Below are 103,995 nucleotides of genomic sequence, written 5' to 3'. Positions count from 1 at the left end.
GAAAAAAAACATAGATTCATGAAAATTTAGAAAAAATATATATAGTTACACGCTACCTATATATTTCCACATGGACATGCAAGCAAGCACAAATAAGAAAATCTTCAACCGCTCTCTATGCTCGAGCCGCGGAAATTCCTTCGAGCAATAGAGCAAGGAACATTATACGCGATTTTTTATCACTGTACGAAGTGGGCCTTCTCCATATTTCCATTTCGCATTGTCGCGCCGACCGCCGAACTCAGGCGCAGGCGCTAAGCCAGTCTCAGACTTTCCGCGCCAACGTATACATGCGCGCACGCATCCAAAAGTGAGATTATTCCGAAAATACGATCTTTTTTGAATGAAAAAATGTGATTCGAAGTTTGAATTCATTTTGCTATCATAACACGGTGATGGTGATAATGTTTTTTAAAAAATAATTAGTGCTGTGTTTTTTATTTTGTTTTGTGATATATTGGATTTTGTATAGTTCAACATGAATATTGTATTGTGAGTATTTTTTTATTTTATTTTTGTCGTTAAACATAGATTTTTTTTATTAAGAACACGTTTTGCTCACGTTATTATTTCTACTATTTTACGGATTCCAAAAAGGTCGACTTTTATTTATTTGACTGGTTTTTAGATAATCTTACTAATTTGATTTTATGGACTATAAAATTATAGTGTCCAATATTATCTGTACCTAATCTCGTCCACTTCTAATAAACAAGATATTTTTATTAATAAAATGTAGTTTTAGTATTCATAATACAGTGGATATAAATGTCTTCCTATAAGTAGGTACCATGGAGACAGATGGATAAAACATTAAGATAAATATGTGACTCAGAATGTTATAATAAAAATGTTTGTACATGACTATAAGTATGTACAATTTCATAACACAATCGTGTAGGACTTCCCGACGCCTTTTTAGGCAATTTAAATTGTCCGACTATCTCATAATGTTTACATTAAAACTTGTGTACAATCTGCATTTTAAAATAAACAAAAGAGTAGCGTTATCGTAATAATTCATAAATGCTATTTATAACCTCTAATATATTGGTTGCGAAGCCATTGACTAAAAACTTCCAGAATTGGAAATTGATCTGTATCCAACACCTGCTTCTGTGATCCTTTTTTAAATCGTTTCACCACTTCTTTGGTAGCAGTCCTATACTACTAGGACACTATCTATATCATGCTACAAGAAAGAGAAACAAAATAATTTTTTGCTTATTTACTCATCACTTGCTGGCCCCGGTGGTTTCACCTGCGTCCCGAGGGAACTTCTGTCCCGAGGCCCCATAAAACATAACCATTGTCACCCGGCAATAGTGAATTTTTCAAATTGGTTCAGTACTTGTAGAACTTTTAGACTACCAACGAAACACATTCCTCTTTAAGAAAAATATTCTGTATCAGCTCTAAAATAGGTTCCATGTGTCATCCATTTATTTGAATCAGCAGTTTTAATACAAAGACGAGGTTTATCTTTGTTCGAGTTTTTGTATTCCATACTTTGCTTCCATTAAGTTCAAGTTCAAAATACAATGTCAGTTTTTATTAGTCTGGCTGCATTTTGTATACAAAGTAAAACAAACAAAAGAATATCAATTCTTCAAAAGCACTCATCATTCAATCAGCTGTATATTAAAAGTGTTGATAAAACCATTTATGCAACTGAAGCGAATAAAAAAGCTTAATACTGGTTACAGTGCTCTAGGATAAAATTACGCTGAGGTTTTTAATATATCTACACTAATATAACAAAGAGCAAAGATTTGTTTTTTTGATTGTTTGACATGAATATGTTCCGAAACTACTCAACTGACTTGAAACTGTTTTTCACTGTTAGGTAGCTACACTATTTCCGAGTAACATATGCTTTATTTTATCTGGGTATAGGCAGTAGCTCACAGTCTTAACTAGGAGTATTGGGTTGCCCGGGTCTGCGCTGAGGAGGTCAGATAGGCAATCGCTCCTTGTAAAACACTGGCACTTAGCTGCATTCAGTTAGACTGGAAGCCGAACTCTACAAAGTTTATAAAAAGCTAGGCAGATGATGATGGGCAGTAGTTCCTATGAGACGCGGGTAAAACCGCGGGAAAACAGCTAGTCTAATAATATTGCTACATAACTCCTTTATCGCTTAAATTCTAAGTCAGAGATAAAACTTGGTAGAAAACCTGGCGTGTTGATGTTAAGATTAGAAATCCTGATTTTCTCAATGAATTATTCTTTACTATCACTGTTCGCGTCTAGTTCGCGATTTATTGACATAGATTTTAGCAACAGATTCTTTCGTATGAAAATGAACCTTATTGCCCTTCGTTTATCGATGGAGTCTCTGATAATGAAATGTACATCAATTGAAATATATTTATTTGACTCGACCGAATCGGTTTAAAGATTTCCATCCACATAGACGTTTAAAACGATAGGTACGTCTTACTTCCGTACAATTATTACCCTCACCTTCAAACCAACTTAGCATAAACGAAATTGTCCTCTCTCAATTCGTCGCAAGCTTTCATCAAATTAATTAGCGTTTTTGATACAAAGACACTTGTGATTAAGGCTCGTTTTTGCTATCATGTAACATTATATGCATCTTACTTCTATAGGTTGGTACTAGTTACGCAAGTATCTCATTGTGTTCTCTAAAAAAAATGATCGATGCAATTGTTTTTACATTACGAGTTGATTGGCCGACAAGACCAAGTGACCTACTTTTTAACCCACAAAAAATCATGACACATAGTCACTCGTGAGCGAGACGCCAGGAACAAAAAACCGAGTTTCAATCAACACGCAATGATATAATAATATGTAAAGAGAATATGCGAACGTTTTATTTAGCCATGATCATGACCAAATCGTAAATATAAATAAACACTATGAATCATTGCACTTCAGAAAAATCAAGCCGTTGAACGATCAATATACCTACTTTTATCTATTCCATTGATCTTCATCAATAAAATGCTTCTTATTTTATTGAGATACTGAAATAACTATGCAGTAAAAAGTTTTGAGTATTTTTGCGACCGCCCAGCCATATTGCTGTATGCCATATTGGCTGGCCATGTACTCATATTGAACTCATGACCACGGTCAGTGGAAAAATGTGACTGAACACTTTTCTTATCTAAAGAAACCTGTCATTGACCTCAACGTATTATATTTAATGTTATGTAACATTATCAAACATAAGAAGTTATGATTTAATTAAGCATATACCTAAAAGGAACTAGTGTCATCATCATCCCCCGAGCCTTTTCCCAACTATGTTGGGGTCGGCTTCAGTCTAACCGGATTCAGCTGAACTAGTGTAATTGTAGACCCATCCATGAAGTGACAGCAGCAGGACCTACATATCCTTTTGTGTTAGTTCTTGGCCCTATTATTTGTTGTATTTCAGTTCATAATATAATCTGTAAGTATTGCAGCGATGCAGCTAAAGTAACTTATGCAATGGTATTAATACCTGCCTACAAGTTGAGAGATAGTTGAGATCTAAAATTATTAGCAGTCACGAAAATGACCCTTCAGGCATTCTAAGTAGATGATCTAGATTTTTTTGACCCATGAAATCGTAGCTGACATTTCGATACAATTTATATTATGTAACCATACCAACTTATCCTTGACAATTCATTGATATCAGATGCCTATAAAAAGTGAAACAATTTCGCTAACTATTGAAGCGTCAATCATACGATATAAATGCATTACAAGATGAACAATTTGCATTCAATACTAATTATTATTCGCTAGGACAAAGCACAATTATAATATTTGCATAAAATTCGTATTTTGAATACATATTGCGTTATTTTTTTATTTGCATGTCATTTAAGGACTTGTCTCGTGCAGTTACGCGTACATTGGTAATTTTATATGAACTCCAGGACGATAAACTTTTCAAATAAATTAAATGGCAAAGCTGATTTTTATGGTAATTCAGAAATAAAAAACAATATGTATAGTAGTTATTATATAGTCTTTTATGAAAATGCATCGTAATTGCAAATCTTTTAGTAAAACGGCTGCCTCGATGACTATCAAGACTGTGAGTACAATAAATATTGCTACTGTAACTTTAAATAAAAAATGCGTTTTAGATAAATATGGTTACAATTTCAATATATAAAGAAATAAGGAATAATATTTAAAGATATAAGGTTAAAAAAAAGAAGTTGTTGAAAAAAAAACTATTTTTATCACACCAAATAATTAATCACGAAAGCAAATGAAGCATATAATAAAATAAATATCACAACACGCTGACGTCAGAATTCTTCTTTTAAACACTTTTACACATAATTTTCGCGATACTTGCCAAATTTTGTAAGACCGCCAACATTAATGTATGTAAAAGCTAAAACTGTTTGTGTTACATTAAAATCTCGTGAAGTTACGTGACAACGTGCAATAGAGGGCTTAAAGTTAGGCCGGACACACGGGCTTGGAGGTCGATGAACTTTGTGCAACTGTTTTATCTCGGGAAGATGATTTTGTATTTCTTAGTCATTGTTGTAATACAAATGTAGAAGGACTTGCTTTGCACTTATTTTTAAAGCAATATCTAATTAATTTTCGCCAACCAAATAGCGAACTAGCTGCTAAAAAAACGCCATTTATAAATGCACGTGAAAACAAAAAAAAAACAGTTCATATTTTCCGGCTCCATCATTAAATTAGTTTGACAGTACCATAATATTGCATTGGCATCAGAATACATACAGCTGGAAATTTTCATGAAATGAAATGTCCTTGAAAGATGGATTTTGTAACCTTAGATTCCATTACATATGTAGTTATAAACAGGTCAATCTAAAAAAAGGGAGCTAAAAATTTGCCAGTGACGAATTCCTTTAAATACAAAATAGGCAGTTTCAGGACTTTATATTACCTAGTCTAGTCGTTCACGCAATTTTAAAGGACGTAAACTAAAACCCGTTTAGGCTTTAAGTGTTTTCAAATCACCTTTCCTGACTTGAAAGACTCGTAAAATCCGAATCCAACTATTATGTATTTGGGTACTGAATAGCAGTCGTTTGTTCTGTATTCAATTGTTCCTTCTTGGGTATAGTTACGTCATACGTATTACCATAGGAACTATAAGGAAGCCAGATGTTAAAATCTTCTTAGAACAAAATTAATTGTTATCCATTTATTAACTGCTTATTTAGTCATCGAAGAACTATATTGTATTAGTCTTTTGGAAGCTAACAAGATTAAAATTAATAACTGCCTACGGTATACTAATTGGTATCATACGGAAAGCAAGGAAAAAAGGTTATCAATAATTTTATCAATAACTAGCTTTCCGCCCGCGGCTTCGCCCGCTTGGAATTCGGTTATATTGCGGTATAAATCACAACTATAAGAAAACTTCTCATTCCCACGGAAAAATCTAAGAAGCACGATGTAACGCTGGATACGATTAGTTGTTAAACCAAAACTGAATGGTACACTATATTATACGTTTTCCCTTGTGGAGCAAAAACATGCAGATTTTGGGCACTGGAAACCCGGGAACACGCTACATAGAGCTGACCATGCGAAAAACAATGTTTTTCTAAGTGTACTCCAGCAACCCTTAGAGTTTGGCCTTGCTCTTTATTAATGGTCATTGCAAATGAAACCCTTATAGGAAATTGTAGTCTTTTAAATTGAAATGGGAGGTCTGTTGGAATAATCGGAATCCGAGGAATGAGTACACTTTCAATAGTGGCTGTAATAATGTTCCGCCCAAGCTGAGTGACACGCAGCCTGGTACCATTACACAGTCTAGGGGCATCGAGATTACGCATGAGCATCACCGGAACACCTACTTTTAGTTTTAATTTATGAGAAGGCACCCCAGATAATTCCAAAGAATTTAAAAACTCCACAGGATATGAGGCACTATGTTCTGTTTCTATCACTGTGTCTACAGATAAATATTCAGTATTTTCTCCCATAACTTCATTCAAAATATTTTCATTTATTTTAGTGACCGTTTCATTTTTTGGTGCTAATATTGCGCGTTCGCAGAGCCATTGATCATCATTTAAATGAGCGTGTAAGTCAGTATAAACTTTTGCTACCAACTCCGATTCGCTGCCCACAACATTACAAAACTCTTCCGTTAAAGTTCTCATTCCCTCTGCATCTACTGTCATTTTCCCATCACCGATTTTTAACAATGTTTCCGCGTAATTACCCGATTGAATGTCATTGAATAATCGCACTCGCATGTTTGTGGTTGTTTTAAACGACACACAGCGCCATCTACAATCCATCCATTAAGCAAACAATATTTTTGTTTTCCCTCGGGAATATCTATTTTCTTCGGGATAAAAAGTACCCTATTATTTAATCCGGACTTCTAACATTACGTCTGCAAAATTTCAAAGCAATCGGTTCAGTAGTTACGGCGTGAAAGCGGAACAAACAAACAAACAAACAAACTCACTTTCCGATTTATAATATTAGTAAGGATAAGAACCCAGAGACTAAAGCAGAGACATAGAGGAAAACCTTCTAACAAATAGGTATAAAACTGCGGAAAACTGATAATAGGAAAATACTAGGAAAGTCGTTCTAATTATTAAACTGTGTCACGTATATTTCTTGTTTTTTTTTTTTACAATTATACATGATACAAATACATACATACCTAGATAATTATAAATTATGAAATCTGAGATTATTATTGGTTGGTACCCAAACCTAAACGACTTAGGCGATATATGATCAGGGTATCGGTTGGCGTATTAATATAAGTGCATAATTACGAGCCAATAGATACCTAACTAATTGGGTTTCATTGATTCAATAAATTGCATTATGAACATATCTATTACGACACAAGTTTCCGTCCGTGGAAATAACTTCGCGCATTTAAATAGACCCGTCCAAGTGCAAAACAGAATAATGCACGTGGAGTTTAGCACCATTGTCATAAAACGGTCAAAATTATGTCTGTTACATATGAACGCATATAGGTATAGTAACAGATTTATTTGTTTCTAGCGTCCACTCCCGGCTTCGCAAGCCTGGTGTGTTGATAAAAAGTATCCTATGATCATTTTAGTACCACCAAGAATATGTGTACAAAGTTTCATGATGATGGGTCAAGTAGTTTTTGCGTGGCAAACAAACAGATTTTCGAATTTGTGATATTAGTAGGATTTGTTATCTGAATTCTGAATTACACGAGAAGATAAGTAACACAACTTGAGGCTAATGAGATAAACAACATCGTATATGCACACAACCAACATTGTTACATAAAAAAAAAATCTGTTTATAAATTACTGCTATAATTGTTCGATATATTAACATCTCTTTAATTGCCGATCTCACGGCTTGTGGAGACAATTTAATACTTAACATTTGCGCTACAGAAATACTCGGCTGTTGATTTACTTTTAGTATCAACATATGGGAATCCCGCAGTTTATAGTCGGGCACATTCTTGCAAATTATTGTGTATCTGATGACATGTATCTTTACTAGCAAAGATCTAAGTAGCTAAAATTGTTTCAGCCCGGGGTTGTTATCTCAAAATAGGTGATGAGGTAGAATTCCACTATTTTAATCTACACCTAAAATGCACTTTTGAGTCCCGAATGCCAAAAACAGAGCACTAATAGAATATATACAGCAAAAAAAAAACACTATTATTCATCACATACCTATTACTCAAGTTCAAATGTTGACGTTATTTTTCAGCAGTGTGTCTCAAGTCTAGTTTTTCCCGTCCCAACGTAGATTTTCAATATCGCCCGTGTTGACACCTATGAATGTTACCTGTATGAAACGTGACTAAAACTCGGCGTCTGATGCCAATGTAAACCCTTGAGAAATTGGAACGACAATGTGAGATCTGATTCATTTTGACCCCGTTCAACTACGTTATAAATCTAAGCCTGACTTTTTTTTCTTTCTATAGATTTTCTTTTTGCTTTAAATGTAAATGACTTGTAAAATATACGTATATGAATCAAAGTTTTCGACAATGCTGTTGAATGTCAGCGCATAAAGTAAACGCCTTCTATTTTGATTTATCATACTCAGTTCAAAGTAACTACAAAATAAATTGAAACCAGTTGTATAAGTGCTACTAGAAATGTGGTCAACGTAAATCTGCACGTGTCAAGTATACGATAACAATAGTTTAAGTACTAAAATGTCCACTAGATTTACCTAACGCCCACTAAAACCTAACCTGTTTCGATGGCAGACTTTAAACGCACCTATAGTCATACGGAAGCTCAGAATATCCACCAATAGGGAGTCTTTATTTTCGCATCTTTGCAAAATGCAGAGCTGTTATTGGTTGATTTTCTGTATCCGAGGCCAGATGATTAAGCAGATCGTCTTTTATTATGTAAATCGATGGTAGGCACGCTCACAGCTGTCAATAAATTCAGATTGTGTGTAGTGTGAATTCAATAGAGTAATCTAACTTGCGTGCATTCTCGGAACTGTCATACACTACACTTGAGTGCAATGAATTCGAGTCAGCCGGCACAACTGTTATATCTGCTAAGTCATCATAATGGAGTGTAAGAATGGTTTCAAGTTAAGTATTTAATTTTGTTTTATTAATGCGAGTTTTATAGGTATAGTTCATTGGTTCTGAAAAGTTGAACGTTTTCAAAACCAGACAAATAGTCCAAAATTCTGCAACAATATGTTTTTTTTCTATTGTGGAACCAAACCTTCATTTGTTTATTATGATTTAACCATGTATTTTCCTCATTTGATAATAATTTTTAAATCCGCTTAGAAATAGTCTCAAAATACCTACTTTTGAAAGTGTGAATCATTCGCCAGTAAAAGCTGCGTGCGTTGTCAATTAGAGCCCTATAAACACATTGTGAACAACAGTTAGACAACAGTGTTGTTGTTTGTCATACAAAACCATTGATGTCTCAATTTTACTGCTAGCTGTTGTATTCTTTATCTTTACTTTGTGGCGTTTTTGAAGACAACCTTAGAAAGTTTCTCAGTTAATGATAGGATTAATTATAAACACAATAGTTACTTCTCAGATAGGTTTGACAAAAAAAAATACGTGTGGCACTCGGGGACTGCCGCGGTAAAGCTATTGCATAGCATCTGTATCAACTTATGCAATTATAATTATTTATTTTTATTTTTTATTTTATTCATACTGTATTTCTTTTTCTTTAATAATAACACAATTTAAACTAATTAGGCTATACAATACACAATGTATTGGTAATTTCAGCTGATTATGTATTCGTCCGATTTCGGAGCAGCTCGTCTCGATTCGGGCGAGTTCCGTAAAGTCGTACAATACGTCTAATCGCACGACACACAGGGCCGTGTCGAAGACTGCCGAAATTTTTTCGTTACGGAATTTCTGGATTTGGTCCCTGCGCTCAAGGCCTGCGATAGAAGCTATGCAATAGCTTAAAATGATTGGACTGAGAAATTAAGAGATCCTGCAAAGTTTTAGCCGGCCGATTGTTACTTTGGGCTCATAAATCAGTATGAAGGTGTGTGGTAGTGCACACATTACAAATGTTATAAAAATAGAAGTGTGTCAAATCCAGTGTATCGTACAAATGTTTAAAGTAAATCAGGACAATTATCATAACAAGAATTTGAGCAAGTTTGTCAACATCAATGTTATTTAAAACTCACTGAACATCTGTTCGATAAATTCAACCTTTACATAAATGTCGTGCATAATCATAAACATAATGAATTTATAAATAACTGCAATCTAATTTGTCTTCAAACAAAATGCAAATGAATAATCATACTAAATGCTAAAACGTATAAATACGTCATCGTCTGTAAGAAACAGGTTATTTCAGTACAAATACCTTTAAAACATGGTAATCACTAGAATAATATAATCGGTTCTTAATCTGCTGTATTGTAAATATTAACCTCTTTCTTTATCTGCACGCCTGGTATCTTTTTCGTCATAGTTAACTTGAAAATAGGAAAATTCATCATGAGTATGAAAAATTAGTAACTAACCCAGTTTTTTAATCTTATTAATATTTATTTACTGTTGGTTTAGACTATTTTCGAAGTAATGCTGCTTAGTCATAATTCTATACATACTTCTAGAGGTATACCTGTATATACAGATTGTTTAAATTGCTTGCCTTTTGTACGTGGAAGTCAGGTAAAGTGAAATGTTCAATGATGATGCATGATGAAATGGTGGATGGTCAAAAATAATCTGACTATCAAACTTTAGTCACCAGTTAAACAGCTAAGAAAATAATCAAAGAACATATTTTGTCAATTTCAAGCTCGATTACACATAGACAACATTAGAACCCAAAACTTCACTTAAAATAACTGTCAAATAAATATTTACTAAACACTGACAAAATATTGGTTAACCTCAATAATTCGAAAATGAATACTAACGGTACATTTTTATACCCCAAAAATACATACCCAGAAATGTATGTAAGTATTAGTATATTCATTTCTAGTGAACATGGATCGTTGCGTATACGCAATCGCGCCCTTGGGACCTATTATACTTGGCAAGGAACGTAGAAATTGATATATTATCTTCTTCCATACATATTTACATAATATTGTTATTGTTATCTAAAGGAAGGAAAATGTTGTTTTATTGTTTTTCTCTTGTTTGGATATCGATGTATTGTTTTTTTATCGATGAACTTGTGAGTTTATTTTACACATGCAATTTCATACAACCTCTAAGTCTATCTATTCTAGCTTTATGATGTTAAGTGATGAGATCAAACTTTTATTTATTTCGGTTGCGCTTAGGCAGGTAGGCAAGGTATTAGAGACCTCGCCCATAAATAGTTACATGATTCTAACATAAGCAGTCAACGGTTAGAGAGGTCAACGATACAAAACATGGTTTCTAAATATAAGCCTAAACATTCACGAAGATTTCCTCAATAGTTGTGTATTATAAACACACCTTAAGCCGGGAATAAAAGAAACACAATTTTATAAGGAATTAATAAAAATTTTGAGTACAGCTTATTATAAAGAGAAATGTCAGACAGAACTTTCCGAACGAGTTTAATTTTAAGTTGTACAAAAAAGTTTTAAAGTAAGTAGTCCATACTGTTTTATGTAAATGTAGGTAAAATAATTGGACTTTTACCATAAATAGTTAGCAGTGACCAGTTTTGAGGTACTTTCAATTTTAGCCTTTTTATTTGACTGCGTATATTATTTTTATTGAACTTACACAACTGCACAAAATATGTATGTAATCCAATAAAATTGAACACACAAACAGTCAGTAAAACAAAAAAAAATCGCATCACCGAAATGAATGTCCAATATTTAATCAATGGCAGACGTTCCAAGTAGCAATATCAACGTTATCAGTCACGATAATCTCAGTTCAATGACCCTGAATGACGATATTGTCCTAGATTCGCCACGAAAATATGCCCTATCTGATTAATCGTTGGTCATTGCTATAATGTGTAGTAAGTAAACATGGAGAAATGCGTCACGACTTTTCTGTCGAAGGCTTGACGACTGGTTACTTATGCGGTAGGCTGCACATCAGTGGTAACTGTCATGCACCTCAACTCAATAGTAATAAGTACGATTTTCCTTTAAAACTATTACCTGAGGTTGACTGTACCAGGGCTATGACCAAGACGTGATCATTTTCTGGTAACACCGGTGTCAGGAGATACCTTCTTTCATAATACCTCTGAAAGCAAATAAAAAATGTGTGGGCAAAGTTGTTAGTGTTTATTAACTCAATAGCCGCATCAATTAATATGAAAACTGTTAACGAGTAATTTTGAATAAAAGAACTAGAAGTATGTAAAAGTAAATATATCGGAAGATACAGATTAACAAAAACATTATTGTGAAATGGTGTCAGGTTAGTAGATACAAACTGATACGAATTCAATCACTATAGAGCAAGTATAAAACGAAAGTCTAGTATGTGTTTTTAAAACTACAATGTTGCAAAACAAAGTCGTTTTTAATGATAAAACAACACTTAATTTGAAAAATGAAAGCATTTACAAACTGTTTTAATTCTTCGTGCTTGTTTGTCTTTTGTTTGCCTAATTGGTCTACCTTGGGTCTACAATTAAGTCTTTACTTCTGTAAAATTACATAGTGTGGATTAATTGCACTAAGCATTTATAGTTTTATGAGACAACATCACGCAAATTTACAAAATAGCAAAGAAATACACTACTAGAGTCCAAATGCTATAAACAAATTTTAAATATCTTGAAGAACAGGCATAAATCTCGGAATCAGATTAAAACAAAAAATGCCATAAAAATAAACAGCTTTTTATCTAACATGGACATCAAACCTAGGAATTCGTGCGTAGAAGTCGCGCCTATGTCTGCTAAATATATCTTATATCTAACAATAATAATTCCATGTCTAACATTTGCAAAATAGCTTAGGTCATCTATGGAGACATCTGATTTCTGTATGAGATATGCGATTGTAGGATAGCAACACAGGAGTGGGCTTAATATCGAATACTGAATCTTATCGATTCAATTGAACGAAACATCAGATATAGTAGAGGAAGCTAGTATTATTCTAACGGATCGATCGATCAAATCAAAGTCAAAAAAGTCTGGCTACTAGTCTGCATACAGTTTGCCAATTGATATCGCATTTCATAATCTAGCGATCAAGATCCAAGATCAGATAAGGAACCGTATCAGTGGACATTTAAGAAGCATTCTTTGATTGTAATCGACCTTATTATGGAGAGAACTGGTAAAAAAATGAAGTAAAGATAACGTAAGGATGGTGCCTTCAAAATTGTCAATGCAACTAAATGGAGCTATGTATTTGAATCCATTGGTATATTGAAAGGTTCTTCTCCATAGAGCCCACATTTCAGAACCAAACACTTAATAAGGCCTTTCTCAAAAGCCTTAATTTGAGGGGTACAAAAATAAACTAACTTTTGACTTTTGCTTGCGGAATATGAAGTACATTATTCCGTAGGCGTAAGATTAACAGTATATACTATGTGATTCATGTCTTATCTCACTATCACAGAATATGAGGAAGTCTCTTAGTAAATGTATGTACAGGATTACAAAACATGTTTGTGTTAATAACATTGCGTTAATTGACTTGTTGGTTTCTCAAACTAATTTTGAAGTAAGATTTTGGAATGTGTTTATTATTGTTTTGACTGAGGGAAAGTTTAGTCAAAATCTTCCAAAGAAAATTGCCAATCAAAACATGCATTTTTGGGCAAGCAGAAACCACAATATTGTCTATGCAAATACAGTAATTGAAAGTTAAAAAAGAAAAAATTAAAAGTGAAATTCTGAACTAGTGAAGCTGAAAAAAAAACTGGCACAATGCCATGGAAGCAATATATCTACAGAACATAGTTTCGGGGAAATTGGTAATCGATCCACTAACTGGCACACACCGTGATAAACTAATAAAAATATCGGCCAAGCACGAGTTGTATTAGTGGGTTAGGGCTCTGTAACTGACTATAATTTCGGATAATGTACATGGTCAGCTTGTCTCATTATAGTATAGTCATTATACTTTATCCTTAAATTTCAGAATGACCTGCGTCATTGCACTCATAATGAAATAGCAATTTATTCATAATAATCCGTGTCCTAATACCTTGTTTACTGTAATATACTCTTGCCAATTACTTGTTGTATATTTCACAAGATGTAATTATAGCTAATCGTTTCATTTCGTTGACTTTTAAGTAAATTCAAAGGTATCGCTAATTCATATTAGACATCTAGCCTGTTCTAAAAATAAATGGTCTTGTTAAATGGGAAAGACTGGCCATATAATCCATTGTTTTGAAAGCACGGTACTCTAAAACTGAAAACTATAAAATTGTTGCCACTGTCGACTGCTGCAGCAAACATTTCCTACAAATTTATCTCTCGCTAAATATCAGCAGTGTAATATTTGCTAAGTTCATTCACGGGCTAGTCTATCAATCTTCAGCGTCGAGTGCTATACCAACATTTATTTTACATCTCGCTACTCCAATACCAATTTTATTCTCAGCCCCTTAAGAACCAATTTCGTGCAAATTTTCCTTTCCCGTGTACTTTTTCGAGGGGTCATTGTCATTGTTCGCTTTCCTAGATTTGGAGTTTGAACACCTTAGTAACTCTTCCTAACCGTTTGAACTGGAACCATTCTTAATATATCTTGGGGCGTCTTCGAAGTAGACAAATGAAAGTGTCGTTTGAATAATGGCTTTGATATGAGCATTTTGGCGAAGTTTTTATTGTTGGTTTTACGACGAGAGAAATGCATATGAGAAAACTAGAAAATTTTTTATCAGAGAACTCAGACCTAAATATAAACTGTTGGCAAGCATAGACGACTTGCAATAAAAAATAAATATCAATACAAAGTCTTAAACCAACAAAGAGAAATGAATATCATACCAAAGAAAATAGATTCCAATCAGGTTTACAACCTGTTACCATTTATACACGCGCATGAATCTTTTTAAATAAAATATAGCCACTACATCAAACAGTGTCAAGAAAACTTATACACTGATGCCGCTTGTAACTTCACTAGTTTAAATGAATGATAAAATAATGGAATCTTATAAATAATTGACTTTGTAGATGAACAAACTGGCAAAAGCATTACTTTCTTTGGGTCTGAGTAAGATATGGTGTACTTGTTTCTTGATACGAGTTAAACCACTTAAGAATGCCGATTAAATACCTACTACTGAATATACAGACAATTATTATATGAACCAACCTGTTGACAGTGACAGTGAAAATATAGGACGTGGAAAAGACCTCTTAGAAGATCAGACATTGGGTCTCATTAATGATGTCTATTAAAAGGGGCAGTGATGCACCAGTACTTCCAAAGAACATACGATTGATAACTGGCGTAAAAAAGATGGCAAGGGATTCAAAAAACGAAAAAATGCTACCAAATTATGCATAAAGTATTTAAAAATAATGGTACGGTCATTATCCCAATTTCAGGAAACTTATCTAAATGCCATCTAAATGAAATCGAAGTAGTCGGCAGTTTTAAAACGTTATCGAAAGCCTTCATTAAAAGGGTAGTGTAAAATGGGCTACGCACTTTGTGCCAATATTTTTTACATTTAATGTTACTGTGCCTGCTATTGACTAAAAGGTCAGACGAAAATAATATCTGTAGTAGTATCTACACCTATATTTCGCTTGCTATATTTTTAGTCCTATATGAAAGGTCTATTTTTATTGTCTGAACTCTACATTACTGATCGGAAAAGTCTACAATCACTGACTGAGCAAGAGAAACAAACTCAGGTTTGCAGGTAACAGCAAGATATTGTAAAATGTGTGTAGATCCTTACAAATTGACCAAAGGTTGTAAAAAAAAGAGTTCATTCAAGCAAAAGTTTGGTATGTAAAAACACATAAATAAACATATAAATACATCTGAATTTATTATCAATCCAGTGTTAATAAAATTAAGCAACAATCTAGCAAGTCAAGTGTTAATAATAGTTGCGTGCGCTCAGAAAAGCGTTCCCTTCACTATCATAGCTGCCGCGAGGTAGACTCGCTTGTATCGTGCAAATTAATTGTTAAAGCAAAAGTTAACCATGCAAATAGGTTACGGGAAGGTATATTCTACTCTTCAATTTTGAAGCAAGTAGAATTTAAGACAGTATCTTCATTAGAACGAATGACAAAAAAATTAAGCCGAAATGAGAACACATTTTGCTTGCCAGGACAATCAAGTCGTGCAGGTTTCTTGTACTTAAAATAAATATACCATCCTAAATTAGAAACAGAATTTAAACTTTCAATGGTATGTCAAATTATATTAATCGGTATTATAGGTACCTATTGGGACTAATATCAGAGAGTAAGCCAAGTAGGCTCATTGTTTAACTTACGATCCTCATTTGTTTTTAATAAAGACGAAGGCTAGTCAAAACAATTGTAAACAAAAGCGACACGTTTTGGTTTCTTATTATAACGTTTTTATTATTCTCGTCTTATCTTGCCTATCATGTTTATGTAGGAGCCGCTGAAGGAGTGGTTTCTATTTTACCTTGTATTAAAGTTACATTTTTATCTCACACACTTATGCACGTTCTTTAACTCTGAGTAGGGTTGGCATATCATTACCTTGAATCTTCGCATCGGTGTATTTTTTTTTTTTCTAAAAAGTTAAGACGCTTAACTTTCGTATTAGCAAGTCATAATGTCGGTTTGGACAGAACACAGAGGCTGATATCAAATATGACATTATTAAAATCGCTTTGCAGTACCTGGCAACAGCAAGGACCACCGGTAGCGTTATCAATTACAAAAATGTGTCCAAACCAGTTCGTACATTATCACAAGTAACATATCACATATCACAAGTCAAAAGCCTTGTTTATTAAACGGTTTTATTTAGCTCACCCCGTTTGTTTTATTATTTATTATTTATTCATTCTTGGGTCAAATTTAGAAATTGAAATTTCAGTGCCTTCCTGTTGTCAGATTGATCTGAAATTTGGTACACACCTTTATTTCCGATGACAATACAATATAGTAATATCAATAATATTGCAAATCCAAGATGGCCGCCGGTACAAAATGGCGGATAACGTAGGTTTTATCAATCCCGTCAATGTGGGTATCAAATGAAAGTGCTTAACCAGTAGAATACAATGTACTATATTAAATTCAAATCCAAGATGGCGGCCTCTACAAAATGGCGGATAACTTAGGTTTTATCAATCCCATCAACATGGGTATCAAATGAAAGGTCTCAACAAGTAGAATACAATTTACTATGCAAAATTGAAATCTAAGATGGCCGCCGCTACCAAATGGCTGATAACAATTTTTAAACGGTTTTATTCAGCTCATCCCGTTTGTTTTATTCTTGGGTCCAATTTAGTAATTCAAACACCCTCTTCCTGTCAACCGATTAATCTGAAATTTTGTATACACCTTTTATTCCGATGACAATACAATATAGTAATATCAATAACATTGTAAATCTAATATGGCCGCCGGCACAAAATGGCGGATTACATATTTTTCCACAACCCCCTCAATATGGGTATCAAATGAAAGGGCTACACAAGTAGAATGCTGTCAGCAACCCCGGCAGGGCCCAACAGGGTGCCAGGCGTGCCTGGGCTGCGGGATTGTTCGAAAGAGTTACCGTGGCCCTGGTACATAAAAGGCCTACGACGAAACATAACTATTTTTGTCAGTAAGAGTCTGGCACTCCTTACCACTGCTGACCCAGGAGGGGTCACTTGATGATTTTTGGTGTCGTTAAAAAAAACTTTTTTTTTAATTAGATTGTAATAAATTATCAGGTAAGAGACCGTGTAATAATGATGCACTAAATGAATTAGATAGAATGAGGAATATTCGGTAGGCATTTTCATTAAATACTAAAAACTAGAAAATAAAAATCGGTAAAAACTTTTAAGTCAAACGGTTTTATCTTATGTGCACTGAAAACTAGAAAATAAAAAATAGTTACCTGTCAACCTACGTAGGGTGTCTTGGTCATATTAGACTAAAATAAAAACGTGGGGCCCCTCTGAAATCCTACCTATGGCAAAGCATATCTTTATACTTTGGTAGATCATGAGCTCAGCGTTCGCTGGTGAAGCCGCTACGGCTGATTATTGATTGTCAAAATCTCCAGTTACGATTATAGTAAGTCGATGCAATCCACACCTATTATACCTCTAGAAGAAAGTACTACAGCAACAGTTAATGGGCCCCACGTTTTTATTTTAGTCTAATATGACCAAGACACCCTACGTAGGTTGACAGGTAAGTAACTATTTTTTTATTTTCTAGTTTTCAGTGCACATAAGATAAAACCGTTTGACTTAAAAGTTTTTTTATAATAATATAATATTCACTTAACAGCCTGAACAGCTTAACTTTGAATTCATGTTAAATGATCCAGTTTATACATAGCTTAAAATAAAACCATTATTACTTAATGAGCTCTCAATCACTTTAAGATACCGTAAATGTCATGAATCGGAATATCGCAGACTATGCAAAAAGCAGTCTATGAACTTACACTCGATTGTGAATGCATGTCAATGTTAGGTAATTCTTCTTAGCTATTACATCACCAGAAATTCTAATCCAGGATATAACGGGAGAAACAAGCCACGGAAAACATGTAAAGAAACTATTAACATAAAGTTAAATGATATTCCAAAGGCGACGGTCAAAGAATTTATATTGACAGAAATTAATTCAGTGAGTAAGGTTAATTGAATGGAACACGATGCTACAGAGATAACAGCAAAGTTACATAAATTTTATCATTCAATAACATGAGCAATTCTGTCGACCAGTCGAGTCGGAGCGAAAGATTTTTTAACATTGGAAAAGGCAACTGGTATTAAAGATGGATCATAAATCAATATTTGAGATTTATTTATAGCTGTTCAAAAGAATTGAGAGAATCTTTTGAAATGCTTACGGTTTTTGTTTAGTTTATTGTTGGTTAAGCTTCTTAGATTGTAAACGTAAATACTATAGCTGAAGATAAGACTACTAAATCTAAAATCAATCCTATCAAAGCTTTAGATTCTCATTCATCTGTTTTTCAAAATACTGTTTAAGATAAAACCATTTTTTGTACACGTATTTAGTCTGTTTCATTCTCTATTTTGCTTAAATGCTACACAGTCATATTCGTCCTTTATAGCATTTGATGGAGGTTCACCTTACTTGACTCTGTGCCAACTGTTTCTGCATTCACGGAGTCATCAATCAAACCGGGGTGCAGGTTTCTTGTTATAAATAACTCTACGCTTGTTAGTGTGGGCTTACTTGCAAATTATGCTGTCAAACTCATCAGTTTCTTTTTTGTTTCACAGCTTTTAAATTTCGAACAATAATTTGCACGTGTGTCTCGTTTTTGTTTCGACCTTTGAGTGAAAGTTGGGATTAATTATTATTAATGCTTACTTCATTTACATTGAATACGAAATGGTTATCATTGTTAAATGTCCTTGTATGTTCGCTTTGATATCAGATTTTAAATGTATGTATTTTTCCTTCTACATTTGCAGCCAACAGAACAATAAAACAATCGTCACCTATTTTACCTCAATCTATAAACTAATATATTCCAGTATTTCCCACCTTGTAAACTGGTACCGGCAACCGCCGCGTATAAACAGTACTCACAATAATCAGGTGCTCACAATTCTGACCATGCCTGCATCACCCTTTGGCGCCTTATTTCATTTAGCTGGAATTTTAGTCTCAATTGTGAATTCTCACTTTCGCGAATAAATTCAACATTTATATCTTACCCCTGAAGGCTATTTCCTAAATTGGATTCGGAACAAAGTAAGCCTTATAGAATGCTTGCAATGAATTCGCGGAGGTAAAATACAAGAGGTGGAGCAGCTTGCGTTGTGTACGGTAATGCGGGCCCACGGAGTAAGGAGTTGAACGGAGATGCAATATCATCATAATGCAGGTAGGTCAGGCGCCTTCTTCTAGGTCAAATTCGTATCGTTGGAATGGGAATGACCAAAATGATCAATAAGAAGTGAACTAGCAAGGCCTTCGCGGTCTTTGAGACATCTGTCAACGATATTTGGTATTAAAAAAAAAATGGTCGGGTGTAAATGCGTAGGTATTAGCTCGAAAACAGTAACGTTCTTCGTCCCCCACACACAAGTATTTTGGCGCGCTACTTTATTTGAGATTTTCTATCATGGTACCTCTGCTATAAAGTTATTTTGTTCTCCATGTGCGGCCCGTAACCGAACTAAATCCGATCACGATATCGTTCGAGATTAGGACGGGTGATCGGCCCTCGATATAAAACCTCCTGAGACTTTTCATGTAACACAGGTTGGTACGACAGGTTATGAAAGGGTTGTGAGTTTCGATACGACTCGCTTTGGTAGCGAGCCCGAAGGAATATGACGTATCCGATAAAAATCAGTGAAACTATTCGAAACATAGGTATAATAATGATGACATTATAGCTAATATATTCACTAAATATACATAATATAGTAATCTAATATTACATCATTCGCAAACTATTCGAAAAATGAAACAGATTTATAGGAATCGATAAGTATGTTATTTTCAAATAGTGTTCACATTCCCCAGAGAACTAGTTCTAGAGTTACAAACGTGCAGAATATGATTAGTAAGAAGATACTCGCACATTTATTACAATTTGATCCAGCTAGTTACGTCAAATGAACCGTTTTATAAATAAAATAAGTAGTTCAGTTTTTTTTATTTACCTATTTATTTATGAGAGTGTTGGCCCGAATCCAACGGTTCATTCGATATGTCACCGATTCTTTGCAATAATTTTTGTCTAGCGCCGATGTCTATAGGACTTCCTTGAAATGTGTTATTTTTAGGAAATTCATCAAGTTTATTTTTATAAACTAGAACGCCTTCAGAAAAAATGCCGCCAATTTTTTGTAGGTATTTTTATTTTATCGGTTTGAAATCGATACAAATGAGGTAAAGGTATCGAGTATCAAGTTTCTTTGAAGAATAATTCCATGGTTATAATTCTATTTGTAAGACGTTATAATATTATTAGTATGCTAGACGAAGTCGTCGTTACTGTGTTAATAACTTATTGGATTGGTTGTATTCCAGTCTTATCTAATAGGCAACATAAAATCATGTTTATTCAGATCTTGATATCGATATTCTGCGATTAATTTAATCGAACTGGAATCGGTATTGCGTACCTACAATATTACAGATTTGAGATATAGAAATGATATAGGTAACTGCAATAAAGTAAAGAGAGTATTACAGTTCAACCCGGTAATTAAGGTCACTAATATATGAGACTAGCCGTCTGCCCGCGGTTTCACCCGCATACCGCATACCAGAATAAAATATAGCCTATGTTACTTGGCAAGAGTGAGTGTATAACAGAGTTTTTTTTTATAAGTTCAGTAGTTTTTAAGCGTTTAGGGTACAAACAAACGAACAGACTCCAACAACGACAACCTCTTTCTTATGTGAATAAAGACTAAATGAAAGATATTTTGAGACGGTGTATGAGGGTTTTTTCCTCAGCTGCCAATAACCTAGCAACAATATAGCATACTTATCTACTCCATTCATAACACAAATTGGTGTAATTTCTTTTTATAAAAAAATATTAACAACCCACAAAAGTTGTGTCATTATTTGAATAATAAAATAGTTTAGTAGATCATAAATAGCTGAGCCCATAGAAATGTCAAGAATAAGACTGTTCGCAATATAATTGAATATAGAACTAAAAATATTATCAATGAGATACACTATTAATTTTCAACATAACAACTTTTTATTAACAGGTTGTTCGAAATAAATTTATTTTTTATTAATAGCCAAATATTTTCTAAATATTAAGACCGCAATCTTTCAAAGTAGTAATCCGATTTATGATTTATCAAATAAATTGATAACATATTCGTCTCTGTCACGCGGACGCGCGCGCCAAAACTAAAAGAAGTGCGCGGTTTTTTATTTAAATTTTGGTCGTTACCCGCTAATAAAATGGAAAATAATTGCGGAGCTTGTGCGTCGCCCATAATTGATGATTACATGGAATGTACCAATGAAAAATGCATGAAGAGGTACGATATAGCATGCCTTGAAATAAGCAAAGTAGCGTTTACGGCGTATACACAGAATTATATAAAAAAATGGTTATGTCCAGAATGTATCTGTGCCAAACCAAAAAGATGCAACAGTGAAACCCCTATTCGCATTAACATAGCTCACTCTAACCATAACATTGCCACTCCGGAGAACAATGTATGCAGTCAACGTGGAACTCGCAGTCAGTATTCACCCATGATTGATTCTGATACTTTACTACTCGAAGAATTGAGACAATTTAAAGCCGACATGATAGCTCGCATGGACAGCCAGGCCAATGCAATATCGTTGCTACTTAATCAGTTTGCGCAAACAAAAACTGAATTGGGCAACATAGTTAAAATGATGGAGGTGCTCGAAGAAAAAGTGGAAGCTAAGTTTACTAAGCTCACTCAGTACATCCAACCCCACGAAATAGCAGCTGATATTCCCCGAAACTCTCCTTCCCCATCTTCTTTTGCCGAGGTTGTCAGGCAACAGAATAATTCCACCGATTCCAAGAATACGCTTCATACCAACAACAAATCTCAAAAGGTACACAAATGTGGGGCCACGAAGTCTATAGAACAAGCTGTGTGTACTACTAGCGCTCCGACGACTTGCGAACAACCTGCCGATGAAGCGGAGGGAAATGACTCAGGATGGACTACTGTACGAAATAAAAAAAATTACAGGCAACCTAAAGAAGTGAGAGTGGGAACCAATACAGAGTTGAAGGCGATTCAAGTGAGTGATCGCAAAAAATATCTGCATGTTTGGCGTCTGCACCCGGATACAACTGTTGAAGCCATTCAAGACCACGTGAAAAATGTATGTGGACCAGATGTTCAAATCAAAGTTGATAAGATCAAACACAAAATTAAGAGAGACTACTCATCTTTTGTTGTTGGAGTACCAGAAAAGTGTTTCGAGATGTTGAACCACGTGGAAATCTGGCCAATGAATGCAGAGTTTAGCGAATGGACGTGGTTTCGGAACTTTAACAGACCAAAACCAAACATCCCATAGCCACAATGTCGATATATTCTATCAAAATGTACGAGGTCTACGAACTAAACTGGATGAGTTCCGAACTAATCTCGAGGCATTTAATTTTGATTTACTGGCAGTAACGGAATCTGGTTGCAATAATTCCATAGAAGACCCTGAAATTATTCCGCCGGGATATCAAATTCTACGGTGCGATCGAGCGGATGGTCGGAAGCAGGGCGGAGTGTTTTTAGTGGCCACACACCGATATGAGTTGCGACAAGTACAAATCGCGGACGCTTCGATTGACACCTGCGTTTTTGAAATGGTTAGTGCGACGGTTTTTTTCAAAAATAGATTTCTGTTTTTATGTTGTGTTGTTTACATACCACCAGGAAGTTCAGAGACTGATTACTTGACTTTATTTAGATTAATAGAAAATTTATGTGATAGGTATGGAGAAATAATTGTTATTGGTGATTTTAATTTGTATTCGTGTCCTGTAAATGTTAAAAATTATTATGAATATTTTGTGTCCTATTGCGAATTCACTCAGAGTAACAACATAGGAAATCATCTAGGTCGTCAGTTGGATTTGGTTCTGAGCGCAGGTTTTGGCGGGAAATTGACAGTGTTGGCGGCCGATGACGCGCTCGTGCCCGTCGACTCGCATCACCCGCCGCTCGCGGTGAGCGTGCGCTGTGCGCGCTCGCTCCCCGCGCCCGCCGCCACCGCCGCGCCCGCGACCGCCGCCGTCACCCCGCCCGCGCCCGCCGCCAACTCCCCGCCCGCGCCCGCTGAGTCCGAACCGCCCGCGCTGGCCGCCACCGCTATGCCCGCCGCGCGCAGTGTTCGGCCGCAGTGGAACTTCTATCGCGCGGACTACGAGCTATTATACTCTTTGTTGGCTTCCACTGATTGGAGTATGATTTATGAAATGCATGATGTGGAGGATATATTAGATATTTTTTATGGCAAGCTTAATGATATTTTAGATAGGTGTGTACCCCGGAAAAAGATTAGACGTGAAAACTCTCGATATGTTTATCCTGAATGGTATACATCAGACATTATAAGGGACATAAAGAAAAAAGCCAGTTTACATAAAATTTTCAAAAAAACGAAACAGCAAAGTGATTATACCGAATTTTCTAAGTACAGAGCTCGTATTAAAAAATCTATAGAAATTGCACACACAGAACATAAGTTTAAAATACAAAATCAATTTTCAAAAGATCCTAAATCTTTTGGCAGTATATTAGGTCTAAAGAAGCAGGTTAAACAAGCAGGTTATTGTAAGAAATGGTCAACATCTTTCGGATGAGGAGTGTGCGGGACATTTTGCGTCGTTCTTTGAATCGGTGTACAATAGAGAGCGGCCGCGGCTGGACGCGCGCGCGGCGGCGGCGGATGCGGCGGCGACCGGTGCGCGAGTACACGTCGACACTCTCACTCTGCACGATGTTAGGAAGCGCTCACGAAGCTCAAGCCAAAGCGCTCATGCGGCCCCGACGGTATTCCAGCATTTCTGTTCCGCGACTGTGGCCGGGTGCTAGCAGAGCCTTTGCATCATATATTTAATATATGTTTAAAACAGGCGACGTTTCCGACTAGATGGAAAACCACACGAGTTATTCCGGTTCCAAAAGGCAAGTCCGGGCCGGATGTCAGTGGCTATAGACCGGTGGCGGTGTTGTCGACGCCTGCCAAGGTGTTCGAGTCTGCCATACAACGCTGCGTGCAGGCTCAAGTGAGCGCTCAGCTATCGGACGCGCAGCACGGGTTCCGGCCGGCGCGCAGCACTGCGACGAACCTGCTTAATTTCATGGTGAGAGCGGGGCCGGCAGTCGATGCTGGTGTACAGGTAGACGCGGCATATTTTGATTTTAAAAAGGCATTTGATACCGTTGATAATGATGTACTGCTAATGAAGCTGGCAAAAATTGGCTGTACTCAACACCTTCTACAGTTCTTCGCCAGCTACTTGGAAGACCGGCAGCAGTACGTCGACTACAACGGTTTCGAATCCCAGCCATACTACACCAGGTCAGGCGTAAGCCAGGGCAGCAATTTGGGTCCTCTGGAATTCATTTTAATGATAAATGACTTACCAGAGGTAGTCAAGCACAGTTTATGTTTATTGTTTGCAGATGACCTCAAATTGCTGCTCGAGGTCAGGAGTGAGTCGGACTGTGAGAAATTGCAGGAAGACATAGATAGAGTGGTTGAATGGAGCAATCAAAATAAGCTCTATTTCAATACAGCGAAATGCTCAGTGATGACGTTTACGCGCGCGAAGTCTACCTTAGCCTACAACTACAATGTGGATAAAGAGCCGATGCAGCGAGTTTCGCAAGTACGAGACCTAGGTGTACTAATTACCCCTGATCTTACTTTCCGGGAGCACATAGTTAGGATTTGCAAGAAGGCCTATAGAAACCTGGGTTTCGTACTGAGACAGTCGCAGGGATTCACCAACATCACTACCCTCAGGGTGCTGTATGACGCTTTGGTAAGGAGTCACCTAGAGCACAGTGCGGTGATTTGGGCGCCTCATGAAGCGAAATACAGTGTCATGCTTGAACGAGTACAAAACAAGTTTACCAGACACTTGTATTTCAAACTTTATGGGGTGTACCCATTTTACCCGCTGATGTATCCTACACTTTTTGTACTGGGTATGGTAGGGTACAACCAACTAAGAGTGCGCAGGGAATTTACACTCGCGGTGTATGCGGTAAAGCTCCTGCGAGGTTTAGCGCACAACCCGGGTGTGCTGCGTCACCTGCAGCTGTGCGTGCCGGACAGGTACGTGTGGAGACGGCGGCGGCCGCCACTGCTGGCAGTGCCGGCAGCCAGAACCAATCTACTGGCGAAGGCACCCTTCACTCGCACAATACGGGTATTAAATGAAGTGCATGCGAGGATAGATTTGTTTTCGTGCAATCTGAGGGAATTTGCAATAGTATTGTTAAATATTATTAGTTATAGTTATTAGGAGGTTTTATTATATTATTTTGTTGTAAATTTTGTGTTAATTTTTGTATAGTTATTTTGATTTTCAGTTTTGTTGTGTTTTGATTTGTGTTAGATTTAAGTTAAAATTTTATTATTTATATGTATGTGTGTAGGTATTGTGGACACCACTATCGAATTAGTATTACACTGTAATGATAGTGTGTATGTTTTTAAATAAATAAATAAATAAATAAAATATTTTTAATACTCGTAATATTGTCTATAGAAAAGAGAACCTCGACGTTTAATTTTATTTATTACTCAGATCAAATAAAAAGCATTAAAAAGGACTCCGATTTAGAAATCTGTTTCCAATATATCAAACACTTGCTTAACTTTATATCTCGATTTGAACATTTATTTTATCTCGATAGATTTTTGCTTTCTTTGGAACTTTTTTGAGGTTACATTTGAAACGAACTTACCAATGTGGAAATCAAAATAAGTACTATAATATTTTACCCATTTTCAACAGCGAAAAAGTCACATAAATTTAGATTTCATCAGAACCCCTAAGCCAGCCCATTTAGGACAAAATTCATCACTAAACTAACATTGTTAGTAATATTTACACGTCAATCCATCACTGTCAAAATATTGCTAAAATAGCTGAAACTAAGGAAATGGCGCCTATTCTTAGGAAAAGACCACACAACGCGTCTAGACATTTCTCATCGTAAAATCACACATCTGAATATCATTTCTCTAAAAACACATTTGCTTTTGAGCCAAAACATCGTGTTACACTGTGAACTGAATGTACACTTGATTGCAATAAATCTGGGTTAGTCATAAAAAGTTTATGATTGACTCGAAACTATGAGTTTTGTAAATTGTGAAATGAAAATTATTTAAAATATTAAATTATGATAAAAACTGTAATCAAGCTAATAAATAATTACATACAATTACATTTAAACTACAGGTTCATTAATAACTGTGTTGTTAGGTATTATATTTTGGGTCAAATTGTTTGCTTTCAAGCGTATATCCGTTTGATTCCGTTCCAAAAGTCGTTGTCATCTGTTTCAACTAACAATTAATTTATTCAGTGATGTCAATGTGACCAATAAATTAATTGATACTCGGTTGGAATAGGGTGTTGTTAAAAATTATTATATCACATGTTTTTATGAGCTCTAAATTAAAACAAGAATTCGGTAGTTTCCTATTACTGTAGATGCTGACCACATAATGCTAAGTCTAGTTATGTACGTCCCAAAAACTAGAGATTTCCCAATTGTTTTTTTAAGAAACAAATTACTTTAGTGCGATTTTCATTAATCTATAAAAAGAGGTCAACGAACCGTAACCTAGAACAAAATTCTGTGCCAAACAAAATACTAAACTATGTAAAGAAATTGAACGGAAACCTACCACGGATGTCGATCGACAGTTACCAGATGTGGACAATCAAATACGTTTCAGACTAAATATTTAAATAGGTACTAGCGAACTTTATAGAATGTCGGTGACCTGTTTTTTTTGCAAGCAATAAACTTTTTGAAATAGACTTGCGATGGTGGTGGAAAAATAAATAAAATGGTTTATTACACTAGGTAGGCATATTTGGGAGCACCTGCGTTACCTAAATAGTATTTGGATATATAGTGTTACTAAGAATGCCATTCAAAAATGAGGCTATTTAAGCGGACTTTAAAATTTATTTAAAAAACGGATTTTTAAATGGACTGATTTATTAAAGTCCAGTAGTTATGATCTTGTCACCTCTATAAAATATATCCATATACCCCTTTCAGTAATCTACCGTGCCGAAATAAAAGTCAATATTTTCTTTACAATGTAAATCTTTGTTCATCAACATGATTGTACTGAGATATCTAACAATCTTACGCAATTTCAATCCTAGGATTGAGTTGTGAAAAATGGAGCCTAACAATGAAAAATTGCGATTTGTTTTACAATGTTTAATTTATTAGAACAAAGAAATCTGAAGATGTTAAGACTAATATTGATAGAACAAAGCTTCTTCTTTTAAATACACAGTAAGGGATTTTGGATAATATAGCAACAATTGTGAGAAGTTTTAGAGCTTATGATGGACATTGCAAACTTTTAGTCGGCCTATAGTTTGATCGAGATATAAATTAGTAAGGAGATCAATGGTAGTGAGCTTGCATCTTGACTGAAAAAAATAATATTTGCGATACGTATGTATGTACGACCCTCCATGGAATATATGACAAGACCATGAATGGATATTAATTCAGCTATTTAAATTTATATAAGCTTGTAGAAATAGTAAATTAGCAGAACCTTCAAAAACGCTTAAAATAAAACATGTTATGTACCCTTCATCCAAGGATTGGCTTCAAACAGTTCAAAGGAAATTCATGATCTCTCAGTTTGAGTGGCTGCTTATTTATTTATATAGCCATAGGCTGTAATATGATTTTCATAGAACTTTTTATAATAAATAATATAAATATTTGCTTCAAAATTTCTAAGTTCCCGGATGAAATTGTGAAGTTTCCGATCCGACCTATTTATATAAATAACTCAAAAATAAACTCGTTCTAACTCTAATAATAACATAAAAGCGAAAAGTTCTCCATAACATTTAATTATAAACATGTCAATAATAAAGTTCATCGCAATTTATGATGACCGGTCTCAAAGAGTGAACGTAGCCAAATTATATTAATCAATTTTAAACCTTATTATTCAGAAATAAGGACTACTGAATTTGATTCAAATCTTGTCGATGTAGTGCTAATATTTATAGTATGAAACCTGCCTACCTCAACAAAACCGAAGGTTGGGCTTAATGAATAAGCTAGAAACTTAATATATCCGTTCTGAATCTAAAACAATAAAAATAACGGGACACTAATTGGTTCTGTAGGGTTGACGTTTTTGTAGACGTTAAAATATTGGTCAAGGAGTTATAAGAAGCTTTTTAGGGTTCCGTAATATTAGACGAGATAACTAAGTCTTCGCTATCCGTTTGTCTGTCACCAGACAGTACCTTATAGACCGCGATAGTTGAACTGTTGTAATTTTCACACATAATGTACGGAACCGTTCGTGCGCGAGTCCGACTCGCACATGGCCAGTTTTTGTTAATCTTATCTATAAGAATTAAGTAGATAGGCATAGAAAACAAATACAAAGGAATTGCCTAACGGTATGTATCGTTTTATTGAAATGACAATTGATAGAATGCCTATCTCGACAAGATAGAAACTCATTAATGAAATCTATGGAGTAGTGAATATAACCGTTACTTGTTTCGTTGCTAAGCCATTCGAGATTGTCGCTTTGTTAGGAAATTCATTGAATTTATCTTAATGGTTAGTAGGTATCTATACTATCGTCTAGGTAGATAAAACAACATGTCTTTTGGTAACAATTTCCGTTTAGAAATTATAGTTACCTACAATTGTATGCATGATTGTTTAACTTCCTATAGAAGCCTATTGTAAAGGTCAAAGCATGAGTCAATCTTTGGATGGGTGACCGTCTATTACAAGTTCTTTCGTGTTTCTGAAGTCTTAACGAATTGTGGTTTCCAACCGCCATTTTTTACATCTAAGGCATGTCGTTAAGTTCTAAACTGAAAGAATTCAACATAATTTGGAAAAAACTAGGCTAGATTATATGGATACAAAATCTAGCTAAGATTAGTCGTACATATACAGCCTAACATACTAGTAACAATATAGCTTGCATGTCTAAATAGAGAAAGCATGTACTCTCACGATATCAAATACGTGTTACAAGCATACATTATGCAAATGACCAATAACAAATATTTGGTACCAACATTACTAATGAAAGTGGCCCTTTAAACTGAAGGCCAATATTGGGCCATGGCTGACCGGATCATGAGCTTAATGTCCCTTTAGACAAGTACACATAAATAAAGAAACGATTGATCAACCAAATTAATTAGAACCATGAAGCGTTGTCGTAGGAATAATAAATCACTTGATCAAAATAGATAAACTTTATAGGCTGTTACAAAGATGTACCTAATTTGTTTAAATTGAGGAATTTGATACCAAGTCATTAAAAAGATAAATGTTACGTATCACTTTTTCTCATTATTTTTTATCTTGCTCAAAGTGACCTTTGATCAAAAATAAATAACATACGAATTACAAGCTATTAATTGTGAAAAAATTTTGGAGTCATTCATATGTGCTGCAACAGAAGGCATCGGTCATAATCAGCCTAGCCTTTTCCTACTTCCAGTTTAATACGGTTGCAGAAGACCAGTGCGTTGCAAGGAGCGAATGCACCTCCACAACCTATATAGTTACCCGGGCAACACGATACCACATGGCAAGACTGGTTGTCAGAAAGTTAAGCATTTAGGAAGCTGACTATTAGTTCCGTGATTTAAATCATTTTAATAATATAAATCGATTGTTATGTGTTTGTTTTAAGTATGTGCTATAAAAAACCTAACGAGGTACAATAAATCACTCCATTCAAAAAGTTTTATTAAAAGCTTTGAACTTCACACTATTATCAAATCGTTATATTGTTATAAGATCGTGACCGAACCCAAAAAAGATTGAAATAAAGGTCATTTCCTGGAACAAAAGGTGCAGTTTTAGAACAGATAATTTATTTGTCTGGAACATAATTTATTGTTTTACGAAGTCTGATTCTCGTGGCTAATAAGGCTACCGACGACGACACGCATTCTGTTATATCAATTCAAAATCGATCTACATTTTGTGGGGCAAAAAATAGGAATCTTATATGGGCAAATTAAATGAAAAACTGCAAAATATTAACCGTGGAAATAAGTAGATTTATTTATTTGAATATACAAACTTCTGAAATCGAAGAAATATATGACTACTAGTGTCCACCAGATAAACGGGCTCTCTTACACTGAAAAATAATTCTATTGGACCTCGCCTTTGAGCAAACATAGAATCCCATTCTACAGTAGTATAAATAAGACTAAAATAATTATTATAAAATCAATTCAATTGTAGTATCACTTTTCCCTATTTTATGCCTCGTTCTGGAACTTGAAATGATCTTAAAAACAATAAGATATTTTGAAAACACTACTAAATATCATCCATTAGACATTATAATAAGATCCACCGGTACGCAACTACGACTTGTACGGCTAATCTCTATTGGGAGCCATTACGATTAGTCGCTCCGATAATCGTATAACTTGAGATAAATGTTTTATACTTAGATAGGTTTAATGTTATTGTGTTTATTGTAGCTTAGTTTATTTGTTCCTATGTGAGTTCGGCACTAATTATTTATATCTGGATAATATACTATGTAAAATAAATACGCTAAGTTTTACGACAATTTCGAAGGCTTATGATGTTTCATGTAAATATCTATTCTTGCATAAAATATCCTTCGACTTATTCGTTGAACACTAATCGAGGAAGACATGATTTTTAAGTTGCTTTGTGTATTAGATTAATCTAATATTCCTAACATACAATTCATCTTTAACTAACAATATATGGTGTTCAATAACTTAATTTCAATTTACAGACCTATATCAACATGTTCTACTATTGTCCTAGAAATACAGCTACACAAAAATAACGACCTAATTCCCTAGTAAACTTGACACGCTAGCCAACAAAACAGGAACGCATACGTGTTACATTATCACACACACACATACACACACACACACATACACAGACTTGTCACACTAACAAACAAATGAGCGCGACGCATGACGTTTAATTTATGTCGTCGGTACAAGTCGAGGTACGTTTCATGTTTATATGAGCTTGCATTTCTTGAGTTGTCGCAACACAGTCAACTAACCGAGGTTATGTTTGAAATAGGAATAGATAAACAAATGAATTTCTTTTGTTTCGAATAAGTACTTTTAGAGGGAGTTTTTTTAGAAGAGATCTGGCTAAGTGAAAGTCCTGTGGGTCGATTGATCATAAGGTTAAGGATAATTAAGCAAGGTGGATGGATTATCTTGACATGACGAGTTCTTCCATGTTTCAGATGGCACAATAAACGGTAGGTCTCTGCTGTCATTTAAACATCTTTGGCACTCGATACGGGTAGTCAGACACCAGAAAGCCTGACAGCCAGTCTTTATAAGGGGTATTGGTAGGCAGATGATGAAATGAAGCTTTATTTCCAGGTAAAAAAAAAATTCTAATAATCCTTATCGGTAGCTCACTTCTACGAATAGTCAAAATTCTAATAGTAACAGTTCCAAATAGGCTTTATTAACGAAGTTTATTATCTATGTTAGTTTGAAAAAAAATGAGCTGGCGCCAATTATGATAACCTGTGGGAAGGTCACAAGTTTGTTTTGCCTAAGAAAAATAGTTATAGCAAATATTCCATTTCAAAAGGCCTCGACAGCTATGTAGAGAGAAGCCATTTTTCTCCTATGACATAAAATATTTTATATTTTACCCATTTATGTATGAACCTATAGGTATTATATGTAGAAGTCTTTAGAAGTATCAAATTTAATTCATATTTAAAATGTCTGCAGGCTTTTTGCGTTTTGCAAACAAATCATATTCTTTTAGGAAATTAAAATGTATACCTATGTTTACCTATGTAACAATAATTTCCCATTTACAGTAACAAGTTCAAACTACGTCTTATCAATTTCAATAATTAAATATTAGCAAAATACGTTCTAAAATATGATAACCTATTAAATCATAGTGTCAAAAAAACAAAGGTACCCAGTTAAAATACCTAAACATAAATGTGGGCTAATTGTCAACGCTAAAGCTATGTTAAGTTTTCATGGCATAGGTACCGTATGCATATGCTCGAGAGGTTTAGGATAAAAATCCTCATTAAAAAAAAAAACAAATGAAAATCTCGTCAAAACACCGAGCTATTTAAGGCCGGTCAAATCACTTGGCAACTATGTATTTATCACGTACAAGTATTGTCTGTCACGTTTTAATTTGTAAATATTATCAATACAAGTTCAGCTGGTCGTAAGATAAAATATATCACCGTGGGAATCCCAGTCTACTATATATGTATTTAAATCAGAACAATGACATAGTTATCGATATAATTGTGAGGAAATATAGGATAAAATACTGTACCTAACCGAACTGGTAGCGATGAGCTATTCTGTACTAATATTAAAAAAAAAAACTGAAGGGTTTGTTTGTACTATACGCTTAAACGTTAAAGGATTCCTTAGGAACTACTGAACCGATTTTAAAAGAAATATAGTTCAGTATAATCATCGGCACGAATCTTGAGCGCTGACCTTCACTTGCACAGAAGTAATTTATTAGGGTGGTGATTGTCCCGCAGCGCATCGCGTCATAGCTGTCACTCGGGATTGGTTCTTTGCTAATAAATCACTTCTGCGCAGGTGAAGGTCAGCGCTCAAGATTCGTGCCGATGATTCTACTATATAGTTACTTACCTTCTGCCTGGTTGCGTAGTGTAGTTTCGTCGGGACGTTGGTAAAACTACTGGTGAAAGTTAGTTCATAATTATGATAAGGTCGTGTCGTCAATCTTATTCTGTTCGGACTATCGACGATAATTGAATCCAGGTAAAACCAGGGTAATTAGTTAGTCCTAAAACATATTCTAATACAAACTTCTATGCAAAAATATATTAATGTCCTATCAACAAATAGTTTATCGCGACGTTTGTTTTATTATAACAATAGATGTCATAAGGGCGCCACAGTTCCGCCGGTATTATCATTTTTCCAATAAATATAATAATTATTATCATCATTAATAATAAAGTCGGTAGTTACTATTTTAATTAACTGATAAAGTATACTTTTTGCTATTCCTATCAACTTCTAAGTGTTAATGTGGCCCAACAGATGAAGTACCTAATTGATTTTTTTATTACTCCAACTCATAGATAAATTGAGATAGTAGGGTAATAAAATATGCATAATATTTACGCAAATTAGATTGTTAGAGAATACTTTTATGAAGAAGTAGCCGTTTCCCACAGTTTAAAATTTATAACAAACAAGCCGTTTTCTCGCGGTTCCATCCGCATCCTGTGGGAACTACGTTACTAAAACCAACGATACATTTTTAACAAAATTATTTTCATATTGAGGACACTAGTAATTGATAGTTCTTTTAATAAATAATACACGAAATGAATTGCATTTCTGTGTAATGCAGCGTTACAACTATGATTTCCAAAATAAATGATCCTTGAGTTCTGTCTCCGGTGTTTTCTTGCCAAGAAAACTTCAACAAAAATTATTGTCTAGAAAATGCAAGTGTCTACAATTAATTTTATGACAGCGATTAATTGTTCTATCTTAAACGTGTCTAACCTCCTTCAAGGTAAGCACGGATTTGTAATAACTAACGAAGGTTTGTAGTAACTATATCCTACCTACATAGATAAATTAAGGTTTTATGTGTGTCTCGTTAAGAATAATAAAATAAGAAAAACAATAATAGGTATTATGAATAGGTCGTCTGGTGGCACAGGTGGACGGCTGGAGATGGTTTTAAGCTTATTTTTGAATCCAGAAGATAGGAACTGGTTTTCAGATTTTTGTTAAATAACGGTTTAGTAATTTAGAATAATTTCTAGTTAATTTGAGGCGTTGTTTTAAAAAATATATATTTTTATTGAAATTCAACTTTCATTTGTCTATCTGTTATTACAGCTTTCAAATGATACTATTTTGCCGTTTGAGTTTTTTGCCGTTTGGCAGTACGCTGCCGCAGCGATTTGACCGCAAACCGCGGTTTTCTTTCATACTGTTTATTTTCTTACCGCGGTTTGTAGGGGAATCGGATGTGAAGTTATTTTTATTGAACGTTTTGGTTGCTGCGGACTATGTAAATAATACATATAATACATACAGGAAAAAAATTATAAGACAATAGTTTAGTTACATAAGTGTATTATGAGTTGGTATTTACATGATGAAAATCAGATAGTTATCTGCTCTATCATTAGAGGATTAAGGATGTTAAAATTAACATTTAACAGGCTGTAGTCGACCCCAGTCTAGATGTGAATAAGCAAAGCTGGTTAAGTGATTATATTCAGGTATGGTAAATCCTTAATTAGAGCCACGGAGGATTTGACAACGTAGGCGGAGGACCAGCTCCTACGCTCCTATATAGTCAATAGTTAAACTGTTTCATTCTTTTGGTAAATGAAAACTAAGTTTTGAAAACAGATAAAGGAACATGATATTATTCATTTATTAGCAGATAGGTAGTACTTCGGTATTTAGTACTTTAGTGCCTTTTGCAAATTATATAGCAATCACTCCTAATTGATGCTTAAAGTTTTAGAAGGAACCAAGGTGACTAATTCAGACGTTTCATATTCAGGAGCTCCTGGGGTTTAATTATGAATCGTCAGAAATATTTGCCTTAGCGTAATATGCATGTAGGTACAAATTAACATCACTGTATGTTAATCAGAAATTGTAAACAACGCCTAATCATTGAAAACCTACTGTATTGAATTACCGTAACAAATCCTTATTCCTACTTGGTTACAACAATGATGTCTTAAGCAATTAAGTAATTATTTTATTAATGTTAGAACTTTATTGATTAAGTCATACAACAGTAATAAACTCTACGAGTATGCATTTTATTACACGTCTAATCATGTCCCAGTTTGAAAATTATTACTTGTATTATTAATAATAATTGTAAGATATTTTAAGTCAACGTTTTTTAAAACGCTTTTTATGAAACCAATAACTTGGAACAACTTCAAATAAGATTTAATATGGAAGTTATAATATACTGCAAGTGACACAACACAAAATCATTAAATAGATATCAAAATAAATAAATAGGTACTTAAAATGAAATGATATTCTGTGGTAATAAGTTAGTTTTATCCATTGTTCATAAAATGTAGTCTATCAATTAGAATGCTCCAATGTAAAGTAGCTAACAGACTAACCACAAAAAATACGAGCGACAAATAAAACGCACGATTAAAAATCGCCCGCCCCATCCACCTTGTTAGCACTCTAGGTGAAGTCAAATGCGATAATTACGCGATAGGCCCGTAGTTATGCAAATGCCTGCGTACAGCGACCATGATTGTGCATTCGTGTGAAACTGCCTTTGAAATATTAATGTAATTATTTCTTACTATAACATCTGCTTATGTGTACGTGGTGTTGTGTGTGTGTGAGAGAGAGTTGGAAGCAGAAGGTATTGTCGGCGTGAACTGATGAATTTGAACAGGTTGATATGTAAGGAAATGGATATTACGATGGTAATGACAAAACGTTACTTTTTGCTCAAATAGTTAGTAAGAGATTGAAGCCGGTATATCTGGTAGCTAAGCTTCTCATATAGACAACAGTTACATTGCTTTAGCCCGACTTGGAATTGAACTATACACTCATACATGAGAGGCTTTAACCACTAAGCCAATAGGTTTGGCGCACAAAAGGTTCAGATCACATGAAACTTACCGCAAGGGAATGAAGATGCGGATAATCACATAAAACTTATCGTCACCCCAATACCGATTACACAGTTCAAAACCCAGAGAATCAAAGCTGCATATCAACTCTAAAATACAGTAGCAATTCACTGGTAAAGTTGGATAGCCAGGAGGATAATTATCCTAGTGAGCGGATAGTAGGTACTTAGAAGCATACGGCAAACTTTTAGTCGGCCGATAGTTTGTGTGGCTAACATTGAATATCTTGGGCAGTCGTTACTACGGGTAATCAGAAACCAGTACTTAAGTCTGACACCAGTCTAAGCAACGCAATACGCGTTGCCCGGGTAACTGGGTTGAGGAGGTCAGAAAGGCAGTAGCTCCTTGTAAAATACTGGTAATCAGCTGCATTTAGTTGGACTGGAAGCCGACCCCAATATAGTTGGAAAAGGCTGGGGGGATGATGAATTAGTTTGGGCTCATAAATCAGTATAGATATGAATGGTAGCACACACATTACAAATCAGGTATTTACCCGGTATCAGACTGATTGAAGAAGATGATTTGAATCAAGATTTCCTTTAAAAAAAATTGCCGCGTCAATTGTCGGCCGATTGTTTAATCTGCAGTACATAAGTACTCTTGGTATTTGTATGTGCAATCGGTTGTCTATTGATAGTTGCCTCATAGATGCTGAGAGTGACAAAATGCCTTTCCCTGATGCAACTTGATGTTATCTTTACCGATATCATAACTAGGAAAATAACTCTGCCTGTTTGTCGCTCTTTTAAGCCAAAACTACTGAAATTATTTAAATGAAATTTTGTATTTAGGATAGTCTAGCTATAGCTTGAAGGAAGTATATAAACTACTTAAGTCAATCAGATGGTACTAAATCGTTTAAAGAATTTCAGATTATTTCATGAAAACCTACTCGTCCATTTTTCTTAGTTCCATACACGCCACTGTTTCATATTATCGCAAAAAGTGCTATGAAAATATTTTGTATCTTAATTGGCTTTGGTCTATGCGACAATAATTTAGCTTTACATAGAACATCATTCAAATTCAACCGTTCCTACTTTACTCACTCAGTAATCCCACTCACGTGCGATTTCAGACTAACTTACACACTAATCCTAAGCTGAATGCACTGCTAATTTGAACTAATGTCCTAAACGTCCCGTTTGAAACCGGCACTACTTTTATCTCGTAACTCACTTAGTAATTGCATACTGCATGTAATGATTTTCTAACTGGTAACACCTAATGATCATGCTTTTGCCACTAACAACCGTGGTACAAATCGTTCTTGAATTTAGTTTGTGATTATAATTCGTTTAGTCTATACTGGTATATACCTCAGCCTCGTTGGTCTAGCTGTCGCAAGTGCGGCTGCTGAGCACGAGGTCTCGGGTTCGATTCCCGAGTCGGGCCGAAATCGCTTTGTGGGTTTTAGAAGACTTTCACAAAGCAGCCCGGAGCCTGGAAGCTGGTGATTGATACACCCGTGCATCGGAGAGCACGTAAATGTCGGTCCTGCGCCTGATCTCTCTCCGGTCGTGTCGGATTTCCGTCCCATCGGGCTATGAGAGTTAAGGAATAGTGAGTGCACCTGTGTCTGCGCAAATGCTCGTGCACTATAATATGTCCTGCGCAGTTGGCTAATCTCCTTACATGAGAACAGCCGCCGTAGCCGATAATCGGCTAGGAGGACATCATCACTGGTATATAAAGAGGAAAGATTTAATTGTTTATGTATTGCAAAATGTATACTGTTACAGATATGCATCCATATCATTGATTGCCTGTTTGTACCCTAAAGGCTCCGAAACCACTGAACCGATTTCAATCATTCTTTCACTGTAAGAAAGCTACACCATCTGCGCTAAATATGAGCTATATTTTATCCAGGTACGGGAAAAAATTCTCTGAGACGCGGGTGAAACCACGGGAAAGCAGCTAGCACGAAATAAACTAGGTTTACGTACATATTAACGAGTGGATATCGAAATTTAAGTGTCAATGTGTAGAAACCTACATAAGTGGGGTTTAAATTCCTTATGACAGGTACTCGTTCTAAATTCGAGTGAAGGGTCGCGTGGGCAGTTGTGGTTTCACCTACGCCAATTGATTTAGGATCTGGGAAAGTTCCACAAAGATTAGTTAAAAGGAGGTTAGTATAGTTCTCTTGCTATAGATCCTTAGAAGAGAACTAAGTAGTTTGACGTTTCAAAAGAGATTCATCAGATCAGAGGCCTATTTAAAATTAAAAAAAAAAACTTTGTCTTTGACACTTACTGCTATGTTAAACCAATTTGAGCGATATTTTAGTCACCGTAAAATGGTTATTCTCTTACCTAGCTTTATATCGCAAAGAAATAATAATCGAGTATATTGAAAAATATTTATTTGAATTGATGATTGCCTAAAGATAAATAGTATTTATCTTCTCAAGCCTAGTCTTAAATGGTTCTTAAATAAAATAATTGAGTTTAAATACACACAAAGGCAAAGGTATCAAAAGGTAACCACGATAAATCTATATTATACCATCTAATTATATTATTTCAATAAAAGGCAGAAATCTTTCCATAACCTTTATACAAGTACCAATCCTTTGAAACTCTATAAACCCTGAATTGAAAGGAATTTTCATTTGAATAAATCAAAATGATTTATACCCAAGTTAATTTGCGAAAGGATGTGAATAGACGCGTCCATATTTTATCTTTTTAATTACATTTACACATTTGCATTAGAAGATAAGGAACAAACGGTGAGGAATCGAAATACATTATGTATGTAATAATCTTACGTCCGGTTGTTACATAGTCTTTTCTCGTTTTGAAAAGAACATCAAGCATAAGGCAATATTTTATAAAGTAGTAAGTTTTATGTTGTCTTCAAAGAAAATAATATGTATTTAAACAACAGTTTGATGAAGAACTGCAACATTATAAAATATTTTTTTAAACATTCCTAAATTAATGAAACTTAATGAAAATGAAAATTTCAGGTTTTTGCTATCACCAACTTCTGATAAATATGCTGTAACTTAATATACTTGCCACTGTCTCAAAAACCTGGTGCAGCCACCTAACGTAGTAAATTTTCAGGTCCATTCACTCCATGCAACCTTACAAAGTTCTATGCATCAAATAACAATAACTTGTTGCACACAAATAATTCAAATACTAGAACGGAATCACTATAAAGATGGTTCTGAAAAGCGGCCCCATTGTCATATCTCTCTTTTCATCCAAGACTAATGTTTTTCCGATATCACTGTACTTAAAGAGCGCTTGCACCCTACAAACTTTTAGTCGGCCGATAGTTGGTTTGGGCTCATAAATCAGTATGAAGATGAATGAAATTATGTAATGATAATGTCCTCCTAGCCGGTTATCGGCTACGGTGTCTCTTATCATGTAAGGAGATTAGCCAACTGCGCAGGACGTATAGTGCACAAGCATTTGCACAGACACAGGTGCACTCACTATTCCTTCACTCTCATAACCCGATGGGACGGCAATCCGACACGACAGGAAAGAGATCAGGCGCAGGACCGACATTTACGTGCTCCCCGATGCACGGGTGTATCAAACACCAACTTCCAGGCCACGGGCTGCTTCGTGAAAGTTTATAAAACCCACAAAGCGATTTCGGCCCGACCCGGGAATCGAACCCGAGAACTTGCGATAGCTAGACCAACATGGCAGTTAAAAAGTATGAATGAAAGTATGTACACATTTAACAACGACCGATTTTCTCCGGGTATCTGATTGACTAAGAACTTTGATTGAATTAAAAAAATTTCCTACCGGGTTAGGTTAGCCGACGGTTCAGTTTGTAGTGTACGCTCGCGCTTAAGTGCATTTCGTTTTACGTATAAAGAACTCCCGATGTTTTATACCGAAGAGTTCCGGATTTTGATTCTGCAGTTCTCGTTTGAGGTATCTTATTCGGTTTTATAGCTGACTTCTTATAATAATGGGTTTTCGGATCGGATGGAGTGGATTTGTTCGGGGACAAAAATGCTTTCGAATCTGTGGAAGTCGTTTTCGAAAATTTCATTTTGGAAAGTACCTTTACCTACCTGTATCAGTTCGATAAAAATACAACGTTCCTAGTGCATAACTTCATCTTTGAGTTATCTTGAAGCGAAAAAGATTCTCATAAAATTACAAAGTTATATATTTTTCTTCTAATGATTCAATTTTATGGATCATTATTCAAATTTTAATTTCCATAACTACCCATTCACATACATCAACATCGATTTGTAGTTCTCACGAGTCAAACTAGTCAATAATAATAACTGTTTCACAAGATAGGTATATCTTATACGAAAATAAGTGAAAATAAATAATGTGTGTTAATTATTTATTTTCCCACGCAATTTTGGAGTGAAGAAAATGTTTATAGCCGTTTTATAACTGTCTACAAAATTATGATATTTTAAGTCTGTGAGGCGTATTAATCATAGTGTACTTTGGTGCACGTGGGTTTATACACTCTTTTGCAAAAAAAGCGGGCACCTATGCGAAATCTTAGTTTTAAGGACTTTACGTGCATTTCAAAGGGTTTTTATGATTGTAGTAGGTTTCTAGCATCAAAAGGGTTAGCCAAGCATGCGTGAGAGTGTATTCTAAATTTGAATTTTGTACAATTGCTAAGAAATAAGTTAAACCTTGTTTTGGACTAATTGCTGGCAGAAAGTTCGTCGGTATTTTGAGAAGTTTTTGAAGTGATTTTCAGAAAAATGATAATGCACTTTTAATTTATGATTAATGTACCTTTTTGTTAGATCAAAACATTTTTGAAAAACTATGCGTATTTGATAAAATTTTCACCTGCTCTAAATGGGCTATACTGATGATTGATGACAATGTTAAGAGTTTCGGTATTTTAGTGTAAAGCGTTCTATTGTGTAGATATTGTACCCACGTGTTCTAAAATATCGCTTTTTCATAAATAAACACTATTTAGAGGAGTATCAGTACTTTGGGCTGCGACAAAACCAATTTAAAGTAAGCAGTGCCGATCACAACTCGTCTTCTATCGGACTTTGACATTTAAAACATACCAAATTTTGTGATAAATGTAAAATTAACCACATGAAAAATGATGAGGAGGGTTAAAGCTATCCAAAAAGTCAAATACGTGAGTACAATATCTAAACAATAGAACGCTTTACACTAAAATACCGAAACTCTTAACATTGCCATCAATCATTAGTATAGCCCATTTAGAGCAGGTGAAAATTTTATCAAATACGCATAGTTTTTCAAAAATGTTTTGATCTAACAAAAAGGTACATTAATCATAAATTAAAAGTGCATTATCATTTTTCTGAAAATCACTTCAAAAACTTCTCAAAACACCGACGAACTTTTTGCCAGCAATTAGTCCAAAACAAGGTTTAACTAATTTCTTAGCAATTGTACAAAATTCAAATTTAGAATACACTCTCACGCATGCTTGGCTAACCCTTTTGATGCTAGAAACATACTACAATCATAAAAACCCTTTGAAATACACGTAAAGTCCTTAAAACTAAGATTTCGTGCCCGCTTTTTTTGCAAAAGAGTTTATATTATGTAAATACAATTTTTGTTGCTTAAAAATAATATAAAATTATAGTGTGTTTGGTCTACATAATCTTGGCCATTAGCATGTGAGCTAAAATAACAATATAAAGGCATTTTTAAAGGGAATTTAACGATATCTATATTATTATTGATTGAAAACCTGATTGATAGTAATAGCATTTCCTATATTAAAATTAGAGCATTCCGAAGATGGTATTTTTGTATATATTGTATCACATTTAGATCATAAACTTAATCATGTCGTCTATAATACCTTGTAAAATCGAAGACAATTTTTTAATTGGTCGATTAAGCTACGGAAATGATTCAATCATAAATCATTTCAAATGACGCCGTGTTATGTAATTAAAAAAATCTTTAGCAACTCATTACTGTCATACCACATGGATTGATCAGAGATTGTTAGGGCTGTCTCATTTTTATTCAGCTTTTTAGAAAATACATTATATTGATGGATTTCGGATTTTATTTCAATAACTTTCGTAGTTGGTTTTAATGGTTAGGAGCCAACAAGTCTGAGAACCAGTCATTAAATGGGTATCAAGGTGCCTTGGTAGCTGTCACGGTCAGATAGGCCGTGATATTTTTTAATCGCTGAATATATAACTTTTGGATGGTCAAAATTTTCATTCTCTAAAAGCAACGCTTAATTAGTTTAGTTGCTTTCTTTATTTAACTTCACCGCAAAGAGTTAAAGCATTATGACGAAAGTGACAGATTTATTTTATTTCAGGCAAGTTTATTTCCATCAGCGGTTTGATTGATTTACTTGCTCCGGTTTTCTTTGAAAAGCTTTATTTATTCCCTCTTTACTTGTCAACCTTACTTCTATACTGTCAATCAATGTTATAATTGCATAAAAGTTATACATACGTTTACAAGCCGATAAAATACCTTATAAGGTAGTTCTACCTTGTTCAGATTTTATATTGGGAACTAAATCAGTGGCTTTGAGTACTTAAGAGAATTTATTAATAGTCCACAATATGTTTGGTATTTAATTGAAATGACGCGATTTATTAAGTAGCTGATGAATAATTAGTATAGCTACAACCAGATGCAGTCTTACTCTTAAATGTACCCAACATTGATGAACTTTATACCCCTTACTACAATAACTTAAACATCAAATCTGTTGAATACTTGTCTAAAAAAGGCATTTTTTATGGGTCTAAAAAAGTTGCCAATAATTATCTTTTTGTCAAAAAAGGTAAGTGCTACTGCTTGCCATCCTAAAGAGGTATATTATAAAGACTATTATTTTTAATAATGCACGTTCAAGTTGATATATTAAATTGCTAATACGCGATCGTCCCAGGGCCGTACTTGGAGCGTGGGCAATTAATTAAATTACGTACGAAGGCAAAATTGAAGTGGCGTTATGTGAATATGAAGCATTTCTCAAATTAATGAGCACTCTCTTTTGTTTCTTAATAAGCTTCCCGAAAGACAAATTCTATGTAGAATTAACTTGGTAATGAACACGGCTCGTGTCGTATGAGTAATCAAAGCGAATGGGATGTTGAGATGAATGAAAGACAGTGTAATTATTAGAAACTAGCTTTTGCTGGCGGTTCTATTTAATTTGTTAGATATATTTAAACGCAATTTTCGTCAATGACTGATATCAATCAGAAACTAAAACATATTTATAATTCTACGTAATATTTTATAGCATGTTTTTTAATACGTTTTGTCATCGATACGTGCCACTAGCACAATACTAAACAATAAAAACAAAAGAATGCCTAATACTTTAGCTATATCATTAAAAAACCATTAATGTGAGTTTTCACAATAACATCAATTTATTGTCTCACAAATATGGGTTTTAATTGCACTTATAAACTAAACTCAAACAAAAGTTGTCATTAGTTCTAAATACGGTGAATTTAGAACAATGTTTAGAAATAACTGTTATTTTTAGATCGTGAGTAATCAATAGAGTTAATAGAGTGTCAACTGACAATAGGTGTGTGGGTGTAGCTATTGAAATTAAGTCAATTATAAAATTTACTTGACATTGAGAATTAGGTGACATTACAATGTCAGACAATGATGGCATTGATGAACAAACATGAATTAATTTCAATAGAAGAATTGTCATTTATTGCGAGGTTATATTGTTTTAATATAAATTGGTTCTGTCTGATTGTATGTAGTGACGTATTTGTTATTTATGTCGAATATAAAATTGTATAATCATAACCAACTTAACAACAATAAACCATCTTATTTAGGTACTTTCTATATAAATTCTAATCAAAAGTATATTTAAATTAAGTGTTACCTACATATCTTTTAAAATTACATGCATTAATTTTAAATGAGACACAGCAGTCTATTGTTTCAAGAATGTATCTAAAACAAAAGAAAAATGTATAGTTATACATTTAAAAACCCACGCAAGCCACCCACGTTGTTGAACGAATTAAGATAATTTCTTCCCAAAAGGTTTGACTTATTATGGTACGTATGACTTGATTCAAATCGTGCCCGAAATTACCTTAATCAAGCATCGTAAATGCCGTTAAGAATTTTATATCATAAACTTAATCTTGGCACTTTGATTACAGTTATTTTAAATGTAGTTTAAAGAGAAAGTTACACTCCTGTGAATCGTTAAACATTTTTAAATAATTGGCCCTAACCTAATACGTCTCTGTACAAAATGTTCCGAAATTGCCAATAGATTTTACACCTTCTGTCATCAACTTTAAAGTTCAATTTAGTTTGTAATGTTAAAGTTGCATACAAGTATTGTAAGTCCATTTATGAAAAACACCTGATTTCCATTCGATTAAATTTCATGTCGCCGACAGAAGCTGTCATTACTAGCCTGATTGCTTCCAAGATACTCAAATGACGCGTTAATGAAAGGGTATAACTACCACTCATCTGTCATTGCATTTTATGCTAAAAACTCGTTGCGGTTGAAACTAATTTGCCTTAACGAGAACCTAAGTGTCGCTCGGAGCGAGTGTAGAGGTAACATGATTGGTCTGAAAGATCATAAATTGTCCCGTATTTAGTTAATTTGATAGATTGTTGGTTCGTTGATCTAATATTTATTAGATATGCGAAGCGGTTTTTGATATTATAATGGTATGCAGAATGACAGTGTTGTAAGTGCAGTAAGGCAGGCAGTGCATCGTCTCAACAACTAAACCTAAAATTTACTAAATTATTGCCTGAATATAAAGAAAACAAAACAAAGAATCATGTTATTAATCAAAATTAAATTACGAATATCTAAGTACAACTTCTATTACCACTTTTTATAGGAAATCATCAGATGATCCGGTATGAGTACAGTGTGAGGGAGTGTTGTTAGACTGAAACTGACTAAACCCACCATGTTCCTTCTTAAGCCCTGTATGTACCAGGGCCGACTTCCTTGACTACAAACTTGTAAAACCTTATCCTACTAATATTATAAACGCGAAAGTTTGTATGTATGGATGTATGGATGTTTGTTACTCTTTCACGCAAAAACTACTAAATGGATTTGAATGAAACTTTACCACAATATAGCTTATACATCAGAATAACACATAGGCTACAATTTGTAAACATATTGTTCGAAATACTAAACCTGCGCAGACGAAGTCGCGGGCACCAGCTAGTACGCATATAAAACTGTAATCCTACTAATATTATAAACGCGAAAGTTTGTATGTATGGATGTATGGATGTATGGATGTTTGTTACTCTTTCACGCAAAAACTACTAAATGGATTTGAATGAAACTTTACCACAATATAGCTTATACATCAGAATAACACATAGGCTACAATTTGTAAACATATTGTTCGAAATACTAAACCTGCGCAGACGAAGTCGCGGGCACCAGCTAGTACGCATATAAAACTGTAATTTCCCATAATCCCAATCTGTAATCAAACTCTAATCAACTTCACACGTTCTTGAAAGATAATTCGCATTTCCCAGCTTACATGTATAACCATAGTAGGTAACTACGCTTAGTTGAACCTGTTTAGTGCACCCAGTAACTGTATGACGCGTTAAGTCATATAATTACGTAATCCTTTGGAGAAGCTCCTTTGGAACGCTCGAGCTTAACCCGGAGTAGTTAGGTAGGTGTTCTAAAGCGCATAATGAAAATGCATCGTGTGTTTTTTGTTTTTTAAATCGTGTGTGTAAGTTGAAGTGTAATTTTATGCGGTGGGGATTTTGTAGTTAAGGGATTTTTATCTTAATTTTACTGCTAGCTTATTTTAGAACTAGCTTCTGTCCGAGGTTTCACCCGCGTCCCGGATGGTGACACAAACTTTTTATTCTAAGTCCTTCTCCCAGGTCTAAGATATTTCCCCTCTAATTTTTCAGATTAAACAGTTCAGCTATTCTTGAGTTATAAAATGTGTAACTAACACGACTTTCTTTTATATATTGTATATAGATTTTGATTATTTATTTACTGAATGGCATTTTTCTTAATATTACATATGTTTTGACCCCATTGGGGTGCGTAATTTTGAAGGGCCATAATAATAATAATAATCTTCCACGCCGATTTCGGCAACGGCGACCACTTCGACCCTAATGGCGTGCGTGTGCTCTCATGTGGCTGGAGTATCCAATTTTGTGCGTGAAAGTCCGCGCACACTGCGGACATGTCAGGGTACCAGCCACAAAGTTGTAGTTGATAGCTACAGGTGGTCGAGCTTTCAACTCATCTCGTTTGGCATCCAACTCAGAAAGCCGGCGTGCTTCAAAGTCAAAGACTTTGGCTTTAACGCGGCTTCTCCAGTCTCTGCGGTTGGATGCCAGATTCTCCCACTGAGACGGGTCAATGGAACAGCTTTTCATGTGGCGCTTCAGCACATCCTTGTATCGCAGCAGCTGTCCGCCACGTTTCCGCTTGCCCTCCTGCAACTCGGAGTAGAAGATGCGCTTGGCCACTCTAGTATCCGGCATGCGCAGTACATGCCCGCACCAACGAAGCTGTCTCCTCATGAGGTATGCTTCAATGCCACCTACATTGGCTTTCCTCAACACTTCTGTGTTACGCACACGATCAAACCAACGGATATTTAATATTTTGCGCAGACATTTGAGGTGGAAACGGTCTAGTTGCTTGATGTGGCGTCGGTACGGTGTCCAAGTTTCCGCTGAGTAGAGTATACAAGGCAACACAACTGCCATAGAGACCTTTGTGGATATCTTTAGGTCATGGGAGCTGAAGACCTTCTTGTCGAATTTGCCGAAAGCAGCGGCTGCAGCACCAATTCTGCTATTGATTTCGGCGTCAAGGTCGCACTTTGATGTTATAATGCTCCCCAAATATCGAAATTTATCGACCTGCTTCAGCACATCTTCACCAAGCATAATGGTCAGTTCTTGACGTCCGTGACTGTCTAAAGACATCACTTCTGTCTTTTTGATGCTGATTTTTAGACCAAATGTACAGCACTGCTTGTGAAGGTTCGTGACTAGCTGTTGCAGGACTTCAGGGGATTCAGCCACGAAACAGAGGTCATCTGCATACATAATGTCCTGTATATGTGCATAGGACACCTTTGTGGTCGCCTTGAGTCTATTCAGATTGAAAAGTTTGCCGTCAGTCCGATAACTAATACGAACTCCTTCAGGAGAAGAACTCAATACTTCCCGGACTACAACTGCGAAATATAATGCAAACAATGTAGGAGCCAGGACACAACCTTGCTTCACTCCACAGGTGACGGAGAAGAAGCTCGATTGGTCATCTTCAACCGCTACACAACATTGCATGTCATCGTGCAGGAGTCGCAGGAGTCTTATGAACTTCTCTGTACACCCCAACTTTCTCAGTACCTTCCAGAGGGCCTCGCGAGGGACGCAGTCAAAGGCTTTTTCCAGATCAATAAAGCAGAGATACAAGTGCTGTCCTTGCTCTCTACTTTTTTCCTGGAGTTGACGGACTGCGAATATTGCCTCACAAGTTCCTCTGTCTGGTCTGAAACCAAATTGGGTTTCCGGCAGAATCTTTTCAGAGAGGTTCCTGAGGCGGTTCAGAAGTACTCTGGCGAAGACTTTTCCAGAGACAGAGAGCAGTGAAATACCGCGGTAGGAACCACATTCCGACCGGTCGCCTTTGTTCTTATAGAGAGCCCTGACGCGTGATAACTTAAAAGTTTCAGGAACCTGTTCTTTCTCCCACATAAGCACAAACATTTCCCAGACGCGCGAATGCAGTTTCTCGCCGCCGTACTTCAGAAGTTCACCTGGTATAAGGTCTAGGCCAACCGCACGCTGATTTTGCTGTTGTTTGATGGCACAAAGCACCTCATGTTTAGACAAGGCATCATCCAATTCTTCTGCTATTTGAAGTTGAGGCAAACTGTCTATGTAGTGTAGATCGGCTGTTCGATCTACATTAAGTAGCTTATTGAAGTGTTCTGCCCAACGATCTAATACTTCATTTTTGCTTTTCAGCAGACTTTTACCATCCAGCGACTTCAGTGGTACCTTTATGAAGTTGGTGGTACCCAGGAGATTGCGGATTTCGCTATAGAAATCACCGAGCTGATTACTATCAGCAAGCCACTGGATGTATTGAGCCTTGTCTTGCCACCATTTATCTTTAGTGTGTCTCGTGAGTTTACGCAACTCACGGTCACTCTCTCTTATAAGTGCGCTGTTATTACTGCGCTTGAGAAGTTCTCGGTGTTTGGCAATAGCTTTAGAAAGAACTTCGTCGTTCTCATCAAACCAGTCTTGCTTGCGTTTATTTTTTAGACCTATGGCGTTAATGGCTACGTCAAGAATGGACGACGATAAAGCGTTCCAGTCTGCATCAATATCACCGGTATTTTGATGAGAGTGTATATCACATGCCAGCGTTTCAGCGTATTTGCTTCGGGGTACTCAAACATCCGGGATGTTTGAGTTTCTCAATGTTTATGTTCTGAGGATTTTTCCTGCTAGCCCTGAATGTTCGCCGAAGGCAAAGACGCAGTTTGGTGACAATTAGTCTATGGTCCGTCCAGCAATGAGCACCGCGCATAGCACGAGTGACTAGGACCTGAGAGATGTCTCGCTGCCTCGTGATGGCATAGTCAATGAGGTGCCAGTGCTTAGATCGTGGATGCATCCACGTAGTTTTGTGCTTAGCAGCAAGGCGAAACATGGTGTTTGTGATTGCAAGTTGGAATTGAGCACATAAACTAAGCAGCAACTGGCCATTAGAGTTGATGTTGCCTACCCCATGTCTACCCAAAACTTTAGGCCACGCTTCATAATCTCGACCAACTCTAGCATTGAAGTCCCCTAACAAGAGAATCTTTTCTCTATTCGGTATTTTATGGAGACATTGTGTAAGTTCTTCATAAAATTTATCCTTGATGTCGTCAGAACTACCTAGCGTCGGTGCATAGACACTGATAACATTAAGGAAATTGCCACCGTCTAAGTGAAGGCGCAATGTGGTTATACGGTCCGAGATGTGGATTGGACATTCTTGAAGTGTTTTCACAAGACTATTCTTGATCACAAAACCAACTCCCGACCTTCTTGGTTCTGTTGCAGCAGTGCCCTTCCAGTAGAAAATGTAGCCACCGCCATGCTCGACTAGCTCGCCCTCATCGGCAAGGTGGGTTTCGCTTACAGCAGCTATATCAATGTTGTAGCGGCGGAGTTCTCGAGCAACTATGGCCGTTTTTCGTTCTGGGCAGGCGTTTGTCTCCCGGTCGAGAAGGGTGCGAACATTCCATGCACCAAAAGTCAGTAAAGGTGTTTTGAGTTTATTACCATTGCGTCGACCACGAATAAAAAGATGCGGAAGCAGCCGTAGTTACTGCTATCCAAAGAGTGTTTGGGGTGAGCATTTTTTTAGGGCACCTTTTCTAGCCCCCTCCCAGGCTGAGCAAGGAAAGCAGTGCTCCCCTAAAAAGGGCTGCTTTGTCGCTCTGGGTGCTGCCGGATTCCCTCTCAAACTCAAACTCAAACTCAAAATTTTTTATTTCAAATAGGCCTATGAAAGCTCTTTCGAAACGTCAAAGTTAGGTGCACGGTTCCAAAGAGTTGGTCTCATGGAGAAGAACCGGCAAGAAACTCCATGGACACTCTTTTTAAAAGAAAATAAAAATAATTACAAACATACAGTTTTCTATCTAGTCCTGAGAATGTTATACAATCCAAATTGAGCTAAAAATGTATTAATAAATTATACAAAATAATTTTTGTGCAATCGTTACTGGAAAAATAATTTATACAATTCAAAGAAAAAATATATTGGGTGACCAAGTTATTATATAATACAATTTGGGGTCTTGCTGGCTTGGGCTTGGCTGGTCTGGGCGGAGGCACTCCCGTGCCCGTGGTCGCCGGGGAAGCCACATGTGCAGAGAAAAAGAAAAAACAATATTAATTTAACGCCAGGCATCACTGTCATTAATGTAATCCTGAATTTTATAATACGCCTTTTTAATCAAAATGTTTTTAACTACATTCTTAAACTTTTTATCCGTGAGATCAAGGATACATTTAGGTAGCTTGTTATAGAAACGTACACAATTCCCTAAGAACGACTTATTTGTTTTTGTTAGCCTAAACTTGGGAACCACTAATTTATGCTTGTTACGTGTATTCATCTGGTGAATGTCACTTTTGACTGTGAATTTATGGATGTTTTTGCGAACAAACATAATATTTTCAAAAATATACAAGGAAGGTAATGTAAGTATATTAATTTCCTTAAAGAATTCTCTAAGAGATTCGCGAGAGCCCATGCCATAGATCGCTCGGATCGCCCTTTTTTGCAAAACAAAAATTGATTGGACATCAGCCGCTGCCCCCCATAGCAAAATGCCATATGACATCACGCAATGGAAATAGGCGAAGTATACAAGCCTGGCCGTAGCTACATCGGTCAGTTGTCTGATTTTTCTGACTGCAAAAGCAGCAGAACCAAGTCGCCCTGATAGGGAGGATATATGGGGACCCCATTGCAATTTACTGTCAATGGTAATGCCCAGAAATACTGTACTGTTAATTAACTCTAATTTGCTCTTATCGAGCATTATATTTGTTTCAACCGCAGTGACGTTAGGCAAACAGAACTTAAGACATTTAGTCTTGGAAGCGTTTAATAATAAATTGTTGGCTGCGAACCATTTGGAGAGAATTTCTAGGCTTTCATTAATGTGACTAACATTGGGGTTCTTACGCTTAACTTTAAAGACAAGGGAAGTGTCATCCGCAAACAAAATAACATCCGAAATATCAGACAACACAAATGGAAGGTCATTTATATAAGCTAGGAACAGAAATGGACCCAGTATAGAGCCTTGAGGCACGCCCATTTTTACAACTGTCCCCGAAGATGTTGAGCCGCAGACATCCACTTTTTGCTGTCTGTTGGATAAATAAGACCGGACAAGTTCAAGAGATTTTCCACGAATGCCGTAGTGTCTCAGCTTAGAAATGAGTGTATCGTGGTCCACACAATCAAACGCCTTGGAGAGATCACAGAATATACCGACGGCATCCTGCGAACTCTCCCAGGCTTCCAAAATCTGAGTGACTAACCGCGCACTTGCGTCCGTAGTGGACCTACCCTTTGTAAAGCCGAATTGACGGTCGTGCAGTATATCTCTGTCCCCCCAGCTCAAAGAGAAAACGACCACGGCATGTACTCACACCCCCAGAGCCGCTAGTGTGCAGGTCTCAGACAAAGCTCAGGTTGCATCAGCCCGAACCTCTCTACCTCAACCTATCGCCACTAGTCTTCGCCAAATCGGGGTCCATTATACGGAAGCAGTCAGATGCGCAGGATATATTATAGTGCTCAAAACATACGCGCAAACGCAAGAGCACTCTCTCGTCTAACATCCCTTTATCTGATGGAACGGTGAACCGCTACGATCGGAGAGATGTTAGATGCAGCAGTTTGACATACGATAACACGATCCCTATCGCTGCCTCTAGGCCTTCCTGCGATGCCTCGGTGTCTTGCCACCAGTGGTGGTCTGCCATTTAGCCAAGACACAATTTCGGGGGATTTCCGATCAGGCTTGGAAGATGTTGTTACCAAGCGCCGGCGCCGACGGTAGCCGCCGCGCTAATGATGTCGCTCGCCGCCGTGCGACACTGTGCCCGACACTGTGGCGCCCTCCAGCGGACACACCAGGTACTGTGGAGAGCCTGCTCTCGCACACGTCCGGCACCAGCACACCGGCACAGTCCGGTCCAGGGCCATATTATACCAGTAAAATTACCAATGTATTTAGAATTTACACTTAAGAGTGCATTTGCTTAAACCTTTCTTACTTCAGCGTTATAGTTTTGAAAAAAAGTTTAGGAACCATATAGCATAAACACGTAGTTTCGCTTAGATTTTTTTGTTACAAAAAATATTTATAATCGCGCGTGACAGTTATAAAATGGCCAACATTATTCTGAATCCTTTATCAAAAGCTTATCTTTCAAATATATCGTGACTGCAACACATAAACACAAATAAATCTCGTAAAAGTTATTACTGTACTAAAGCTACTGTTGATAGTTAAGCATTCCAGTTTTTTAAGCCACAAGTGCTATTTTTACAGGGTGTTACAAAAGTTCCCACTCGTAAAAATAAATCTAAGTGAGTTCTGTAAATAAGAACTAAATTGTTATTATGACTCTTTGTTGTTCTACAAATTATGTATAAGTTAGTGCAGAATCCTGCATAGATTAAATTCATTGAAATACTTTGAATTTTTCCCCCCTGTTTCCAATTTATTTGGGGTCGACCCAATATGTTTTCACTGTCTTTCTGTTAGCCAACATAGTGATATTCACTAAGTAATACTTAAAATGTTTATATATTATGCTTTTATTCAGTAACCTTGACTAATTGCCACTGGTTTTCAAATATTTAAAGTGAGGGGCCATTATTTTAACCCCTTTTCAGTTTAGAGGTTCTTTTCTAACAGCCTGTATTTTATTTAAGCCAGCATAAACAATTGTAATAAAAAAGCACGTTGACGTATTTCAAAAGTGTGTAAGAAGTATTTATTTCATTAACAAATTGCATCAGTGCTTAAGCTTGCATAAATTAACTTAGTCATCGGGCTATTTACTATGTAAGTGGAACGGCTTTATATTGTACTTATCTTATGTCATCTGTGGTGTTTATATTGTTTACAAACATATTGTGTTTTTATATCATGTAAACCCTAGGTTCCGACTGTCAGTTGAACATCTTTGGTAGTCTTCACGGGTAGTCACATAGACATAACTTTGTTGAGGAGGTCACATAGGCACTCCTAGTAAAATACTGGTACTCAGCTACATCTGGTCTGACTGCAACATATTTGGGTAAAGAGTAGGCAGCTGAGATACAAATACATTATATTTTTGTCGCAGTAAACTTAAGCATACGCGACAGAGCGAATATATTGAGGTTGAGGTAAACAAATATAATTCAAAAGTCTATTTACTAAATAGACTTTTGAATTTTTCTAAATAGTATTTAGAAAAATTGCCTCTCAGAAACTTTAATATTAGGGCTCACAAATTAGCCAATTTGCTCACACGCTAAAAAATAAATACAAACACCCAACTTCACACAATACAATCGACTTGTAAAACACGACGCGTAAGTTCATAAACCACTAGTTAAAATAAACAGAAAAGCCTTCTAAAAATAAAAAAAGCCATTCATTCATTCGTGTCGTACAAACTCGTTGGGTTCAGCGCTTGGCCGAATGGCTGACAGTGGAAAACTATTCTAGGTCGCGGATAGGGTTACCATGTGAGAATTTGTCCTGAGATCTCTGGATTTTTGAAGTCTCCTCAGGATTGGGAGTGGAGATGTCATCATCATCCTCCGAACCTTTTCCCAATCATGTTGGGAGTGGAGATGTCAGGACTTTTAAATTTTTAATAAAAAATAGAATATAATTACCTATTTTTTTAAAGATGTATTTTAAAGCTGAGGCAGTTTTGTCATAGATTACTGTTTCAGTAAATGTATGCGTGATCTACAGCACTTGAGTGAGATCCGCAATCTAATATATAACTGACAACATAATAATAATAAAAAAGTATGTTTGATAACAATCTCAAACCGTAAAATATCTTTCATTTTTCTCAGACGGACTTTTTCCGGACTTTATCCCGAATTTTCTCCGTACTTTTTGAGTTGGTAACCCTAGTCGCGAATAAAACTGACCCAGTTACAAATGATCTGGCCGCACTGCCACTCGTAAGCTAACCAGAATAAAACACACCAAGTACCGGTTCCTATATGTTACCTTCCGTCATTGGTCACACTTCAACGGCTATAGTGATGGTCAATACACAGTGTCTTCTTTGTTAGATGGTCCTCTTTCGGTCATTTAATAGCTAGCTTTTGGTTAGACCATAACCTCTAAAATATACCTACAATAAAAATAGATGCTTTATCATAAAACGTCGAATAGTAAGCTTCTTGTAAACTTGCCCTTTAACTAGTGTGAGCTCGAAGATTTTCTGTCTATTTGAGTGCCTTGTCGAGATCGATTTACGAGTATATTGGTGTGACGAGAATTCGTTTATACCATCATTGTTCCGATGCTGTCTATCGTTAGATATGTGTACGAATCATACTTTTCTGTCATCATCATCACGTCATTCAATTCATGTTCTTTATTAGACGTATCATACTTCTTATTTGATTTAAAATCACTCACCATCTACAATAAAAACATTTGAACAAAAGCTCTCACCTTTAAGTACTGAACCGACCGACCTTTTAACCAAAAGGTCATTTTTAGTATAGCCATAAAATACCGATGCGTTTTTCAATATTAGAACCACGGAGAATGCCGCAGTACTTTCGGTCGCATAAAGTCGCCCTCGTAAACGAACACTGTTGTGCGCGTATGTACATTCAAGGTGTAGTTACTTTTATTGGCTGCTTTTATGCGACACCCTAATGAGTACAGTCGTGAACACTTTACGTTTTTCCGTCACTTGGTTAATTTGAGGTCTGAGTAAGGAGTATGGAAACTGTTGTTGTAAACGCTTTAGGTAATGGCGCTACGTAAGCTAATCAAGTGAGGTATTAACCAGTTAAGTAGGTTTTTGTTTTTATTTTAGCTTTTTACTTTATTGTAATCAGTTTCTGTATACTTTGCTGTATTTGCAAGAGTTGCCGCTGACTATGTGACTGATTTTGTTTCCAGGCGTATGTATGTACTTACATAGTTATAAGGAGACAATATGATGTTAAGATTATCGCCGATCAATCGTAATTAGAATGATCTACACTTAATATTGACTTCTATTTAATACAGCTTCAAATTCTCTTTGAACTAAAACCGAAAGAAGTTTTGTTTGTTTTGACTTGTCTTTATGAATGGGATATCACAGGTCGTGAATGCAAGCGTTTGGTTTGATGCAGCTTTACGACTCGAATGACGATTAAACTTTTGAGAGGTGAAAAGGCGATAAATAAATGTGAATTGAAATAAAATCTCAAGTTCTATGATACTGGCGTCTGCCAACGATGTTGGCTGTTAACAAAATATGAATAGTATTAAAATTATAATAAGTTTTCTATATATTTTTTTTTCTAAAGCTCAGTTTCAGACTCACTTTAAATCGATGTCACGATATTTATTTATTTTTGAAGTGTTTTAACTCTTAGGGAGCTCAAACATTTCCATTCCCACTATCGGAACTATCATCAGGGCAATAGCCTGCATTTTTTTAAATAAAGCTGTTACATAAGTACTTCGCTCACAACTGACCATATCAAAGTTAACCCAACACTTAATAACCTTATAAAAACTTGTAGCATTACCCACTAAAACTGCATGTATTGTCTCCATGGCTAAGTCCGCACAACTAGAGTGAACTAATTGCGAAGCCGCGCAACTGAGCGGGGTCCGACTACTACACTCTGTGTCAACGCTATTGACACAGAGGTTCCCACTGAGAACGTACTTACCTGAGTGTTTCTAATACTAGCAAGTATGTATGTGAAAGTTAAAAAGTACTTATATGGAATTTAAGGGCGAATGTTCTAGATGTTTGATAGAAAATATGGATTTGGTTCATCATCATCATCAGCCTATCGCAGTCCACTGCTGGACATACTATAGGCCTCTCCAAGTGCACGCCACTGAGATCGATTTTCGGCTTCTCGCATTCAGCTCCTGCCAGCCGTCTTGCGCAAGTCATCACTCCACCGTGCCTGAGATGGATTTGGTTACTATATACTAATATTTTAATCTGTAGAGTTTGTTTGCTTGTTTGCTTGAACGGGCTAATCTCAGAAATTAGTGGTCCGATTTGAAAAATTCTTTAGATAGGCCATCATTTATCGAGGAAGCATATAAGCTACTTACCTATAGAGTGAACTAATTGCGAAGCCGCGCAACTGAGCGGGGTCCAACTACTACACTCTGTGTCAACGCTATTGACACAGAGGTTCCCACTGAAAACCTACTTACCTGAGTGTTTCTGATACTAGCAAGTATGTAAGTGAAAGTTAAAAGTACCTATATGAAATTTTGGATAATGTTTGTTAGAAAAGGACATGCATTTATGTCAAATTCCTTACTCAACTTGTAAACAAATGATAATGTTAATAGAGACATGTAAAATATCTACGCATATTTATTTAATTTTCAAAAAATTCAAACTTTTTCATTAGAATTCATTGTCGTAACGACCGTATTAATTAATTTACACCAATACTTCTATTTTACGTCTATGAGATTTTAAGGTCCTAGTCGAAACTGTGAAAACAGATTCCTGAAATACTGAACTATACCCATAATACCTATACCTAACATATTTGGTACTATTTACGCAAAACTCAGCAAAATTTAATACTACTAGAAATAAATCGTTCACTGCACAATTACTCCGCAGGAAGAATTTGAACACTTGACACAGTTTTCGCAAATAGATTTTCTAGATTTGTGTTCTAGAGTTTCTAAAATTGTTTGATTACTTTGAAAGAAAATTTATCTGTTTGTAAATATTTGAACACAAACGAAATCTAAAGTAATAAAAAATCAGGTAGGCTCTGATTTAAAACTCGTTACGTCTGTTTTAGTTTATTTTGACGAACACTAATGGCCCTTTTTAGACTGATTTGAAAGCTAATTTCAAATTAAATAAAGAATGGAATTGGTGTTGTTCAGATTTTTTAAATGGGCCAGCTTTTGTTTGGTTTATTTTTTGTTCGAAATTGTAAAAAAAATATTTCTTGTATTCTTATTTTAAACTGAATTGTGTAAGCAAATTGTAAATTAATACAATCTTTATATAAAAGTAGATAACGTTACCGAAAACAGTAACCTACTAGAAAACTTCGAACATACACACAAATGGAATAAGGAACCCGCTTTTTATGTACCTAGATAAAAGTGTAAAACCCTCTAAACGAATCCCATAAAACAAAAAATATATATTTTAACTCTACATACCCCCAAATACGACCATCAAAAAGCCAATCCACGGCGGTTGTATTAATTATGAAGGCACGTGAAACGGAATGAACACCGCACGTTGTGACGTCATCCATAGAAATACTTACACACGGCTCAATTAATACCTGCCCCGACACAGCCCTCATCAAACCTCACACGAATATCTAATTTAATTTTACCAGAAAGCAATTTCATGTACAAGTAAAATTAAAGCACACATGTATGAGTCAATACGCGTTTGCAACGATCGACTGACAGCGTGTCACAGTGTAGAATTTCACAAAGAGTTTTCTGGGAACATGTTCAGTGTGACAAGATGCATTGAGGGAGTCATTTTAGTCTGTGTCATGAGATATGATATTACACTGCTAAGTAAATGGAAGTCTGCGTCAGGATCCGAAAGCTAACGAGTCCGTTAAAGATAAGACAGTTGACGGTGTTACTAATTTTGACATTCGTACCATGGTTTAATTGAATGCGGCTGTGGTTGTAAATGGTAGTGATTTTCATTTTGGCCTATTCATAATATTAATAGTTATTCCCGGTTTTGAGATTATTAAGAATTTGCCTTTGAATGGATTATCAGAGCTGGTAAATATACTAAGCTTCGTTATTATCGTCAGGTGGGTACTGATAATATTTCTAAAATAAGATTTTCTGGAACGAGAAGAAAAGTCGTGAGTTTCATTCCCAGAAATTGTAATTAATAATTGAAATTGTATTTAGCATGAAATGTCATACTAAATATGAAACCGAATTGTTGAAGATATTGAAATTACAAAATAATTATATTATTAAGTGGCTATTGATAAACACATTACGAGGAATCTTAATAACAGTATTCTTGAAGATAAGTAGGTGATGCGTCAAAATTCTTCAGCTAATATAAATTAGCATTGTAAAAATATTTTCTACTGAAATTCCATTGAGTAGACCGGGATTTTCCATTCAGTATGAAAGTAATCTTTCATTTTGACAGCTGAAGTGGTGTTTTATTTTTTTAAGAATAGACTAGTCTAGATATACGATGAAAACTTGCAGCAATAAATTCTTCAGTCACGTATTAATTTGTAAATGAATATTATGTACAAGTTTTTGGATTTGATTTCGGTGGATTGTTTACAGCTGTGCTTTTATTGAGTGTTATGATCATACTAGCTTCAGTCAGTGGTTTCACTAGAGTTCTATTGGAACTGCTTCGCATACCTAGATAAAAGATAGCCTGCAGCCTTTCGCGATAAATGGGCTATTTAACACAGATTATAAAGAAAGAGACACAGAGAGAAAGATTTTCAGAGTTCCTGAAAACCTTTCAAGCAAACACCTTGGCTTCAGTTTGTTAGTATGGATATGTACGTTTCATTGGATAAACCATTTCATACGAGTTTTTTAATTTACGTAAACATCTATATAGTACCTAAACACATAAGTACATGTAACTGTGTATTATGAAGTTTTTTTAAGAGGTCAATATAGTGGAACAGTCTTATTTCTAGCTATTTTGCGAGTTCGTGGGTATGCTTTTCGCACGTGTTTGTTACTGTATTTATTTGCAAATGGATCTAATGCAAATTCCTCCTGTATCGTTAGGAGGAATTCCGAGGACGGGACTGGGTTTTAGTTGAAATGCAGTTTCTAAAGTACTGGTTTGAAATCAAATGTAGACTTCTTTTGTTTTATCCATCATTGTATTGGCATGTGTTCGGTTGATGTTCTTACGTATTTACTGCCTAATTTCTAAATTATTTTCTAACTAAAAACAAATCTTCCGCTTTATTTTGAAACTAGCTATTTTACGAATAGTTTTGAATAAGGCTTTTATGATTGTCTCTGTGCAGGGGCTGCACAGGCTAAATCATCGATTAAATAGTTTTACTCTTAGCACCTTATTAAGCTTGACAGTTTAAGTCAAATTGTAAGTGCAGAACTTTGTAAACCTAATAAACTAAATCAAGATTTAATACCAGTATTGCAAAACATTTACTTGCCGCCTTGTATCAATAAGTCACTCAATAAATGTGCCGAGCGCCCACCTGTTCAATTGATTTCAAATAATACAAATAATAAGCAACCACAGTTTCGAATTAGGTCAGCTTAGATCTTAAAATAGACGTTGTTTTTATTTGTCATCAAAATAATTAAAGCTTTTGGTTTGGTTCTTTGAAAAAGTGTTGACATCAGAATATTTTAATGGATTAATGACGACACAAGAGAATTATGGGTTTACGGATGGCCTCTAACTTAAAATTATAACACGGCAGTGTAATTAAATACTGCATACTTTTAGGACTAAAGCTGCTACTGTGTCAAAGTTTCAAAATTCACACGAAGAGATTTAACCCAAACCTAGGAATTGCGCCCAAAACCTCGTGCATGGTAGTACGCTTGTGACTACTGCGACCAACAGAGTAGTTAGTGACAACTCTCTCATACAATAACCCCCATTAACAAAACAATTAAAAACCCCCAACGTACCAACTTCATACAACCCCGCATATTTATCTCCTAACCCTTCCAAGTAGCGTCCGTCTTAACAAACAAAGGCGTTGTTCCAGTACTTAGGCGGAATAAACACATTTGTCTTGGTCTAAAGCCCGAAACCCTTTGCGTGACATGCTAGGCGAGTAGCTATGTGGCCACGTCAGCTGTGCTCTGACGTGTATTTATAGCTGGTATGTTATGTCCTTTATAGCAGTGTTCCGAATACTTACGGGGTATGTCAAGAAGAAACGGTTTTTTAAGAAGTTGGTTTTTGGTTGCAAAATTTACTCATCCTTAACCGGCGCTATAGTTTTATCGAAATAAAATTAAAGGTTAACTGTTATACTGTACTATGTCGCACAGTATTTTTGCGCATTACAGTTTAAACATAGTTTAAAATTGTATAATTGATAATTATGGGAATTTTTAAATCACACATTTGTCTTGGTCTAAAGCCCGAAACCCTTTGCGTGACATGCTAGGCGAGTAGCTATGTGGCCACGTCAGCTGTGTTCTGACGTGTATTTATAGCTGCTATGTAATGACCTTTATAGCAGTGTTCCGAATACTTACGGGGTGTGTCAAGAAGGAACTATTTTTTAAGAAGTTGGTTTTTGGTTGCAAAACTTAATCATGCTTAACCTGCGCTATAGTTTTATCTAAATAAAATTAAAATTTCACTGTTATACTCTATTGTGTCTAATAGTGTTTTTGCGAGATACACTTTTCACAGTTCAAAATTGTAATACCTATATAATTGATCATCATGGGAATTTAAAAATAAACAAATTTGTCTTGGTCTAAAGCCCGAAACCCTTTGCGTGACATGCTAGGCGAGTAGCTATGTGGCCACGTCAGCTGTGTTCTGACGTGTATTTATAGCTGCTATGTAATGTCCTTTATAGTACTGTTCCGGATACTTGTGAAGAAGGAAGGTTTTTTTGAGAAGTTTTGACATTTGATTGAAAAATCTACACATGCATCTATACTAATATTATAAAGAGGAAAACTTTGTTTGTTTGGTTGTAATGAATAGGCTCAAAAACTACTGGACCGTTTTCAAAAATTCTTTCACCATTCGAAAGCTACATACATTATCCACGAGTAACATAGGCTATATTTTATCCCGGTACGGGCAGTAGTTACCACAGGACGCGGGTGAAACCGCGGGAAAACGGCTAGTTACTTATATACTAATGCATACTTTGCTCAAAATATAATTGAAATGACCGAGAACTTCACTGTTGCACCGTCTTTATTGTTTGCAATGGTATTTTTGTGTATACCAGTTATGATAATGTTCATAATTGTAAAATCGATCATCATGGATGGGAAAACTATGCAATCATTTTCATTAGAACGTGACAGCGACAATCTTAATTTCAACCTTATAAATAATAATAATCAACATACATGATTTAAGTCTTTAAGGTAATATTATCTCTCGGAGTTTATTTTTCTTTAGATCCAAGCCGCTTATAAAATTTCTTAAAGATTGTCCGTTCCTAAAATATTTTATGGGATATTTCCCAGCGCCTGGTTGACACTTCCCGGGACCCAAAGGCTGGCTTTTATTTCGGACAGAGGTTGAGCATTGCCATCCAACGTGGCAATGCTGCCAGTCTTTTGGGTACATTACCCAGTGACAGCGATGAGGAGCAATTTTTTGATGCACTGTATTAGTTTTAAGTTGTATACATATATTAGTTTTTTTTTTTTTTAATTAATGTAAATATTTTGTAAATAAACACATATTTAAGAGTTTTATGTTTGGAATGAAAAACAGACATTTAAAATATCACCACCCCAAACTATACATACGTCCAAACAGCAGTGACATCGAGTGTACCAAACAATCGCTTTGGAACCACAAACTATTTCAATTCCACAAGTTTTCACCCGCCATTTTTCATTCCTTCGAGGATTAGATGCTTTACTAAGTGTCAACTGTCGTACTAAAAGGTTAACAGTGTGAAAGTAAACGCTTAGAGTTAGTTCCTTGATAGATGAGAGCTAATTTAGTAGGTATTTGGGACATCGTTTAATTTGGAAAACATTAAACTATTTTTCTTGGGAATTTAGGAAAAAAAATGTTTGAAGGTTTGGGTACATGCATAGGTATAGATATTGAACAATATGAGTGGGGGAAATATAATTGATTTCGAAAGTAATTGTGTAAAAAAGTACCTATATTTTCCGGTGTTGTATATCTGTACCTGCCTTTACCTTTATTTACCTGAAAAATCATCATCCTCCGAGCCTTATCCCAACTATGCTGGGGTCGGTCGTATTTACCTGAAAAAAATATTTATTTTAATTTTGATATTTTTTTATTTGAAACAGGCTGAAAATATATTATGTTATAAATACATTCAGTAACAATGTGATTTTCTTTTGTTTCAGTTATATTCTTTGTACTGTATTCGTCGTGTACAGGGCAACAGATGCATTTGGTAAGTTCCTTCACAATTTACAAAAGGCGCTTTACATCTTCTTGGATAGACATCCAATAACAAGCCAACAGTCATTTGTTTAACTTCAAACTATGGCCTTAATGGCGCTTTCACATCGGCAGAATTTTCGCTTGGTTTTTCCGAAAGTATTGATCGGATGTCACGCGACCAATTTAAACGACGACACTTTAACTACTTAAAGGCGTCGATCAAAATGTATCGCTCATAAAAAAACCGAACGGAAAATCAGCTGGTGTGAAAACGCTGTCAGATCTTGACGTCAGTCATTCTAGGAAAATGTGCATTTTTGTCCAATATTGGTCATCGATCTATAGTCACATTTAAGGTGGGTACATTTGAAAGCATAAACATCTTAGTTAACACGAATTTCTTATCTATAGCTATTTGTCAAAGTGGAAGCAAACAAATAGCTGAATTAGTAACACCCCATCTACCAGCCGTGCTTCGTTTGAATGGTTCAAAAAGCCTACCTAAATATCCTAGAAAAATTAACTATATTGTTAGATTTATACGTTACATTGAAAATAGTTTATTGCATGTTTGTTGTGTAAATTGTTGTTGTATTTTGGTACCTAAAAATTATACAGTGTTTTTAACAATTAAATCGTAAAAAAACTTATTAAAATCTTATCGTCGCATCATCATGTCATATTTGAAATAATAATGAAGAAGTTTATATTTATTTTGTAGTTTATTTCTAATTTATCTATTTGTTACAAAGAGCTTTTAACAATTAGTACACAATTCAAGTCGACTAGCCCAATAAATCCAATCGTCTAAACGAAGCACAAAGACGTTCCTCACAGGCTGGTGTTTACACTTATCTTGATCACGCCCTAATGGTGACCGTCACGGGAGCTTTTTGGCGCCAATTGGTATAAAATACTCATATATAACACCGACTTACTAGCCGACTTTACTAGCCGTGTAGCGACGGCTTAAGAATACATGTGTCGCTACCCCCTTCTTCCAGTGGGTGTCGTAGAAGTCGACTAATGGAGTTAAAAATGCACCGACCACCAGTGCGAGAGAAGGAAAACTCGAAAAAAAACCCTCTATCAACCCGTCTGGCCAGCGTGATAGCAGTAGGCTAAATACCTCCATGAGCAGCACAAAAAAGCCACGGCCCCTAGTTCCCGGCAGTCCCGCTATTCCCGGTCACGGTGGCGACCGTGGTTACGGCGGGGCAGGGGGTGCGAAGAATCTCCGGGTTACGGGAGGCCACCAAACTAAACTGACTCTTGCGACGTACAACGGCCGCACGCTACGGCTTGACTCGCATCTGGCGCAACTCGAGGTGGAACTTGGGAAGATTAGGTGGCACATATTAGGGTTATGTGAAGTTCGAAGAGAGGGGGAGGACACCATAACCCTCGAATCAGGTCACCTAATGTACTTCCGAGAGGGAGACCAACAATCCCAAGGTGGCGTTGGGTTTCTGGTAAATAAGTCCCTAGCTGATAACGTTGTGGAGGTGTCTAGTGTGTCGAACAGGGTAGCGTACCTTATCATAAAGCTCACCGGCAGGTATAGCCTCAAGGTAGTGCAAGTGTACGCACCGACCTCGACACATTCAGACGATGAAGTGGAGGATATGTTTGATGATATATCAAGGGCCCTCCACTTCACTACAAACACCCATTACACCGTTGTCATGGGGGACTTTAACGCTAAAGTGGGAGTACAGATTTGCGGCGAATCGGCAGTAGGGTCCCATGGATTTGGAAGCAGGAATCATAGGGGGCAAATGCTCGTCAACTTCCTCGAGCGCGAGGGGCTCTTTTTGATGAACTCCTTTTTCAAAAAGCAGCCCCAAAGGAAGTGGACGTGGCAAAGCCCCGACACTATGACTAAAAATGAGATTGACTTCATCATGACGAACAAGAAGCATATATTCAGAGACGTCTCCGTGATCAATAGGTTTAATACCGGGAGCGATCACCGACTTGTCCGAGGCTCTCTGAATATCAACTTCAAGGCCGAACGTTTCCGTCTGATGAAGGCCAGGCTCCGACCAACACTGCTCCAAACCATGACAGGATCTGAAACGTTCCAGACAAATTTGGAGAACCGATTTGCCGCCGTGGAAACCACAACAGACGTTAACCAGAACCACGAATATGTGGTTCGGATCCTCAGGGAGGAAGGTTCGAGATTGTGTAACATGCAGCGTAAGGGCAAGAAATCAAAGCTTTCGGAAGAGACATTAGGGCTTATGAAGAAACGACGTGAAAACCCGTCACTTCGTCAGCTAAGCGGGCTCTAAACCAAGAGATCAACAAGCACGTACGACGTGACCTCCGGTGCTCCAATACTCTTGCTATTGAAAGAGCAATTGAGCTGAATCGGGGGTCAAAGGTGTTCGTACAATCTCTTGGAAGAAGCCACCTGACGAAGCTGACCACAACAAGTGGAGAAGTCGTTTCTTCGGTCCCGGCAGTCCTTTCGGAAGTGGAAAATTTCTATGGCCGGTTATACGCATCGCATGCATCTCGACCTGATCCCGGAAATGAGGATTCTAGAGCCACATTAACACGCCATTTCACCGAAGACCTGCCAGAAGTCAGCAGTGGCGAAATCGAGATCGCTCTGAGACAGCTCAAAAATGGAAAAGCCCCTGGCGAGGATGGCATTACAACAGAGCTTTTAAAAGCAGGAGGTAAGCCCGTACTGGGGGAGCTCCAGAAGCTTTTTAATGCCGTCCTGTTTGAAGGGAGAACTCCAGAGGCGTGGAGTAGGAGTGTTGTCGTCCTGTTCTTCAAAAAGGGAGACAAAACCCAGTTGAAGAACTATCGACCCATTTCCCTCCTAAGCCACGTATATAAGCTGTTCTCAAGAGTGATCACGAACCGACTTGCGCGAAGACTCGACGAATTCCAACCACCGGAGCAGGCTGGGTTTCGGAGCGGATACGGCACCATAGACCACATCCACACGGTGCGGCAGATTATACAGAAGACCGAAGAGTATAATCAGCCCCTGTGTCTAGCATTTGTGGACTATGAGAAGGCCTTTGACTCGGTTGAAATCTGGTCTGTTCTGGAGTCCCTGCAGCGTTGTCAAGTAGATTGGCGATACATCCAAGTGATGAGATGTCTATACGAAGCCGCTACAATGTCCGTCCAAGTACAGAATCAGCAAACAAGGCCCATACCGTTGCATCGAGGAGTGAGACAAGGGGATGTTATTTCCCCGAAACTGTTCACTAATGCAATGGAGGATATGTTCAAGACGCTGAACTGGAAAGGACGCGGCATCAACATCAATGGCGAACACATCTCTCACTTGAGATTTGCTGACGATATCGTCATCATGGCGGAAACGCTGCAGGACCTACAACAGATGCTGAACGACCTGGCTGAATCTTCTCTACGCATCGGCCTACGGATGAACTTGGACAAAACCAAGGTCATGTTCAATGAACATGTTCTACCGGAACCGATTGCGATACACGGCGCCATTCTCGAAGTTGTTCGGAAATATGTATACCTCGGGCAGACATTGCAGTTAGGTAGAAACAACTTTGAGGACGAGGTGAATAGGAGAATTCAGTTGGGTTGGGCTGCATTTGGGAAGCTACGTCGAGTCCTAACATCGTCGATCCCACAGTGCCTAAAGACAAAAGTCTTCAATCAGTGCGTCCTACCTGTCATGACTTACGGAGCCGAAACGTGGACACTGACGGTACGGCTGGTCCACAAGTTTAAAGTCGCTCAGCGGGCTATGGAAAGAGCTATGCTCGGCGTTTCTCTGAGGGATCGCATCAGGAATGAGGTAATCCGTCAGAGAACCAAGGTCATCGACATAGCCTACCGAATCAGCAAGCTGAAGTGGCAGTGGGCTGGCCATATTAGCCGAAGAACCGATAACCGTTGGGGTAAACGAGTTCTAGAGTGGAGACCGCGCCTCGGCAAACGTAGTGTAGGACGTCCTCAGGCACGGTGGAGTGATGACTTGCGCAAGACGGCTGGCAGAAGCTGGATGCGAGCAGCCGAAAATAGATCTCAGTGGCGTGCACTTGGAGAGGCCTATGTCCAGCAGTGGACTGCGATAGGCTGATGATGATGATAACACCGACTTAACATAAAGCATTCTTTCATTTGCTAGGTCGACAGACTAGACAATAAAGTTCTTTTGGTGACATTGTTGAACATTTTTGTGGAGTCTGATAAGAAGAATATACATTTTACTTAAACATTTAGTACCTACTAAAGTGCGTTTTAAAAGCTAGTTGCCGGTTGCAACTGCCGTCCTTACCTGCAGTGACTGCATTAAACCAGTCGATATCTAAAGACAATAGCACGTGCTGCTGCTGTTTCGATCCAAAACGGATTCATGTAAATACCCATATACAAACCAGTAGTGTAGCTGACGCCGATTTCTTGCAAAAGCGGCGTGTGCGGTCGGCAGTAGCAGCCGGCAGCTGGTATTCAAAACGTACCTTTAGGATAATTTTACTGATTTGATTTGATGACAAACCAATTTATAGGTTCGTAAAATGAACTAACGTGTACAATCTCCTTTTTCAGAAACAAAATTCAACTTACTACAACCACCAGCCGACAAAGCAGACCTCGTAGGAGAATCTTACAATGGCGACACATATTCCACTAGATTTGTCACGAAAACCGGCGTGGAGGTCAAAGACACAGACACTGGCCTCCTTGGAACCAAACTAGCGCCACCATTCATAGTCACAGCTATCTTCAAAATGTTCCACGGAAAATCATCATGTCTTTTTTCTATTAATCAGAATAATAGCATAGTCCTAAACTTGTGCCTTCGACCAGCAGACAAAAGTGTCTCTAGACTGAGTTTAACTTCAGATTTATTCACGCCGAAGGATTCAGTATATTTCCTATTCAATGACAATTTTGTAGACAAATGGATCAAAATTGTCGTGTATGTGAAAGATAATTCAGCATTACTGTTAGTGAATTGTAGCCAACAGCCAGAAAAGTTTGGGTTGGTTAGAAATAGTGAGCACAATGAATTTCTTTTGGACAATATAAATATCAAATTGGCTTACCCAGCGGAGAGTCGGAATCAATTTAAGGTAAGTTTCTACTGTTATTTTATAAATCTACTTATGAGTCTTTAAGAGCCCCTGCAAACTGCAAACTAAAAAGCCGGCTGATGTTTAGCTATCACTATACTGTGAATCCAATCATACTTTTCCGTCGTTCGGATACCCGATCGTTGCAATGTGCACACTACTATTCATTTTCATACTGATTTATGAGCTAGACCAAACTGTCGGCCGACCAAATGTTTGCAGTGGTGTGCGGGGCCTCTAAGACCTCTTTAACACGCAATATTGTTAAACATTTTTATTGATTTTAAATAAATGATAATATTTTTAGTTACATACATTTTGGTCTAGGAGTACGACTTTAATTTTGTACTACTTAAACAAACGTTTATTCCTAAGCTGTTTAATTATGAATAAGTTATTCGTCTTCACACTATCAATGGGGTCAGAGTTTCCTCATAGTAATTATACTGCATAAATAACTATGACTCACACGACGGGAAAGTTCAGATTCCTGATAATATTGTGATGTATGTGAGACTAGATAAGTCAAATAGGTCGAATTAGTATTTGTATTTAATGATTTGAAACAAGGTCTGTTCGCATACAAGTTATATTCTGCGATTATTCTTGTAAGTGTTCGGCGTAAGGCTACATTCATTTGTTTTTACAGTTTTACTTAGCTCGCTCTCGAGCTCGAGAGAGACATACCGTGAACGCTGGTAAAAGATTTTTTTTAACAATTCATACATTGTTTCAATATTGGTAGTCATGAATTTAAAACATATATTCATAATATACATAGGTATTAAAAAAAGTAGTACATCATGTAAGTGGCTATGAAGTGGCCTTAGGTGAACAACTGAATTGAGGAGGTCAGATAGGCAAAAGCTCCATGTGACCGTTACTCAGTTGCATACCTACAGGTAGACTGGAAGTCGACCCCAATGTAGCTGGGAAAACGCCAGGCAGATAATGGTTTGGTATTTGGGGAGTCACGTGATGATGATTAAAGTACTATATTTTCCACTGTACCTGCATAAAAACGCTACTCCCCTAGAAAGACAAAAATTTAATCTAATATAGAATTATATGACCTAAGACCTCTCATCCATATCACTGAACTTAAAAAAGGTATGGCAAGGCTTAAAGGTTATGTAAAAAATGTACAAAAAATATACATATTTTCGCAATTAATGTTCATATTAGATTCTAACGGTTTTACCCGCGTCATATGCGTGATAAAATCATGAATGAAGTACCAAGTACCTATATTAGACAGATAATATTTAGTATAAACATCCTTTATCGTTCAGCCTTATCTTTTTGCCTATTAGAAGCTCACAAGTAGGTGATAATTCAATAATTACCTAAGTAATAGTACATTGTAGGTATAGCTTTGCGAATTCGTTCACAAACAACTTTAATTTTGTCCCTATTTGAATACTTAACTTGGGTTATTACAAATCGTTTACTTTTAATTTAAAATATTAATCACCTTATAATATTCAAATCGAGATAGTTTTAAATAGATAGGTACTTTTTATTTATTTCTTGTTTTTTTGCCGCGTGGAATGCCTTGCGAAACGTACGAACGCTGTTATTGTACCCAAATATTATATTCATATTCTAATTCTAATATCATCATAAAACATAATATAAGTAGAATTTAGTACTATTCATACGAACACTCCTAAATTCTCTTCATTTACAATTACGTATCTAAATGACATCTCGTCGGTACAATGTTCTAGTTAAGGCTAAATAACATTGATTGTAAGCCGAATCCCCTCTAACTCCAGTTCAAATCCTGTGATACATACGACAGCTTAGTTCGTTAAACATCTGTTCAATCTCTAACATACACACAGTTGCATAAATATATATTACCATATGTTGTTCCTAGTTCCTACCTACAGTGTATGGAAATAGAGGTACCTCCTTAGTTTAGAGATCACAAGCATTGTGATACTAAGGAAATTTCAGCAGGTTATTTTCTTAATAAACCGCATCTAAATAATTTCGTTCGATAATGAGTTACGGTGTCAGGGACTGACAGACACACAGAACAAACTTATATAAAATTATACTATCCAGGCTTTAACACCACGCCCATGGTGCTTGCTAGTTTTACTCCATGGCCGTCCCAAGGAGGCCAGATGGAGAAAGACGAAGATTTCTTTTCTTACGGTCGCGAAGTTGCTGGAGTAATCTAGTGCTTTATAAGTGAAGGCTAGGTTTCTATTTTAACCCGCGCAAAACAAAACTCGTTCATTCAGAGAGATGTTACTACAAAAGTTTCTAACACAACAGAACATACACGAACCGTCCGTGTATCCTAAACAGAGTTCCATTACTAATGCGGCCAAAACCTAAATGTTAAATCAGGCGTTATTACTTAATTAAGCCGTGTTTCCTCCGTAACTTTAGAGCGTGTAACCAACAGGAACCACCATCGCCGCGAACTCAAATCTCTATGCGAAAAAGTTTGCCGACTGGTATCGTTACTCACACACACGATAAACACAAACATAAGGCTGCCCAAGTCTACCCATATCAGACTTTTTATAGGATAGATAAATATAATAATATTTAGATAATATTTTTGTTTGTTTTTGTAGGACTATCTAACTAGGAATGTAGACCGACTTTTTTTAGGACGAGAGCGTTGCACTATTTCTATCAATGTGTTCCTACAAAAAATCGGTTCCTGATTATTGGATGTGGGCGGGCAGACTAAACTTGACGCACACATATGACCTTTGAACGGCGCTGTAGTACCTTCGACAGAGGGGAAAGCACTGCAGTATCGTCTCCAATTGGTTCGATTCTCCAAGTCCGCAACATATGTTTCTGAATTATTGTTTATACAGTTTGTACAATTCGCATTCAATTTACTAGGATTTAGGTAAGTGTAATTAGATTTTAAGTTTGTTAGTCATGTGAGGGATGATGTTTTCACTTATAATACCACAAGAGCTTCAAAATTATCGGGTATTTCCCGATAGGTTCGTTGCAAACAAATGAAGGAGTCAAGTTTTTCAGGTTAAAAAATCACGAGCGCGAAGCGCGAGTGATTTTTCCTGAAAAACTTGACGACTTTATTTGTTTGCAGGGAACCTTGAGGGAAATGCCAGATAATTATGAAGCTCGTGTGGTATTCGGGAGATTATTTTTCCGTCCCAAATGTCGGCCACAACCTGTCAGTTTGACGTAGCAACGACCAGAGAAAATATTCAAAAAAAAATATCAGTATAATACCATGTAGGTTGTACCACGTGACGTCGAATGGTGCAATTCTATTGGTCGATATTTGGGTCGGAAAAATAATCACTGTTATTGTTTGTTTATGTTTTGTTTTGGTTGAGAGTTCTGAGATAATATTGCGACTATGTTCTACGAGTGGTAAAGGAGAAGTGTAATACTGATGGAATAAATAAAAGAAAAATATGCGAATTGGGAACCTCCTTCTTTTTAAAAAGTCGATAAAAAAAGAAGTTTTGCCACAATAGGGAATCGAGTCACAACCCACCCTTCTTATTACGCTACTGATAGTTTTAGGAGACAGACTTCTATAGTGAACAAATAGAATAAAACAGTCGATCGATAAAAAAAAAGAAATGATCCTATACAAAAAGGTTCTAACTCCTTTTCATGCCAGACACGTGTACAGCTTAAAAATTTTAATAACGAATATAAAAATTCCAAAATTAATTATGAAACACTGCCACGGAATGATACAACAAAGTTTAAAATTCGAAATTAGTATGCTCCTGTGGACGGAGAACGCGTGACGTTGGGCTTTTGTTTTCAATTTTGAAAAAAGAATGTCTACTAAAAAGGTTTGTGAGATAAGGTCTCATGCTTGTCTATTTATGGTCTAAACGGCCAGTATTTTCAGTTTGCACGTTTAGACATTACTTAATTTATTTTGATAATGAACAGTGATAAGTATGGTTTTATTTTTATATAATAATATAATCCATCAAAGTCAGTCGGTAATTTATCATTTTATTTTATCCATTCAATCAGAGCATGACCAGTTTCATACATTTTTTATCACTAACAAAATATTTCACCAGTTAATATTTAGAAATGGCTCCATAACAATAAAACAGTTTTTCATACCTGTGCCCAAAAAAGGTGAAACAGTCGTTAATATGAAAAGCCATAAAATCGCAGTCATCAAAAATGCAGTTTGACTATATGAAAGATAGGCCAGATAGACTGACATAAAAATTTTACAGCATTAGTGCACTGCATAAAGCTATGGAGTTTTAGTGCCGCTGAAACTAAGCTATAAAAACATTTGAATAACCATTAAAACCATTTTAGAAGTGTTATGTTTTTTAATAAAAAAAACTATAATATTTTCGTATGTGTAATTGATTATATCAAAATGTAAGCATCATATATTTGGCACTTTTGGTAGGTAACCAATAAAATATTCAAGTGATACCTAAGTACCTAATTTGGATTATTCGACTATAATATTTCAGTGAAAAAGCTCACAAACACCTAAATACAATTATTATAACGATTCAATTAAAATGACACATTACATTTTTTTACGATTATTTGCCGAACTCACCTCCACTTCAAAAAAGTCTTATAAAGACCTAACTCTAAGTCTCACAATGTGCCTTAATCCTCTAACAATAAGTATCGATTTCCAATCACACACACTAGAACAAACTACACCACACAATTAAATACATAAACCATATAAGGGCAGTTTCAATTTTATAGCGCAGCCGTCTCAAAGAAAATCCAATTTTCCCTTCTTCGTAAGATCCGCCTGTTATTTGTGGCTCGCCTTCAATGGGACGATATTACACACAATCTGAGAATGGCGATTCACTGGATAACTAAGGGTTGGAACACACGTATAAACCCGGAATGGATCGTCAGCGTATCATTTGTATAAAGCTCGCTTTTGTTTTTTTAATGAGCGAAGAAAATATATATGTTTAAAAGCACCATTTGGAAAAAAATGTAGTTATGTGTGACTACAGGTACGACTACGGGTCTACTTACTTTTGCTTTCATATCTTCATATGGTTCTTGAAACCAAATAGACAGACATGTGTTGCTCGGGAGTTCGTTGCGGCACTTCTTCTTCCCAGCAATAACACATAGGGAGTGGTGAAGGGGCTAACACACAGGGCGTTTAGCACCTGTCTTCGTGTATTTTGTTTGGCCTTTTAAAAAATGCTGATTTTCAGCCTAGTTAGACTAAATGATTTTTAATTCATCACGAGAACCGCATAACTTTGGTGACTGCAACTCAATGCCTACTGCAAAACACACTTATCGAAATCGTAACGTCTTACCTCAGGACAATAGATGCATACAGACATTACGATGACGATCCGTTTTTAACCTGATATGTGTGTTCCAACCTTAACCCATATCACTCAACACTATACCAGATTTTATCTTTCTGTTGCGTATTTTGATAAAGCGGCTTACAAAGAAGAACAATGTTAAGGTCGAGACGTGACAATATGGGTCAAAAGTAATAAGGGTAAATAGAGCAATATAAAAGTGGTTTAGATATACAGATATTATTTTCTAAGGATGTTTAGTCTGTGCAGTTACGCTTCGTCGTGATTTGGATTTAATCTATGTAATCAGATAAAGAAGAATTACAAATGATGTACTGGTACGAAAAACAGTGTTGATGACTGCAATTGCATATAATTATGTTGATCATATTTTAGTGAAATTAGAGTTGTAACCCTGTAAGTTGAACTGATAGGTCTGTACATAGGTAGCGTAATTGGACAAATATTGTTTCACCTTTTTACAGAAAATCATATTTTGTCTTTTATATCAAAATGCTTGTTCTGATACAAAGACATTATATTCACGCCAATATAAGCAAAGTAACAAAGTTAACGAGAGAAAATGGTAATAGGTAGTTATAACAATAGTTATCAATTTATTTATATTTTCTTTTCAGACGAACAAAGGATAAAATAGACTATTTGATTCGAATAACATTTGTTTTGCATCTATAAAGAAAAAAGGAGGAAAATGAAAATAGAGCTATTATTATTTTAACGAAGAGTTTTGCTATTCATAAAATAACTAAATACGCTTTCAGATTTTATAAATAGGATAGTTATTTTGCAGAAGCTTTTTTAAATACTTTTTTTCTATGTTCAACAGTGAAAAGTGTTCCATGCGACTTGATAATCCCTACGCAAAAATAACAAACAAAACACGACTTGATTGATAACAAACAAACAAAATACGTTTGTCAATGCCTTGAAAGACACGATTTGAAATAAACATATTCTATTCATTTTTACCAACGCGAGAGATGGGGAGCAACTCAAATCAAATCAAAAATCGTTTATTCAAACTTGGCTTCAAAACAGCATTTTTTGAACGTCAGAAAACAAAAGATAGCTCACCAAACGCCACTCTTCATCGCTTCCTATATTATGTATTTGCTGGGAGGAAGAAGTGGCGCAACAAACTCCCCAGCAAATTAACATAGATAATAATGTTCATCACCCACTAAGTAAACTAGAAGGTGCAGCTTGAATGCTTTATAGCCAACATCTTGAACTTAACAAATTGAGACCAAAGTCTTTCTCTCACGTACTAAGGACACAGAAAAACTTGGACCGCTACCTGTCTGAACAATGCGCACATAGCTACAAACTTTCAACTGTTTGCTTATGGTGTAAGATGAAAGATTTGTGCGTTTTATGTTATATTTGTCACCTCATTTACATCAGTGTTGTGTATCAACACTTTGACACTGGCGTATTTTCCCGAACGAGTAAACAATTGAATACTGCCACAATAAAATATGGCTTTTAAACTGAGCAACAGATTTTTAAAATCCACCAGTGTGCAGTAATGTCATTTAGTTGGGTGTACATTCCAATATGGCTTATGTATAACATGAATAAGTGAACCAAATCTTTATCGAAAATTATTGAGAACAATATTTAAATACAAGTATTGTTAGACCACAGGATTATTCTTAAAGTCAGGAATAAGAGTCAGTATTTGAAATATATTTTGCTTATATTTGTTTTTTTATTTTATAAAAAATATATGTACATACATATCAAAACTTCTTTGAATCGGCTATTTACCCTACTCTTATTCAAGGAAAAGTCTATCAAAGAGGCCTTTGAATGAATCTTTTTCTTGGAAAGTTAAACTTACTGAGAAATCTGATCATTTGTTAACGGTCAATCAAAATTACTGTTAAAAAAAAAACATTTAAAATAATTTATATTTTAGGTACCTATGTGTTGGACATTATAATCATTATCAGTTTGGTTTACTATTTAATATAGTTCATGATTTTATTATCCCAACTACATCCATTGCTAAACATAGGTCCCTACCATTGGGCTTCTTTCGCCACTGAAATGTGAACAAAAAAATCTTAGAGGCCGCATTCTTTACCTTTAGCACTAACTATTCCGCCATACTCATCATCATCCTGGTCTGTATCAATTTTATTTGCAGTCTACGCAAGATCTCTTCTTCTTCCACAATCCTCTGTCTTACATCATTCATAGTTATCGTTTTTGATTTAGACCATACCACAAAAGTAAGATACCAAACCGCGGTTTGGGACTCTTCGCTAAGAATTTGAGTGGGTTTCTTCTCGAGGTCCTCCTAGTTTTTGTTTCAAACTTTCTTTTAAAAAAACTTTAAACAAAGACCAACAATTGATTTTATATACAATTCTACGGAAAACTATTTAGTTCCTTTAGCGTTTCGTTTGCGAAGTATTGTTTTCTTTTGCAGTGTTTTACTGGATTTTCATTTATAAAGTTGTATAGTTTTATTTTTATATAAAATAGCTTTGGGTTTTTATCTACTGTGGGTGTCAATTGAAACTTACACCAAAGGTAAACTCTGAGTTAAAATATATCTTTACCATTCATCCCACGGAATTTTGAGAACGAACCAATTGCCATTTATTATTGAATGTCAACACTGCAATTAAATTAAATCTCTGCCTACGTTGAAATAAATATGTACTTACGTAGTACTTAAATGTCTTATTATTTTAATAACAAAACGACATACATATCTATTAATTCTACTATCAATAAAATCAACGTATTTTCCTGTTGTAAAACATAATGATTCAATACAACAGGCGCCACACTCGTCATACGTAATCGTTATTCTTGCCAAGATCAAAAAAGACATATTACGAACATAATGTATACATGTACAAATTGCACATACAATATCTTAAATGTCTTCATAATTAGACACGAAGCATTTCAAGACTAGACAAGAATACATTAGTTAATGTCCATTGACAAGTACATATCTATCTATACTAATATTATAAAGCGAAAAACTTTGTGTTTGTTTGGTTGTAATGGATAAACTCATAAACTACTGGACCGATTTTAAATATCCTTTCATCATTAGAAAGCTATATTATCTGCGAGTAACATAGGCTATATTTTATCCCGGTGCGGGCAGTAGCTCCCATGGGACGCGGGTGAAACCACGGGAAAACGGCTAGTACCTTAATATAATAAAGAGGACACATATTTTTCTTTGGTTGCTTGCCTCAAATCTCCGAAGCAACTGAATCGATTGATTTGAAAAATTATTTCACTGCTGGAAAGCTCAACTTTTCATGAGTAACACAGGCTACATTTTATCCCAGTACGGGTAGTAGTTTTAATGGAACGCGGGTGAAACCGCAGGAAATCGGCTAGTGTCTTCATTTTTAGACACAAAGCATTGCATGTCTAGACATAAATGCATTAGTTAATGTCAATAGTGGACACAATACATAAATCAGAGACACGTATCGGATTTCTTTGTGTGCATCCAAATTAGAAACATCTAGACTGATTGTAAAAAATGGTTCTTTCAATAGATGTGGACCAAGGTCTTAATATTTTTAGTGTTCAATTTTTTTTTACGGTGCAGTTTAAATAATGTATAATGTAAGCTTACTAGATGATGAATCTGCAATGTACATGTATAGCGTACTCTTAAGTATAACAATACAGCAGGTATATAATACAAATTATAATTTTTGATGTCTTTTTAAAAGAATAAGGCAACCTTTTGAAAATGGTGCTAAGACGTACAATATTAAAATTAACCTTTTAATGGCCTCGTAAAACTTATGTTGCCATTTTCAAAGCTTAACGTTACTCACACGTGAAAATTGAAGTCTTAACCCTAAAAAGTCGGCGTGGCACTCTATAAACAAAACTTGCAGAAAAAACGACCAATTACAAAACACATGTAATGTACACATAAATCATAATAATAGACGAACTCGAGTACCATTAGTGGTGTCGAAAAAATACGTTCTTTTCCAAACAGTCGCCATACGTGACCTCATTCTGTTTTTAAATTTGATACGACGAATAAAGATTTATGGGATAAAAAATGAGACGGTTCTTTGATGTCGTGAGACGCGGATATAAAGGGTTATGTTTTGTTAGCTCCTTTATGATTTAGTAGGAGCTAAACGTATTAATTGTGGGCGTTTATAGTTTGGCACTTATCTTGTTCCGATGGTCGTAAATTATGCTGTAATAAGAGCAACGTAAAAATTTTAGTATTGTGTTTACTAAAAAGGTTATGTTGAAGGTGGTTTTTTGTACATTTGTTCTGTGTGGAATGTTTCGGATCGCTGTTGTTTTAGTTGGGCACCCATTTATTTTTAATGAGTAACTCAGTACGTACTAATTTGACCGATTTAAGTTATTGCTTATTAAATTTATTATTTACGTTTCGCTGTTAGAGTTAAACAAAAATATAATGTGTAAGATAGAGAAATTGAAAAAGACAATTGTACTGAGCACGAAAACATACATTTTACATTTATCAGTATTATCCACTCCAAAGGCTTCACTAAAAACCAAAACGCTTTCCAATAACATTCTTCAATATTTCAGCACCCGAATTTTCACAAACCGACCCCATTAGCAAAGTCAAACAGCCATCCCAGTCCTAAATACCTGAAAATCAAACACACATTCGTTCCCACATCACGTAACAATTTGAGTTTCAACGGTACGCGTTCAAACTGGATTCTCCTTAAATTTGCCTCAATTCAGAAGCGGAAAATCCAATGATTTACTGGGTTAAGGCCTTATCATAATCTTCCACGTCTCTCATATTTCACGGTGAGTTACTGCCAGTCTCACTCGCACACTATTTTCACTATTCAAATGGTTATTAGGATATAGGTTTTAGTGTGTAGGCTAGACTGTCTTTTGTCTGTTTTGTAGGTGAAAGAAAATTGTATTGAGAGGCTATATAGGTTAGGTATGTATGAGTAATTTTTCGATAAAACAAAATAAATTACATATAGCCGCAGATTCACGTCTATCTAGCTTTTATAAATTAAAAGTTATGATACCTATCCACGTTAATATTTTTAAGAACAACTCATGTCTTCATTACTTTCAAGACACAAACGTAGGGCTATTTCAAGTCGTTCAGCCTTTGGTGAAACTTTGTACACTTTTGCGGAATCTGTTCCCTTGGATGCAAACTTAGGTCACTTTTCAAAGCATCTTAATCAGAAATAATGTCTCAAAATAAACAAACATTTAAAATGTACTAAGCACGAATTCTAAGCACATTTTAACCACCGTTCTAGTCTGTGAAATGTTGAATATTTTATCAAAGCACATCGTTGGACTAAAATTTCTCATTAATTCTACGTTTGTTATCGAGTAAGCGCTTATATAAACTATAGAAACTCGTGTCTCGCATATTAATAAAGTGTCTGAGACGATTTCTGTTTGTTTATAAGGCTCGAAGGTCGTGAGAGATCATGAAAGTTAGGACGGGAAAACGACAAAAAGTTTTCAAAGCACGCAGTTGTGAACAACAAATAAAGATAGGATTATTGTTGTTTATAACTTCTGTCAGTGATGTGTCCTGTTTTTGGAAATTTCGACATCGACTTGATGAACAAAAATATACTTGTATTTAATTACTTTTACTTGGGTACCTATATAGATCGTTGTAATAATCATTAAGCTTATACTGATGAACTTCAGAACATTTTAACACAAACTTTCGTAAATAGAGATTAAAAATTCTCATTTAATAAATAAAATTAAAATAGTAAGTTTAAAATTAAATAATACAGCACCTCTAAAGTAAAATAACCGTCAACCGCTTCAAACGTCACATAAATTTTCATATCACCTACCTAATTTCCACAGTACCTAAATATGCAATAAACAGTCCAACCCTAGAACGCTGTAACAAACTTGCGGTATTATAAGCCACACCATTCGTCTGTCTAGACGGTTGACACTACAGGGTTAAGAGACCGTGTATGAAATAGTGACGTCACGAAAAATACACCAGCATTACACTGTTGCCAAAGTGTTTCGCAGTCGGTAGAACATTGCTATATAAATAAATAGAGTGACTTTTTTGCGGTAGTGTACTTTTTATTTTTGCTAGAGTTTTTAAGGAGAATTACGAATGTCTTGTACTGAAGTTGAGAATGGTTGTGAATTTCAATTTTACATTTTGACAGAACATTTAAGTAAAATCAATTCCATAAAGACAGACGACAATACCAAAATAAAAGAGATGTATTTTTACCCGACTGCCAAAGAAGGAGGGTAATGTTTTTCGAGTGTATGTAAGTATGTAAGTATGTAAGTATGTATGTATGTCTGTTCCTTTGTGACCTCCTGTAGCCTAAACGGCTTGATGGATTTTGAAGTATGAGGTATCGTTAGATTTGTCTTGATTACGGGAGTGTCATAGGATACATTTTATCCTAAAAGTCCCACGGGATATTTTTTCTAAATTTCCCTTTAAAAAAATATGTATGCGGTATCATTAGATTCATTTCAATCACGGGAGTAATTAATATAGGATACGTTTTTTCTCAAAATTCCCACGGGAACATGTTAATTCTGCGTCAACGCAAAGCAACTCATGCGTTAGCAAGCAAAAAGCGATTCTTTTGGCGATACAATCACGTCGTCTTGATCAAATGCATGAACGTCGTCTTGATCGTCTTGAACGTCGCATTGGCGGTAAATTTATGTTGCGGAGTAACATCACTCGTAATCTAAAGCCAAATGTCGTCGAAATAATTTAAAATGGTACTTACATATACATAGTCTTCTACATCTACAACATTTTCGTTAAATAAAAACAGCTAAAAAGTTATAAATAAAAGAATTATTATTAAAAAAACAAAATACCCGACTGCACACTAAAAAAAGAGTAAAACAAGCCCCACAATAATATTGATCAATACAACTTTACTGAATATAATTTATAAATATTGATGGAAAGCATCGCAGGCGGGGACCACCTTGACCGCCACCAACGAAAATTCTGCTAAATGGTGCACAACCCAAATGACTATAAATGAGCCTCTGTTGGTCCCCGCCTGCGATGCTTTCCATCAATATTTATAAATATATTATAAGCCACACCATTCGTCTGTCTAGACGGTTGACACTACAGGGTTAAGAGACCGTGTATGAAATAGTGACGTCACGAAAAATACACCAGCATTACACTGTTGCCAAAGTGTTTCGCAGTCGGTAGAACATTGCTATATAAATAAATAGAGTGACTTTTTTGCGGTAGTGTACTTTTTATTTTTGCTAGAGTTTTTAAGGAGAATTACGAATGTCTTGTACTGAAGTTGAGAATGGTTGTGAATTTCAATTTTACATTTTGACAGAACATTTAAGTAAAATCAATTCCATAAAGACAGACGACAATACCAAAATAAAAGAGATGTATTTTTCCGTTTAATAAAAATGCAGTCATAATTCCCTGTTGATAATTTTCCTTCTCTTAAATACTTGAGATATTTCATTCACTGTTGCCAAACAGTGTTGATATAAATCATTTTTAATTATAAATGCAAAGAAAACAAAAGGCTTCCGGCTTCTTTTATATTAATATATCATTTCTTTTTGCAGAAAAATATGCAAATAAAAAGGGCGGTCATATACAAAAGTTCCGTTTTGACAAAAACAACTTTTTAAACGTACCCCATGAAATGTAGGTGAGAAGCGAGGTACTAAAACGAGCGATTTGATATGCTTAGATAATTTATAATAAATAGAAAACATGTTTACAAAAAATAAATTTTTATTTACTTTTCTATTTTTATTGACTTCAATAATATACCTCGGCTTCGCTTAGTCTGACAACTACTATCCTGAAAACCACATCAAAATCGGTTCAGTGAAACGTGAGATAATCGCGCACAACGAAACATACATATAGGTCACACTGAGAAACATCTTTTTTTAAGTCGGTCAAAAACATGTTTACTAATTCATTTAATACTATGTTAAACTAATGTTAAATTAATTACTTAAAAAAAACTTGTCTGATTTATTATAATGGATGTTATCTCACACATTTAAATCAACTTTAAGAGCTTCTTGGAAATTAGGCGTGAAATGCTAATTAAGTTTAAAAATGCTACTGTTAAAAAAACATATATATCAACTTTTATACATCAACTATATTTTCTTGCGGTTTTACGTGTTCTTTTAGTATTACATTCCGTGGCCTTGCTTTTCTTAGGTTCTTCAAAAATATATCGGTAACAATTATTTAAATAGAAAACCTATGCTACTACTGAAAATATCTAATAGAAAATATTAAATTACTTCGTCACAACAAAAGCCACAAAAGCCTCCCCTAGGCTGAAGGGAATTGCCTATAACCACCGCGATGAACATGCGTATTGGTGAATGCCATATGGGATATTTTTAGCTTCAGAGATGCGTCTGCCCATTTTATTCTTAACCTACTAAATACCTCAGCCTATATAACATAAAATACACGAGGTTCCCATTTAAATTCGAGATCGATAACGTTTTAATTTATTTACTTTATATTGTTAATTATGTGACCGACGCACTATTAAAATTCCAGTAGATCAATAACTAAACTTGTTTCGGCTTTCATGATTACCATAACATAATTAAAACCGTGTTATATATTAAATTTAGATTTAAAATAAATTAATGTACAAATTAATTCCAACACATTTGAATTCTTTAGGCGGCATAAAACAAATATCAAATGATCGAAACGATTATTTAAATAAAGTCCGAATAACTAGCGTGGACTATTCTCAGAAGCATTTTTTTTTTTATACATTACTTAGTTTTCGTAACTATTCAAACTACTTATATATAATTATACGTTAAGAATACTATTTATTAATCCACTTTTAGGTACTAATATTATAGCTTGAGAAAAGACGTAGGCCATTTTTATGTGGTTTCGGAAAGTGGTTTCCTCGCGGGTAGTAGGTACAGTTGTGAAAACTGTTAAATGAGTTCCTAATAGAGTATAATAACCCGGAAAAGCTCTTTAGAATAAGTCATTATTAAATTTAAATACTTTTAGTGTAAAAAATGCATCTACTTTCTTTTAGAATTATTAATCTTATCTCCTTTTTGGACCTGAAAATTCAACGACCAAAAAAAAGGTAAAACGATTACCTGCTTGCATTCAGACCTAGCCTTATAGAAGGGACGAGAAAAGCAACACTTGAGAAACGAGGTATCCAAACGTCGGCCAACGTGATGTATATCTTAAATATATGGCAGTTCTTTTTGTAAAAGTTTACCACTCCACGCGTGAAATTTACGGCTGTGGGGGGCCACTTACAAATTAGTAGGAGCTTTGCAGGGATCGTGAACAATGATTGTGGTGCACGTGGAAAATGGTGCTATAGTAACCGAGGTTTAGGTTTGCAAAAATTTTAAATTTAGTATGATAATAGGTCAAAAATATAACATAAAAAAATACAAACAAAGAATACCATAATCTTTGTAGTTGCAATCCAGTTTCTCAATCTCTCAAAATTTTGATCAAATTACCAAAATCAAAATCAAATTATCAAAATTACCAAGTTTTTTTTTATTTAAATAAAACTACTTTTACGGATTTTATCGCGGTTATATTATATTATTTAATCCTGACGTTTTTTTTTTATGGTTTTATTACCTTCTTTTTAAACACGAGCCTTAAAATTTAACAAAATTTTATCACGACCACGAAAACTCCTCAAATATCGACACGACATCAACCCCACAAAATGTAAAGTGAAGATTACACCCCTAAAAAGGTTCACCATCCCCTCTTTAGCCTCGAGAAAAACGGACATACCTACCGCAAATTTCATACAATGAAAATGCAAAATTTCAGATAGGCTTCCATGCTTTTAACTCGGTTTCAGCTTTTCACGTACGTATTAATCTCTTTTGTCTTTCGAATTTACTCTGTTCAGTGAACCGAGAATGCTTTCAGTATTATTCACGAGGTTCGAAGATATTGTAATGCATTTGCTTATCTGTGGCGCGAATATAAGACGCGTAAAGGGGTGCGTGTTACAAATTGATGGGTTTCGAATAATCGGTATGTCGCCGTATGTTTGTTTTCGTTGAGTTGTCTTGGATTCGTTTTGGATTTTTATTTTTCGAAATACATGATAAAATTTTCAATTTCGCTTTTATAGTCAGTGCAAAACATAATGCTTACGTACTATGTATGTAATTACTGTTCGGCGCGATTTCACGCGGTCCGCGTCCCGGGGAAACTTCTTGCCGTACTGAGATAAAACATAACCCATGCTCAGCACAGATAGTGTAGCTTCCTAACAGTGAAAGAATTATTCAAATCGGTTCAGTGGTTCCAGAGCCTATTCTATTCAAACAAACAATCAAATCGTTCCACTTTATATAGTACTATATATGTATAGATAAGCCTCAGAATCAACTTTTTTATATAATTCAAGCTGTATTATGTTTACAGACGGCTCCATTTATCTTCCACATAATCCTACCATTCTAGCTTATCTATGAAAAGCGTCTCCGATCATCGTGCCACCATGCTGCCTCGACTCAATTTCCTTCCTCAACCGTCCATTGTGTACCAACCCTTCAGTTACCTTACTTTACAAAGCCTATTATTTACTATGGCTTAGCTTTATTGTAAATCATTTTCAAATTAAATTACAAAAGATGATTTTGGATTACATTATTTTTGTCATTGTTTACTTAAAAGTCTGTGAAGGTCATAAAATCTTTTTTATTTCTCCGTTTTTTCCAACAAAAGATTCTTTATTTTCATACATTATTATCATGCAAACCTACTATATATAAACTCACTATTTAAATTAAATTAAAAAATATATATATAATTATATAAAATAGCACTGAAAAATTCCTTATCAATGCCACCGGGCGCGTACCTAAGAGGATAGCAGCAACATTTTTTTTTTTTAAGAAATGTACTGTAAATAAAGTAGAAAAGTATACTTTTATCTGCACCTTGTTAACATGCCTTAAACACGACATAAAACCAAGAACATAATTGCAATCCATACAACAGACTATCCTAACCATTTTTCACTCAAACTTCAAGTCTCTTCTACGAAACTATCTATCTAAAACATCATCCCTTATACAAAGTCTATACCCAACGCTAGACTACTGATTGTTACTGACGGCTCAAAAGTTACTGACGCTTCATCAATAACACAGTAATTGTTCAATGTAATCTAATATTTACATGAACAGAGTAACGCATCTATGTTATTAATCTTTGTATCTATGAGATTGGGTGTTAGAGGTTTGTACCTAATTGACTTGGATAGTCGTGAGACGGATAAATGATGTGGTTGTTACGTTTTTTACTTGAATAGCGCTTCTGGTGTCTATATGTCACTTTTGAATATTACAAAATATCAGGCAAAAGCATCAGAAACAAACTATGATAAAGTTCTTGCGCATCCATAAAATTGATTTAAAAATTGTTTGTTTTATATGTAAATTAAACTTACAGATACATCGGTAAACAAGATAATTTGCCACATAAAGATAAACTCAATATTTACAGTTTATCGTTGCCTTATCGGACTAATTTCATAATAGGACAATCCTACAAGACGAAATTATAAAATATGCTTTATAGTCAATTAAAATATACATTTATGTACGTGATCTTATGTTATACCTAAGACTCGTAAGATAAAGATATTTGTGATTAATTGATGTGCTGTTACTACTCAATTTTTCCGTAAGAGATCCGAAGAAAAAAGGCTTGTTTCAAATGGTTAAAGAGACAAGCTTCATAAGAAGATATGAGAGACAAAAACCAATCAAAAAATTATTATCATCACATATCACAAAAAAATATAATACCGAGGTATCACATATTATGACACTCGTACTAAAATGCTACAAAGTTTGAAAGCACGCTAAAAGACATAGAAAGATGAATGGGCCACAGTGCCCGTTCGGTTCGGTAATATCCGCCACGCTTACAAACGTGGAATTAAATAAAACAGGAACATATAAATTGAAAAAAAAAACAAAACACACAAGAAAAAATAATTCATAAGTAACCTAGAAAGCGACATACGACAATCCTACTAAAATGCTACAAAGTTTGAAAGCACGCTAAAAGATATAGAAAGATGAATGGGCCACAGTGCCCCCCCGTTCGGTTAGGTAATATCCGCCACGCTTATAAATGTGGAATTAAATGAAACAAACATACTAATTAAAAAAACAAAACATACAAGAAAAAATAATTCATAGGTAACCTAGAAAGCGACATACAACAATCCTACTAAAATGCTACAAAGTATGAAAGCACGCTAAAAGATATAGAAAGATGAATGGGCCACAGTGCCCCCCGTTCGGTTAGGTAATATCCGCCACGTTTATAAACAAAACATACTAATTAAAAAAAACAAAACACACAAGAAAAAATAATTCATAGGTAACCTAGAAAGCGACATACGACAATCCTACTAAAATGCTACAAAGTTTGAAAGCACGCTAAAAGATATAGAAAGATGAATGGGCCACAGTGCCCCCCCGTTCGGTTAGGTAATATCCGCCACGTCATAACTTCACAGCTGCTACGGATCTCGCTTCCTTAGAACGTGGAATTAGGAAGCTTTGGAAATGATTTATTTTGTTTGTGCTACATTTTGAAGGTACTCAATTTCATAGTTTGAATATTATTGTGGGTATTTAGGTACTGCAAAATTTGGTTCCAGACGATGCTAAGGAAGTAAAGTAAAATACATTTTTTGAAACTAAATGAATAAAAAAGTGAGAGCTGGTTGATTTATTTCAAATAATAAAAAGAGCAGAACATCCATTCCGACCATATTTCCTGTTGGAACACAAAAAAAAACGTAAAACATACCATCAAAAATGCTTTAAATAAGTTATAGTCCATCTTTCACTAACCACAGTAATTCGTCACATACATTTGACATTTATATCTGACACCGAGTGACATAAAGCCGAAAACTGTGTCCTGACGTCATTTACAATCACCGCAAAATACGGCCGCTTTTTGGTTAGAAAACATGTAAATGTTGACATTTATTACTTTAGTATTAAAATACATGGGCTTTGTTGCAGCCGTTATAATAATGCTTGCATATAAATGGAGCTTTAAATACTTACTAATTTGATCAAATGTGCTATCACTGAGGATCATTAGCGCGGATGCTTTTGAACTGTAATTTTGTCTGATCCACATAATCAGTCCGTTATTAAAATACTGTATGAATATTGGCTTGCTTTGAAATGAAAATGGATTTTGTTTTATTCAGATTAAATACGTACGTAATTTCAGTACTCGTAATAATTTTAGTATCGTTCAAATACATATTTGAATGATCTAAAGCTATCTAAATGAACATGTACTTAGAGTACAATTGCAACTGCCAGGAAACTCAGACAAAACGAATTATCATTTCAAATCTCTTCCCAACTGTTTAGAAGAAATCTTTAAGTTATGTTTGACATAAAACATTGGATTGACGGTATGTATAGTCACCGAGCTCAAATTGAATAGTCTCTTTGTTACCAGTTGCTATATTAAAAAAAAAAGTGGTGACTTTTGACGAGTATTCTTTGAAGTCTTTGTCAAAATATCGGTTCTTTGTTCTGTCAAAATTAATTACATTTCGAAGAACTGTGCACACAAAATTTCGCGACTCCATGCCTGGTAACATCCCTTGCCTAAAGTGAGGTGCGCTAGAATCCGTTCGAAATCAGACTGCGGTGAAACTGTTCTGAGGCGTAGTGAGTTCGCTTCATGGAGAACAAAATGAGTAGCGGAGGTGCCACAACGGAAAATCTCCTAAGAAAGTAGCGCGCCAAAAATGCGGGGGACGAGGAACTTTACTGTTTCCATACGCATTCTTTGCACCCGACCAGTTTTGGTAATACCAAAAAGCGTTGACAAATGTCACAAAGAACCTGAACGCCTTGTTAGTTCAATCGTAACTGATCGTTTCGGTCATGCCTGCCGTACGTGTTAGACCTAGAAGATGGCGTGTGACGAACATGCAATGTGGCATCTCCGCTCATCTTAGCTTATTCCATGGTTCGCTTCTAATGTATTTAGACAGATTTAGCTATGTCGCAGGCTGTTCCTACGTAAATAGAGGTGCAAGTTTGTTTGTACTGATAAAATTAGTGTATAGATGACGCTAACTTTGGTACGAAGTTCCCATCACTGCGTTAGTGTAATGAGGGTGATGTGTGGTAGGAAAGCTAATGTATTCTGCTTATTTACTAGTTTGTTTGTTCGTTTGTGAGAGAGTGTCAGACTCTTACTGACTAAAATCCATCATGTTCCTTCTTAAGCCTTTTATTTACCAGGGCCACGGTAACTCTTTCGAACAATCCCGCAGTCCCTGATGTCAAGAACTCCTAAACTGGTTTGAACAATATGATTGCCACATAGATAGTTGTCATTGTAGAAGAAGGATATAGGCTACTTTTATCCGGGATTGCGGAGTCGGGAGTATTTCCACGGGTCGCAGATAGCCAGTAATAAATAATTTTGCCTATCTATCTTAATGGGCAATAGAGACAATAAATTGAAATCTGGATATTGACATTATATTTGTCTTTACCTTAGGGTATAAAATAGTTTTAGGAAAACCAAGGGAACTTTCATTCATCTTATATACAAATAACTATTTCATAAAAACGGCTCACTTTTTCCTCAAAAACTCAAACAAACTCATATTCGCATAATAACAGTTTAGAATAACTTTGCTTACATAACCAAATTACTTAAGAAAACCTAACCTTGTGAATACATTATTACTTTAAATCAAATTAATGTTAGTCAGTACTTGCTAAGGTTATCAAAATATTATCGTGCCTCACAGTACGTTAGTTTGAGAAAATAGACTTAGCTTAGCTCAAGATTAATTTTAGGCCTACATAAAGGGTTTTGTGTAACTATTAGGCTGTCGCTAAGGCTAGAATTTGAAGATTGAATAGCCTGGACTGAGTTATTATTCATCTATTGTATTAACAAACTATTGTGTTTAAATCGTTATCCTAAGCAAAATAATTGAAAAAACATTAATACTTAGGTACTATTCATAACAGTTATGGTAAAGGCGGCAGTCTATTTTTTTTTTTGTGCAAACGGCAGAACAGATTTTGGTAAAACTGGGCTTCATCAGCTTAACATGTAAGCTATTTTTACCTAAGTAAATAGATAGGTGGTAAGTACATAGTTCCCTACTTTTCCCGTGGAAAATGTCTTTATAATTTCATTTTCAGTTATTACACCTACAAAATACTTGTTTATAGGTACTATTCCGCCTCCATAATATTCACAAAATTAATCATCACGTTAACAACGCGTTACGTCAAACTGTTCGTCTTGCCAAGCAATTGGTACATCAGATCAAGTTAGTAACTAACTCGAGCGAAACGGTGCAGGTGTTTGGGAACATTATGTTTATCACCTAGTGTGTACGTGTTTCACTAAACAGGGCTGCTGTTTTACTTCGATGTGACACTAGCGTATTTTCCTCTCGAACTTTTCTGAGCGATATCATACAATTGACACTACGATACGTAATTTTATCTGCGCGCAATTAGATCCAAATAATATACAATGAAGAATATGTAATATAGTTAACGAATTTCAGATTTTTGTTGTTGACGCTTGATCAAAATGAAATGGGAACTCTGCAATGCTTTTGATAAGGTTGTCAGCATTGCATAATATATGGTGGTACGTACGCATATCGGTCACAATAGCATAATACAAATATAGTATCGTATCTAACCGTAGGTATCTAATCAAGATCTGCCTAGCCTTTTCCGAGCTATGTTGGAGCCTATGGTAAATTAGGTCCTTTAATAATCACCAGAGGCAATTGTGTCTTAAGACCTAGGTAGACACTAAATTGGACGCACTAATTAAGATATTCCACCTAAACATAAACTAAGTTCTTAAGGTCTTTACACAAATCATCTTGCTCAAGTCATAACAGTCACTGATGGTGAAGTTAGTAATAATATTTGCAACTTATTACCTATTACGGCGCATTAGTCAGGTAGGTAATACTGGCGTCTTTGAATCGTGGCATAGATTTTACCCACACACTTGGACTAAACTAAAATGAGGAAATGCGTCCAACTAGAACTAGGTATATTATTCGTGGATTAAGGAAAAGTCATCACGAAAGACACGAGAATATTTTCCTTTTTCGGATAAAAAAGTCCAAGTAAAAAGGCTATGTATGCAAAAGATTGAATGGACAACTGAAACTTGGTTGTCTTACTGAAATTCTAGACGTCTGCACTAACCGTAAAAAAATAGAGGTTAATAGGATCTACCTATTAACTTTTTCGGTAATTTTAATATTACGTTGCAATAAGAAGAAATAAAAAGTTTTTATCCCATTCAATAAAAGAGTGTCCTAAAAAGTATAACCGCACTGAATGTTCAAACGTTCAAACGAAAACCGGCGACGTTTACACAATTTCTTCGAAAAGTTCAAAATTCAAAATGTTCAAGAAAAACAGGGTTCTAAAGTTGAATTGCACTTTGACATAAGATCACATGGAAAACTTAGGAAAAGTGTCCACCACAGTTCGCCATCTTGGTTTTCAGTTTGCCTTCCATATTTAATTTTCTGAAAAGACAAACTTATATTTTTAGAGCAGAGAGTATTTTTCGTGTTATTTGAGTCAGAACTATATTTTGTGGTCAGGAGGACTTTTACACCTTTATATGGTAACGTTTCTAACATAAATAACCATGACCAAAAACTTACACGATTAACACTCAAATTACTTGAAATTTTAAAATAACTTCCTATATATTTAATGCAAACTTATTTGAGTTGACAAAACATATACTTATTTCAGTTTACTCAAAACATAGTCCTACTTTTGGCCATGTTGTTAATAACAAATAAGACACACAACACAAGCTACTATATCAACCATTCACATCATCCTCAAAAATAATGCAACCAACGTCGAGTCGAAAAACTTCCACGTAGCTTAAAAATTCACCGTACAAAAATGTACGGTGAAAAGTATTCAATCTCATATAGTCTGAGTGGTGTCGATGGGGACTGAACACCATCCACGTCAGTTTCATTAAAACCTCCCTTCGCACACAAAAGCGTACGGCCTCCCATCATATTTTTAATCTTTCTCAGAACAATACGTCAAGCGTTGCATAGAAAAATCCTTAACGTGAAATTTCACTTTCGCTTTTAGGCCAAAACGTATCAAAATTTATGGAGAATTTTCCCATGACTTTTTAAATTTTAGGATAAGCACGGTTTTTTATTGACTGCACAAAATGTGATTTTTGTGACTGACTTATAAGTATTGTAATTAGAAATTACTTATGTCTGGATTATGTGTCCTAGTCTTTTTACTTTTTGGTAAAAATAAAATATAAACAAAAGACAAAAGTACTCAGAAACCGCCATTCAATGATTTTACTTTTGTTACAGGTATTTTTACGTGCATTCATTTGGATTTTTTATTGTTTCAGGGCCTCATAGAAGAGATAAGTTTGTATACAGATGTTAACGATGATTCTTTAAAAAACGTTTGCTACAAGGTAAGTATTCAAATATTTTGAAATAGCATATAATTCAATTTCATTTATCATTTTGTGCCCATTTTAATATTTATTTTACGTTCCAGGGTAGAAGTATTTTCGAGATAGTTAGTATTATATTTGAATTCATTTAGATTCTTGTCGCTTTCTGCTGCTATTCTTGGATATACTCGTTGTTCTAACTTTTGGAATCTTTTTAAAGCAATTCATAAACTAGTATAGAACGTCGAAATATAGAGCCCGCACACTGCAAATATTGCTTGAAGGATAGTGCGCCCATTACACGATTACCTAATGCTGCCGATATCAGACCAACAAGTTTGATTGGGTCCACAATTTAGTCTTCAGTGTGCGATGACTCTTATCTATGTATATTTTATTTTAATAATATTTAAATATTTATTTATTTGTAGAGCGTTAAAAAGATTCGACACTACTTTTTCCAAATTTTATTTTCGTTTGGGTATTTCATAAAATTGGGGTGTAATTTCAATTTGGCTTTTAGGATCCTTAAATAACCGACTCCTACTGTAAATAGCGTATTAAAACGATTTATCGGTAATATCGAAATAATTAATTTAAGGGTGCGTCCACATCTGGTGACGGCTCGCGGACATCTCGCAATGGTTTTGAGCAAGGCTCGAACCAAAATGCCAGATGTGGATGCACTTTTAATGTTAATTTTCGTTCTGTGTGTTAACAAAAGTATGGTTTAGTTAGAATGTTACCAGGTTGTTTTTGTGACACACGTTTTTATCACGTCATCATCTATTTTGCACACTTTCATTAATATCTAAGGTCATAGTATACTGATAAATGATTATTAATAAGTAATATTCATTAAATAAAATTTATTTATTTCTTTCCTAGATAACGTCTGACTTTGATTCAGTAAGTTTGTTGCCTGTTTTGATTTTTTTGTAGTGAATGAAAAATTTTGTTTTTGAATTCGTTTTCGAAATGGTGTTTGAATGAGGTGCAAAGCATGGTTTTCTATAATATTAAATCATGTAAAGGTGGATGGCAACTCTTAGTGCAGCTTTTGTAATTTTGTCCAGCTATTGTTTTGCTTGAAACATGCCCGAAATACTTTAAGATACAAGCGGGCTGTTAAATTTTGTAGATTACAATTTAGAATGCTTGGATACGATGCTTATTTTTTTGTAAATTTTGAATATATCCCGACGACGGGTTGTCTAGGTAAGGAGGTCCTTATAGTTTTAGGTAGGTAATTTATAATCGTCTATTCCAAAATAATTTAGGTACCAAATTTTTTCTACTAATGTTTCAATAGCTAGTAAGATAACTTTTATTCCTTTTTTCGTTCCAATATGTAAATAATTGAATAATTAATTTAACCATAAAAAATAAAATTAACCTAGTCTGTCTAATAACTCAAAATTCTAACACAAATTGTTTTGGCTTTTAGTTTTGTAATTAAATTAGTCTTTGTGCTTATTGCAATGTTCTTGTTAAACATTTGTATAAAAATAATAATAACCAATAACCGTCAATCTTTCGTATGAGGTCTTACAATTTTTTTGGAATTCCTTAAGGTCATCAAAATGGCAAACAAAATAATTCATAAACTGTTCTGTTCAAATTTTATAACTAACAAGTAAATTTTTGTATTATTTATATTAAAGTATCGTTATATCTTTAAATTCACTTTTGAAAACAGCCCAACGGATATTGTAAGACCTCTAATTTTACTTTTTTTTTTAGTGTACCTAGTTTAAAGTTTTTTTATTATTTTTAACAGCTAGGAGAGTCAGAACCGCCGACGACACCTCCTGATATACCAGGTAAACAACTATAGTAGAATATAACCTTACCTCTACAAAACTAAAATCCTCTATAATATATATTTTTATTTTTTGTTTGGCATAATACGAAAAACTCTAACAGTTTCAAATTCAGAAGATACAAAAAACATGTGTTTAATTTATATTACAGACATATTTCCTGAAAAAGGAGTTAAGGGTGAAGTGGGGCAAAAAGGAGCAGTAGGACAAAAGGGTGAAGTAGGTCAAAAAGGGGAATTAGGCCAGAAGGGTGAAGTGGGACCAAAAGGCGAGGTTGGGCAAAAAGGGGAAGTCGGTCAAAAAGGGGAAATGGGTCAGAAAGGAGAGGTGGGGCAAAAAGGAGAGGTGGGCCAAAAGGGTATTGACGGTGAAAAGGGAATAGAAGGCTTGAGTGGCAAAGATGGGTTGCGTGGAGACATGGGTGAGGATGGAATACCGGGACTAAAAGGAGCTAAAGGTGACAAAGGTGAAATTGGACCTAAAGTGAGTATACATCCTTTTACTAGTAATTCTAGTCATAATCGATTACTTTGAATAAGATTATAGAGTTTTTTAATCAATTCATAACTGTAAGACCGACTTTCTCTTATTGTACGTTTAATTTTGCCACTTAAGAGTAAAAGTTTGTTTAAAGCGTATTTTGGTTTGTAATAGCAGGTATATATGTATATATTTTATTTACGACTTTTCGCAGGGCGATCTTGGACCGCGAGGACTACGTGGTTTGGAAGGCGCGTTTGGATTAAAAGGAGACAAAGGCGTAAGAATGAAATAAATTTACATTCCATTGTGTTACAACAGGCGTTCCTCGCTGTCTTGAAACTAACTTCATATATTTCATTAGGTATGCCAATGTTCTGAAGAAGTTGTATCAACTCTGCTTCTTAAAATGCCTGAAATGAAAGGCCCCGTTGGTGAAAGAGGCCCACCAGGTTACGATGGCAGAGCTGGCCCACCAGGTGAAACTGTAAGTACCAGTACCAGGTGAAACTGTAACTATATATGTTCCTTTACTTACAAAGAAAACAGCTTAATATGTTCTATTGCATGACAAAAATATAAAATAACAAAATACATGATAAAATAATCATTTAATGTTTGGGTAACAATAAAGATGTTTGATTTTGTATCAGGGTAAAATGGGACCTGAAGGCAAAAGGGGACCTGAGGGTCTAAAAGGCGATAGAGGAGAGAGGGGTGATGACGGACTACCAGGAAGCGATGGAGCCGTTGGGCAAAAAGGAGAACCAGGAAATGAAGGCATGAAAGGAGCTCCGGGTGAAAGGGGACCAAAAGGAGAGAGGGGACCACCGGGTGAAATTCGTATGGTGATTTTTAATTTTGTTTATATTTATCATCAACATAATAAAAACCAATTTATTCAATAATGTTCCTGCCCTCTAACGGTGTGCCAATCAAACAAGCAATTTAGATGTATTCTAAATTCATATTCTTGGACTAATATATTAACTAATGAGTAAATGTATAATATTATTATAATTCGTAGTGTAGTATTACCATACAAAAATCTCAGAAGTAACTTTGACAGGAAACAGAAGATGAGATAAAATCAAGAACCGTCATAATACCTGGAGAAAGGGGTGAAGTCGGGCCCATTGGACCACCTGGTGTTATAGGGCCAAAGGGTGATCGGGGTGAGGTTGGACCTAAAGGAGAAGTCGGTGAACGGGGACCAAAAGGTGATGAGGTAAGATTTAAAAAAATACACAAGAACTCACGTCCGCTATGTGTATAAAAACAATAAATCTTAAATGCTCCATGTATTTTTCTTGTTAGGGACACAGAGGAATTCAAGGTCCTAGAGGTGAAAAAGGAGATATTGGTGAAGCAGGTATAGATGGATTGCCAGGCAAATCTGGACAACATGGCCGACCAGGAAGAGATGGAGAAAAGGGTGAGTTCATAAACTAGAAACTTTTTAGAATGAACTGAACAAGTATTCTATTGTCTAAGTGTCATCAAAACATGAAATAAAGGACACCATGTCATAAATTTTGCGGATTTAATTTTTGTTTTAAATTAATACCTGGTTTCAGGCGAAAGAGGAGATAAAGGCGCGCCTGGTCTAGCCGGCCTACCAGCTTCGCTAACTGAAGTCCTAGATGCCAAGAGTAAGTACAAACACACAAATCTTCTCAAATATGAATAATTTTCTGCTTATTTAGACCTTTCCATTCTACAGACATACTAGATAACCTGAATAAATTTCAATATCAAACAAATTCTGATCACGTAAATGTAATAACGTAAGTAGATTGAATCCCTAAATTTTTTTGCTACTATCGGCTCTATTGGCTTTGATCCTGAGTCGGCGTTGTATTGTATTGGTTATGCTCATATTGCAGTCCTTTTTCATCTCTAGAAGAAATAAAGAGACAGGGTGAATGGACGTGTTTGGATTGAGATTTCAAATGTGAAGTGCACACAGTTGTGCGATTGGGATTTTTATGTAGCATTTTGTAAAATTGTTTGAAAGAAAAATAAGAAGGCCTAACTTTAAAATAGCTGACCCAATTTTGGTGAAAAATAACTAAAAACTACCACTATAAAATTGAATTTTAAATCACATATCGTCTTAAAAACCGCATTTAAGTCAGGGTGCCACAGAAATACATAACTGTCAACCTTGTCACAAAGGAGATCATTCAAGTCTCGAACATTTTGTACCCAAAAATGAAAGTGCCGGCCAGAAGAAAAAAATAGTAGATTCTTGTAGAGAATAATGCCCTGAACATTTTTTACTACTACAAGAATCGTCTACAATTAACCCCCAGGCTGCTATTTGACTTTGAAAATAGCAAAAAATCCCACAATATTTGGAGCATTATATTACGGCCCCCGAGAAGGTAGCCGCTGCCTTCAAAGGACTCCTGCCCAACCTGGGAAGTCATCAAATGACCCCCCTTCCGCTGTGGGGAAGTTGGATTCTTACTGGCTAAAACCCATCATGGGGAAACCAGGGCCGCGGTAATTCTTTCGAACAATCCCGCAGCCCCGATAGGCTTTGTCCCCGCTAAAAATATCGTAGGATTCTTGTCAAAGATGCCCTGACGATTTTTTACTTTTATAAGGAACGTCTTCGTTAACCCCCAGACTGCTATTTGAGTTTAAAGTGAATATAAAATCTATACTTGAGAAATGTTACGACAAATACGTCCACAGTATTTTTTTAACTAATTGAACGTCTACGATATGCCCTTTCCCACCTCCCTCCTGGTGCACACCGAGGAGACTTACTGATTTAAACCCATCATGTTCCTTCTGACCATGTAGCCAGGCCGCGGTAACTCTTTCGAATTTAATCGGAGCTAATCGGTGTAACAGGGGCCGTAATCGTAGACGTTCGGTCAGTTAACAAAAAAATAAAACCGACTCCCAAAAACACTGAAATGCAAAAAAAAAAAAAACTATTCTTAGGTGCATCGGCCTAGAAGTCGGTGGCGTATAAACTCAGGAACATCCATTAGACACTGTGTTTTTTTTGTAAAAAGTTTTTTATTTTTGGCTTTTCAGTGACAAGCATAGTTGTCACTATCCACATTTGTGGAAAGTTCTCATTAATACGAATAATATAAGCCCAAACACGAGGTAGTTTACATATTCAGTTGTCGAGTTCCCTCGACCTTTTCCGGTCTCCATCATCAGGTCAGCTCCAAACCTTCACTGTTGCATAGTGTTATCAGACGTACACCTCATTGTCAAGTTTTTAACCTATACACGTATATTTCGAAAGTTGCCCTCGATTTCTCAGGGTTTCCATCATCAGATCCTGACCTGGTGATTATGGGACTACCTGGAAGGTATACCCTATCAAAAAAAAAAAACAAAATTGCAAATCGGTTCAGGCGTCTTCGAGTAATCGGTGAACATACATAAAAAAAAGATCCCGACGAATTGAGAACCTCCTCCTTTTTGGGAAGTTGGTTAAAAAAAAATACTGTGGACGTTATTTGCCATAACATTCAAGTATAGATTTTTTATTCACGGTTCTCCCACTTTAAACTCAAACAGCAGCCTGGGGGTTAACCGAAGAGGTTCCTTATATTTGTAAAAAATCTTCAGGGCATCCTCGACAAGAATCGTACGATATTTTTGCGGGACAAAGCCTATCGGGGCTGCGGGATTGTTCGAAAGAATTAAACCGGCCCTGGTTTCCCCATGATGGGTTTTAGTCAGTAAGAGTCTGACTTCCCCACAGCGGGAGGGGGGTCGTTTGATGACTTCCCAGGTTGGGCAGGAGTCGTTTGAAGGCAGCCGCGGGCTTCACCAGTTTGGGGCCGTAATGTAATGCTCCAAACATTGTGGGATTTTTTTGTATTTTCAAAGTCAGATAGCAGCCGGGGGGTTAATTGTAGACGATTCTTGTAATAGTAAAAAATGTTCAGGGCATTATTCTCTACAAGAATCAAGTATTTTTTTACTCTGGCCGGCATTTTCAGTTTTGGGTACGAAATGAATGATCTCCTTTACTCATTTCGAGTTTGGTGCTAACGTACCTACATAGGTAAATCTACAAATTCGTCCTAACACTACCTATTTATATTATATGACTTATTTCAGACGCCGCCGTAGCTGAAAAACTGAGAGGCGACAAAGGAGACAGAGGTGAAAGAGGTGACAAGGTATTTCAATACCCTAATTGAAATCAGGAAAGCACGTAGCCTTCGGATTTTTAAACCAATCACCAAAATCAATCTATCCTATTACTTGAAATATTAACACTTTATGCATTGTGCAAATCTGTATTTTTGTTCTATTTATTGTGTAGGGTGAAAAGGGAGACAAAGGAGATACAGGTATACAAGGACCACCAGGGAAAGGCGGCAGAGATGGTCCACAAGGGATCAAAGGGGACGTTGGTCCTGAGGGAAAGACTGGACGCAAAGGAGACAGGGGTGAACCCGGCCCAGCTGGTCAAGTGCCTGCATCACAAATAGCATTATTGAAGGTATTTGACGTTATCTTTGTCTTGTTGGTATGAAATTAACTAAAGTCAAATAAAAACTTACCGTCTGTTGACCATTTTTCTGAAAATGGCAGATTATGACGTTGCTATAAGGTCCGTTTTGCAGACACATTTTTTTAGACAAGTGTTCAACCGGTGTTTACATTTTTGTAGTATAGCTGATATTATTTATCCGGTTTTAATCCGATCACCATTAATTAAACAATGCAGGGTTCGAAAGGTGATAGAGGTCATCCAGGAATAAGGGGTGCACAAGGACCAACAGGAAAAAAAGGACAACTGGGTGCGAGGGGCCCAACTGGCCCCAGAGGACCGAAAGGAGATCGCGGCCCTGCAGGCCCAGTGGTAAAAACTAATTTAATCATCCTTCTGTTCTAAAGTTTTCAATAGTGACATTTTGTAGACTAGACCAACTAAGTATATCTTATCATGAAGTTTTCTTGTAAGTAACCTTCTTGTTTATAATCTAAAATTTTGTTTTAGGGACCTATGGGACCATCGGGATATAATGGCACAATTGGTGAAAAGGGTGAAAAAGGAGAGAGCGCTCCAAAAATCGATTTGTACAAGGTTTGTTACTAACCAATATCTAAAAAATCATATATCAAGTTATACACCTATTTACGAAAATATTTTTTTACACAGTTAAAAGGTGACAAAGGAGATAGAGGTCTTCCAGGTGATCCTGGAAAGCAAGGACCAATTGGTCCTCAAGGGCCACCAGGCACGTGTATAGAAGCTTCGACTCATGCTTCGATAATGGGACCCCCTGGTCCTCCCGGGCCCCCAGGACCTCCTGGTTTATCTTTCCGAGGACCCAAAGGCGAACCTGGTGTTTCTTTTATAAATCCAGGTATAGATAATTTGAATATGTCTCGCTAATAAAATTAAAGTGTTTTTGTGTATCTGTGAGAAAATAACTGGTTATGTAAACTATTATGTTCGTAAATTGAAATATATGTTTTTACTTATATTTTAATTTTAGTTCCAGCTGATCCGGGAGATGATGACCACGGTTTTCCAGCCCAAACTGTTATTTACAGAACGAGACGAGCTTTGATCAAGGTAATTAATTTTTGCATAATCAAATATATGTTTAAAGAATCACAATTTTGCGGTTATTCGAAGATTGTCTTAGGCGATTATCACACGGTACCGCGCACCGCCACGGAGGGCGGTGACGCTCGAAGAAAAGAGCACCGCTCGAACGCGCGTTCAGGCGGTGTACGTATGTTAGGCATCAACGGATTTAATATAGGTCAATGCGACATGAGATCCGCTTCACCGCCTACGGCGGCGGTGCGCGGTGCCGTGTGTTAATCGCCTTACTGTAACTAATTATGATATCCCCGAAAAATGCGAATCACTCAGTTATGATATTTCAAACTGTGATTCCTTTATCAATCAGTAAATCGGTTCCATATTTGTAACTTTGTAATACGAGAATAAACATCAAACCAAGCTAACTCTAACAAAATAAGAAAACAGAAACTATTCAAAGCGAAATATTTCTATTCTTGAACAGTTCCATTAAGTTAAACAATAGGTAAATATATGTACATAATTGGTTTCCTTTTGCAGAGAACTGAAGAAACTGCAGTGGGCACGCTAGCATACGTTTTACAGGAAGAATTGTTATTGCTCAGGGTGGAAAATGGATGGAAACATATTATGGTAAATATCTTTATTGATCCTGAATTTGCAATGTTTTCTTGCTTCAACTTCTAGGTATACTTTTAGAGTATGTATGCAGAAAAGCTATCCTTTCATAAACGCAGAATATTGCTAAGAACTTGAATACGACGATACTATGTCGTAAAGGAAAACATTTTGAGGAAAACTTACTCAGACTGAACTCATGACCTGCATTGAGCAAACGTGGTGATTAACGCTGAATCCTTCTCTATGTGAAAGAATGCCTGTGCCCAGGAGTGGGACGGTAAAAAGACTAATGATGTTATATTATATCACCACTATTTATCAACAAATTGTTATAAACTAATGCTTTATTATTCATACTTTTCCAGATGTCATCATTTATGGACACGAGTTTACCATCACCGAACTTACAGTTAGACTCGCCCACCACTACGTACTTGCCGCCTCTTTCATCGGCCGGTACGCACGTACCACCTTCATCGTATCCCACTACCACTTACAAACCATTGCCATCACCCACAGCCCCGTACAGACTACCTCCAGAAAGTAAAATTCATAAGCCACCTCGAAAGAAGCATGTTAAGAAGTTTGTAAGTATCTATTTTTAGTTTTCAAAGTATATGTGCAAACGTTAGATTAAAGAAATAGGTGCAAACTGAATAGAATAATATTAAAGAGACTGATGCTCTTAGGCCCACTGCAAACTTTAAGTTGGTCGATATTTTGTTCGGGATCATAAATCGATATGATGATGAATGGTTGTTCGAACATCACGTATTAGACTCTAAATATTACTCTTCTTAAGACCGTATCTTTCATTGCCATATTTAACTTAATTTTTTTTCTTTAGATATGCATGCAAGCTGTTTTAAGAGTATATACGTCAATAAGCATTCCGTGTTTCAATTTCAGATTCGATTGGCGGCACTCAATGAGCCTTATTCAGGAAAGATATCCTATAATAAACGTAATAATAAAAAAGAGGGGCGGGAAGCTGCCGACCAGCTTTGTTATGAACAAGGAATCTTATTCAGTCATAATGCAACCTTCAGAGCATTCTTGGCTTCAAGGTAAGTAATGCAGAAGTTAAAAACACTGTATCGTAACTTCATTTACTTGCCACATCTCATCGTGCGTTCAATTTTGTCAGCCAATCCTGCACTAGTAATCATGGGTGAGAGAATTGAGAGAGTGGAACAGGCTTGCAATCTTGGGTTGATCATGGATCCCGAGCTGCGTTTTGAGTCTCATATTAGCAATGTCCTTCGTCATATTAGCAACTGTTTTTATAGGTTAAAGGTTTTATATGGAATAAGAAGATACCTGGCTATTCCCTTGCGCAAACAACTTGTAGACAGTCTTATTCTATCAAAGTTAAATTATTGTGATGTAGTATATGGACCATGCCTTCTTTCAAAAACTGTACATGTCATCCAGCGGATCCAAAATGCTTGTGCTCGTTTCTGTGTAAATATTCCTCGCAGAAGTCATGTAACACCATTCATTAACGAACTTAACTTGTTAAAAATGGCTGCTAGGAGGAGGCTACATTTGGCTAGTTTACTGTTCGGCACAATTAGAACGGAAAAACCGAATTATCTCTACAAAAAGCTAACATGGAAACATAACCAGCTAAAGCATGGTATTCGGTCCATTGTTTGTCCTCTTGTTGTTCCGATGCATCGTACTACAGCTTTCAGAGGGTCTTTCAAGTTTGCGGCCACACACTGTTGGAATGACCTCCCTCCACCATTGCGAGGCCTGAAAACAAAAGGCTCATTTAAATATCAACTAAAAAAAACACTATTATTAGAACAAATCAATCATAGCACATGAAAATTATTTCATACCTCATGGGTCATGGCATACTTGCTCTGGTTCAGGAATCTCCTTCAGTGTGGGCTGCTTTGAAATCCAATCTTCTATTGGAGTTAAGCTGTGTCTGGGCTTGATGTTCTTCCTCTGCTTCTCACCTTCTCAAATTATGAGAATTTCTCCAGGTTATAATTATTATATAATACTTCCAACCCACTTATACGAATATAATTTATATTAATTTCCAAATGTTGTTCATTGTTGATATTATACTATTTAATTGTTTTTTTTCTTCTTGTTGACTTTTTCACTTGCTGTCATCTGTCATTGTCAAAACCTATATTACTATGGTCAAACCCGTATTATATGTATTATCTGTGGTCAAATATTACACTGTCAATCTCCTCTTCCGAAAACACACTATGCATCCACCCACTACACAAGTTCACATTGTTCACATCACAACACAAATCACAATATTCATGCAAAGTTAAGTAGGTATTTTTTATTTATTTATTTTATACATTAGTTCCACCGGTTGACGTCATCGCGGTAGCACCGGCTATCGCTGAAAACCAGCGCTGGGACTCTATCTCGTTTCGGGTCGCAGCATTATGCTGAGCGAGGGCCGTATTGCGCGCTTTAGGACGCATATTTTCCCTTAAATTTGTGTTATGTTCTTTTTATCTTTTTATCCATATTATGCTCATTTTGTTAGGGGCATTTATGCGTCTTATATTTTGCGCAATTAAACTGATTTTCTTTCTTCTTCTTACATCTGTGATGGTCAAACAACAAACCTCTTCAAGCGTTCACAAAATAAATTTCAAAATAAAAATAGTCCACTTTTAATCATGTTCTTTTGAGTCTGAAATCGGGAATCCCTCTTAAACCAACTTGGTGATTGGTAATACCCTTTTTTCTGTGCATGAGACATGAAACAATAAGACAATAAGATCAAAACAAGCGATAATAAGTTTCTTAAATCTTCTATAGCCATTATAAAATACAGGCCAGGCCATATAAGTCATCGTAAAATTAACGTTAACTATTCTTCCACAGTGACCAAAACCTCAAAAGCTTAGTTAGCAAAGCGGATTGGAAAGTGCCAGTGGTTAACCTGAACGAATACCTACTGTTTAAATCTTGGGAGAGTATTTTCGACGGCAGTGGAGCAGAATTCGATAATCTATCAGCAATCTACAGCTTCAATTGGAAGAGTGTTTTAATAGATTCAAATTGGTATGTTTTATTATTTTACCTGTTTACTTATGTTGAGGGAGTGAAAATGAAATAAGCGTGTTAAAAATGGCGTGACGACCTGGACGCGTACAACCCTGATTGATGGGGACAATCAAAGGATCGAGAGATGTAACAGTAGGACAGTTAAAAAAAAGTTGTGTTGGCTTTAATGGAACCTGGTTTCATTGGTTGAGAACTCTTTGATCAACTCAGACTATTATAAACTCCTTTCTGGGATAATCATGTCACATGACTTCTTGTAGGGGTCTATTAAATATCTCATACAGAAACACTCCAATAAAATATTCTTGATTATTTCTGTTACTTTACTGTCTATAATACAGCGTAAATGTTTGTTTTCATGGCGTATATTATTTTAGGACTAAGTAAATACATCTTCCAACTTATCTTAAAATATTGTTCTCATATAACTGATCTTATATTATTGTTGTAATTTCAGGCCAAATAAAACGGTTTGGCATGGCAGCGTGAACAATGGTCAGGGGTCAGCGAACCTGACCAGAAATTGTAACAACTGGCACAGCGGGTCCAAATATTACTACGGGCACGCATCACATCTAAGCAATAGTAAAATACTTAACCAAGAAGTGTAAGTATATTAAATTTACTTACTAGTATTACAGGATATACCCAATGCAATAGCAGTAACTGGACTTAGATATAACTTATATGGCATGAACACTTTAAATTATTTGATACAATATAGGTAATATACCAACAAAACATTTTTTAAACATATATAACAAAATGTAACAAAACTATTGCGAATTCACTTAAATTGCACGAAATATTTCGTGAACCACACGCATTGTTCTGGTTACTGTATATGCGAGTAAATAATTTCATAGTCATTTCGAAGAAAGTGCTTAAGTACCCATGTCAAAAGTACCTTTTTTTCTGTAGTTATAACATAATATTCATTTGTTTCAGATATCCCTGTGATAGTAAATTTATAGTACTTTGTATAGAAGTAGAAGCGTATAGAGGTATATCATCAGGCACTCGACGAAGACGGAGGCTGTAAGTATAATAATTTGACAAATAAGTGACTTCATCATCATCATCATCATCATCAGCCTATAGCAGTCCACTGCTGGACATAGGCCTCTCCAAGTGCACGTCACGTCCAATAAGTGACTTAAAACTTACATATTAAAAACTTTTGCATCCATATATTTATATGCATCAATATGTTTACTTAATTATGTATTGCTTTTTCTTGCAGACGTCACCGACGCCGGCGGCATAGTTTATTGAATTGACAAAATTAGGAAGTCCTTTTAATTTTAAGTATGAAAACAATAATTCTTGTTAGATCACTTCGATTGGGTTGCAAAATTAATATCACCTTATTTATATTGTAGTTACAAATATCAGACCACCAATTACTTACAAAAAGTATTGTTTAAAAAATAATACTCAATTAAAATAAGATTTTAAATTTTTCTCTGTAATGTATTTTCACCGATTTGTAAATAGTAGATTTAGGTAGCACATCTTATTTCGAGAGCATTTTGAACAAAATTAAGCATTTAATTTCATGATATTGTAAGAAAACTTAGTATATAAGGAGCGAGTATTCTTATAATAAGAATGTTATTCTAATTGATTTATGAATTGGTCGTAGTTGCTAGACTCATTGAAATTTCATATAGTTGGGACTAAACATGATGTACCCATGTCCAGAGGAAAGATATGCAGGTTTTTAAAGTCCCATGAATATAAATGAAGAAATAAAGTGCTATTCATAGTCACCAGTTCAGTTACAGCCTTTTTATCGTCCCACTGCTGGGCACAGGCCTCCTCTCACACGGAGAAGGATTGAGCATTAATCACCACGCTTGCTCAATGCGGGTTGATGATTTCAGACTATATAGTCCAGGTTTCCTCAAGATGTTTTCCTTCACCTTTTATCAGCCATTGGTGTCTAAGATATACTTAGAAAGTACATACAAACTTAGAATAGTTGCATTGGTACTTGCCTGACCTGGATTCGAACCCGCGCCCTCACACTCGAGAGGTTGGTTAGTCACCAAAAATGTATCAATTATTTCCCACAAAATTAAATATTAGACTAATCTAATTTAGGCTTAGTAATTTGCCAAAAATATTTTGGATCAAATGAAAAAGAAATACGTAAAATTTTAGACTTTCGATAAAATAAGCAATTACTTTTCCAATTTTAGTCATTAGATATTATTTATGTTTAATTTTAATCTGTGCCATAATAATGTCGTCGTTATACAAGAAAATAATTAACAAAATAAAACTGTTAAAATTTTTAATTAGGTACTGTGGTTTCATTGATGTTCTAAACCCCTCTTTAGACTAATTAAATACCGTTATAAATAAATAAACTTTGTATAAAGCCGAGCTTAGAACATTCAAGCAGTACACCTAAAGTAGGTAAGTATTTTATATTTTTTCGTCTCAGAGGTGTTGCTTATCTTTGTTTCAGAAATGTGTAAACAAACAAATTGTACCAATTTTAACATTATAATACGCTTT

The 103,995-nt window shown here is 35.7% G+C and overlaps 1 protein-coding gene across 4 annotated transcripts; it reads left to right on the top strand.

Moving 5' to 3' along the window:
• The first annotated feature begins 256 nt into the window (after positions 1–256).
• On the top strand, positions 257–103,776 carry LOC110371997 (collagen alpha-2(I) chain). Of its 4 annotated transcripts, none has more exons than XM_064036854.1 (26): positions 257–492; positions 61,933–61,982; positions 66,533–67,059; positions 89,890–89,958; positions 90,829–90,849; positions 91,721–91,763; positions 91,915–92,246; positions 92,458–92,523; positions 92,608–92,730; positions 92,897–93,091; positions 93,313–93,471; positions 93,561–93,678; positions 93,821–93,895; positions 96,345–96,406; positions 96,553–96,732; positions 96,961–97,095; positions 97,234–97,320; positions 97,396–97,603; positions 97,736–97,815; positions 98,332–98,424; positions 98,778–98,999; positions 99,322–99,479; positions 101,287–101,466; positions 101,927–102,076; positions 102,418–102,507; positions 102,713–103,776. In XM_064036854.1, the coding sequence occupies exons 1-26, from the start codon at positions 479–481 to the stop codon at positions 102,747–102,749; spliced, it is 3,474 nt and encodes a 1,157-aa protein (XP_063892924.1). In that variant the 5' UTR covers positions 257–478; the 3' UTR covers positions 102,750–103,776. The 4 variants fall into 4 exon arrangements, with proteins under 4 accessions (XP_063892924.1, XP_063892925.1, XP_063892923.1 ...); XM_064036855.1 differs by lacking the exon at positions 90,829–90,849 and adding an exon at positions 90,045–90,065 and having other exon boundaries at positions 92,897–93,086; positions 93,320–93,471; XM_064036853.1 differs by lacking the exon at positions 90,829–90,849 and adding an exon at positions 90,045–90,065.
• Positions 103,777–103,995: the final 219 nt, after the last annotated feature.

This window comes from Helicoverpa armigera, chromosome 11 (assembly GCF_030705265.1).
Source record: "Helicoverpa armigera isolate CAAS_96S chromosome 11, ASM3070526v1, whole genome shotgun sequence".
In the NCBI taxonomy this organism is placed as follows: Eukaryota; Metazoa; Arthropoda; class Insecta; order Lepidoptera; family Noctuidae; genus Helicoverpa; species Helicoverpa armigera.
This window is presented reverse-complemented; position numbering and strand designations above follow the sequence as displayed.

Coding starts and splice junctions, on each gene's coding strand:
- LOC110371997 (XM_064036854.1), top strand. Junction 93,092..93,312: donor CACCGGGTGAAATTCGTATG/GTGATTTTTAAT, acceptor TAACTTTGACAG/GAAACAGAAGATGAGATAAA. Junction 96,407..96,552: donor GAGGTGAAAGAGGTGACAAG/GTATTTCAATAC, acceptor TTTATTGTGTAG/GGTGAAAAGGGAGACAAAGG.